This window comes from Petromyzon marinus, chromosome 76 (genome assembly GCF_048934315.1).
Source record: "Petromyzon marinus isolate PM22_M1 ecotype Great Lakes invasive population chromosome 76, UKy_Petmar_22M1.pri1.0, whole genome shotgun sequence".
In the NCBI taxonomy this organism is placed as follows: domain Eukaryota; kingdom Metazoa; phylum Chordata; class Hyperoartia; order Petromyzontiformes; family Petromyzontidae; genus Petromyzon; species Petromyzon marinus.
In genome coordinates, this window is record NC_133742.1 from 1,106,081 (window position 1) to 1,211,080 (window position 105,000).

A 105,000-nucleotide genomic window follows, 5' to 3' on the forward strand; every position below is an offset into this window, starting at 1 on the left:
TACTATACACTACACTATACACCACACTACTATACACTACACACTACAATATACACTACACTATACACTACAATATACACTACTATACACTACACTATACACTACTATACACTACACGACTATACACTACACTATTATACACTACACTACAATATACACTACACTATACACTACACTATTATACACTACACTATACACTACACTACTAAACACTACACTATACACTACTATACACTACACTGTACACTACACTACACACTACTCTTCACTACACTACTATACACTACACTATACACTACACTATACACTACACTATACACTACACTATACACGACTATACACTACACTACTATACACTACACTACACCATACACTACACTATACACTACTATACACTACACTATACACTACTATACACTACACTACTATACACTACACTATACACTACAATACACTACTATACACTACACTATACACTACACTACACACTACACTACTATACACTACACTATACACTACACTACTATACACTATAATATACAATACACTACACTACTATACACTATACACTACACTACTATACACTACACTACTATACACCACACTATACACTACTATACACTACACTACTATACACCACACTATACACTACTATACACTACACTACTATACACTACACTACTATACACTACACTATACACTACACTGCTATACACTACACTGCTATACACTACACTACTATACACTACTATACACTACACTACTATACACTACAATATACACTACACTATACACTACACTATACACTACAATATACACTACACTATACACTACAATATACACTACACTATACACTACAATATACACTACTATACACTACACTACTATACACTACTATACACTACACTATACACTACACTACAATATACACTACACTATACACTACACGACTATACACTACACTATTATACACTACACTACTATACACTACACTATACACTACACTATACACTACACTATACATTACAATATACACTACTATACACTACACTATACACTACACTATACACTACACTACAATATACACTACACTATACACTACACTACTATACACTACACTACACTATACACTACACTATACACTACAATATACACTACAATATACACTACACTATACACTACACTATACACCACACTATACACCACACTATACACCACACTATACACCACACTATACACCACACTATACACCACACTATACACCACACTATACACTACACACTACTATACACTACACACTACTATACACTATACACTACACTATACACTACACTATACACTACACTACACACTACACTATACACTACACTATACACTACACTATACACTACTATACACTACACTATACACTACACTATACACTACAATATACATTACACTATACACTACACTATACACTACAATATACACTACACTATACACTACTATACACTACACTATACACTACACTATACACTACACTATACACTACACACTACACTACACACTACACTACACACTACACTACACTACACACTACACTACACACTACACTATACACTACACTATACTATACACTACACACTACACTATACACTACACTATACACTACACTATAGATAACGACGTTTCCATGGCCACACAAGCGGTCGCCCTCAGTGTCTCATCATCATCAGCATCATCATCAGCATCATCAGCAGTCAGGGACCAGTTTCTACTTTCAGTGTCTCATCATCATCAGCAGCATCATCATCAGCAGTCAGGGACCAGTTTCCACTTTCAGTGTCTCATCATCAGCATCATCATCAGCAGCAGCAGTCAGGGACCGGTTTCTACTTTCAGTGTCTCATCATCATCAGCATCATCATCAGCAGCAGCAGTCAGGGACTGGTTTCCACTTTCAGTCTCTCATCATCAGCATCATCATCAGCAGTCAGGAACCGGTTTCCACTTTCAGTCTCTCATCATCATCAGCATCATCATCAGCAGTCAGGAACCGGTTTCCACTTTCAGTCTCTCATCATCATCAGCAGCAGCAGTCAGGGACCGGTTTCCACTTTCAGTGTCTCATCAGAATCATCATCAGCAGCATCAGCATCATCAGCAGCAGCAGTCAGGGACCGGTTTCTACTTTCAGTGTCTCATCATCATCAGCATCATCATCAGCATCATCATCATCAGCAGCATCATCAGCAGTAAGGGACCGGTTTCCACTTTCAGCATCTCATCATCAGCATCATCATCAGCAGCAGCAGTAAGGGACCGGTTTCCACTTTCAGCATCTCATCATCATCATCAGCATCATCATCATCAGCATCATCATCAGCAGCAGCAGCAGTCAGGGACCGGTTTCCACTTTCAGTGTCTCATCATCATCAGCATCATCAGCAGAAGCAGTCAGGGACCGGTTTCCACTTTCAGTGTCTCATCATCATCATCAGCAGCATCAGCATCATCAGCAGCAGCAGTCAGGGACCGGTTTCTACTTTCAGTGTCTCATCATCATCAGCATCATCATCAGCATCATCATCAGCAGCAGCATCATCATCAGCAGTAAGGGACCGGTTTCCACTTTCAGCATCTCATCATCATCAGCATCATCAGCAGCAGCATCATCATCATCAGCAGAAGCAGCAGCAGTCAGGGACCGGTTTCCACTTTCAGTGTCTCATCATCATCAGCATCATCATCAGCAGTAAGGGACCGGTTTCCACTTTCAGCATCTCATCATCATCAGCAGCATCATCATCATCAGCAGTAAGGGACCGGTTTCCACTTTCAGCATCTCATCATCATCAGCAGCATCATCATCATCAGCAGCAGTCAGGGACCGGTTTCCACTTTCAGTTTCTCATCAGAATCATAATCAGCATCATCATCAGCATCATCATCATCAGCAGCAGTCTGGGACCGGTTTCCACTTTCAGTTTCTCATCAGCAGCACCAGAGCCGGGCTGTGGCACCAATCCCGTTCGGTTGGGGCAAATTTTACGGAACACGACGATTTAAAAAAAAAAATAAAAACACAACGCTAACTTTCGTGGGTAATCGGTAAAGATGTTAGCGAAAGTAATCACGAATCATAAAAACAACTCAGAAACAAAGAAGTTCAAACTTATTTGTGAGATAAAAAAAATAAATTTAAAATAAAGCGGCGGAGAAGACAACACAGCGGCCATTGAGTGGGCCTCAGATCACTAATCGCTGCCTTTTAAAACTATTTAACGTCTTTATTTAAAAAAAACATTTAAATAAAACCTTAACATATTTTAAAAAAGTACGTTAATAGCCGACGCTTTCGTCTAAAAAAAAAAGTTAAACATTAAACAGAAAAAAATGCATTCCCCTCAAGACTTTCACTGCTAGCGCGCGCTCCCCTTTTGCCGCCAAATCGCTGTCAAACAACGTTAAGTGAAGCCACAATAATTAAGTTTTATTGTTTAAATCGCGTGAAATATAAGCCCCGCGCTTACCACCCCACGTAATTTAGCGAGGTATTTTTGTTAAAAAGCCGCGGCCAATTCGTTGCAAGTAGCAGCGGCGAAGACCTTTATCGATTACGTTTTACCTCAGAATTATACAAAACACACATTTTTATAAACACTTAAAACCCCGGCGCGCCACCTGCCCTCACCTCTCTTGACGACGAACATCATGACTCGGCGGACGGTTGCGAAGAGATTTGAACGTTAGCTTTAAAAGCGTGGAAAATTTATAAGAAGTTTAAATTGTGCTTGTTACGAATCGCGGAGTCGTCTTTCGGCCTGCCGCTGCTGTCGCCCGTCCGCGACTCCGTAGGAAGATTCCCGCCAAAATAAAATCGCGTCACGTGGGGGGGGCGGGGTGTATGCCGGAAACGGAAGTAATCGTCGATATGACGATTCAAGCAGTCAGTTCGATTTCGATTCCTCTACGAAGGATAGTTCATATTCAATGTATTTGGTGTAGCCCTGTGAGCCATTCGGCTCTTGATCGAGTGCAACCGCAACAAACAAACAAAAAACATGAACAAGAAAAAAACATCTTAAAGTGATTATGTGTGACTGTGCAAACAGAAAATACAGGAAAAAATATCAAAATATTCCTGAAATAGCACCATACACCAACGCTGTGTCCAAAAATTCCCAGGTGGGATGCAAGTCAAATACAACAACAACCACAAGACAATTAAGATTAAGGCCATCAGTCTAACTCCGTACTACAATAAACAAAAACATGGCCAAAACAAAAAAAAACGTTTCGAAATCACCAAAATAAAAGCCATAAATGCAATGTAACAGTGATCATAGGGACTGTGACCGAATTTTTAATAATAAACTACATAAATAACATATAACACACAAACCCTAGAGCCACAGCTGACTGCAGGAGTCACTCCACAAAACAACAGGAGCATCAGTCAGAGTATCACATTTTCCAATGCACCTTTAAGATCAGCACGCTAAATCAAAATACAAATAATACTTTGCAGCGTCATCCGGAGTGAAACATTTTATTGTATTTTAGGCCACTGAATAGCAGTGGCAGCTAGGGGTGTACAACTCCATTAGAGCAGTTTTGAGTGAAGATCTCATTGGTAGCGATTCAAGTTGCAGTTTATTGGCAATAGCATTCCAGACCCTGGGGGCATCAATAGCAAAGGCCCTTCCTCCGGTTTTTGTACGGCAATAAGGGGAGAATGTGAAAGCCGGTAAATGAGCGAAGACCTGAGGTCAAATTTGTTCTTTGAAACAGAGAGGAGATCCAGTAGGTAGTCTGCGGAATTTTTTGTAAGTACATCGTGAATAAATAAGATCTGGTGCACAAGCTGTCGAACATTAAGAGATGTTTAAGTTTGACCCAATGTAGAGATCACAGTGGTTGAGTCCTATATGGGCAGTTCAATGCAAATCTTAAGGCCGAGTGATAGATGGAATCAAGCTTCTTCAGTACAGTACTTGGGGCTGATTTATACACGATGTCACAGTAGTCAAGTAGGGGCAGTATGGTAGCTTTTTATCAATTCCAAACGGAACATTGGGGGAAGCAGTGCTTGTGTCGATACAGAAAACCAATTTATATTTTTGTCTTTTTACCAATATAATCAATGTGATCTTCAAAACTAAGTTTTGAATCCAGGATGACCCCAAGATACTTATAGATCTTGACATGCTCTATTTGATAATTATTCAAGGAATGTAATTGGGGAAAAATAACTTCCTGCTTTAGTCCTGGAGAGAAGCATAGCACCTTGGTTTTGGAGGTATTCAGGACCAGTTTAAGAGAAACTAGCTGATGTTGTAGTTTGTTGAAATCACCCTGGAGCTTAGCAATCACGTCATCCGGAGAGCGGCCAGCAGTAATCAGTATCGTGTCATCTGCAAAAAGATTTTCCCTGGAATGATCCAGTTCAGTGCCCAAGTCATTGACATAAAGAGAGAATAGAGGGGCCGAGGATGGAACCCTGTGGAACCCCTTTTGTTATCTTAACACTGTTTGACCTCCAACCATCTGTGGAATACAGCTTGGGTGCGAGAAAAGAGGTTATTTTTAACCATTGTACTGTGTTCTCGGAAAACCGAGGCAACTTAGTTTACTAAGCAGGGTGTTGTGGTCTACTGTATCAAAAGCTTTGGACAGGTCAAGAAAAAGACAGGCACAGTACTGCTTATTATCAAGGCTATTGTAAATTTGATTCAAAGAGTCTAATGCAGCAGATGTGGTGCTGTATTTTTTTCCAGAACCCAGATTGTTTTAGATGTAGTAGATTGTTGGTGGACAGGAAACTGCTAATTTGGTAGTTCAATAATTTTTCAAAAATTTTCATCAATGGGGACAAAATTGAGATAGGTCGGTAGTTATTGGGATCATCTTTAGGGCCCCCTTTGTGAAGTGGATGGACATAGGAATGTTTCCATTCTAGAGGAACTGATGCTTCTTTGATGGACAGGTTGACAATATGGGCTATAGGTTTGTATATTAGGTGACCAACAGTTAGTAGAGTAAAGACGGGAAAACTATCTGCTCCGGTAGAGGAAGACCCTTTGAGGTAGGACAGTTGTTTCAGAACATTACTTTCGTGGAATGGTTGGAAATAAATTCGTTTAATGTTTGGACAGGGGTGTAGGAATTTGCAGGAGCAGGGGTGACTCCCAATACATTATCAAAAAGATTACCAGCTTCAGAAAAATGAAGGTTAAAATTGTCAACTAATTTTTTTGGGATCTGAAAAAATATTCACCATTTCGGTGAAGCTCAACGGGCAGATTTTCTGTTTTGGATGCCTTTTCGATAGATTTGATTGTTTTCCAAAAAAATCCTGGCATTTCCATGTGATTCCAGGAGAGTGGAGGAAAAGTAGGCATTCTTTGCATGCCGTATTTTTTTTACGCATCTATTCCTTAAAATCCTGTATTCTAGCCAGTCATTAACCAAATTACTTTTCTGAGCACATGCCCAAGCCTTGTCCCTAGTTTTCATGAGCTTGAAATCAAAGGATCATACCATGGTGGGCGGTTGCCTTTAGTTTTAAATCTAACCAACGGAGCATGTTTGTTAAGAATTTGGAGAAACGTGTACCTGAAAGTCTCCCAAGCCGTAGTCAGTTGGGGATATCACAGACCTTATCAATATCCGAGTGAAGCACATCATTAGTAAATTCCTGAGTGCTGAAGTGCCTCAAAGAGTGCTTTTCAACAATTTTAGGGGGGCTTTGGGTCTGGCTGATGATCACTAAGGTTATTACGAAAGGTTATTGCGAAATTGTGAGGGGCATTTGTCAATAGGACGTCAAGCAGATCGAGGAGGGGGGGAAGGGGACAGGGCGGGGGGGAGGGGGCGAGGGCGGGGAGGGGGGGGAAGAGGGGGAGAAGGGGGGAGGGGGAAAGGGGGAACAGGGGGTAGGGGGGGAGGGGGGAGATGGGGAGGGGGCGAGGGGGGAGATGGGGAGGGGGAAAGGGGGGAGAGGGGAGACAGGGGGGAGGGGGGAGGGGGAAATGGGGGAGGGGAGGGGGCGAGGGGGGAGATGGGGAGGGGGAGAGGGGGAACAGGGGGGGAGGGGGGAAATGGGGGAGGGGGAGGGGGGGAGGGGGGAAATGGGGGGTGGGGAGGGGGGGAGGGGGGAAATGGGGGAGGGGAGGGGGCGAGGGGGAGATGGAGGAAGGGGAGGGGGGAGAGGGGGAAGGGGAGAGGAAAATGGGGGAAGGGGAGGGGGGAGAGGGGGGAGGAGAGGGGGGAGGGGGAGGGGCAAGGGGGGAGGGGAGAAGGAGGGGCAAGGGGGGACGAGGAGTGTGAGGGGTAAAAAAATCAGAAAATCTATAAAGCGCTTCGCTCACAGATATCCAGTAGGAGCACGTTCAGACCGTTTGCAAACACAAACAATACAACACCAAATTCAACAGAACAACAACAACAGTAACAATAACAACAACTGGTGTTTTACCCTTTCTAGCATTGAAACCGGGGTGGTGGTGTTTGTGTCTAGCTGTTTTCAACAAACACACGAATGCATGGGAGCTGTCGCAAATTAACAAGACTCTTCATTCACCACACACACACACGCAGTGCTGAACATGCAAACAAACGTGCCTCTGATCATTACGTCACCACGACGCTTGTGCCAGGCCACGTGCACGTTGAGGCCACGTGAAGTGTCGAACGCCCGCTGGGCAGGAGGTCACGGGGCCAGACCCAGCAGGTGCCACGGGTCGACTGGCTGAGATGACTGGCTGGTGCACCACCTGTGCCCCCTACTGTGCCAATTTGCTGTGCTTTAGCCACCCGGCGCTCCGCTCGTTGTTGTGAGCGTCGCTCCTCCGCCCTCCGTTGTTGTTGGAGGGCGACTACCTCCAACTGCCCAGTAGCAGCGTCCTTCACGAGCCACCTCGTCCACAGAGGCCGATCTTGACACCGCTGTTACCGGTCATCGGCAAATCAACTCAGCTCCACGTCAACCTGTACCACATCACTCCATCTCTTCTCTAGCCCCGTGCCTCCTGTACCACATCACTCCATCTCTTCTCTAGCCCCGTGCCTCCTCTACAACATCACTCCATCTCTTCTCTAGCCCCGTGCCTCCTGTACAACATCACTCCGTCTCTTCTCTAGCCCCGTGCCTCCTGTACCACATCACTCCATCTCTTCTCTAGCCCCGTGCCTCCTGTACCACATCTACTCCATCTCTTCTCTAGCCCCGTGCCTCCTGTACCACATCACTCCATCTCTTCTCTAGCCCCGTGCCTCCTGTACAACATCACTCCATCTCTTCTCTAGCCCCGTGCCTCCTGTACCACATCACTCCATCTCTTCTCTAGACCCGTGCCTCCTGTACTACATCACTCCATCTCTTCTCTAGCCCCGTGCCTCCTGTACCACATCTACTCCATCTCTTCTCTAGCCCCGTGCCTCCTGTACCACATCACTCCATCTCTTCTCTAGCCCCGTGCCTCTTGTACAACATCACTCCATCTGTTCTCTAGCCCCGTGCCTCCTGTACCACATCACTCCATCTGTTTTCTAGCCCCGTGCCTCCTGTACCACATCACTCCGTCTCTTCTCTAGCCCTGTGCCTCCTGTACAACATCACTCCATCTCTTCTCTAGCCCCGTGCCTCCTGTACCACATCACTCCATCTCTTCTCTAGCCCCGTGCCTCCTGTACAACATCACTCCATCTCTTCTCTAGCCCCGTGCCTCCTGTACAACATCACTCCATCTGTTCTCTAGCCCCGTGCCTCCTGTACCACATCACTCCATCTGTTCTCTAGCCCCGTGCCTCCTGTACCACATCACTCCATCTCTTCTCTAGCCCCGTGCCTCCTGTACAACATCACTCCATCTCTTCTCTAGCCCCGTGCCTCCTGTACCACATCACTCCATCTCTTCTCTAGCCCCGTGCCTCCTGTACAACATCACTCCATCTGTTCTCTAGCCCGTGCCGTGCCCGTTTAGCCCCCTCGATCCGGCCGAACAAAAGCTGTTTCGGCATGCGGTGACTGGGCATGCGGGCTACATGACCCAGCCAACGCAGCCTTGCCTGCCGGAGGAGCTCACCGATGGGACTTTGCCCAGATCTTCAAGGATTTGTGAGCTCCTCACACAATCCAGTCTGGTTAAACCCAGGATGGATCGTAGGCAAGCCAGCCCAAATGTTTCTAACCGGCGAAGATGTTCCATTAGGGGGGGTCCACGTTTCGCAAGCGTAGAGAAGGGAGGGAATGACCGTGGCCGAGAAGACCTGAAGCTTAGTGCGGAGCGACAGACCAGATAGCTTCCACACAGCGTTACGCAACCGATGAAAAGATATTGCCGCTCGACTGATTCGGAGTGAGACCTCTGCTGTTAAACTGGAGCCGGTCATAAGCACACTGCCCAGGTATGGGAAACTCTCACACTCTCTCCACAACTGCCTTATCACTAATTGGGAGTTGTGGCGGTGGAGTATCCGATGGTACAAAATACCCAGGCAGGTGCTTAGTTTTGTTGGGGCTGATGGTAAGGCCCCACCTCTTAGTGGCACGCTCCAGGTTCAGCAGCAGCGTCTCCAACTCTTCCTCTGAGTGAGCAGCAATTACCAGATCATCAGCATACAGAGCATCGTTGAGCAATAGGGAGCCATCCCTTTACCGCACCCGGACATCGATCAGCCTCCCATAATATCTCTACCATATGGAGATTCCCCCGGTAGAGCTATTGAAGGCTTCACGAACTACGTGGTCAAAATAGATGTTAAATAATGTGGGAGCCAGAGGACATCCCTGTTTCACCCCAAGGTGTACAAGGAATGGCTTCGACTCTCGGCCACGTAGTTTTACCCGGGCCAGCTCACCATCATGAAGGTCCTTAATGATCGTGAGCAGAGGGTCAGGTATTCCAAAAGCACGAAGAACAACCCAGAGCCCAGGCCTACTGATGGTATCATAGGCCTCGACCAAGTTAATAAAGCAGAGATGAAGGTATTGTTTGAATTCCCTACACCTCTGTTGTAGCAGACGGCCAGAAATTATGGCATCTGTGCAGGACCGCCCTTTCCTGAAACCGCATCGGGGCTCCGCAAGCCTCTCCTCAGCGTGCCTGGCAAGGCGATGTTGCATAATCCGTGCCAGGACCTTTCCCGGCACACTGAGGAGTGAGATGCCCGTGTAGTTGTTACAGTCTATGCGGTCCCCCTTCTTAAAGAGGGGGACCACCAGGACATCTTTCCAATCCTGTGATACTCGTCCAGTGGTCCAGACTGTTGTTATGATGTCATATAGGGCAGTCTGTGCACTAACGCCACCCTCCCTCAGCATTTCGCTTGGGAGATCATCTCTGCCCGGTGCCTTTCCTGGTCTCAGGCTCTGGATCGCCTTCAGTACTTCCTCAACAGATGGCACCTCAGCCAGCCACTCACAGGGGGTGACTTCTTCCAATATTTGAGGCACCGCAGCCTCAGCAGGGTCATCCTCACTTTGTGCCACGATGTTTTCCTGGCTGAGGGATTTTCCCTCAAACTTGTTCCTGGGGGTCGGAGATTGGAACACCGTTTTTTCCCCTAATGATGGTAATAGGTGTGGCGCTGCAGGTTACTTTTTTGATGGAATTAAAGAGCGATTTGTGATCGCGAGACATTGAGGCAGACTCCATCTCCTCAGCAACCCGCGACCACCACCCATCCTTGCAGCGCCTCATGGCTCTCCGAACCTCCGAGCGAAGGCTGCGGTAAGCCTACTCATTCTCTGACGTGGGATGCTGTAGACGATGAGAGTGGGCCTGTCGCTTTTTCTCAGCCAGCCTGAACACCTCCTCTGTCAGCCAGGGTCTCTAAGGAGGTCTGGACCGCGTACCCAAATCAGCCATTACAGCTGCATGAGCTACAGTCCTAAACCTCGCTCATTTTTCCCGTCGACATCAGGAGGAGTGGGGGACGATGCCAACCCCAGCCGCAAGCGATGATGAAATTCTCGTTTGCAACTTTCATCAGCTGGCTGAGACCAGGCCACTAAGGGTTGGAATGGGGTCCTGGGTGTACACCCACCACCGGAGTGGAAGAATGGCAGGCGCATCTTACAGATGACTAGTCGATGGTCAGAGGGCAGATCAGCTCCACGGTAGGTTCTGGTGTCAAGGACATGGGCCCGCATCCGCTGGTCCGTCACTATGTAGTCCAGCAGATGTTCTTGCTTGGACCCGGCATGCATCCATGATGTTGTGTGGATGCGCCGATGCCGGAACAGCGAAACACACACACACTCACAAAGACAAAGATCCCCCATAGAGCCTTAACAGACTGTAGGGGGCAAGTGCTGTTAGCGAGCACCTATGAAGGCCAGAAAGGTACACGATGGGGTGGGTGGCCAGCACCACGCCCGACCACCTTTGTCTCTCCCCCCAGTGGCGATGTTTACACACCGCACCAGGTACTCATTTGAGGCTGAGTCGACCTAGGGGGAGGCCCGGGACCGGTTAATTGGTGTTGGCCGTGAGCGGGAATCGAACTCGTGTACCCACACACTCACACACACACTAACACTAACACACGCACACACACTCACACACTCACACATACACACTAACAGAAACACACGCACACTCACACACACTCACACACACACTAACACAAACACATGCAGACACACCCACACACTCACACACTAACACAAACACACGCACACACCCACACACTCACACACACACTAACACAAACACACGCACACACACCCACACACTCACACACACACTCACACACTCACACACACCCACGCACTCACACCCACGCACTCACACACGCACACACACCCACACACTCATACACTCACACACGCACACACTAACACACGCACACACACTCACACACTAACACAAACACACACCCACACACACACACACTAACACACTCACACACACCCACACACCCACACACACACTAACACACACTCACACACACTCACACACACTCAGACACGAACAGGTGTGTGCCCGCGCGCAAGAATATCACAAATGAAAACAGCTGCTCGTGTCTCGAGACAGAGGCGATGCTTCTGTCTCCTTGGAATCTGCGCTGAAGGTGAAACATGGGAGAGGGGGGGGGGATGGGGGGGAGTGGGGGGGAGAGGGGTGGGGGAGATGTGGAGGGAGCGGGGGGGGGGAGAGGGACGGAGGGGGGAGAGGGAGTGGGGGGAGAGTGGGGGGGAGAGAGGGGGAGAGGGGAGGGGGGAGAGAGAGGGGGGAGATGGGGGAGAGTGGGGGGGGAGAGAGAGTGGGGGGGGAGAGGGGGAGTGGGGGGGGAGAGGGGGAGAGAGAGGGGGGGAGAGAGAGTGGGGGGGGAGAGGGAGATGGGGGAGAGTGGGGGGGGGAGAGAGGGGGGAGAGGGGGGGAGAGGGAGGGGGGAGAGAGGGGGGAGAGAGAGTGGGGGGGGGGGAGAGGGGGGAGATAGTGGGGGGGGGGGGAGAGAGAGTGGGGGGGAGAAGTGGGGGGAGAGAGGGGGGAGAGAGAGTGGGGGGGGAGAGTGGGGGGAGAGAGGGGGAGGGGGAGAGGGGGGAGATAGTGGGGGGGGGGAGAGAGAGTGGGGGGGGGGAGAGTGGGGGGAGAGAGGGGGGAGAGAGAGTGGGGGGGAGAGTGGGGGGAGAGAGGGGGAGGGGGAGAGGGGGGAGATAGTGGGGAGGGGGGGGGGAGATAGAGAGGGGCGGGGGGAGGTACAAAGTGGAGGAGATGAGAGGGAGAGAGAGGAGATGAGAGGGAGTGATGAGAGCGAGGACATTACTTGACCCATCACCATCCCTCCTAGAACATCACTGGAACGTCTCTGCCACATCGCTAGCACTGGGGGGAGAGACAAAGGCGGCCGGGCGTGGTGGTGCTGCTGGCCACCCACCACCCTCTCTCTGTGCGTGTACCCACAGTGCCGCTAGCCTTCACGGTCGGGCTGAACGATTAATCGATTTCAAATCGAAATTTGAAACTTTAAAAAATGCGATTGGCAGATCGCAGAGGCTGAGATATTGGCGATTTCAAAATTCCAACTTCTTTTTGGAATTGTTTATATTTTGTATTATTACAACTTCGTTTTAATTATTGTTATTATTATTATTTCGCTTAACAATTGTTCTACGTGTGAGTGCTCTCTTTAGATTTAAAAGTTTTAATAAATACGCATGCTGGAAGCGATTGACGTCTTAAAATTTATAATCCTCGCATTAGAATATTTTTGAGGGGTTCGTGTGTTGATGGTGCCGCGTGGCAATGCTCCATCGCGAGTTTTAAAATCGATTTCACAGGGGCCCGCCCGCCCGCCCGCCCATAAATGACGTCACGCGGATTTTGGACGACGTCACTACGACGTCACAAACAGTCAGACCCACCCACCCCACACCCCTCAAATATGACGTCACAAAGCTCTGCCCCACCACCACCCCCACCCCCCAAAAAAATAAATATATAAAACACAATTCAAATCATATTCTTAGTTTTTTCGGTAAAGTCACGTTGAAGGGAAACAACAAAATAATAAAAAAAATATAAAACAATAAAAAAATTCTCACGACGTTTCGACCATGCAAACCAACACACCTGAAGATGACCGTTTGAGTTATGGTCGAAACGTCGTGAGAATTTTTTTATTGTTTTATATATATTTTTATTATTTTGTTGTTTCCCTTCAACGTGACTTTACCGAAAAAACTAAGATTATGAATTACTGCAGTCACGAAAGCTTTAAATCAAAACGCTTCAAATCGTTTTAAACTATTTGCCATCGTAGCACGTGTTTAACGTGGCGCTTACACTCCGATGTTGTAGGAGGGAATTTTTTTTAATATATAAAATTAATTATTTATTAGAAGTTGCGCATTTTGATGTGACGTCACGTTTCTCAAACCCCCACCCCCCTCGTCACACCTCGTCACAAATGTCTGACCCCACCCCCCAACCTCCTCCCTCCCCCCAGGTACAAATGTAATCGCTAATAAAATCGCAAATGTCTGTCTGGGACAGCAAAAAAAATTCGCAATGAGACATTTCCCCCGCAAATCCATCAGCCCCGACGTCACTTCCTGCTGCCACTCACAAACAGCACTTGCCCCTACAGCCTGCTAGAGGCTACACGGGGTGACCTTTGTCTGTGTCTACCTTCATAGACACTGCTGCTGCTACTCGCTACTAACAGCACTTGCCCCTACAGCCTGCTAGAGGCTACACGGGGGACCTTTGTCTGTGTCTACCTTCATAGACGCTGCTGCTGCTACTCGCTACTAACAGCACTTGCCCCTACAGCCTGATAGAGGCTACACGGGGGACCTTTGTCTGTGTCTACCTTCATAGACGGTGCTGCTACTAACAGCACTTGCCCCTACAGCCTGCTAGAGGCTACACGGGGGACCTTTGTCTGTGTCAAGGTGCAAGGAGTGAATCGCTCGCTTGGTTGATCGCGCAAATCAGGCACGGAATGAGAAATCGAGGAGAGACGCAGACACACACACAGATACACACACACACAGATACACACACAGATACACACACACACAGATACACACACACACAGATACACACACACACAGATACACACACACAGATACACACACAGATACACAGATACACACACACAGATACACAGATACACACACACAGATACACACACACACAGATACACACACAGATACACAGATACACAAATACACACACAGATACACACACATACACACACACAGATACACACACAGATACACACACAGATACACACACAGACAGATACACACACCGATACACACAGATACAGATACACACACACAGATACACACAACAACAACAACAACCGCCATTCGCCACTAAGTGGCGGTGACGTCACCACGACGCTTGTGCCAGGCTATGTGCACCCTGAGGCCACGTGAAGTGTCGAACGCCCGCTGGCAGGAGGTCACGGGGCAGACCCAGGTGCCACGGGTCGACTGACTGAGATGACTGGCTGATGCACCACCTGTGCCCCCTACTGTGCCAACCTGCTGTGCTTTAGCCACCCGGCGCTCCGCTCGCTGTTGTGAGCGTCGCTCCTCCGCCCTCCGTTGTTGTTGGAGGGCGACTGCCTCCAACTGCCCAGTAGCATCCTTCACGAGCCTCCTCCACAGAGGCCGATCTTGACACCGCTGGTACCAGTCTTCGGCAAGTCCACTCAGCTCCACGTCCTCCTGTACCACATCACTCCATCTCTTCTCTAGCCCGTGCCGCGCCCGCTTAGCCCCCTCAATCCGGCCAAACAAAAGCTGTTTCGGCATGCGGTGGCTGGGCATGCGGGCTACATGACCCAGCCATCGCAGCCTTGCCTGCCGGAGGAGCTCACCGATGGGACCCTGCCCAGATCTTTCAAGGATTTGTGAGCTCCTCACACAATCCAGTCTGGTTAAACCCAGGATGGATCGTAGGCAGGCCAGCCTAAATGTTTCCAACCGGTGAAGATGTTCCATTAGGGGGGTCCACGTTTCGCAAGCGTAGAGAAGGGAGGGAATGACCGTGGCCGAGAAGACCTGAAGCTTAGTGCGGAGCGACAGACCAGGTAGCTTCCACACAGCGTTACGCAACCGATGAAAGATATTGCCGCTCGACTGATTTGGAGTGAGACCTCTGCTGTTAAACTGGAGCCAGTCATAAGCACACTGCCCAGGTATGGGAAACTCTCCACTCTCTCCACAACTGCCCCATCACCGATTGGGAGTTGTGGGGGTGGAGTGTCCGATGGTACAAAATACCCAGGCAGGTGCTTAGTTTTGGTGGGGCTGATGGTAAGGCCCCACCTCTTAGTGGCACGCTCCAGTCTCAGCAGCAGCGTCTCCAACTCCTCCTCTGACTGAGCAGCTATTACCAAGTCATCAGCATACATAACGTGGTTGAGCAATAGGGAGCCATCCCTTGACCGCACCCGGGCATCGATTAGCCTCCCATTATATCTGTACCATATGGAGATTCCCCCGGTACAGCTATTGAAGGCTTCACGAACCGCGTGGTCAAAATAGATGTTAAATAATGTGGGAGCCAGAGGACATCCCTGTCGCACCCCAAGGTGTACAGGGAATGGCTCTGACTCCCGGCCACGTAGTTTTACCCGGGCCCGCTCACAAACATGAAGGTCCTTAATGATCGTGAGCAGAGGGTCAGGTACTCCAAAAGCACGAAGAACGACCCAGAGCCCAGGCCTACTGATGGTATCATAGGCCTTGACCAGGTCAATAAAGCAGAGATGTAGGTCTTGTTGGAATTCCCTACACCTCTGCTGTAGCAGACGGACAGAAAATATAGCATCTGTGCAGGACCGCCCTTTCCTGAAACCGCATTGGGGCTCCGCAAGCCTCTCCTCAGCGTGCCTGGCAAGGCGATGCTGAATAATCCTTGCCAGGACCTTTCCCGGCACACTGAAGAGTGAGATGCCCCTGTAGTTGTTACAGTCTGTGCGGTCCCCCTTCTTAAAAAGGGGGACCACCAGGGCATCCTTCCAATCCTGTGGAATCCGTCCAGTGGTCCAGACTGTTGTTATGATGTCATATAGGGCAGTCTGTGCACAAAAGCCACCCTCCCTCAGCATTTCGCTTGGGAGATCATCTCTGCCCGCTGCCTTTCCTGGTCTCAGACTCCGGATCGCCTTCAATACTTCCTCAGCAGATGGCACCTCAGCCAGCCACTCACAGGGGGTGACTTCATCCAATATTTGAGGCACCGCAGCCTCAGCAGGGTCATCCTCACTTTGTGCCACGATGTTTTCCTGGCTGAGGGATTTTCCCTCCCCCAGGACCTCACAGAAATGCTCAGCAAATCTGCGAACCTGTTCCTGGGGGTCGGAAATTGGATCACCGTTTTTTCCCCTAATGATGGTAATAGGTGTGGCGCTGCAGGTTACTTTTTTGATGGAGTTAAATAGAGATTTGTGATCACGGGCCACTGAGGCAGACTCCATCTCCTCAGCAACCCGCGACCACCACCCATCCTTGCAGCGCCTCACAGCTCTCCGAACCTCCGAGCGAAGGCTGCGGTAAGCCTCCTCATTCTCTGACGTGGGATTCTGTAGCCGATGACAGTGGGCCTGTCGCTTTTTCTCAACCATCCTGAACAACTCCTCTGTCATCCAGGGTGTCTGGGGAGGTCTGGACCGCGTACCCAAAGCAGCCATTGCAGCTGCATGAGTCACAGTCCTAAACCTCGCCCATTTACCCTCGACATCAGGAGGAGTCGGGGACGATGCCAATCCCAGCCGCAAGCGATGATGAAATTCTCGCTTGCAACTTTCATCAGATAACTGAGACCAGGCCACTTTAGGTTGGAATGGGGTCCTGGGTGTACACCCACCACCGGAGTGGAAGAATGGCAGGCGCATCTTACAGATGACTAGTCGATGGTCAGAGGGCAGATCAGCTCCACGGTAGGTCCTGGTGTCAAGGACATGGGCTCGCATTCGCTGGTCCGTCACTATGTAGTCCAGCAGATGTTCTTGCTTGGACCCGGCATGCATCCATGATGTTGTGTGGATGCGCCGATGCCGGAACAGCGTGTTGGTAATTACAAGCCCATGGGCTGCACAAAAATCTAGCAGCCTCCTACCGTTGTTATTGAGCTGATCTGGCCCATGCCCTCCAATCACTCCAGACCAGGTGCCAGTATCATGACCAACTCGGGCATTGAAGTCACCCAACATGATGACTCTATCCCGAGGGGCCACTTTAGCCAGCACCTGTGACAGGAGGTCATAGAAGGCATCTGACTCATCGGCTTTGCCTGCATCCCTCCACGGATGTTCATCTTCGGTGGGGGCATAAGTAACCACGACCACCATTCCTCGCCTCCGGTTGATGGGAAGGCGAGCCCAAAGTAGCCTGGGGCTTACAGCTTCCCACACCTCACCGCCACGCTCCCACGTCCCCTTCATTCTTTTGTTCAAAAGAAGACCCACACCCTGTTGTTTGGCAGTCTGCTGCCCCGAGTAGAGGACTGTCCACCCCTCATGGTGGCAGGAGCCAGAGCCGGTCCACCGGACCTCCTGAATACCGCATAGATCCAGGCGGTACCGGTCCAGCTCCCGACAGAGGAGTGGCAGCCTCTCCTCTGCAGTGAGCGTTCGAACATTCCACGTGGCCAACCGTAGTGGCTTTTCGTTGTTTCTGGAGTAGCCCCGAGGGTAGGTATTCAATCTCCTGGCTCCGCCAATTGGGGTTTGGCCAGGAGACGTCATAGACGCCTGGCCCCCCGGGGCCTCCGGCACAAGCTTAGTTGTTACATATTTCAGTTTAATTCGTAGTTTCGTGGTAATTAATTGAAGGTGGAGGGGTTACCAGCCCCTCGCACCCGTCCAGAGCCCCCGTTTAGCCCCTGTGGTGGACACATATGCCATGAGGGGAGGAGCCAATCAAAATTGGATCTCCCCCCACAGCGCTGTCCACGACAGAGTTGCCCGTCCGGCACTCACACACTCACTCACACACACACTCACACACTCACTCACACACTCACACACACTCACTCACACTCACTCACACACACACACACCCCCACTCACACACACTCACACACACGCACACACACACTCACACACTCACACCCCCCCTCCTGCCCCTCCCCCCTCCACCTCCTGCCCCTCCCCTCTACACCCCCCTGCATCACTCTCTGGTGGAGACCAATGGGGGGTCGCCCTTCACGGTCACGTGACCCCATCACAGCCCTCCCCCCACCACTGACCCAATGACCCCACACAGAGGGCATCTCTATCCACGTCCCATATATAGAACACCACGTCCCATATATAGAACACCACGTCCCATATATAGAACACCACGTCCCATATATAGAACACCCACGTCCCATATATAGAACACCACGTCCCATATATAGAACACCACGTCCCATATATAGAACACCACGTCCCATATATAGAACACCACGTCCCATATATAGAACATCCACGTCCCATATATAGAACATCCACGTCCCATATATAGAACACCACGTCCCATATATAGAACACCACGTCCCATATATAGAACACCACGTCCCATATATAGAACACCACGTCCCATATATAGAACACCCACATCCCATATACAGAACACCACATCCCATATATAGAACACTACGTCCCATATATAGAACACCACGTCCCATATATAGACCACCCACATCCCATATATAGAACACCACATCCCATATATACAACACCACGTCCCATATATAGAACACCACGTCCCATATATAGAACACCACGTCCCATATATAGAACACCACGTCCCATATATAGAACACCACATCCCATATATAGAACACCACGTCCCATATATAGAACACCACGTCCCATATATAGAACACCACGTCCCATATATAGAACACCACGTCCCATATATAGAACACCACGTCCCATATATAGAACACCACGTCCCATATATAGAACACCACGTCCCATATATAGAACACCCACATCCCATATATAGAACACCACGTCCCATATATAGAACACAACATCCCATATACAGAACACCACGTCCCATATATAAAACACCACGTCCCATATATAGAACACCACGTCCCATATATAGAACACCACGTCCCATATATAGAACACAACGTCCTATATTACAGAACACCACGTCCCATATATAGAATACCCACGTCCCATATATAGAACACCACGTCCCATATATAGAACACCACGTCCCATATATAGAACACCACGTCCCATATATAGAATACCACGTCCCATATATAGAACACCACGTCCCATATATATAATACCACGTCCCATATATAGAACACCACGTCCCATATATAGAACACCACATCCCATATATACAACACCACGTCCCATATATAGAACACCCACGTCCCATATATAGAACACCACGTCCCATATATAGAACACCACGTCCCATATACAGAACACCCCATCCCATATATACAACACCACGTCCCATATATAGAACACCACGTCTCATACATAGAACACCACGTCCCATATATAGAACACCACGTCCCATATATAGAACACCACGTCCCATATATAGAACACCACGTCCCATAAACAGAACACCACATCCCATATATAGAACACCACGTCCCATATATAGAACACCACGTCCCATATATAGAACACCACGTCCCATATATAGAACACCACGTCCCATATATAGAACACCCATTTCCCATATATAGAACACCACGTCCCATATACAGAACACCCCATCCCATATATACAACACCACGTCCCATATATAGAACACCACGTCTCATATATAGAACACCACGTCCCATATATAGAACACCACGTCCCATATATAGAACATCACGTCCCATATATAGAACACCACGTCCCATATATAGAACACCACGTCCCATATATAGAACACCACGTCCCATATATAGAACACCACGTCCCATAAACAGAACACCACATCCCATATATAGAACACCACGTCCCATATATAGAACACCACGTCCCATATATAGAACACCACGTCCCATATATAGAACACCACGTCCCATATATAGAACACCCATTTCCCATATATAGAACACCACGTCCCATATATAGAACACCACATCCCATATACAGAACACAACGTCCCATATACAGAACAGTAAAGTGGTTAACTTCGTCTTCGTAGGGAATTTCTAGTTCCGTGAGCTGTTGATGCCCTCTGGTGGTCAATGTTGATGACGGCGACTAATGGAACGGCTCCTGAATAAGGTCGACACGAAACGTCGGGAGAGCGACTCGCTAGGCGAGCGCGTGAGTGGGAAGGTGAGTTGGTGGGTGGGTGAGTGAGTTAGTGGGTGGGTGAGTTAGTGGGTGGGTGAGTGAGTTAGTGGGTGGGTGGGTGAGTTAGTGGGTGGGTGAGTGAGTGAGTTCGTGGGTGGATGGGTGAGTGAGTGAGTGGGTGAGTGAGTGGGTGGGTGAGTGAGTTCGTGGGTGGGTGAGTTGGTGGGTGAGTGAGTTAGTGGGTGAGTGGGTGGGTGAGTGAGTGGGTGAGTGGGTGAGTGGGTGGGTGAGTTCGTGGGTGGGTGAGTGAGTTAGTGGGTGGGTGTGTGGGTGAGTTGGTGGGTGGGTGAGTGAGTTAGTGGGTGAGTGGGTGGGTGAGTGAGTCAGTGGGTGAGTTGGTGGGTGGGTGAGTGAGTTGGTGGGTGGGTTTGTGAGTTAGTGGGTGGGTGAGTTGGTGGGTGGGTGAGTGACTTGGTGGGTGGGTGAGTTAGTGGGTGGGTGGGTGAGTTAGTGGATGGGTGAGTGAGTTAGTGGGTGGGTGAGTGAGTGGGTGGGTGGGTGAGTGAGTTAGTGGGTGGGTGAGTGAGTAAGTGGGTGAGTGGATTAGTAGGTAGGTGAGTTGGTGGGTGGGTGAGTGAGTTAGTGGGTGAGTGGGTGGGTGAGTAGATGAGTGAGTTAGTAGGTGAGTGGATGAGTAGGTGGGTGAGTTAGTGGGTGGGTTAGTGAGTTTGTGGGTGGGTGAGTGAGTTAGTGGGTGAGTGAAAGAGTAGTTAGGTGAGTTAGTGGGTGGGTGAGTGAGTTGGTGGGTGGGTGAGTGAGTTAGTGGGTGAGTGGATGAGTAGGTGGGTGAGTTGGTGGGTGGGTGAGTGAGTTAGTGGGTGGGTGGGTGAGTTAGTTGGTGGGTGGGTGAGTGAGTTAATGGGCGAGTGGGTGGGTGAGTTAGTGGGTGACTGGGTGAGTGAGTTAGTGGGTGAGTGGATGAGTAGGTGGGTGAGTTGGTGGGTGAGTTGGTGGGTGAGTCAGTGGTTATGTGGGTGAGTGCGTGGGTGAGTTAGTAGGTGGGTGAGTGAGTTAGTGTGTGAGTGGGTGGGTGAGTGAGTCAGTGGGTGTGTGGATGAGTAGGTTAGTTTGTGAGTGGGTGGGTGAGTGAGTCAATAGGTGTGTGGATGAGTAGGTGGGTGAGTTAGTGGGTGGGTGAGTGAGTTCGTGGGTGTGTGGGTGGGTTAGTGAGTTAGTGGGTGAGTGGATAGGTGGTTGAGTTAGTGGGTGAGTGGGTGGGTGAGTCAGTGGGTGAGTGAGTTAGTTTGTGAGTGGGTGGGTGAGTGAGTGAGTTGGTGGGTGGGTTTGTGAGTTAGTGGGTGAGTGGGTGGGTGAGTCAGTGGGTGAGTGAGTTAGTTTGTGAGTGGGTGGGTGAGTGAGTCAGTGGGTGTGTGGATGAGTAGGTGGGTGAGTTAGTGGGTGGGTGAGTGAGATAGTGGGTGTGTGGGTGGGTGAGTGAGTTAGTGGGTGAGTGGGTGGGTGAGTGAGTTAGTGAGTGAGTTGGTGGGTGAGTCAATCGGTATGTGCGTGAGTGCGTGGGTGAGTTAGTTGGTGGGTGAGTGAGTTAGTTTGTGAGTGGGTGGGTGAGTCAGTCAGTGGTGTGTGGATGAGTAGGTGGGTGAGTTAGTGGGTGGGTGAGTGATTTCGTGGGTGTGTGGGTGGGCTAGTGAGTTAGTGGGTGAGTGGATGGGTGAGTGAGTTAGTGGGTGAGTTGGTGGGTGAGTGGGTGAGTGATTGTGTGAGTGAGTGTGTGTGTGAGCGTTGTGACAGTACGGTCCCCTTCACCTGATGAACGCCACTTGTGTTGTGGCCGAAACGTCGTGATTTTTGTTGTTTTATTTTTTACCTACGTGACTTTACCGAATAGAACCAAAGAGCATGGATCCTTGCAGTCACGAAAGCTTCAAATCCAGAAAAGAAAAGTTAGTGGGTGTGTGGGTGAGTGGGTAGGTGAGTGGGTGTGTGGGTGAGTGGGTGTGTGGGTGTGTGGGTGAGTGGGTGTGTGGGGAGCGATAGTGTAGCGGTTAGCGCTACGCTGCGCTATGAACCTAGCGACCCAGGTTCGATTCCCGCTCACGGCCAACACCAGTGACGATTATCTGAACCGGTCCCGGGCCTCCCCTAGGTCGACTCAGCCTCTAATGAGTACCTGGTGCGGTGTGTAAACATCGCCACTAGGGAGACAAAGGCGGTCGGGCGTGGTGCTGGCCACCCACCCCCTCGTGTACCGTTCCGGCCCTCATAGGTGCTCGCTAACAGCACTTGCCCCTACAGTCTGTTACAGGCTATATGGGGGATCTTTGTTTTGTGTGTGTGTGGGTGTGTGGGTGTGTGGGTGAGTGGGTGGGTGTGTGGGTGTGTGGGTGAGTGGGTGTGTGGGTGAGTGGGTGAGTGGGTGTGTGGGTGTGTGGGTGGGTGAGTTAGTGGGTGTGTGGGTGAGTGGGTAAGTGAGTGGGTGTGTGGGTGAGTGAGTCAGTGGGTGTGTGGGTCAGTGGGTAGGTAAATTAGTGGGTGTGTGGGTGAGTGGGTAGGTGAGTTAGTGGGTGTGTGGGTGAGTGGGTAGGTGAGTGAGTGGGTGTGTGGGTGAGTGGGTAGGTGAGTTAGTGGGTGTGAGTAGTGTTGATCCCTCGTGGTCTGATTCCGCTCAGAACACGGACGTCTGTCTCCCTCTAGCGGCAGTGTTGAGTCTATGGGCAGTGTTGAGTCTATGGTTCAGTGTTGAGTCTATGGGCAGTGTTGAGTCTATGGTGCAGTGTTGAGTCTATGGGCAGTGTTGAGTCTATGGGCAGTGTTGAGTCTATGGTGCAGTGTTGAGTCTATGGGCAGTGTTGAGTCTATGGGCAGTGTTGAGTCTATGGTGCAGTGTTGAGTCTATGGTGCAGTGTTGAGTCTATGGGCAGTGTTGAGTCTATGGTGCAGTGTTGAGTCTATGGTTCAGTGTTGAGTCTATGGGCAGTGTTGAGTCTATGGTGCAGTGTTGAGTCTATGGGCAGTGTTGAGTCTATGGGCAGTGTTGAGTCTATGGTGTAGTGTTGAGTCTATGGGCAGTGTTGAGTCTATGGTTCAGTGTTGAGTCTATGGGCAGTGTTGAGTCTGTGGTGCAGTGTTGAGTCTATGGTGCAGTGTTGAGTCTATGGGCAGTGTTGAGTCTATGGGCAGTGTTGAGTCTATGGTTCAGTGTTGAGTCTATGGGCAGTGTTGAGTCTATGGGCAGTGTTGAGTCTATGGTGCAGTGTTGAGTCTATGGGCAGTGTTGAGTCTATGGGCAGTGTTGAGTCTATGGTGTAGTGTTGAGTCTATGGGCAGTGTTGAGTCTATGGTTCAGTGTTGAGTCTATGGGCAGTGTTGAGTCTATGGTGTAGTGTTGAGTCTATGGGCAGTGTTGAGTCTATGGTGTAGTGTTGAGTCTATGGGCAGTATTGAGTCTATGGTGTAGTGTTGAGTATATGGGCAGTGTTGAGTCTATGGTGTAGTGCTGAGTCTATGGTGCAGTGTTGAGTCTATGGGCAGTGTTGAGTCTGTGGTGCAGTGTTGAGTCTATGGTGCAGTGTTGAGTCTATGGGCAGTGTTGAGTCTATGGGCAGTGTTGAGTCTATGGTGTAGTGTTGAGTCTATGGGCAGTGTTGTGTCTATGGTGCAGTGTTGAGTCTATGGGCAGTGTTGAGTCTATGGGGCAGTGCTGAGTCTATGGGCAGTGTTGAGTCTATGGTGTAGTGTTGAGTCTATGGGCAGTGTTGTGTCTATGGTGCAGTGTTGAGTCTATGGGCAGTGTTGAGTCTATGGTGCAGTGTTGAGTATATGGGCAGTGTTGAGTCTATGGTGTAGTGCTGAGTCTATGGTGCAGTGTTGAGTCTATGGTGCAGTGTTGAGTCTATGGCCCAGTTTTGAGTCTATGGGCAGTGTTTAGTCTATGGGTAGTGTTGAGTCTATGGGCAGTGTCGAGTCTATGGGGCAGTGTTGAGTCTATGGGCAGTGTTGAGTCTATGGTGCAGTGTTGAGTCTATGGTGCTGTGTTGAGTCTATGGGGCAGTGCTGAGTCTATGGGCAGTGTTGAGTCTATGGTGTAGTGTTGAGTCTATGGGCAGTGTTGAGTCTATGGGCAGTGTTGAGTCTACGGGCAGTGTTGAGTCTATGGGCATTGTTGAGTCTATGGTGCAGTGTTGAGTCTATGGGCAGTGTTGAGTCTATGGTGCAGTGCTGAGTCTATGGTGCTGTGTTGAGTCTATGGGGCAGTGCTGAGTCTATGGGCAGTGTTGAGTCTATGGTGTAGTGTTGAGTCTATGGGCAGTGTTGAGTCTATGGGCAGTGTTGAGTCTACGGGCAGTGTTGAGTCTATGGGGCAGTGTTGAGTCTCTGGGCAGTGTTGAGTCTATGGGCAGTGTTGAGTCTATGGTGCAGTGTTGAGTCTATGGTGCAGTGTTGAGTCTGTGGTGCAGTGTTGAGTCTATGGGCAGTGTTGAGTCTATAGGTAGTGTTGAGTCTATGGTGCAGTGTTGAGTCTATGGGGCAGTGCTGAGTCTATGGGCAGTGTCGAGTCTATGGTGCAGTGTTGAGTCTATGGGCAGTGTTGAGTCTATGGTGCAGTGTGGAGTCTATGGGCAGTGTTGAGTCTATGGTGCAGTGTTGAGTCTATGGTGCAGTGTTGAGTCTATGGGCAGTGTTGAGTCTATGGTGCAGTGTTGAGTCTATGGGCAGTGTTGAGTCTATGGTGCAGTGCTGAGTCTATGGTGCAGTGTTGAGTCTATGGGCAGTGTTGAGTCTATGGTTGTAGTGTTGAGTCTATGGGCAGTGTTGAGTCTATGGTGCAGTGTTGAGTCTATGGTGCAGTGTTGAGTCTATGGGCAGTGTTGAGTCTATGGGTCGTGTTGAGTCTATGGTGCAGTGTTGAGTCTATGAACATTACGGTAGGTGGCTTCAAATGCATCTATGTTAGCTACATTACGGTAGGTGGTTTCAAATGCGTCTATGTTAGGGACATTACGGTAGGGGGCTTCAAATGCGTCTATGTTAGCCACATTACGGTAGGTGGTTTCAAATACGTCTATGTTAGAGACATTACGGTAGGTGGCTTCAAATGCGTCTGTGTTAGACACATTACGGTAGGGGGCTTCAAATGCGTCTATGTTAGAGACATTACGGTAGGTGGCTTCAAATGCGTCTATGTTAGGGACATTACGGTAGGGGGTTTCAAATGCGTCTATGTTAGGGACATTACGGTAGGTGGCTTCACATGCGTCTATGTTAGAGACATTACGGTAGGTGGCTTCAAATGCGTCTATGTTAGACACATTACGGTGGGTGGCTTCAAATGCGTCTGTGTTAGACACATTAAGGTAGGGGGCTTGAAATGCGTCTGTGTTAGAAGCATTACGGTAGGGGGCTTCAAATGCGTCCATGTTAGGGACATTACGGTAGGTGGCTTCAAATTCGTCTATGTTAGACACATTACGGTAGGGGGCTTCAAATTCGTTTATGTTAGACGCATTACGGTAAGGGGCATCGAATGCGTCTATGTTAGACGCATTACGGTGGGTGGCTTCAAATGCGTCTATGTTAGAGGCATTACGGTAGGTGGCTTTAAATGCGTCTATGTTAGGGACATTACGGTAGGGGGGCTTCAAATGCGTCTATGTTAGGGACATTACGGTGGGTGGCTTCGAATGCGTCTATGTTAGAGACATTACGGTAGGTGGCTTCAAATGCGTCTATGTTAGAGACATTACGGTAGGTGGCTTCGAATGCGTCTATGTTAGAGACATTACGGTACGTGGCTTCATATGCGTCTATGTTAGACACATTACGGTAGGTGGCTTCAAATGCGTCTATGTTAGACACATTACGGTAGGGGGCTTCAAATGCGTCTATGTTAGACGCATTACGGTAGGTGGCTTCAAATGCGTCTATGTTAGGGATATTACGGTGGGTGGCTTGAAATGCGTCTATGTTAGAGAAATTACGGTAGGTGGCTTCAAATGCGTCTATGTTAGGGACATTACGGTGGGTGGCTTCAAATGCGTCTATCTTAGACGCATTACGGTAGGGGGCTTCGAATGCGTCTATGTTAGAGACATTACGGTAGGTGGCTTCAAATGCGTCTATGTTAGAGGCATTACGGTGGGTGGCTTCAAATGCGTCTATGTTAGGGACATTACGGTGGGTGGCTTCCAATGCGTCTATGTTAGACGCATTACGGTAGGTGGCTTCAAATGCGTCTATGTTAGACGCATTACGGTAGGTGGCTTACCGGTGTGACGTCACACGCTTACCTGCCATACAGGTGTGCCACAAATCCCTCTCTCCCCTCTCTCTCATTCGTCTCTCTCCCCTCCCTCTCTCTCTCTCTCCCCGCTCTCTTTTTCCCCTCTCCCTCGCCACTGCAGCCATGGCGAGTCGACCGAAACTCACCTGTCAACCCGGTTAAGCTCAACGGGAACACCTTGGACACACCTGCGGAGAGGGACACACCTGCGGAGAGAGACACAGAGAGAGGCGGAGAGAGACGGAGAGACACACACACAGACACAGAGAGAGAGACACAGAGAGACACAGAGAGACACAGAGACAGAGAGAGACACAGAGAAAGAGAGAGAGACAGAGAGAGACACAGAGAAAGAGAGAGAGACAGAGAGAGAGAGACAGAGAGAGAGAGACACAGAGAGACAAAGAGAGAGACACAGACACACAGACACAGAGACAAAGAGAGAGACACAGACACACAGACACAGAGACACACAGAGAGACAGAGACACACAGAGAGACAGAGACACACAGAGAGACACAGAGAGACAAAGAGAGAGACAGACAGAGAGACACACAGAGAGACAGAGACACACAGAGAGACAGAGAGAGAGACACACACAGAGACACACAGAGACACAAAGAGACAGAGAGAGACAGACACTTAGAGACAGAAAGACACAGAAAGACACAGAAAGACACAGAGAGACAGACAGAGACACAGAGATACAGAGAGAGAGACACACAGAGAAACACACAGAGAGATACAGAGACAGAGAGAGAGAGAGACGCAGATAGACAGAGAGACACACAGACACAGAGAGACACACAGATAGACAGAGAAAGACACAGAGAGATACAGGGAGACACAGAGAGAGACACAGATAGACAAAGAGAGACACACATAGACACAGATAGTCAGAGAGACACAGAGAGAGACAGAGAGAGACACAGATAGACAGAGAGAGACAGAGAGAGACACAGATAGACACAGAGAGACAGAGAGAGACACAGATAGATAGAGAGAGACACAGAGAGACACAGAGAGAGACAGAGAGACACACAGATAGAGACAGAGAGAGACACACAGACACAGAAAGACAGAGAGAGACACCGAGAGACACAGAGAGAGAGACACACAGAGAGAGAGACACACAGCTCGTGCCAGGCTAGGTTCACCTGTAGTTCGATATGGTGCACCCAATACCGCCTTAGCGTTTACAGTACCACCACCATCATCATCACCACCACAATACCACCACAACAACACCACCACCACCACCATCATCATCACCACAATAGCCGGTTGACTATCACCATCACCAGCACAACACCACCATCATAACAGCACCACCACAACAACACCATCACCACAACAACACCATAACCACAACACCACCACAACAACACCATCACCATCAACATCACCATAACCACCACAACAACACCATCACCACAACACCACCACAACAACAACATCACCACAACACCACCACAACAACACCATCACCACAACACCACCACAACAACAACATCACCACAACACCGCCACAACAACACCATCAACATCACCATAACCACCACAATACCATCACCATCACCACCAACATCACGATCACCACCAAGGCCACCATTGTCGCGACCATCACCACGTCTCTGCAATGATCACGGAGCCGGGAAGTCTGCATCATCAGGTATGGCCGGCGTGTACACAGCGTGCCCCCCCCCCTCGCCAATTAACACTGGGGGAGAGACATAAAGACCGGGCGTGGTGGTGCTACTCACTCAACCACTCACTCACTCACCCACTCACTCACCCACTCACTCACTCACCCACTCACTCACCCACTCACTCACTCACCCACCCATTCACTCAGCCACTCACTCACCTACTTACTCACTCACCGACTCACTCACTCACTCATCCACCCACTCATTCACTCATCCACTCACTCACCCACTCACTGAATCATCCACCCACTCACTCATGCACCCACTCACTCATCCACTCATTCACTCACTCACCCACTCACTCACTCACCCACTCACCCAGCTACCCACTCACTCAGCCACTCACTCAGCCACTCACTCAGCCACTCACACACTTACCCATCCACTCACTCAGTCACTCACCCACTCACTCACTAATCCACCAACTCACGCATCCACTCACTCACTCACCTACTCACTCACGCACCCACTCACTCACTCAGCCACTCACTCAGCCACTCACCCACTCACTCAACCACTCACTCACTCACCCATTCACTCACCCACTCACTCACTCACCCACTCACTTACCCACCCACCCACTCACTCACTCACCCACCCACCCACTCACGCACTCACTCACCCACCCACCCACCCACTCACTCACCCACCCACTCACTCACCCACTCACTCACTCACTCACCCACTCACTCACCTACATACTCACCTACTCACTCACTCATTCACCCACTCATTCACTCATCCACTCACTCACCCACTCACTCACGCACCCACTCACCCACTCACTCACTCAGCCACCCACTCACCCACTCACTCACCCACTCACTCACTCACCAACTCACTCACTCACCCACTCACTCACTCACCCACTCATTCACTCACCCACTCACTCACTCACCCACTCTCTCACTCAGCCACTAACTCACCCACCCACTCTCTCACTCAGCCACTGACTCACCCACTCACTCGCACCCACTCACTCACCCACTTACTCACCCACTCACTCACCCGCTCACTCATTCATCCACTCACTCACTCACTCACCCACCCACTCACTCACTCACCCACTTACCCACCCACTCACTCACCCACTCACTCACTCACCCACTCACTCACCCATTCAATCACTCACCCACTCACTCACCCACTCAATCACTCATTCACTCAGCCACTCACTCACCCACTCACGCACTCACTCACCCACTCACCCACTCAATCACCCACTCACTCACTCAGCCACCCACTCACTCACTCACCCACTCAATCACCCACTCGCCCACTCAATCACCCACTCACTCACTCAGCCACTCAATCACTCACCCACTCAGCCACTCACTCACTCAGCCACTCACTCACCCACTCACTCACCCACTCAATCACCCACTCACTCACTCAGCCACCCACTCACTCACTCACCCACTCAGCCACTCACTCACCCACCCACTCACCCACTCAATCACCCACTCACTCACTCACCCACTCACTCACCCACTCACTCACCCACTCACTCACTCAGCCACTCACTCACTCACCCACTCACTCACTCACCCACTCACTCACTCACTCACCCACTCACTCACTCACTCACCCACTCACCCACCCACTCACTCACCCACTCACCCACTCACCCACTCACTCACCCACTCACTCACCCACCCACTCAGCCACTCACTCGCTCACTCACCCACTCACTCACCCACTCACTCACTCAGCTACTCACTCACTCACCCACTCAGCCACTCACTCGCTCAGTCACTCACTCACCCACTCACCCACTCACTCACCCACTCACCCACTCAATCACCCACTCACTCACTCAGCCACCCACTCACCCACTCACTCACCCACTCACTCACCCACTCACCCACTCAATCACCCACTCACTCACTCAGCCACTCACTCACTCACTCACCCACTCACTCACTCACCCACTCACTCACTCACCCACTCACTCACTCACCCACTCACCCACCCACTCACCCACCCACTCACCCACTCAATCACCCACTCACTCACCCACTCACTCACTCACCCACTCACTCAGCCACGCACTCACCCACTCACACACTCACCCACTCACTCACCCACTCAGTTACCCACCCACTCACCCACTCACTCATCCACTCACTCACCCACTCACTCACCCACTCACTCACCCACTCACCCACTCACTCACTCACCCACTCACTCACCCACTCACTCACTCACCCACTCACTCACCCACTCACTCGCACCCACTCACTCACCCACTTACTCACCCACTCACTCACTCAATCATCCACTCACTCACTCACTCACCCACTCACTCACTCACTTACCCACCCACTCACTCACCCACTCACTCACCCATTCAATCACTCACCCACTCACTCACCCACTCACCCACTCAATCACCCACTCACTCAGCCACTCACTCACTCACCCACTCAATCACTCACTCACTCAGCCACTCACTCGCACCCACTCACTCACCCACTTACTCACCCACGCACTCACTCAATCATCCACTCACTCACTCACCCACTCACTCACTCAATCATCCACTCACTCACTCAGCCACCCACCCACTCACTCACCCACTCAATCACCCACTCACCCACTCAATCACCCACTCACTCACCCACTCACTCACCCACTCACCCACTCACTCACCCACTCACTCACCCACTCACCCACTCACTCACTCACCCACTCACCCACTCAATCACCCACTCACTCAGCCACTCACTCACTCACTCACCCACTCAATCACTCACTCACTCAGCCACTCACTCACCCACTCACTCACCCACTCACTCACCCACTCACCCACTCAATCATCCACTCACTCACTCAGCCACCCACCCACTCACTCACCCACTCAATCACCCACTCACCCACTCAATCACCCACTCACTCACTCAGCCACTCACTCACCCACTCAATCACCCACTCACTCACTCAGCCACTCACTCACTCACCCACTCACCCACTCACTCACCCACTCACCCACTCAGCCACTCACTCACTCAGCCACTCACTCTCCTTTGACCTTCATACGGGGACGCCCCCCCTCGCTACAGAAGAGCACTTTGCCCCACGTCTGCGTGTGGCCTATACGGGGGACCTTTGTCTGTGTGTCTAGCTTTGTGTCTGTGTGTGTGTGTCTGTGTGTTTAGCTGTGTGTATGTCTAGCTGTGTGTGTGTCTGTCTGTGTGTCTGTGAATCTGTCTGTGTGTGTGTGTCTGTCAGTGTGTGTGTCTGTGTGTGTATGTGTCTGTGTGTTTAGCTGTGTGTCTACCTGTCTGTGTGTGTGTCTAGCTGTGTGTGTGTCTAGTTGTGTGTCTGTCTGTGTGTCTGTGAATCTGTCTGTGTGTGTGTCTAGCTGTGTGTCTATCTGTCTGTGTGTGTGTCTATCTGTGTGTCTGTGTGTGTCTATCTGTGTGTGTCTGTGTCTATCTGTGTGTGTGTCTGTGTGTGTCTGTGTGTGTGTGTGGCTGTGTGTCTGTGTGTGTCTAGCTGTGTGTCTATCTGTCTGTGTGTGTGTGTCTATCTGTGTGTCTGTGTGTGTGTCTATCTGTGTGTATGTGTGTCTATCTGTGTGTCTATATGTGTGTGTCTGTGTGTGTGTGTGTGGCTGTGTGTCTGTGTGTGTGTGGCTGTGTGTCTGTGTGTATGTCTGTCTGTGTATCTGTCTGTGTGTCTGTGTGTGTCTGTCTATGTATCTGTCTCTGTGTCTAGCTTTGTGTCTGTGTGTGTGTCTGTGTGTCTAGCTTCGTGTCTGTGTGTGTATCTGTCTGTGTGTCTAGCTGTGTGTGTGTCTGTGTGTATGTCTGTGTGTCTAGCTGTGTGTGTGTCTGTGTGTCTATCTGTGTGTATGTGTGTGTATCTGTCTGTGTGTGTGTCCATCTGTGTGTCTGTCTGTGTGTCTGTTTGTGTCTGTGTATCTGTGTGTGTATCTGTGTGTGTCTGTCTATGTGTGTCTGTCTATGTGTGTCTGTGTGTGTGTGTCTGTGTGTCTAGCTGTGTGTGTGTCTATGTCTGTCTGTGTGTCTGTGTGTGTATGTCTGTCTATGTGTGTCTGTGTGTGTGTGTGTCTGTGTGTCTAGCTGTGTGTGTCTGTCTGTCTGTGTGTTGACATAAGTCTTCGTGTAAAAAGAATGCCCGATACAGTACCAGTGTGTAGTGTATAGTGTAGTGTATAGTGTGTAGTGTAGTGTATAGTAGTGTAGTGTATAGTGTAGTGTATAGTGTAGTGTGTAGTAGTGTAGTGTATAGTGTTGTTTATAGTGTTGTTTATAGTGTAGTGTATAGTGTAGTATGTAGTAGTGTAGTGTGTAGTAGTGTAGTGTATATTGTAGTGTAGTGTGTAGTGTAGTGTAGGTTTTGTACAGGTGTGTTTGTGTGTAAATATACTGTGTGAAGGACGCTACTGGGCAGTTGGAGGCAGTCGCCCTCCAACAACGGAGGGCGGAGGAGCGACGCTCACAACAACGAGCGGAGCGCCGGGTGGCTAAAGCACAGCGGGTTGGCACAGTAGGGGGCACAGGTGGTGCATCAGCCAGTCATCTCAGTCAGTCGACCCGTGGCACCTGGGTCTGCCCCGTGACCTCCTGCCAGCGGGCGTTCGACACTTCACGTGACCTCAAGGTGCACATAGCCTGGCACAAGCGTTGTGGTGATGTCACCGCCACTTAGTGGCGATTGGCGGTTGTGTCGATTATCTGAACCGGTCCTGGGCCTCCCCTAGGTCGACTCGGCCTCAAATGAGTAGCTGTTGTAGCGGTGTGTAGCAGTGAACATCACCCACCCCTCTGTGTGTGCCACAGTGCCGGTAGCCTTCATAGACGCTGCTGCTGCTACTCGCTACTAACAGCACTTGCCCCTACAGCCTGCTAGAGGCTACACGGGGGACCTTTGTCTTGCGTGCGGTGAGCTCCTCCGGCAGGCGAGGGTGCGTTGGTGTCTATGAGTCTCTGTGGGTCTCTATGGGTCTCTATGGGTGTCTATGGGTGTCTATGAGTATGGGTCTCTGTGGGTGTCTTTGAGTCTCTATGGGTGTCAATGGGTGTCTATGAGTCTCTGTGGGTCTCTATGGGTGTCTGTGGGTCTCTATGGGTGTCTATGAGTCTCTGTGGGTCTCTATGGGTGTCTATGAGTCTCTGTGGGTCTCTATGGGTGTCTATGAGTCTCTGTGGGTCTCTATGGGTGTCTGTGGGTCTCTATGGGTGTCTATGAGTCTCTGTGGGTCTCTATGGGTGTCTATGAGTCTCTGTGGGTCTCTATGGGTGTCTATGAGTCTCTGTGGGTCTCTATGGGTGTCTATGGGTGTCTATGAGTCTCTGGGTCTCTATGGGTGTCTATGAGTCTCTATGGGTGTCTATGAGTCTGCGGGTCTCTATGGGTCTCTATGGGTGTCTATGAGTCTCTGTGTGTCTCTGTGGGTCTCTATGGGTGTCTATGAGTCTCTGTGTGTCTCTATGCGTGTCTATGAGTCTGTGGGTCTCTATGGGTGTCTATGAGTCTGTGGGTCTCTGTGGGTCTCTATGGGTGTCTATGGGTGTCTATGAGTCTCTGTGTGTCTCTATGGGTGTCTATGAGTCTCTGTGGGTCTCTGTGGGTCTCTGTGGGTGTCTGTGGGTCTCTATGAGTCTCTATGGGTGTCTATGGGTGTCTATGAGTCTGTGGGTCTCTATGGGTGTCTATGAGTGTGGGTCTCTGTGGGTCCCTATGGGTGTATATGAGTCTCTGTGTGTCTCTATGGGTGTCTATGAGTGTGGGTCTCTGTGGGTCTCTGTGGATGTATATGGATCTCTATGAGTCTCTGTGGGTCTCTATGGGTGTCTATGAGTCTCTATGGGTGTCTATGAGTCTGTGGATGTCTATGGGTGTCTATGAGTCTGTGGGTCTCTATGGGTGTCTATGGGTGTCTATGAGTCTCTGTGTGTCTCTATGGGTCTCTATGAGTGTGTTGAGCCGTCATCATTTGTGATGCTGAGGCCGCTTCTGAGACGGAGCTCTGAAGGCAGTGGGAGCTCACCCTGGAAACACGCCCAGTGGGGACTGTCACAGCCCATGAGCTGATGTTGGTGTAGTTACCACGACAATTTCATCAGCACCATCACCACCATCATCACCATCATCACCATCATCATCACCACCATCATTCTCACCACCACCATCATCATCACCACCATCATCATCACCATCACCACCATCATCACCATCATCACCATCATCATCACCACCATCATTCTCACCACCACCATCATCATCACCACCATCATCATCACCATCATCACCATCAGCACCATCATCACCACCACCATCACCATCATCATCGCCATCATCATCATCCTCACCACCACCACCATCATCATCATCACCATCATCATCACCACCATCATCATCACCATCATCATCACCACCACCATCATCATCACCGCCACCACCACCACCATCATCATCACCACCATCATCATCATCATCACCATCACCACCATCACCACCACCACCACCATCATCATCACCATCATCACCATCACCACCACCACCACCATCATCATCACCATCACCACCACCACCATCATCATCACCATCATCATCACCATCATCACCGCCACCATCATCACCGCCATCATCATCATCAGCACCACCACCATCATTGCCATCATCATCATCAGCGCCACCATCATCATCACTGTCAACACCACCACCATCATCATCATCACCACCATCATCATCACCATCATCACCACCACCACCACCATCATCATCATCACTGTCAACACCACCATCATCACCATCATCACCACCACCACCATCATCATCATCACCACCATCATCATCATCACCATCATCACCACCACCACCACCATCATCACCACCGTCAACACCACTAGTTTATTGTTGTTGTTGATGTTGTTGATGTTTGATTATGTTGTTGTTGATGTTTGATGTTGTTGATGTTTGATATTGTTGATGTTTGATATTGTTGGTGTTTGATGTTGTTGTTGATGTTTGATGTTGTTGTTGATGTTTGATGTTGGTGATGTTTGATATTGTTCATGTTTGATATTGTTGGTGTTTGATGTTGTTGTTGTTGATGTTGTTGATGTTGTTGATGTTTGATGTTGTTGTTGTTGATGTTTGATGTTGTTGTTGTTGATGTTTGATGTTGTTGATGTTTGATGTTGTTGATGTTGTTGATGTTGTTGATGTTGTTGATGTTTGGTGTTGTTGATGTTGTTGATGTTGGTGTTCATGTTTGATATTGTTGGTGTTTGATGTTGTTGTTGTTGATGTTGTTGATGTGTTGATGTTTGATGTTGTTGTTGTTGATGTTTGATGTGTTGTTGTTGATGTTTGATGTTGTTGATGTTTGATGTTGTTGATGTTGTTGATGTTGTTGATGTTGTTGATGTTTGGTGTTGTTGATGTTGTTGATGTTGGTGTTGTTGATGTTTGATGTTGTTGATGTTTGATATTGTTGATGTTTGATGTTGTTGATGTTGTTGTTGATGTTGTTGTTGATGTTTGATGTTGATGTTTGATGTTGATGTTGTTGATTTGTTGATGTTATTGTTGTTGTTGATGTTGTTGATGTTGTTGTTGTTGTTGATGTTAATGTTGTTGATGTTGTTGTTGATGTTTATGATGATGTTGTAGTTGTTTGATGTTGTTGATGTTTGATGTTGATGTTGTTGATGTTGTTGACGTTGTTGACGTTGTTGTTGATGTTGTTGTTGTTGATGTTGTTGATGTTGTTGATGTTGTTGTTGACGTTGTTTGATGTTGTTGTTGTTGATATTGTTGATGTTGATGTTGTTGATGTTGTTGTTGTTGATGTTGTTGATGTTGATGTTGTTGATGTTGATGTTGTTGTTGTTGATGTTGTTGATGTTGTTGTTGTTGATGTTGTTGTTGTTGTTGATGTTGCTGATGTTGTTGTTGTTGTTGTTGTTGTTGATGTTGTTGATGTGTATGATGTTGTTGTTGATGTTAATGTTGTTGATGTTGTTGACGTTGTTGATGTTGGTGTTGTTGATGATGTTGTTGTTGATGTTAATGTTGTTGATGTTGTTGATGTTGGTGTTGTTGATGTTTGATGTTGTTGATGTTTGATATTTGTTGATGTTTGATGTTGTTTAAGTTGTTGTTGATGTTGTTGATGTTTTATGTTGATGTTGTTGATGTTATTGTTGTTGTTGATGTTGTTGACGTTGTTGATGTTGTTGTTGTTGATGTTAATGTTGTTGATGTTGTTGTTGATGTTTATGATGATGTTGTAGTTGTTTGATGTTGTTGATGTTTGATGTTGATGTTGTTGATGTTGTTGATGTTGTTGATGTTGTTGACGTTGTTTGATGTTGTTGATGTTGTTGATGTTGTTGTTGTTGATGTTAATGTTGTTGATGTTGTTGTTGTGTGTTTATGATGATGTTGTAGTTGTTTGATGTTGTTGATGTTTGATGTTGATGTTGTTGATGTTGTTGTGGTGTTGATGTTTGTTGTTGTTGTTGAACGTTGTTTGATGTTGTTGTTGTTGTTGTTGTGTTGGTTGTTGTGTGTTGATGATGTTGTGTTGTTGGTTGTTGATGTTGTTGTTGATGTTGTTGATGTTGTTGATGTTGTTGTTGTTGTGTGTGGTGTTGATGTTGACGTTGTTGTTGTTGTGGTGCAGAACGATGGAGTCGCCGCTCTCTCCAACGTCCCCTCCACTCCCCGGGCACAGCCCCCTGGAGACCCCCTCGTGGGGGGTGGTGAGACCCCCCCACCACTCCACCCACCACTCCACCCACCACTCCACCCACCACTCCACCCACCACTCCACCCCCCACCACTCCACCCACCACTCCACCCACCACTCCACCCACAACTCCAACCATCACTCCACCCATCACGCCACCCACAACTCCACCCACCACTCCACCCACCACTCCACCCATCACTCCACCCATCACTCCACCCAACACTCCACCCACCACTCCACCCACCACTCCACCCACAACTCCAACCATCACTCCACCCACCACTCCACCCACCACTCCACCCATCACTCCACCCACCACTCCACCCACCACTCCACCCACCACTCCACCCATCACTCCACCCACCACTCCACCCACCACTCCACCCACCACTCCACCCACCACTTCATCCATCACTCCGCCCACCACTCCGCCCACCACTCCACCCAACACTCCACCCACCACTCCGCCCACTACTCCACCCACCACTCCACCCACAACTCCAACCATCACTCCACCCACCACTCCACCCACCACTCCACCCATCACTCCACCCACCACTCCACCCACCACTCCACCCACCACTCCACCCACCACTCCACCCACCACTCCACCCATCACTCCACCCACCACTCCACCCATCACTCCACCCATCACTCCACCCACCACTCCACCCATCACTCCACCCACCACTCCACCCACCACTCCACCACCACTCCACCCACCACTCCACCCACCACTCCACCCATCACTCCACCCACCACTCCACCCACCACTCCACCCACCACTCCACCCACCACTCCAACCATCACTCCACCCACCACTCCACCCACCACTCCATCCACCACTTCATCCATCACTCCACCCACCACTCTACCCACCACTCCACCCACCACTCCACCCACCGCTTCACCCACCGCTCCACCCACAACTCCACCTCCCACTCCACCCCCCACCACTCCACCCACCACTCCACCCATCACTCCACCCATCACTCCACCCACCACTTCACCCATCACCACTCCACCCACCACCACTCCACCCACCACTCCACTCACCACTCCACCCCCCACCACTCCACCCACCGCTCCACCCACCACTCCACCCCCACCCCACCCACCACTCCACCCATCACTCCACCCACCACTCCACCCACCACTCCACCCACAACTCCACCCACCACCACTCCACCCCCCACTTCACCCACCAATCCACCCACCACTTCACTCACCCACCCACCACTCCACCCCCCACTCTACCCACCACTCCGCCCACCACTCCACCCACCACTCCACCCACCACTCTACCCACCACTCCACCCCCCACTCTACCCACAACTCCACCCATCACTTCACCCATCACTCCATCCACCACTCCACCCACCACTCCACCCACCACTCCACCTACCACTCCACCCACAACTCCACCCACAACTCCACCCACCACTCCACCCACAACTCCAACCACCACTCCACCCCTCCACTCCACCCCCCACCACACGCACCATTCCACCCCCCACTCACCATCATCTCCACCCATCACTCCACCCATCACTCCACCCACCACTCCACCCACCACTCCATCCACCACTCCACCCACCACCCACCACCACCCACCCCCCACCCCCCCACCCCACCACCCACTCCACCCACCACCCTCACCCACCCACTCCACCCACCACTCACCCACACCCTCCACTCCACCCACCACTCCACCCACCACTCCACCCACACCCCACCCACCACTCCACCCACCACTCCACCCACCCACCCACCTCACCACACCCACCCACCACTCCACCCCCACCACTCCACCCACCATCCACCCACCACTCCACCACCACTCCACCCCCACCATCCCCACCACCCACCCACCCTCCACCCACCACTCCACCCCCCACTCCACCCACCACTCCACCCATCACTCCACCATCACTCCACCCACCACTCCACCCACCCTCACCACCGCTCCACCCACCCCACCCCACCCCCCACCCCCCCACCCCCACACTCCACCCACCACTCCACCCACCACTCCACCCATCACTCCACCCATCACCCACCCACCTTCACCCATCACCACTCCACCCACCAACTCCACCCACCCACCATCCACTCACCACTCCACCCCCCACCACTCCACCCACCACTCCACCCACCACTCCACCCCCCACTCCACCCACCACTCCACCCCCACTCCACCCACCACTCCACCCCACCACCCACAACTCCACCCACCACCACTCCACCCCCCACTCCACCCATCACTCCACCCATCACTCCACCCATCACTCCACCCACCACTCCACCCACCACTCCATCCACCACTCCACCCACCACTCCACCCACCACTCCACCCCCCACTCCACCCACCACTCAACCCATCACTCCACCCATCACTCCACCCACCACTCCACCCACCCCTCCACCCACCACTCCATCCACCACTCCACCCACCACTCCACCCACCACTCCACCCACCACTCAACCCATCACTCCACCCATCACTCCACCCATCACTCCACCCACCACTCCACCCACCACTCCACCCACCGCTTCACCCACCGCTCCACCCACAACTCCACCTCCCACTCCACCCCCTACTCCACCCACCACTCCACCCATCACTCCACCCCCTACTCCACCCATCACTCCACCCACCACTCCACCCACCACTCCACCCATCACCACTCCACCCACCACCACTCCACCCACCACTCCACTCACCACTCCACCCCCCACCACTCCACCCACCACTCCACCCACCACTCCACCCCCCACTCCACCCACCACTCCACCCATCACTCCACCCACCACTCCACCACCACTCCACCCACAACTCCACCACCACCACTCCACCCACCACTTCACCCACCAATCCACCCACCACTTCACTCGCCACTCCACCCACCACTCCAGCCCCCACTCTACCCACCACTGCGCCCACCACTCCACCCACCACTCCACCCACCACTCTACCCACCACTCCACCCCCCACTCTACCCACAACTCCACCCATCACTCCACCCATCACTCCACCCATCACTCCACCCACCACTCCACCCATCACTCCACCCACCACTCCACCCATCACTCCACCCATCACTCCACCCACCACTCCACCCACCACTCCACCCACCACTCCACCCACCACTCCACCCACCCACCCCCCCACTGTGTGTGTGTGCTGTGTGTGTGCTGTGTGTGTGCTGTGTGTGTGCTATGGGTTGGGGTGTGTGTGCTATGTGTGTGTGTGTGTTATGTGTATGTGTGTGCTATGTGTGTGTGTGCTATGTGTGTGTGTGCTATGTGTGTGTGTGCTATGTGTGTGTGTGTGTCATGTGTGTGTGTGTTATGTGTGTGTGTGTTATGTGTGTGTGTGTTATGTGTGTGTGTGTGCTATGTGTGTGTGTGTTATGTGTGTGTGTGCTATGTGTGTGTGCTATGTGTGTGTGTGTTATGTGTGTGTGTGCTGTGTGTGTGTGTGCTATGTGTGTGTGCTGTGTGTGTGTGCTATGTGTGTGTTATGTGTGTGTGCTATGTGTGTGTGTGCTATGTGTGTGTGTGCTATGTGTGTGTGCTGTGTGTGTGTGTGATATGTGTGTGTGGTATGTGTGTGTGTGGTGTGTGTGTGTGGTGTGTGTGCTATGCGTGTGTGTGTGCTATGCGTGTGTGTGCTATGTGTGTGTGCTGTGTGCTATGTGTGTGTGTGCTGTGTGTGTGCTGTGTGTGCTATGTGTGTGTGCTATGTGTGTGCGTACTATGTGTGTGTGTGTGCGCTATGTGTGTGCTATGTGTGTGCGTACTATGTGTGTGTGTGTGCTGTGTGTGTGTGTGTGCTGTGTGTGTGTACTATGTGTGTGTGTGCTGTGTGTGGGTGCTGTGTGTGGGTGCTGTGTGTGTGCTGTGCGTGCTGTGTGTGTGCTGTGTGTGCTATGTGTGTGTGCTATGTGTGTGTGCTATGTGTGTGTGCTATGTGTGTGTGCTATGTGTGTTGTGTGCTATGTTTGTGTGCTATGTGTGTGCTGTGTGTGTGTGCTATGTGTGTCTTGTGTGCTATGTGTGTGTTGTGTGCTGTGTGTGTGCTGTGTGTGTGCTGTGTGTGTGCTGTGTGTGTGCTATGTGTGTACTATATGTGTGTACTATGTGTGTGTGCTATGTGTGTGTGCTATGTGTGTGTGCTATGTGTGTGTGCTATGTGTGTGCTGCTGTGCTGTGTGCTGTGCTGTGTGCTATGTGTGTGCTATGTGTGTGCTATGTGTGTGCTATGTGTGTGTGCTATGTGTGTGTGCTATGTGTGTGTGCTATGTGTGTGTGCTATGTGTGTGTGCTATGTGTGTGCTGCTGTGCTGTGTGCTATGTGTGTGCTATGTGTGTGCTATGTGTGTACTATGTGTGTGTGCTATGTGTGTGTGCTATGTGTGTGTGCTATGTGTGTACTATGTGTGTGCTGCTGTGCTGTGTGCTGTGCTGTGTGCTATGTGTGTGCTATGTGTGTGCTATGTGTGTACTATATGTGTGTACTATGTGTGTGTGCTATGTGTGTGTGCTATGTGTGTGTGCTATGTGTGTACTATGTGTGTGCTGCTGTGCTCTGTGCTGTGCTGTGTGCTATGTGTGTGTGCTATGTGTGTGTACTATGTGTGTGTGCTATGTGTGTGTACTATGTGTGTGTGCTGTGCTGTGTGCTGTGCTGTGTGCTGTGCTGTGTGCTATGTGTGTGTGTGCTATGTGTGTGTGTGTGCTATGTGTGTGTGTGTGCTATGTGTGTGTGCTATGTGTGTGCTATGTGTGTGCTATGTGTGTGTACTATGTGTGTGTGCTATGTGTGTACTATGTGGTTGTGTGTGCTATGTGTGTACTATGTGTGTGCTATGTGTGTGTGTGTGCTATGTGTGTGTGTGCTATGTGTGTACTATGTGTGTGTGCTGTGTGTGTGTGCTATGTGTGTGCTATGTGTGTGCTATGTGTGTGTGTACTATGTGTGTGTGCTATGTGTGTACTATGTGTGTGTACTATGTGTGTGTGCTATGTGTGTGTGCTATGTGTGTGCTATGTGTGTGTACTATGTGTGTGTGCTATGTGTGTACTATGTGTGTGTACTATGTGTGTGTGCTGTGTGTGTGTGTGCTGTGTGTACTATGTGTGTGTGTGTGTGCTATGTGTGTACTATGTGTGTGTGTGTGCTATGTGTGTACTATGTGTGTGTGCTGTGTGTGTGTGCTATGTGTGTACTATGTGTGTGCTGTGTGTGTGCTGTGTGTGTGTGCTATGTGTGTGCTATGTGTGTGCTATGTGTGTGCTATGTGTGTGTACTATGTGTGTACTATGTGTGTGTACTATGTGTGTGTACTATGTGTGTGTACTATGTGTGTGTACTATGTGTGTGTACTATGTGTGTGTACTATGTGTGTGCTATGTGTGTACTATGTGTGTGTGTGCTATGTGTGTGTGTGCTATGTGTGTGCTATGTGTGTGTGTGTGCTATGTGTGTGTGCTATGTGTGTGCTATGTGTGTACTATGTGTGTGTGCTGTGTGTGTGCTATGTGCTATGTGTGTGCTATGTGCTGTGTGTGTGCTGTGTGTGTGTGCTGTGTGTGTGTGTGTGCTATGTGTGTGTGCTATGTGTGTGTGTTATGTGTGTGTGTGCTATGTGTGTGTGCTATGTGTGTGCTATGTGTGTACTATGTGTGTGTGCTATGTGTGTGTGTGCTGTGTGTGTGTGTGTGTGCTATGTGTGTACTATGTGTGTGTGTGTGCTATGTGTGTACTAGGTGTGTGCTATGTGTGTGTGTGCTATGTGTGTGCTATGTGTGTGCTATGTGTGTGCTATGTGTGCTATGTGTGTACTAGGTGTGTGCTATGTGTGTGTGTGCTATGTGTGTGTGCTATGTGTGTGCTATGTGTGTGCTATGTGTGCTATGTGTGTGTGTGCTGCTGCTGTCACAGGGTGCCTGGGAGGCTGGCCTGGTGGGGCCCTACGAGACCCCCGGTCCCGAGGGCTCCTTCGAGGGCTTGGAGGGGATGGGGGAGGGGGGGAGGGGGGAGCCCCCCGGGAGCCCCCGCGAGCAATGGGGGGGGCGGATGGAGTTCCTCCTCTCGCTGCTGGGATACTGCGTGGGCCTGGGCAACGTGTGGAGGTTCCCTTACCTGTGTTACCGCAACGGTGGAGGTGGGTGGGTGGGTTAGTGGGTGGGTGAGTGGGTGGGTGGGTGGGTGAGTGGGTGGGTGGGTGGGTGAGTGGGTGAGTGACTGGGTGGGTGGGTGAGTGGGTGAGTGGGTGGGTGGCTGAGTGAGTGGGTGGGTGAGTGAGTGAGTGGGTGGCTGAGTGAGTGGGTGGGTGAGTGGGTGGGTGGGTGGGTGAGTGGGTGGGTGGGTGGGTGAGTGGGTGGGTGGGTGGGTGAGTGGGTGGGTGGGTGAGTGGGTGGGTGGGTGGGTGAGTGGGTGAGTGGGTGAGTGGGTTAGTGGGTGAGTGGGTGGGTGAGTGGGTGGGTGAGTGGGTGAGTGGGTGGGTGAGTGAGTGGGTGGGTGGGTGGGTTGAGTGAGTGAGTGGCTGTGTGAGTGAGTGAGTGGCTGAGTGAGTGAGTGAGTGGCTGAGTGAGTGAGTGAGATACTGCGTGGGCCTGGGCAACGTGTGGAGGTGGGTGGGTTAGTGAGTGAGTGAGTGGCTGAGTGAGTGGGTGAGTGGGTGAGTGAGTGGGTGGGTGGGTGAGTGAGTGGGTCGGTGAGTGGGTGGGTGAGTGGGTGGGTGAGTGGGTGGGTGAGTGGCTGAGTGAGTGGGTGAGTGAGTGGGTGAGTGAGTGAGTAGGGTGGGTGGGTGAGTGGGTGAGTGAGTGGGTGGGTTAGTGGGTGAGTGAGTGGGTGGGTTAGTGGGTGAGTGGGTGGCTGAGTGAGTGGGTGAGTGAGTGAGTGGGTGGGTGAGTGGGTGGGTGAGTGAGTGGGTGGGTGGGTGGGTGGGTCGGTGGGTGGGTCGGTGGGTGGGTTGGTGGGTGGGTGAGTGGGTGGGTGGGTGAGTGGGTGAGTGAGTGAGTAGGTGATTGGGTGGGTGAGTGAGTGGGTGGGTGAGTGGGTGGGTGAGTGAGTGAGTGGGTGGGTGGGTGGGTGAGTGGGTGGGTGAGTGAGTGAGTGAGTGCGTGGGCCTGGGCAACGTGTGGAGGTTCCCTTACCTGTGTTACCGCAACGGTGGAGGTGGGTGGGTGGGTTGGTGGGTGGGTGGGTGGGTGAGTGGGTGGGTGAGTGGGTGGGTGAGCGAGTGGGTGGGTGGGTGAGTGAGTGGCTGTGTGAGTGAGTGGCTGAGTGAGTGGCTGAGTGAGTGAGTGAGTGGCTGAGTGAGTGAGTGAGATACTGCGTGTGCCTGGGCAACGTGTGGAGGTGGGTGGGTTAGTGAGTGATTGAGTGAGTGGGTGGGTGGGTGAGTGGGTGAGTGAGTGGGTGGGTGAGTGAGTGAGTGGGTGGGTGAGTGAGTAAGTGAGTGGGTGGGTGGGTGAGTGAGTGGGTGGGTGAGTGAGTGGGTGGGTGAGTGAGTGAGTGGGTGGGTGGCTGTGTGAGTGAGTGGCTGAGTGAGTGAGTGAGTGCATGGGCCTGGGCAACGTGTGGAGGTTCCCTTACCTGTGTTACCGCAACGGTGGAGGTGGGTGGGTGAGTGGGTGGGTGGGTGAGTGGGTGGGTGAGTGGGTGGGTGAGTGGGTGGGTGAGTGGCTGAGTGAGTGGGTGAGTGAGTGGGTGAGTGAGTGAGTAGGGTGGGTGAGTGGGTGAGTGAGTGGGTGGGTTAGTGGGTGAGTGGGTGGCTGAGTGAGTGGGTGAGTGGCTGAGTGAGTGGGTGAGTGAGTAGGTGGGTGGGTGAGTGAGTGGGTGGGTGGGTGAGTAAGTGAGTGAGTGAGTGGCTGAGTGAGTGGCTGAGTGAGTGAGTGCGTGGGCCTGGGCAACGTGTGGAGGTTCCCTTACCTGTGTTACCGCAACAGTGGAGGTGGGTGGGTGGGTGAGTGGGTGGGTGAGTGGGTGGGTGAGTGGGTGGGTGAGTGGGTGGGTGAGTGGCTGAGTGAGTGGGTGGGTGAGTGAGTGAGTGGCTGAGTGAGTGAGTGAGTGGCTGAGTGAGTGAGTGAGTGGCTGAGTGAGTGGGTGAGTGGGTGAGTGGGTGAGTGAGTGGGTGAGTGGGTGAGTGAGTGAGTGGGTGGGTGGGCGGGTGAGTGGGCGAGTGGGCGAGTGGGTGAGTGAGTGAGTGGGTGGGTGAGCGGGTGAGTGGGTGGGTGGGTGGGTGAGTGAGTGGGTGGGTTGGTGAGTGGGTGAGTGGGTGGGTGGGTGAGTGGGTGAGTGAGTGGGTGGGTTAGTGGGTGAGTGAGTGGGTGGGTTAGTGGGTGAGTGGGTGGGTGAGTGAGTGAGTGGCTGAGTGAGTGAGTGAGTGGCTGAGTGAGTGAGTGAGTGGCTGAGTGAGTGAGTGAGTGGCTGAGTGAGTGAGTGACTGAGTGAGTGAGTGACTGAGTGAGTGAGTGGGTGAGTGGGTGAGTGAGTGAGTGGGTGAGTGGGTGGGTGAGAGGGTGAGTGAGTGGGTGGGTGGGTGAGTGAGTGGGTGGGTGGGCGGGTGAGTGGGCGAGTGGGTGAGTGAGTGAGTGGGTGGGTGAGCGGGTAAGTGAGTGAGTAGGGTGGGTGGGTGAGTGGGTGAGTGAGTGGGTGGGTTAGTGGGTGAGTGAGTGGGTGGGTTAGTGGGTGAGTGGGTGGGTGGGTGAGTGAGTGAGTGGCTGAGTGAGTGAGTGGCTGAGTGAGTGAGTGAGTGGCTGAGTGAGTGAGTGGGTGAGTGGGTGAGTGGGTGAGTGAGTGTGTGAGTGGGTGGGTGAGAGGGTGAGTGAGTGCGTGTGTAGCTGGGTGAGTGGGTGAGTGGGTGAGTGAGTGGGTGGGTGAGTGAGTGGGTGAGTGAGTGAGTGGGTGGCTGGGTGAGTGAGTGGGTGGGTGAGTGAGTGGGTGGGTGAGTGGGTGGGTGAGTGGGTGGGTGAGTGGGTGGGTGAGTGGGTGGGTGAGTGGCTGAGTGGGTGAGTGAGTGGGTGAGTGAGTGAGTAGGGTGGGTGGGTGAGTGGGTGAGTGAGTGGGTGGGTTAGTGGGTGAATGAGTGAGTGGGTTAGTGGGTGAGTGAGTGAGTGGCTGAGTGAGTGAGTGGCTGAGTGAGTGAGTGAGTGGCTGAGTGAGTGAGTGGGTGAGTGGGCGAGTGGGTGAGTGAGTGAGTGGGTGAGTGAGTGAGTGGGTGGGTGAGCGGGTGAGTGGGTGAGTGGGTGGGTGGGTGGGTGAGTGAGTGGGTGGGTGGGTGAGTGGGTTAGTGGGTGGGTGGGCGGGTGAGTGGGCGAGTGGGTGAGTGAGTGAGTGGGTGGGTGAGCGGGTGAGTGGGTGGGTGGGTGAGTGAGTGGGTGGGTGGGTGAGTGGGTGAGTGAGTGAGTGGGTGGGTGAGTGGGTGAGTGGGTGGGTGTGTTAGTGGGTGAGTGGGTGGGTGAGTGGGTGGGTGGGTGAGTGGGTGGGTGAGTGAGTGGGTGAGTGGGTGAGTGAGTGGGTGAGTGAGTGGGTGGGTGGGTGAGTGGGTGGGTGAGTGGGTGGGTGGGTGAGTGGGTGAGTGAGTGGGTGGGTGGGTGGCTGGGTATGTGGGTGAGTGGGTGTGTAGGTGGGTGGGTGTGTAGGTGGGTGAGTGAGTGGCTGAGTGAGTGGGTGAGTGGCTGAGTGAGTGGGTGAGTGGGTGAGTGAATGGGTGCGTGGCTGGGTGACTGGGTGAGTGAGTGAGTGGGTGAGTGAGTGGGTGAGTGGGTGAGTGAGTGGGTGAGTGGGTGAGTGAGTGGGTGAGTGAGTGACTGGGTGAGTGGGTGACTGGGTGGGTGAGTGTCTCTGTGTCTGTGTGTGTGTCTGTGTGTCTGTGTGTCTGTGTGTGTCTGTGTGTAGGCGCCTTCCTCATCCCCTACCTGCTCATGCTGGCTCTGTGCGGCCTCCCAGTCTTCCTCATGGAGCTCAGCCTGGGCCAGTTCAGTGCCTTGGGCCCCTTGGCCGTGTGGCGATGCTGCCCCATCCTTACAGGTGAGCTCACAGCGGCCGTACGTGCAAAGGTGAGCACCACCACCACCACCCCCAGGTAGCCTCCAGCAGGCTGGCGGGGCAAGTGCTGTGCGGTTAGTCGGGGATCTTCTGCGACGGCAGTCACAGCACTATACACTACATTATACACTACAATACTATACACTACACTACTATACACTACACTACTATACGCTACACTATACACTACTATACACTACACTATACACTACACTATACACTACGCTACTATACACTGCACTATACACTACACTACTATACACTACACTATACACTACTATACACTACACACAACACTATACACTACACACTACACTATACACTACACTATACACTACACTACTATACAGTACACTATACACTACATTATACACTACACTATACACTACTATACACTACTATACTTTACACTATGCAGGACATTATACACTACTATACACTACACTATACACTATACACAACACTATACACTACACTATACACTACACTATACACTACTATACACTACACTATACACTACACTATACACTACACTATACACTACACTATACACTACAATACACACTATACACTACACTATACGCTACACTGATATACACTACACTACACTATACACTACACTATACACTACACTACTATACACTACTATACACTACACTACTATACACTACACTATACACTACACTACTATACACTACACTCATATACACTACACTACTATACACTACACTACTATACACTACACTATAAACTACACTACTATACACTACACTACACACAACACTATACACTACACACTACACTATACACTACACTATACACTACACTATACACTACACTACTATACAGTACACAACTATACACTACACTGTACACTACACCGTACACTACACTGTACGCCACTACTATACAGTATAGTATATGTGTGTATGTATCTGTGTGTGAATCTGTGTATGTGTCTGTGTGTGAATCTGTGTATGTGTCTGTGTGTGTATCTGTGTGTATCTCAGACTGCCCTACATGACATCATAACAACAGTCTGGACCACTGGACGGGTTCCGCAGGATTGGAAGGATGCCCTGGTGGTCCCCCTCTTTAAGAAGGGGGACCGCACACACTGTAACAACTACAGGGGCATCTCACTCCTCAGTGTGCCGGGAAAGGTCCTGGCAAGGATTATTCAACATTGCCTTGCCAGGCACGCTGAGGAGAGGCTTGCGGAGCCCCAATGCGGTTTCAGGAAAGGGCGGTCCTTTTCAGATGCCATATTTTCTGTCCATCTGCTACAGCAGAGGTGTAGGGAATTCCAACAAGACCTACAGCTCTGCTTTATTGACCTGGTCAAGGCCTATGATACCATCAGTAGGCCTGGACTCTGGGTTGTTCTTCGTGCTTTTGGAGTCCCTGACCCTCTGCTCACAATCATTAAGGACCTTCATTATGGTGAGCGGGCCCGGGTAAAACTACGTGGCCGGGAGTCAGAGCCATTCCGTGTACACCTTGGGGTGCGACAGGGATGTCATCTGGCTCCCACATTATTTAACATCTTTTTTGACCACGAAGTTCGTGAAGCCTTCAATAGCTTGACCGGGGGAATCTCCATATGGTACAGATATAATGGGAGGCTGATCGATGCCCGGGTGCGGTCAAGGGATGGCTCCCTATTGCTCAACCACGTTATGTATGCTGATGATTTAGTAATAGCTGCTCATTCAGATGAGTTGGAGACGCTGCTGCTGAGACTGGAGCGTGCCACTAAGAGATGGGGCCTTACCATCAGCCCCACCAAAACTAAGCACCTGCCTGGGTATTTTGTACCATCGGACACTCCACCACCACAACTCCCAATCGGTGATGGGGCAGTTGTGGAGAGAGTGGAGAGTTTCCCATACCTGGGAAGTGTGCTTATGACCAGCTCCAGTTTAACAGCAGAGGTCTCACTCCGAATCAGTCGAGCGGCAATATCTTTTCATCGGTTGCGTAACGCTGTGTGGAAGCTACCTGGTCTGTCGCTCCGCACTAAGCTTCAGGTCTTCTCGGCCACGGTCATTCCCTCCCTTCTCTACGCTTGCGAAACGTGGACCCCCCTAATGGAACATCTTCGCCGGTTAGAAACATTTAGGCTGGCCTGCCTACGATCCATCCTGGGTTTAACCAGGCTGGATTGTGTGAGGAGCTCACAAATCCTTGAAAGATCTGGGCAAGGTCCCATCGGTGAGCTCCTCCGGTGGGCAAGGCTGCGATGGCTGGGTCATGTAGCCCGCATGCCCAGCCACCACATGCCGAAACAGCTTTTGTTCGGCCGGATCGAGGGGGCTAAGCGGGCGCGGCACGGGCTAGAGAAGAGATGGAGTGATGTGGTACAGGAGGACGTGGAGCTGAGTGGACTTGCCGATGACTGGTACCAGCGGTGTCAAGATCGGCCTCTGTGGAGGAGGCTCGTGAAGGACGCTACTGGGCAGTTGGAGGTAGTCGCCCTACAACAACAACGGAGGGCGGAGGAGCGATGCTCACAACAACGAGCGGAGCGCCGGGTGGCTAAAGCACAGCAGGTTGGCACAGTAGGGGGCACAGGTGGTGCATCAGCCAGTCATCTCAGTCAGTCGACCCATGGCACCTGGGTCTGCCCCGTGACCTCCTGCCAGCGGGCGTTCGACACTTCACGTGGCCTCAAGGTGCACATAGCCTGGCACAAGCGTCGTGGTGACGTCACCGCCACTTAGTGGCGAATGGCGGTTGTTGTTGTTGTGTATCTGCGTGTGTATCTGTATCTGTGTGTGTATCTGTATCTGTGTGTGTATCTGTGTGTGTATCTGTGTGTGTATCTGTGTGTGTATTTGTGTGTGTATGTGTATCTGTGTGTGTGTGTATATCTTGTATCTGTATCTGTGTGTGTATCTGTATCTGTGTGTGTGTGTATCTGTGTGTGTGTATCTGTGTGTGTATTTGTGTGTGTATCTGTATCTGTGTGTGTATCTGTATCTGTGTGTGTGTATCTGTGTGTGTATCTGTGTGTGTATTTGTGTGTGTATCTGTATCTGTGTGTGTGTAGGTATAGGCTACGCTATGTTGATACTCTCCGTGCTGGTGAGTCTCTACTACGTGGTGATCATCGCCTGGACACTCTTCTACCTCTTCAGCTCCTTCCAGAGTCCCCTGCCCTGGGCCTGCGAAGCACCAAACAACCAGCACCTGTGCACGGTACCCCCACACACACACACAGACACACACACACAGACACACACAAACACACACAGACACATACAAACACAGACACACACACAGACACACACACACAGATACACACACACACAGATACACACACACACAGATACACACACACACAGATACACACACACATAGATACACACACACACACACAGATACACACACACACAGATACACACACACACAGATACACAGATACACACACACACACAGATACACACACAGACACAAACACACAGATACACACACACAGAGATACACACACACACAGATACACACAAAGACAAAGATCCCCATATAGCCTTAACAGACTGTAGGGGCAAGTGCTGTTAGCGAGCACCTATGAAGGCCGGAACGGTACACGAGGGGGTGGGTGGCCAGCACCACGCCCGACCGCCTTTGTCTCCCCAGTGGAAATGTATTTACCCACCGCACCAGGTACTCATGTGAGGCTGAGTCGACCTAGGGAAGGCCTAGGACCGGTTCAGATAATCGTCACTGGTGTTGGCCGTGAGCGGGAATCGAACCCGTGTCGCCAGGTTCATAGCGCAGCGTAGCGCTAACCGCTGCACTACCGCTCCCCCAACAGATACACACACACACAGATACACACACACACACACAGATACACACACAGACACAAACACAGATACACACACACACACAGATACACACACACAGATACACACACACACAGACACAAACACAGATACACACACACAGATACACACACAGATACACACACACACAGATACACACACACACAGATATACACACACACACACAGATACACACACACACAGACACCCACACACAGAGACACCCACAGATATACAGACACAGATATACAGACACAGATATATATACACACACAGATACACACACATGGAAACACACACACAAACACACACACAGACCCCACACAGCCTAGGGGCACCCCCAGTGGCAGCTGTCCCTGTGCGTCAGTCTGCTGCCTGTAGTAGGGTGATGGTCACTGCTGATGATCATGATGAAGCTGATCATGATGATTCTGCTAGTGATGATGATTATACTGATGATGATCATCATGCTGGTGCTAATGATGATACTGCTGATTACGACGCTGCTGCTGATGATGACGCTGATGATGATGATGACGCTGCTGCTGATGATGATGACGCTGCTGCTGCTGATGATGATGATGATGACGCTGATGATGATGACGCTGCTGCTGCTGATGATGATGACGCTGCTGCTGCTGATGATGATGATGATGACGCTGCTGCTGCTGCTGCTGATGATGACGCTGCTGCTGATGATGATGACGCTGCTGTTGCTGCTGATGATGATGACGCTGCTGCTGATGATGATGCTGCTGATGATGATGATTCTATTCCTCGCACAGAACCTGACCTTGAACGAGACCCACGCCACGCCGAGCGAGGTGTTCTGGAAGTGAGTGTCACCACGCAGAGACACACTCCTCTAGTAAGTCACTCTAGTAAGTCACTCTAGTAAGCCACTCTAGTAAGTCACTCTAGTAAGTCAGACTCTAGTAAGTCACTCTAGTAAATCAGACTCCAGTAAGTCACTCTAGTAAGTCACTCTAGTAAGTCACTCTAGTAAGTCGCTCTAGTAAGTCACTCTAGTAAGTCGCTCTAGTAAGTCACTCTAGTAAATCACTCTAGTAAGTCAGACTCTAGTAAGTCACTCTAGTAAATCAGACTCTAGTAAGTCAGACTCTAGTAAGTCAGACTCTAGTAAGCCACTCTAGTAAGTCAGACTCTAGTAAGCCACTCTATTAAGTCACTCTAGTAAGTCACTCTAGTAAGTCACTCTAGTAAGTCAGACTCTAGTAAGTCACTCTAGTAAGCCACTCTAGTAAGTCACTCTAGTAAGTCACTCTAGTAAGTCACTCTAGTAAGTCAGACTCTAGTAAGTCAGACTCTAGTAAGTCAGACTCTAGTAAGTCACTCTAGTAAGTCACTCTGGTAAGTCACTCTAGTAAGTCATTCTAGTAAGTCGGACTCTAGTAAGCCACTCTAGTAAGTCACTCTAGTAAGTTAGACTCTAGTAAGTCAGACTCTAGTAAGTCAGACTCTAGTAAGTCGCTCTAGTAAGTCACTCTAGTAAATCACTCTAGTAAGTCAGACTCTAGTAAGCCACTCTAGTAAGTCACTCTAGTAAGTTAGACTCCTCTAGTAAGCCACTCTAGTAAGTCACTCTAGTAAGTCAGACTCTAGTAAGTCAGACTCTAGTAAGTCAGTTTCTAGTAAGTCACTCTAGCAAGTCACTCTAGTAAGTCAGATTCTAGTAAGTGACTCTAGTAAGTCACTGTAGTAAGTCAGACTCTAGTAAGTCAGACTCTAGTAAGTCACTCTGGTAAGTCACTCTAGTAAGTCGGACTCTAGTAAGTCACTCTCGTAAGTCACTCTAGTAAATCACTCCAGTAAGTCAGACTCCTCTAGTAAGCCACTCCAGTAAGTCACTCCAGTAAGCCACTCCAGTAAGTCACTCTGGTAAGTCAGACTCTAGTAAGTCACTCTAGTAAGCCACTCTAGTAAGCCGCTCCAGTAAGTCACTCTGGTAAGTCACTCTAGCAAGTCACTCTAGTATATCACTCCAGTAAGTCAGACTCCTCTAGTAAGCCACTCCAGTAAGTCACTCCAGTAAGCCGCTCCAGTAAGTCACTCTAGTAAGCCAGACTCCTCTAGTAAGCCACTCTAGCAAGTCAGACACCTCTAGTAAGTCACTCTAGTAAGTCCTCTAGTAAGTCACTCTAGTAAGTCACTCTAGTAAATCAGACTCTAGTAAGTCACTCTAGTAAGCCACTCCAGTAAGTCACTCTAGTAAATCAGGCTCTAGTACGTCACTCTAGTAAGCCGCTCCAGTAAGCCAGACTCCTCTAGTAGGCCACTCCAGTAAGCCACTCTAGTAAGTCAGGCTCCTCTAGTAAGTCACTCTAGTAAGTCACTCTGGTAAGCCAGATTCCTCTAGTAAGTCACTCTAGTACGCCACTCCAGTAAGCCAGACTCCTTTAGTAAGCCACTCTAGTAAGTCACTCTAGTAAGTCGCTCCACTAAGTCACTCTAGTAAGTCAGACTCTAGTAAGTCTCTCTAGTAAGCCACTCTGGTAAGTCGCTCTAGTAAGTCGCTCTGGTAAGTCACTCTAGTAAGTCACTCTGGTAAGTCACTCTAGTAAGCCGCTCTAGTAAGTCAGACTCTAGTAAGTCAGACTCCTCTAGTAAATCAGGCTCTAGTAAGTCACTCTAGTAAGTCACGCTAGTAAGTCACTCTAGTAAGTCACTCTAGTAAGCCAAATTTTTCTCCGGTTGTAGCCAACGTATTCATGGAAAAATTTGAAACTGACGCCATCCAGACTGCCACTCTACGCCCGACCTTATGGAAGAGGTACGTGGATGACACTTTTGTCATCTGGCCACATGGCCAGCCTGCTCTAGACCAATTCCACGACCACATCAATTCCATACACCCAGCCATCAGATTTACCATGGAGGTCGAAAAAGATGGCAAACTACCCTTTTTGGATGTCTTAATTAAAAGGAGACATGATGGTTCAATGAGCCACTCTGTCTACAGGAAAGCTACCCATACAGATGCTTACTTGAAACCGGATTCCCACCACCATCCATCCCAGAAGAACTCCCTCATCAAGACTCTGCACCATAGAGCCCAATGCATATCCGACCAGGAACACATTACCAGTGAACTCAAGCACGTACACCAGGCTCTCAGGGCTAATGGTTACTCCGACTACACAATCCGCAAAGCCATCACTCCAGTCATGAAGAAGGATCCTCTTGTGGAGCCACTCAAAACCATCACCTTACCCTACATTGCAGGGGTCACTAAAAAGATCTCCAAAATCCTGAATAAACACAAGATCCAGGTCCGATTCCACACAGTACATAAAATCCGTGATTTAGTTCCATCTGTAAAAGATGCTGTTCCAGACATACAGTACCCGGGCGTTTACAAACTAAAGTGCCTCGAACTCCTCTGCCGTGGCAGATCACTGTTATAATTCAGTGGGCTCACATGACATTGACTTCTCCAAGACGGAGGTTCTTTGCAAACCAACCGGCTACCATGAGAGATTCGTTCATGAGGCCATTCACATATACAAGCACAGAGACAATTTCAACCGAGAAGATGGATTCTGGCTTAGTAACCATTGGAAAGATGTTTTAAACCATTTCTGTTCTTAATTAATTGTATTTTACGATGACCTTCAGACCGCAGCTCTTTCGCCAGCATTGACTCTTAATACCTCTCACACCACGGTTAATGGTATAGTTTACAACATGGAGTATAATAGCGCCTCGCAGCTGTCTCTCTCCCCCTCCTCTGTTCCGACCATGGACGAACTCGTCCGTCTGAACGGGGCCCGTAGCTATCCGTGGTGCTGAAATTTGAGGCTTAAAGGCCGTGATCTGAACGTGGCTCTTTCACTCCAGCGCTGTCCTACCCAGACAGTCTCGTCCCTTCACCTGATGAAGGCCGCTTGTGTTGTGGCCGAAACGTCACGTGAATATTATTGTGTTATTTTATTTTATCAATTTATTATTTTATTCTCATTCTACGTGACTTTACCGAAAGAACCAAAGAAGATCACTCTAGTAAGTCACTCTAGTAAGTCAGACTCTAGCAAGTCCTCTAGTAAGTCCTCTAGTAAGTCACTCTAGTAAGTCACTCTAGTAAGTCAGACTCTAGTAAGTCACTCTAGTAAGTCACTCTAGTAAGTCAGACTCCAGGTGGGGTCCACCCAGGGTCTTCACGACCCCTGAGTCAGTGACCACAGCTGACCCTCGACCCCAGTGAGTGCTCCAGGTGGGGTCCACCCAGGGTCTTCACGACCCCTGAGTGAGTGACCACAGCTGACTCCCTACCCCAGTGAGTGCTCTAAGTGGGGTCCACCCAGGGTCTTCACGACGCCTGAGTCAGTGACCACGGCTGACTCCCTACCCCAGTGAGTGCTCTAAGTGGGGTCCACCCAGGGTCTTCACGACCCCTGAGTGAGTGACCACGGCTGACCCCTACCCCAGTGAGTGCTCTAAGTGGGGTCCACCCAGGGTCTTCACGACCCCTGAGTGAGTGACCACAGCTAACTCCCTACCCCAGTGAGTGCTCTAAGTGGGGTCCACCCAGGGTCTTCATGACCCCTGAGTCAGTGACCACGGCTGACTCCCTACCCCAGTGAGTGCTCTAAGTGGGGTCCACCCAGGGTCTTCACGACCCCTGAGTGAGTGACCACGGCTGACCCCCTACCCCAGTGAGTGCTCTAAGTGGGGTCCACCCAGGGTCTTCACGACCCCTGAGTCAGTAACCACAGCTGAATCCCTACCCCAGTGAGTGCTCTAAGTGGGGTCCACCCAGGGTCTTCACGACCCCTGAGTGAGTGATCACGGCTGACCCCCTACCCCAGTGAGTGCTCTAAGTGGGGTCCACCCAGGGTCTTCACGACCCCTGAGTGAGTGACCACAGCTGACCCCCTACCCCAGTGAGTGCTCTAAGTGGGGTCCACCCAGGGTCTTCACGACCCCTGAGTGAGTGACCACAGCTGACTCCCTACCCCAGTGAGTGCTCTAAGTGGGGTCCACCCAGGGTCTTCACGACCCCTGAGTGAGTGACCACGGCTGATCTCCTACCCCAGTGAGTGCTCTAAGTGGGGTCCACCCAGGGTCTTCACGACCCCTGAGTCAGTGACCACGGCTGACCCCCGACCCCAGTGAGTGCTCCAGGTGGGGTCCACCCAGGGTCTTCACGACCCCTGAGTGAGTGACCACGGCTGATCTCCTACCCCAGTGAGCGCGTGCTGCAGGTGGGGTCTACCCAGGGTCTTCAAGACCCCTGAGTGAGTGACCACAGCTGACTCCCTACCCCAGTGAGTGCTCTAAGTGGGGTCCACCCAGGGTCTTCACGACCCCTGAGTGAGTGACCACGGCTGACCCCCTACCCCAGTGAGTGCTCTAAGTGGGGTCCACCCAGGGTCTTCACGACCCCTGAGTGAGTGACCACGGCTGATCTCCTACCCCAGTGAGCGCGTGCTGCAGGTGGGGTCCACCCAGGGTCTTCACAACCCCGGCAGAGTGAGGGGTGAGCTAGCCGGCTGTCTCCTGCTGGCCTGGGTCATCATCTGGCTCTGTCTCTTCCGCGGCGTCCGCAGCTCGGGAAAGGTCACCACCACCACCACCACCCCACGTCCACCTCGCTCGCTCGCTCACTCGCTCACCATTCACTCGCTCGCCATTCACTCGCTCGCTCACTGTTCACTCGTTCACTCACCGTTCACTCGCTCACCATTCACTCGCTCGCTCACCATTCACTCGCTCGCTCACCGTTCACCCGCTCCCTCACCGTTCACTCGCTCACCGTTTACTCGCTCCCTCACCGTTCACTCGCTCCCTCACCATTCGCTCACCGTTCACTCGCTCGCTCACTGTTCACTCGCTCGCTCACCGTTCACTCGCTCGCTCACCATTCACTCGCTCGCTCACCGTTCACTCGCTCGCTCACCATTCACTCGCTCCCTCACCGTTCACTCGCTCCCTCACCGTTCACTCGCTCGCTCACCATTCACTCGCTCACCGTTCACTCGCTCCCTCACCATTCACTCGCTCTCTCACCGTTCACTCACTCGCTCACCGTTCACTCGCTCGCCATTCACTCGCTCGCTCACTGTTCACTCGTTCACTCACCGTTCACTCGCTCACCATTCACTCGCTCGCTCACCATTCACTCGCTCGCTCACCATTCACTCGCTCCCTCACCGTTCCCTCGCTCACCGTTCACTCGCTCACCGTTTACTCGCTCCCTCACCGTTCACTCGCTCCCTCACCGTTCACTCGCTCGCTCACCATTCACTCGCTCGCTCACCATTCACTCGCTCCCTCACCATTCACTCGCTCACCATTCACTCGCTCACCGTTCACTCGCTCACCGTTTCACTCGCTCCCTCACTATTCACTTGCTCACCATTCACTCGCTCACCATTCACTCGCTCACCATTCACTCGCTCACCATTCACTCGCTCGCTCACCATTCACTCGCTCCCTCACTATTCACTCGCTCACCATTCACTCGCTCACCGTTCACTCGCTCACCGTTCACTCGCTCCCTCACCGTTCACTCGCTCACCGTTCACTCGCTCGCTCACCATTCACTCGCTCACCGTTCACTCGCTCGCTCACCATTCACTCGCTCACCATTCACTCGCTCGCTCACCATTCACTCGCTCGCTCACCATTCACTCGCTCACCATTCACTCGCTCGCTCACCATTCACTCGCTCACCATTCACTCGCTCGCTCACCATTCACTCGCTCACCATTCACTCGCTCGCTCACCGTTCACTCCCTCACCGTTCACTCGCTCCCTCACCGTTCACTCGCTCACCATTCACTCGCTCGCTCACCATTCACTCGCTCGCTCACCATTCACTCGCTCGCTCACCATTCACTCGCTCACCATTCACTCGCTCACCGTTCACTCGCTCGCTCACCATTCACTCCCTCACCATTCACTCGCTCACCGTTCACTCGCTAGCTCACCATTCACTCGCTCACCATTCACTCGCTCGCTCACCATTCACTCGCTCGCTCACCGTTCACTCGCTCGCTCACCATTCACTCGCTCCCTCACCGTTCACTCGCTCCCTCACCGTTCACTCGCTCGCTCACCATTCACTCGCTCACCGTTCACTCGCTCCCTCACCATTCACTCGCTCCCTCACCGTTCACTCACTCGCTCACCGTTCACTCGCTCGCCATTCACTCGCTCGCTCACTGTTCACTCGTTCACTCACCGTTCACTCGCTCACCATTCACTCGCTCGCTCACCATTCACTCGCTCCCTCACCGTTCACTCGCTCACCGTTCACTCGCTCACCGTTTACTCGCTCCCTCACCGTTCACTCGCTCCCTCACCGTTCACTCGCTCGCTCACCATTCACTCGCTCGCTCACCATTCACTCGCTCCCTCACCATTCACTCGCTCACCATTCACTCGCTCACCGTTCACTCGCTCCCTCACCATTCACTCGCTCACCATTCACTCGCTCACCGTTCACTCGCTCCCTCACCGTTCACTCGCTCCCTCACCATTCACTCGCTCACCATTCACTCGCTCACCGTTCACTCGCTCACCGTTTCACTCGCTCCCTCACTATTCACTTGCTCACCATTCACTCGCTCACCATTCACTCGCTCACCATTCACTCGCTCACCATTCACTCGCTCGCTCACCATTCACTCGCTCCCTCACTATTCACTCGCTCACCATTCACTCGCTCACCGTTCACTCGCTCACCGTTCACTCGCTCCCTCACCGTTCACTCGCTCACCGTTCACTCGCTCGCTCACCATTCACTCGCTCACCGTTCACTCGCTCGCTCACCATTCACTCGCTCGCTCACCATTCACTCGCTCACCATTCACTCGCTCGCTCACCATTCACTCGCTCGCTCACCATTCACTCGCTCACCATTCACTCGCTCGCTCACCATTCACTCGCTCACCATTCACTCGCTCGCTCACCATTCACTCGCTCACCATTCACTCGCTCGCTCACCGTTCACTCCCTCACCGTTCACTCGCTCCCTCACCGTTCACTCGCTCACCATTCACTCGCTCGCTCACCATTCACTCGCTCGCTCACCATTCACTCGCTCGCTCACCATTCACTCGCTCACCATTCACTCGCTCACCGTTCACTCGCTCGCTCACCATTCACTCCCTCACCATTCACTCGCTCACCGTTCACTCGCTAGCTCACCATTCACTCGCTCACCATTCACTCGCTAGCTCACCATTCACTCGCTCACCATTCACTCCCTCACCATTCACTCGCTCACCGTTCACTCGCTAGCTCACCATTCACTCGCTCACCGTTCACTCGCTAGCTCACCATTCACTCGCTCACCATTCACTCGCTCGCTCACCATTCACTCGCTCGCTCACCATTCACTCGCTCGCTCACCATTCACTCGCTCACCGTTCACTCGCTCGCTCAACATTCACTCCCTCACCATTCACTCGCTCACCGTTCACTCGCTAGCTCACCATTCACTCGCTCACCATTCACTCGCTCACCGTTCACTCGCTCACCGTTCACTCGCTCCCTCACCGTTCACTCGCTCACCGTTCACTCGCTCACCGTTCACTCCCTCACCGTTCACTCGCTCACCGTTCACTCGCTCACCGTTCACTCGCTCCCTCACCGTTCACTCGCTCACCGTTCACTCGCTCACCGTTCACTCCCTCACCATTCACTCGCTCACCGTTCACTCGCTAGCTCACCATTCACTCGCTCACCATTCACTCGCTCACCGTTCCCTCGCTCACCGTTCACTCGCTCCCTCACCGTTCACTCGCTCACCGTTCACTCGCTCACCGTTCACTCGCTCCCTCACCGTTCACTCGCTCACCGTTCACTCGCTCCCTCACCGTTCACTCGCTCGCTCACCATTCACTCGCTCGCTCACCATTCACTCACCATTCACTCGCTCGCTCACCATTCGCTCACCGTTCCCTCGCTCGCTCACCGTTCACTCGCTCGCTCACCATTCACTCACCATTCACTCGCTCGCTCACCATTCACTCGCTCGCTCACCATTCGCTCACTCACTCGCTCACCATTCCACTCACTCACTCGCTCACCATTCGCTCACTCGCTCACCATACACGTGAGTGAGTGGTGTACATGCATGGGTGTATGTGTACCTGTGTGTATGTCCATGTGTGTGCGTGCGTAGGTGGTGTACACGTGTGTGTATATATACGTGTGTGTGGTGTACGTGTGTGTGGTGTACGTGTGTGTGCGTGCGTAGGTGGTGTACACGTGTGTGTGTATATACGTGTGTGTGGTGTACGTGTGTGTGGTGTACGTGTGTGTGCGTGCGTAGGTGGTGTACACGTGTGTGTGTGTATATATATACGTGTGTGTGGTGTACGTGTGCATGTGTGTGTGCGCGCGTGCGTAGGTGCTGTACGTGTGCGTGCGTGTGTGTGTGTGCGCGTGTGTGTGTGTGTGTGTGCGTGTGTAGGTGGTGTACGTGTGCGTGTGTATACGTGTGTGCGTGTGTGTGTGTGTGCGCGCGTGTGTAGGTGGTGTACGTGTGCGTGTGTATACGTGTGTGCGTGTGTGTGTGTGCGCGCGTGTGTAGGTGGCGTACGTGTGTGCGTGTGTGTGCGTGTGTGTGTGCTTGCGTAGGTGCTGTACGTGTGCGTGCGTGTGTGTATACGTGTGTGCGTGTGTGTATGCGTGTGTGTGTGTGTACGTGTGTGTATACGTGTGTGCGTGTGTGTATGCGTGTGTGTGTGTGTACGTGTGGGAGCGATAGTGTAGCGGTTAGCGCTACGCTGCGCTATGAACCTGGCGACCCGGGTTCGATTCCCGCTCACGGCCAACACCAGTGACGATTATCTGAACCGGTCCCGGGCCTCCCCTAGGTCGACTCAGCCTCAAATGAGTACCTGGTGCGGTGGATAAAAACATTGCCACTAGGGAGACAAAGGCGGTCGGGCGTGGTGCTGGCCACCCACCCCCTCGTGTACCGTTCCGGCCTTCATAGGTGCTCGCTAACAGCACGTGCCCCTACAGTCTGTTAAGGCTACACGGGGGATCTTTGATTTGTATGCAGGTGTATGCTTGTGCGCGCGTGGGTAGGTTGTGTACGTGTGTGTGTATGCGTGTGTGTGTATGCGTGTGTGTGTGTGCGTATGCGTGCGTGTGTGTGTGTGCATGTGTGTGCTTGTGTGAGTATACGTGTGTGCGTGTGTGTGTGCGCGCGTGCGTAGGTGGTGTACGTGTGTGTGTATGCGTGTGTGTGTATGCGTGTGCGTGTGTATGCGTGTGTGTGTGTATGCGTGTGTGCGTGTGTATGCGTGTATGCGTGTGTGTGTGTGTGCGCGCGTGTGTATACGTGTGTGTGTGCGCGCGTGTGTAGGTGGTGTACGTGTGTGTGAATGCGTGTGTGTATACGTGTGTGTATACGTGTGTATGTGTGTGTGTATGTGTGTGTATACGTGTGTGTGTGTATACGTGTGTATGTGTGTGTGTGTATGTGTGTGTGTGTATGCGTGTGTGTGTGTATGCGTGTGTGTGTGTGTATACGTGTATGTGTGTATGTGTGTGTGTATGTGTGTGTGTGTATACGTGTGTATGTGTGTGTGTATACGCGTGTGTGTAGGTGGTGTACGTGACAGCCACGTTCCCGTACGCAGTGCTGCTGATCCTGTTGGTGCGCGGGGCGACGCTGGAGGGCTCCCTGCAGGGAGTGGCGTTCTACCTGACTCCACAATGGGAGCGCCTCGCCCAGCCACAGGTGAGTCAGAGAGAGAGTGGGGGGCACAGGTGAGTCTCAGAGAGAGAGTGGGGGGCACAGGGGAGTCAGAGAGTGGGGGGCACAGGTGAGTCACAGAGAGACAGGGAGTGGCGTTCTACCTGACACCACAATGGGAGCGCCTCGCCCAGCCACAGGTGAGTGAGAGAGAGAGAGAGTGGGGGGCACAGGTGAGTCAGAGAGTGGGGGGCACAGGTGAGTCACAGAGAGAGACAGGGAGTGGCGTTCTACCTGACACCACAATGGGAGCGCCTCGCCCAGCCACAGGTGAGTCAGAGAGATAGAGAGTGGGGGGCACAGGTGAGTCAGAGAGAGAGAGCGTGGGGGGCACAGGGGAGTCACAGAGTGGGGGGCACAGGTGAGTCACAGAGAGACAGGGAGTGGCGTTCTACCTGACTCCACAATGGGAGCGCCTCGCCCAGCCACAGGTGAGTCACAGAGAGAGAGAGTGGGGGGCACAGGTGAGTCAGAGAGTGGGGGGCACAGGTGAGTCAGAGAGAAAGTGGGGGCACAGGTGAGTCACAGAGAGAGAGTGGGGGGCACAGGGGAGTCAGAGAGAGAGTGGGGGGCACAGGTGAGTCAGAGAGAGTGGGGGGCACAGGTGAGTCACAGAGAGACAGGGAGTGGTGTTCTACCTGACACCACAATGGGAGCGCCTCGCCCAGCCACAGGTGAGTCAGAGAGAGAGTGGGGGGCACAGGTGAGTCAGAGAGAGAGAGTGGGGGGCACAGGTGAGTCAGAGAGTGGGGGGCACAGGTGAGTCAGAGAGTGGGGGGCACAGGTGAGTCAGAGAGAGAGTGGGGGGCACAGGTGAGTCAGAGAGAGTGGGGGGCACAGGTGAGTCAGAGAGAGTGTGGGGGGCACAGGTGAGTCAGAGAGTGGGGGGCACAGGTGAGTCAGAGAGTGGGGGGCACAGGTGAGTCAGAGAGAGAGTGGGGGGCACAGGTGAGTCAGAGAGAGTGGGGGGCACAGGTGAGTCAGAGAGAGAGTGGGGGGCACAGGTGAGTCAAAGAGAGAGAGGGGGGCACAGGGGAGTCAGAGAGAGAGTGGGGGGCACAGGTGAGTCAGAGAGAGAGAGAGTGGGGGGCACAGGTGAGTCACAGAGAGAGTGGGGGGCACAGGGGAGTCAGAGAGAGTGGGGGGCACAGGTGAGTCAGACAGAGAGTGGGGGGCACAGGTGGGTCAGAGAGAGTGGGTGGCACAGGTGAGTCAGAGAGAGAGAGTGGGGGGCACAGGTGAGTCAGAGAGAGAGTGGGGGGTACAGGGGAGTCAGAGAGAGTGTGGGGGGCACAGGTCAGTCTCAGAGAGAGAGTGGGGGGCACAGGGGAGTCAGAGAGTGGGGGGCACAGGTGAGTCACAGAGAGACAGGGAGTGGCGTTCTACCTGACTCCACAATGGGAGCGCCTCGCCCAGCCACAGGTGAGTCAGAGAGAGAGTGGGGGGCACAGGTGAGTCTCAGAGAGAGAGTGGGGGGCACAGGGGAGTCAGAGAGTGGGGGGCACAGGTGAGTCACAGAGAGCCAGGGAGTGGCGTTCTACCTGACACCACAATGGGAGCGCCTCGCCCAGCCACAGGTGAGTGAGAGAGAGAGAGAGTGGGGGGCACAGGTGAGTCAGAGAGTGGGGGGCACAGGTGAGTCAGAGAGTGGGGGGCACAGGTGAGTCACAGAGAGAGACAGGGAGTGGCGTTCTACCTGACACCACAATGGGAGCGCCTCGCCCAGCCACAGGTGAGTCAGAGAGATAGAGAGTGGGGGGCACAGGTGAGTCAGAGAGAGAGAGAGTGGGGGGCACAGGGGAGTCACAGAGTGGGGGGCACAGGTGAGTCACAGAGAGACAGGGAGTGGCGTTCTACCTGACTCCACAATGGGAGCGCCTCACCCAGCCACAGGTGAGTCACAGAGAGAGAGAGTGGGGGGCACAGGTGAGTCAGAGAGTGGGGGGCACAGGTGAGTCAGAGAGAAAGTGGGGGGCACAGGTGAGTCACAGAGAGACAGGGAGTGGCGTTCTACCTGACACCACAATGGGAGCGCCTCGCCCAGCCACAGGTGAGTCACAGAGAGAGAGTGGGGGGCACAGGTGAGTCAGAGAGAGAGTGGAGGGCACAGGGGAGTCAGAGAGTGGGGGGCACAGGTGAGTCACAGAGAGACAGGGAGTGGCGTTCTACCTGACACCACAATGGGAGCGCCTCGCCCAGCCACAGGTGAGTCACAGAGAGAGAGAGTGGGGGGCACAGGGGAGTCAGAGAGAGGGAGTGGGGGGCACAGGTGAGTCAGAGAGAGTGGGGGGCACAGGTGAGTCACAGAGAGACAGGGAGTGGCGTTCTACCTGACACCACAATGGGAGCGCCTCGCCCAGCCACAGGTGAGTCAGAGAGAGAGTGGGGGGCACAGGTGAGTCAGAGAGAGAGAGTGGGGGGCACAGGTGAGTCAGAGAGTGGGGGGCACAGGTGAGTCAGAGAGTGGGGGGCACAGGTGAGTCAGAGAGAGAGTGGGGGGCACAGGTGAGTCAGAGAGAGTGGGGGGCACAGGTGAGTCAGAGAGAGAGTGGGGGGCACAGGTGAGTCAGAGAGTGGGGGGCACAGGTGAGTCAGAGAGTGGGGGGCACAGGTGAGTCAGAGAGAGAGTGGGGGGCACAGGTGAGTCAGAGAGAGTGGGGGGCACAGGTGAGTCAGAGAGAGAGTGGGGGGCACAGGTGAGTCAAAGAGAGAGAGGGGGGCACAGGGGAGTCAGAGAGAGAGTGGGGGGCACAGGTGAGTCAGAGAGAGAGAGTGGGGGGCACAGGTGAGTCAGAGAGAGAGTGGGGGCACAGGTGAGTCAGAGAAAGAGTGGGGGGCACAGGTGAGTCAGAGAAAGAGTGGGGGCACAGGTGAGTCAGCGAGAGAGTGGGGTGCACAGGTGAGTCAGAGAGAGAATGGGGGGCACAGGTGAGTCAGAGAAAGAGTGGGGGGCACAGGTGAGTCAGAGAGAGAGTGGGGGGCACAGGTGAGTCAGAGAGAGAGTGGGGGGCACAGGTGAGTCAGAGAGAGAGTGGGGGGCACAGGTGAGTCAGAGAGAGAGTGGGGGGCACAGGTGAGTCAGAGAGAGAGTGGGGGGCACAGGTGAGTGAGAGAGAGAGTCGGGGGCACAGGTGAGTCATAGAGAGTGTGGGGGGCACAGGTGAGTCAGAGAGAGAGAGTGGGGGGCACAGGTGAGTGAGAAAGAGAGTGGGGGGCACAGGTGGGTCAGAGAGAGAGAGTGGGGGGCACAGGTGAGTCAGAGAGAGAGTGGGTGCACAGGTGAGTCAGAAAGAGAGAGTGGGGGGCACAGGTGAGTCAGAGAGTCAGAGTGGGGGGCACAGGTGAGTCACAGTGCCGGCCTTCACAGGTGCTGCTGCTGCTACTCGCTACTGACAGCACTTGCCCCTACAGCCTGCTAGAGGCTACACGGGGGAGCTTTGTCTGTGTCTACCTTCATAGACGCTGCTGCTGCTACTCGCTACTAACAGCACTTGCCCCTACAGCCTGCTAGAGGCTACACGGGAGACCTTTGTCTGTGTCTATCTTCATAGACGCTGCTGCTGCTACTCGCTACTACCAACAGCACTTGCCCCTACAGTCTGTTGAAGGCTACACGGGGGACCTTTGTCTGTGTCTACCTTCATAGACACTGCTGCTGCTACTCGCTACTGACAGCACTTGCCCCTACAGTCTGTTGAAGGCTACACGGGGGACCTTTGTCTGTGTGTGCGTGGAGGTTTGGAACGACGCTGCGACACAGATTTTCTACTCGTTGGGGGTCGGATTCGGAGGATTGCTCAGCCTAGCCTCGTACAACAAGCACAACAACAATGTGATCAGGTGAGGAGGGTGGTGAGGGTGAGGGTGGTGGTGAGGGTGGTGGTGGTGGTGAGGGTGGTGATGGTGGTGAGGGTGAGGGTGGTGGTGAAGGTGGTGGTGAGGGTGGTGGTGAGGGTGGTGAGGGTGGTGGTGAGGGTGGTGAGGGTGGTGGTGGTGAGGGTGGTGGTGGTGGTGAGGGTGGTGGTGAGGGTGGTGGTGAGGGTGGTGGTGAGGGTGGTGGTGAGGGTGGTGGTGAAGGTGGTGGTGGTGGTGGTGAGGGTGGTGGTGAAGGTGGTGGTGGTGGTGAGGGTGGTGGTGAGGGTGGTGGTGGTGGTGGTGGTGGTGAGGGTGGTGAAGGTGGTGAGGGTGGTGGTGAGGGTGGTGGGGAGGGTGGTGGTGGGAGTGGTGGTGGTGAGGGTGGTGGTGAGGGTGGTGGTGAGGGTGGTGGTGGTGGTGAGGGTGGTGAGGGTGGGGGTGAGGGTGGTGGGCGGTGCCATGGGGGGAAGACCAATTCCGATTGGCCATTCCCACCTCGTGCCTTTTGTAGCCAACACAGCGACCAAACGGGGGCTCTGGACGGGTACGAGGGGCTGGTAACCCGTCCACCTTCAATTAATTACCACTAAACCACGTGTAAAATATATAACTAATAAGCTTGTACCGGAGGCCCCGGGGGGCCAGGCGTTTATGACATCTTCTGGCCAAACCCCAATTGGCGGAGCAAGGAGATTGAATTTCTACCCTCGGGGCTCCTCCAGAAACAAAGAAAAGCCACTTCGTGTGGCCACGTGGAATGTTCGAACGCTCACTGCGGAGGAGAGGCTGCCACTCCTCTGTCGGGAGCTGGACCGGTACCGCCTGGATCTCTGTGGCATTCAGGAGGTCCTGGACCGGTTCTGGCTCCTGCCACCATGAGGGGTGGACAGTCCCTCTACTCGGGGCAGGAGAATGCCAAACAACAGGGAGTGGCTCTTCTTCTGAACAAAAGAATGAAGGGGGCGTGGGAGCGTGGCGGTGAGGTGTGGGAAGCTGTAAGCCCCAGGCTACTTTGGGCTCGCCTTCCCATCAACCGGAGGCGAGGAGTGGTGGTTGTGGTTACTTATGCCCCCACTGAAGACGAACATCCGTGGAGGGATGCAGGCAAAGCCGATGAGTTAGATGCCTTCTATGACCTCCTGTCACAGGTGCTGGCTAAAGTGGCCCCTCGGGATAGAGTCATCTTGTTGGGCGACTTCAATGCCCGAGTTGGTCATGATGCTGGCGCCTGGTCTGGAGTGATTGGAGGGCATGGGCCAGATCAGCTCAATAACAACGGCAGGAGGCTGCTAGATTTTTGTGCAGCCCATGGGCTTGTAATAACCAACACGCTGCGGTGTAAAGATCGGCCTCTGTGGAGGACGCTGCTACTGGGCAGTTGGAGGTAGTCTTCCTCCAGCAACAACAATGGAGGGCGGAGGAGCGACGCTCACAACAACGAGCGGAGCGCCGGGTGGCTAAAGCACAGCAGGTTGGCACGGTAGGGGGCACAGGTGGTGCATCAGCCAGTCATCTCAGTCGTCTCAGTCAGTCGACCCGTGGCACCTGGGTCTGCCCCGTGACCTCCTGCCAGCGGGCGTTTGACACTTCACGTGGCCTCAACGTGCACATAGCCTGGCACAAGCGTCGTGGTGACGTCACCGCCACTTAGTGGCGAATGGCGGTTGTTGTTGTGTGTAGGTGTGCGTGTGTGTGTGACTGCCTGTGTGTGTGTGACTGTGTGACTGACTGTGTGTGTGTGACTGTGTGTGTGACTGCCTGTGTGTGTGTGTGTGACTGTGTGTGTGTGTGACTGCCTGCCTGTGTGACTGTGTGTGTGACTGCCTGTGTGTGACTGTGTGTGTGACTGCCTGCCTGTGTGACTGTGTGTGTGACTGTGTGTGTGTGTGACTGTGTGTGTGTGACTGTGTGTGTGACTGTGTGTGTGTGACTGTGTGTGTGTGTGACTGTGTGCGAGACTGTGTGACTGTGTGTGACTGTGTGTGACTGTGTGTGTGTGAGACTGTGTGACTGTGTGTGTGTGAGACTGTGTGACTGTGTGTGTGTGAGACTGTGTGACTGTGTGTGTGTGTGACTGTGTGTGTGTGACTGTGTGACTGTGTGTGAGACTGTGTGACTGTGTGTGTGTGAGACTGTGTGACTGTGTGTGTGTGAGACTGTGTGACTGTGTGTGTGACTGTGTGACTGTGTGTGTGTGACTGTGTGACTGTGTGACTGTGTGTGTGACTGCCTGTGACTGTGTGTGTGTGACTGTGTGTGTGACTGCCTGTGACTGTGTGTGTGTGACTGTGTGTGTGACTGCCTGTGACTGTGTGTGTGTGACTGTGTGTGTGTGTGACTGCCTGTGACTGTGTGTGTGTGACTGTGTGTGTGTGTGTGACTGCCTGTGTGTGTGTGACTGCCTGTGTGTGGGTGACTGCCTGTGTGTGGGTGACTGCGTGACTGTGTGTGTGTGTGACTGTGTGTGTAACTGACTGTGTGTGTGTGACTGTGTGTGTAACTGACTGTGTGTGTGTGTGACTGTGTGTGTGTGTGACTGTGTGTGTGTGACTGTGTGTGTGTGTGACTGTGTGTGACTGACTGTGTGTGTGACTGTGTGTGTGTGTGTCACTGTGTGTGTGACTGTGTGTAACTGACTGTGTGTGTGTGTGACTGTGTGTGCGTGACTGTGTGTGACTGTGTGTATGTGTGTGTGTGACTGTGTGTGTGTGTGACTGTGTGTGTGTGACTGTGTGTGTGTCACTGTGTGTGTCACTGTGTGTGTGTGACTGTGACTGTGTGTGACTGTGTGTGTGTCACTGTGTGTGTCACTGTGTGTGTGTGACTGTGACTGTGTGTGACTGTGTGTGTGTGACTGTGTGTGTGTGTGTGACTGTGTGTGACTGTGTGTGTGTGACTGTGTGTGTGACTGTGTGCGTGTGACTGTGTGTGTGTGACTGTGTGTGTGTGTGACTGTGTGTGTGTGTGACTGTGTGTGTGTGTGACTGTGTGTGTGTGTGTGTGACTGTGTGTGTGTGTGACTGTGTGTGAGACTGTGTGTGTGTGAGACTGTGTGTGTGTGTGAGGCTGTGTGTGTGTGACTGTGTGTGTGTGTGACTGTGTGTGTGTGACTGTGTGTGTGTGACTGTGTGACTGTGTGTGTGTGACTGTGTGTGTGTGACTGTGTGACTGTGTGTGTGTGACTGTGTGACTGTGTGTGAGACTGTGTGACTGTGTGTGTGTGACTGTGTGTGTGTGACTGTGTGTGTGTGAGACTGAGTCTGCCTCAGTGGCCCGTGATCACAAATCTCTATTTAACTCCATCAAAAAAGTAACCTGCAGCGCCACACCTATTACCATCATTAGGGGAAAAAACGGTGATCCAATTTCCGACCCCCAGGAACAGGTTCGCAGATTTGCTGAGCATTTCTGTGAGGTCCTGGGGGAGGGAAAATCCCTCAGCCAGGAAAACATCGTGGCACAAAGTGAGGATGACCCTGCTGAGGCTGCGGTGCCTCAAATATTGGATGAAGTCACCCCCTGTGAGTGGCTGGCTGAGGTGCCATCTGCTGAGGAAGTATTGAAGGCGATCCGGAGTCTGAGACCAGGAAAGGCAGCGGGCAGAGATGATCTCCCAAGCGAAATGCTGAGGGAGGGTGGCGTTTGTGCACAGACTGCCCTATATGACATCATAACAACAGTCTGGACCACTGGACGGGTTCCGCAGGATTGGAAGGATGCCCTGGTGGTCCCCCTTTTTAAGAAGGGGGACCGCACAGACTGTAACAACTACAGGGGCATCTCACTCCTCAGTGTGCCGGGAAAGGTCCTGGCAAGGATTATTCAGCATCGCCTTGCCAGGCACGCTGAGGAGAGGCTTGCGGAGCCCCAATGCGGTTTCAGGAAAGGGCGGTCCTGCACAGATGCCATATTTTCTGTCCGTCTGCTACAGCAGAGGTGTAGGGAATTCCAACAAGACCTACATCTCTGCTTTATTGACCTGGTCAAGGCCTATGATACCATCAGTAGGCCTGGGCTCTGGGTCGTTCTTCGTGCTTTTGGAGTACCTGACCCTCTGCTCACGATCATTAAGGACCTTCATGATGGTGAGCGGGCCCGGGTAAAACTACGTGGCCGGGAGTCAGAGCCATTCCCTGTACACCTTGGGGTGCGACAGGGATGTCCTTTGGCTCCCACATTATTTAACATCTATTTTGACCACGTAGTTCGTGAAGCCTTCAATAGCTGTACCGGGGGAATCTCCATATGGTACAGATATAATGGGAGGCTAATCGATGCCCGGGTGCGGTCAAGGGATGGCTCCCTATTGCTCAACCACGTTATGTATGCTGATGACTTGGTAATAGCTGCTCAGTCAGAGGAGGAGTTGGAGACGCTGCTGCTGAGACTGGAGCATGCCACTAAGAGGTGGGGCCTTACCATCAGCCCCACCAAAACTAAGCACCTGCCTGGGTATTTTGTACCATCGGACACTCCACCCCCACAACTCCCAATCGGTGATGGGGCAGTTGTGGAGAGAGTGGAGAGTTTCCCATACCTGGGCAGTGTGCTTATGACTGGCTCCAGTTTAACAGCAGAGGTCTCACTCCGAATCAGTCGAGCGGCAATATCTTTTCATCGGTTGCGTAACGCTGTGTGGAAGCTACCTGGTCTGTCGCTCCGCACTAAGCTTCAGGTCTTCTCGGCCACGGTCATTCCCTCCCTTCTCTATGCTTGCGAAACGTGGACCCCCCTAATGGAACATCTTCGCCGGTTAGAAACATTTAGGCTGGCCTGCCTACGATCCATCCTGGGTTTAACCAGACTGGATTGTGTGAGGAGCTCACAAATCCTTGAAAGATCTGGGCAGGGTCCCATCGGTGAGCTCCTCCGGCAGGCAAGGCTGCGATGGCTGGGTCATGTAGCCCGCATGCCCAGCCACCGCATGCCGAAACAGCTTTTGTTTGGCCGGATTGAGGGGGCTAAGCGGGCGCGGCACGGGCTAGAGAAGAGATGGAGTGATGTGGTACAGGAGGACGTGGAGCTGAGTGGACTTGCCGATGACTGGTACCAGCGGTGTCAAGATCGGCCTCTGTGGAGGAGGCTCGTGAAGGATGCTACTGGGCAGTTGGAGGCAGTCGCCCTCCAACAACAACGGAGGGCGGAGGAGCGACGCTCACAACAGCGAGCGGAGCGCCGGGTGGCTAAAGCACAGCAGGTTGGCACAGTAGGGGGCACAGGTGGTGCATCAGCCAGTCATCTCAGTCAGTCGACCCGTGGCACCTGGGTCTGCCCCGTGACCTCCTGCCAGCGGGCGTTCGACACTTCACGTGGCCTCAGGGTGCACATAGCCTGGCACAAGCGTCGTGGTGACGTCACCGCCACTTAGTGGCGAATGGCGGTTGTTGTTGTTGTTGTGTGACTGTGTGTGTGTGACTGTGTGTGTGTGTGTGTGACTGTGCGTGTGTGACTGTGTGTGTGTGACTGTGTGACTGTGTGACTGTGTGTGACTGTGTGACTGTGTGTGTGACTGTGTGTGTGTGACTGTGTGACTGTGTGTGTGTGACTGTGTGACTGTGTGTGACTGTGTGACTGTGTGTGTGTGACTGTGTGACTGTGTGTGACTGTGTGACTGTGTGTGACTGTGTGACTGTGTGTGTAACTGACTGTGTGTGTAACTGACTGTGTGTGTGTGACTGTGTGTGTGTGACTGTGTGTAACTGACTGTGTGTGTGTGACTGTGTGTGTGTGACTGTGTGTAACTGACTGTGTGTGTGTGTGACTGTGTGTGTGACTGTGTGTGTAACTGACTGTGTGTGTGTGACTGTGTGTGTGTGTGACTGTGTGACTGTGTGTGACTGTGTGTGTGTGTGACTGTGTGTGTGTGACTGTGTGTGTGTGTGACTGTGTGTGTAACTGACTGTGTGTGTGTGACTGCCAGGGACACGCTGATCGTGGCGCTTGGGAACTGCGCCACGAGCCTCGTGGCCGGCTTCGCCATCTTCGCGGTGCTGGGCCACATGGCACAGCGGAAGGGAGTCAGCGTTGGCGACGTGGCAGACTCGGGTGAGGGGGGTGAGGGTGGTGGTGAGGGTGGTGAGGGTGGTGGTGAGGGTGAGGGTGGTGAGGGGGGTGAGGGTTGTGAGGGGGGTGGTGGTGAGGGTGGGGGTGAGGGTGGTGAGGGGGGTGGTGAGGGTGAGGGTGAGGGTGGTGAGGGTGATGAGGGTGGTGGTGAGGGGGGTGAGGGTGGTGGTGGTGTGGGTGGTGGTGAGGGTGGTGAGGGTCAGGGTGGTGGTGAGGGTGGTGAGGGTGGTGGTGAGGGTGAGGGTGGTGGTGGTGAGGGTGGGGGTGAGGGTGGTGGTGAGGGTGAGGGTGGTGAGGGTGGTGGTGAGGGTGGTGGTGAGGGTGGTGAGGGTCAGGGTGGTGGTGAGGGTGGTGGTGAGGGTGGTGGTGAGGGTGGTGAGGGTCAGGGTGGTGGTGAGGGTGGTGAGGGTGGTGGTGAGGGTGAGGGTGGTGGTGAGGGTGGGGGTGAGGGTGGTGGTGAGTGTGGTGGTGAGGGTGGTGGTGAGGGTGGTGGTGAGGGTGGGGGTGAGGGTGGTGGTGGGGGTGAGGGTGGTGGTGAGGGTGAGGGGGGTGAGGGTGGTGGTGAGGGTGAGGGTGAGGGTGGTGGTGAGGGTGGTGGTGAGGGTGGTGGTGAGTGTGGTGGTGAGGGTGGTGGTGAGAGGGTTGAGGGTGGTGGGGGTGGTGTGTCAAGATCATGGTATGTGTGTCTGTGTGTGTGTGACTGTGTGTGTGTCTGTGTGTGTATGTATGTGTGACTGTGTCTGTGTGTGTGTCTGTGTGTGTATGTGTGACCGTGTGTGTGTGTGTCTGTGTGTGTATGTGTGACTGTGTCTGTGTGACTGTGTGTGACTGTGTGACTGTGTGTGTGTGACTGTGTCTGTGTGTGTGACTGTGTGTGACTGTGTGTGTGTGACTGTGTGTGTCTGTGTGTGTATGTGTGACTGTGTCTGTGTGTGTCTGTGTGTGTATGTGTGACTGTGTCTGTGTGTGTCTGTGTGTGTATGTGTGACTGTGTCTGTGTGTGTGTCTGTGTGTGTATGTGTGACCGTGTGTGTGTGTGTCTGTGTGTGTATGTGTGACTGTGTCTGTGTGACTGTGTGTGACTGTGTCTGTGTGTGTGACTGTGTGTGACTGTGTCTGTGTGTGTGACTGTGTGTGACTGTGTCTGTGTGTGTGACTGTGTGTGACTGTGTCTGACTGTGTGTGACTGTGTGTGACTGTGTGTGTGTGTGACTGTGTGTGACTGTGTGTGTGTGTGTGACTGTGTGTGACTGTATGTGTGTGTGACTGTGTCTGTGTGTGTGTGACTGTGTCTGTGTGTGTGTGTGACTGTGTCTGTGTGTGTGTGTGACTGTGTCTGTGTGTGTGTGTGACTGTGTCTGTGTGTGTGTGACTGTGTCTGTGTGTGTGTGTGACTGTGTCTGTGTGTGTGACTGTGTCTGTGTGTGTGTGTCTGTGTGTGTGTGTGTGTGACTGTGTGTGTGTGTGACTGTGTCTGTGTGTGTGTGTCTGTGTGTGTGTGTATGACTGTGTGTGTCTGTGTGTCTGTGTGTGTGTGTCTGTGTGTATGTATGTGTGTGTCTGTGTGTGTGTGACTGTGTGTGTGACTGTGTGTGTGTGACTGTGTGTGTGTGTATGTATGTGACTGTCTGTGTGTGTGTAGGTCAGGGCCTGGCCTTCGTGGTGTACCCAGAGGCTCTGGCCCTTCTGCCCTTCTCCTCCGTCTGGTCCATCCTCTTCTTCCTCATGCTGCTCGCGCTGGGCGTCGACAGCTTGGTACACCAGCAGCGTCATCAGCAGCAGCATCATCAGCAGCATCAGCAGCAGCATCGTTAGCAGCAGCATCATCAGCAGCATCAGCAGCATCGTTAGCAGCAGCAGCAGCGTCATCAGCAGCAGCATCAGCAGCAGCAGCTTCATCAGCAGCATCATCAGCAGCAGCATCATCAGTAGTATCATCATCATCAGTAGCATCAGCAGCATGATGATCATCAGGAACATACAGTATGGTGGTCATGGTGATGGTGGTGATGATGTTGATGGTGGTGATGATGGTAATGTTGATGTTGGTGATGGTGATGATGGTAATGTTGTTGGTGATGTTGGTGATGTTGATGATGTTGGTGATGTAGTTTGGGATGGTGGAAGCGATCACTGCCACAGCTCTGGACCTGGTGGTGGTGATGTTGGTGATGATGATGATGTTGATGTTGGTGATGTTGGTGATGTAGTTTGGATGGTGATGTTGGTGATGTTGGTGATGATGGTGATGTAGTTTGGGATGGTGATGTTGGTGATGTTGGTGATGATGGTGATGTAGTTTTGGGATGGTGATGTTGGTGATGTTGGTGATGTAGTTTGGGATGGTGGAGGCGATCACTGCCACAGCTCTGGACCTGGTGATGGTGGTGATGTTGGTGATGTTGGTGATGTTGTTGGTGATGTTGTTGATGTTGTTGGTGATGATGGTGATGTAGTTTGGGATGGTGATGTTGGTGATGTTGTTGATGTAGTTTGGGATGGTGGAAGCGATCACTGCCACAGCTCTGGACCTGGTGCCGTGGTTGCGACCTTGGAAGAGGAAGGCCGCTTTCCTCGCCGCAACGTGTGGAGTGTTTTACCTGCTGGGCCTTCTACTCGTCACTCAGGCACGCTCACCACTCACCCACTCACCACTCACTCACTCACTCACCACTCACTCACTCACCACTCACTCACTCACCCACTCACGACTCACTCACCACTCCCCACTCACTCACCACTCACTCACCCACTCACGACTCACACACACTCACCACCACCCTCACTCACTCACCACCACTCACCACTCACTCACCCACTCACCACTCACTCACTCACCCACTCACCACCCACTCACCCTCACCCACTCACTCACTACCCACCACCCACCCACTCACTCACCCACCCACTCACCACACACCACACCACACACCACCCACTCACCACCACTCACCACTCACTCACTCACCCACTCACCACTCACCCTCACCACCACCTCACTCACCCACACCCCTCACTCACTCACTCACCACTCACCACTCACCACCACTCACCACCACCCACCACCACTCACCACCACCCACTCACCACCCACTCACCACCACCCACTCCCACACCACACCACCACTCACCCACCTCACTCACCACCACTCACCCACTCACTCACTCACTCACCACTCACTCCACACCACCACTCACTCACTCACCACTCTCACTCACATTCACTTACTCACACACTCACCACACCCACACACCCACCCCACCACCACCCACTCACCCACCCACTCACTCACCACTCACTCACACTCACTACCACACCTCACCACTCACTCACCACTCACCACACCCACTCACACCCACTCACCACTCACTCACTCACCACTCACTTACTCCCCACCCACCCACCTCACTCACCCACTCACTCACCACTCACCACTCACTCACCACCCACCCACTCATCCACTCACCCTCACTCACTCACCCACTCACTCACTCACCCACTCACACTCACCACTCACCACTCACTCACCCACCCACCCACTCATCCACTCACCCACTCACTCACTCACCACTCACCCACTCACTCACTCCACTCACTCGCTCACCACTCACTCACCACTCACTCACTCACCACTCACCACTCACTCACCACTCACCACCCACCACTCACCCACCCTCACCACCCACCACCACTCACTCACTCCACCACCCACCACTCACTCTCACTCACCACTCACTCACCACTCACTCACTCACCACCCACTCACTCACCACTCACCCACTCACTCACTCACCCACTCACCACTCACTCACTCACCCACTCACCACTCACTCACTCACTTACTCACTCACTCACCACTTACTCACTCACTCACTTACTCACTCATTCACTTACTCACTCATTCACTTACTCACACACTCACTACACACTCACTCACCCACTCACCCACTCACCACACTCACCCACCCACTCACTCACCACTCACTCACTCACTTACTCACACGCTCACTCACTCACCACTCACTCACCACCCACTTACTCACCACTCACTCACCACTCACTCACTCACCACTCACTTACTCCCCACCCACCCACTCACTCACCCACTCACTCACCACTCACCACTCACTCACCACTCACTCACCACCCACCCACTCATCCACTCACCCACTCACTCACTCACCACTCACCCACTCACTCACTCACCACTCACCACTCACTCACCACTCACTCACCACCCACCCACTCATCCACTCACCCACTCACTCACTCACCACTCACCCACTCACTCACTCACCACTCACTCGCTCACCACTCACTCACCACTCACTCACTCACCACTCACTCACTCACTCACCACTCACCACCCACCACTCACCCACCGCTCACCACCCACCACTCACTCACTCCCTCACCCACCACTCACTCACCCACCACTCACTCACCCACCACTCACTCACTTTCGTCCAGCCCCCCCCCCCGTGCCCCCCCCCACGTGCCCCCCCGTGTCTATCGATCTGCTAAAGAGCTTCACAGCTCATCGGATTTCTCCTCCATTCGAGAATAAAAATTATAATTTTTCTCTCCCCCCCCCCCGTGCCCCCCCCGTGCTCCCCCCGTTCCCCCCCTGCCCCCCCGTGCTCCCCCCGTTCCCCCCCGTGCCCCCCCTGCCCCCCCGTGCCCCCCCGTGCCCCCCCGTGCCCCCCGTGCCCCCCCCGTGCCCCCCCTGCCCCCCCAGGGCGGCGTGCTGTGGTTCACGCTACTGGACTCGTACTGCGCCAGCTTCGGCCTCCTCATCGTGGCGCTCTGCACCGTCACGGGGATCAGTGGCCTCTACGGTGGGGGGCGGGGCCACGGGGGGCGTGGCCACGGGGGGGGGGCGGGGCCACGGGGATCAGTGGCCTCTACGGTGGGGGGCGGGGCCACGGGGGGGCGTGGCCACGGGGGGGGGGCGGGGCCACGGGGATCAGTGGCCTCTACGGTGGGGGGCGGGGCCACGGGGGGGCGGGGCCACGGGGGGTGGGCGGGGCCACGGGGATCAGTGGCCTCTACGGTGGGGGCGGGGCCACGGGGGGCGGGGCCACGGGGGGCGGGACCACGGGGGGCGGGGATAAGGGGGGCGGGGATAAGAGGGAGGGGGGGATACCCAGGCTCACTCTACACAGTGGGGATTTCACTACCCCCCACCTCTTCACTCCCCCCACCTCTTCACTCCCCCCACCTCTTCACTCCCCCTCACTCCCCCCTCCCCCAGGAGTGTCTCGCTTCAGCCGGGACGTGTGCAGCATGATGAACGAGGCTCCCTCCTGCTACTCGCAGCTGCTGCTGCTGCGCTACTTCCAGTTGTGCTGGATGCTCATCACTCCCCTGCTGCTCACGGTGGGTGGGGGGTTGGTGGGGGGTGGTGGTGGGGGGGTGGTGGGGGGGTGGTGGTGGGGGGGGGGTTGGTGGTGGGGGGGGGGTTGGTGGTGGGGGGGGGTTGGTGGGGGGTGGTGGTGGGGGGTGGTGGTGGTGGGGGGGTTCATCACCAGGTCTATTGACACACTCTTTATTTTACGATCAGAGGAACAACAACAACAACATGATGATGATGATGCTCGGTGTAGTCGGAACTTTGCTCCGTTCACCATTTCGTTTATTTAGTTTTGTTTTAATGCTTTGCTTTATGTAACCCCTCCCCTCAACCTTTTAAATTAAAGACCCAACAAAAGGATTTTTTTTTCAAAACTACGAGAAGTGCTGCATCTGCACCACCACCGCCACCACCACCACCACCACCCCGACCTCCCACCTCTCCAGCCCTTCCCGCAGTCCTACGTCCTCCCGGACGGGTAGCTCGTATCTGACGCGCACAGAGGCCCTCCGCCTGCTGCCACCGAGCACACGGCGGCGGCCGCCCTCCTCCAGGGCCCGCGCACGGCTCCTTGTAGGCCCCCACTGCCTCTTGTAGGCCCGCACGGCCTCTTGTAGGCCCGCACGGCCTCTTGTAGGCCCGCACGGCCTCTTGTAGGCCTGCACTGCTCCTTGTAGGCCCGCACGGCCTCTTGTAGGCCCGCACGGCCTCTTGTAGGCCCGCACGGCCTCTTGTAGGCCCGCACGGCCTCTTGTAGGCCTGCACTGCTCCTTGTAGGCCCGCACGGCCTCTTGTAGGCCCGCACGGCCTCTTGTAGGCCGGCACGGCCCCTTGTAGGCCCGCACGGCCTCTTGTAGGCCTGCACTGCTCCTTGTAGGCCCGCACGGCCTCTTGTAGGCCCGCACGGCCTCTTGTAGGCCTGCACGGCCCCTTGTAGGCCCGCACGGCTCCTTGTAGGCCCGCACGGCCTCTTGTAGGCCTGCACGGCCCCTTGTAGGCCCGCACGGCCTCTTGTAGGCCCGCACGGCCTCTTGTAGGCCCGCACGGCCTCTTGTAGGCCCGCACGGCCTCTTGTAGGCCTGCACGGCCCCTTGTAGGCCCGCACGGCCTCTTGTAGGCCTGCACTGCTCCTTGTAGGCCCGCACGGCCTCTTGTAGGCCCGCACGGCCTCTTGTAGGCCCGCACGGCCTCTTGTAGGCCTGCACTGCTCCTTGTAGGCCCGCACGCCCTCTTGTAGGCCCGCACGGCCTCTTGTAGGCCGGCACGGCCCCTTGTAGGCCCGCACGGCCTCTTGTAGGCCTGCACTGCTCCTTGTAGGCCCGCACGGCCTCTTGTAGGCCCGCACGGCCTCTTGTAGGCCTGCACGGCCCCTTGTAGGCCCGCACGGCTCCTTGTAGGCCCGCACGGCCTCTTGTAGGCCTGCACGGCCCCTTGTAGGCCCGCACGGCCTCTTGTAGGCCTGCACTGCTCCTTGTAGGCCCGCACGGCCTCTTGTAGGCCCGCACGGCCTCTTGTAGGCCTGCACGGCCCCTTGTAGGCCCGCACGGCTCCTTGTAGGCCCGCACTGCCCCTTGTAGACCCCCGCACGGCCTCTTGTAGGCCCGCACTGCTCCTTGTAGGCCCGCACGGCCTCTTGTAGACCCGCACTGCCCCTTGTAGACCCACGCACGGCCTCTTGTAGACCCGCACTGCTCCTTGTAGGCCCGCACTGCTCCTTGTAGACCCACACTGCCCCTTGTAGACCCGCACTGCCCCTTGTAGACCCACGCACGGCCCCTTGTAGGCCCACGCACGGCCCCTTGTAGGCCCGCACGGCCTCTTGTAGACCGTGCACGGCCTACAAGAGGCCGTGCACGGCGGGAACTCCGGGCCCACGCACCCTTGCCTCCGAGCGGAGCGCTGGAGGTGCCCCCGGGGCCCGCCGGCCGGCCGGACGTTGCCCCTCCAGGGCCACGTTCACAGCCACCGTTCACGGCCAGCTCGGCGTGGCCGGCCGGCCGGCCGGCCGGACGTTGACCCCGGTGGGGAGGGCCCCCCCCTCTGAGGGGGCCCCCCCCCCTCTGAGGGGGCCCCCCCCCCCTCTGAGGGGGCCCCCCCTCTGAGGGTGTCGGGGGTCCGTCGCCCTCCGGGTGTCCAGAGGTGAGGACCGTCAGGGGAGAAGGCGGACGGCTGACGCTCTTGGGGAGGATGTTTCTCAGGGCCTTGAACAGCGAGTCCGGAACTCGCACAATCACTCTCACCACTCTCTCTCACTCTCTCTCTCACTGTCTCTCACTCTATCACTCTCTCTCACTGTCTCTCTCACGCTCACTCACTCTCTCACTCACTCTCTCTCTCACTCTCACTCACTCTCTCTCACTCTCTCACTGTCTCTCTCTCTCACTCTCTCTCACTCTCTCTCTCACTCTCTCTCACTCTCTCTCTCACTCACTCTCTCCCTCTCACTCTCTCTCACTCTCTCTCTCTCTCATTCTCTCTCTCACTCTCTCACTCTCTCTCTCTCAATCTCTCACTCTCCCTCTCACTCTCCCTCTCACTCTCTCTCACTCTCTCTCTCTCTCACTCTCTCTCTCACTCTCTCACTCTCTCTCTCACTCTCTCTCTCACTCTCTCTCTCTCACTCTCCCTCTCACTCTCTCTCTCTCACTCTCCCTCTCACTCTCTCACTCTCTCACTCTCTCTCTCACTCTCTCTCTCTCACTCTCCCTCTCACTCTCTCTCTCTCACTCTCCCTCTCACTCTCTCTCTCTCACTCTCCCTCTCACTCTCTCACTCTCTCACTCTCTCTCTCACTCTCTCTCTCACTCTCTCTCTCTCACTCTCCCTCTCACTCTCTCTCACTCTCTCTCTCTCTCTCACTCTCTCTCTCACTCTCTCTCTCTCACTCTCCCTCTCACTCTCTCTCACTCTCTCTCTCTCTCACTCTCTCTCTCACTCTCTCACTCTCCCTCTCACTCTCTCACTCTCTCTGTCACTGTCTCTCTCTCTCACTCTCTCTCTCACTCTCTCTCTCACTGTCCCTCACTGTCTCTCTCTCTCACTCTCACCTCTCTGTCTCTCTCACTCTCTCTACCCCCTCTCTCTCTCTCTTTTACCATCAGAAGAATCAAGAAGATGCTCGGTGTAGTCGGCACTTTGCTCCGTTCATCATTTCGGTTTTTTTTTGTTTTTTTAATGCTTTGCTTTATGTAACCCCCCCCCCCCCCCTTTAAATGAAAGACCCAAATTTATTTTTTCTTTCCCCTTCCCTCTCTCTCTACCCCCCTCTCTGCCCCCCCTCTCTCTCTACCCCCCCTCTCTCTCTACCCCCCCTCTGCCCCCCTCTCCCTCTACCCCCTCTCCGCCCCCCCCCCTCTCTCTCTGCCCCCTCTCTACCTACTCCATTTGGCTCTCTCTCGCTCTCTCCTTTTTCTTTATAACTACGACAAGTGCTGCATCTGCACGCAGCCCTTCCCACGGTCAGACGGCCTCCGACGGGGTAGCTCACAATCTGCACGCACAGAGCTCTCTACCGTCATCTGCCACCGAGCACACGGCCTCCTCCAGCTGCCCACCGCTCCTTGAAGGCCGGCACGGCGTGGGTCAGCCGCGCACGGCGGAACTCCGGCCACACCCTGGCTCCGACCAGAGCGCGGAAGATGCCCAGGCTGCTGGCCGGACGTTGCCCCTCCAGGGCCACCTTCCTCGCCCTGTACACGGCGAGCTTGGCGTAGCCGAAGAGCAACGTTGACCAGCCCCTGAAGATGTTGGGGTCTGTCGCCCTTCAGGTATCCTGAAGGCTGAACCTTAGGAGGATGTTTCTCAGGACCTTGAACACAGCGAGTCCAGGCTCTTGCACTCCACGTATTGGTGCGCCACCGTCTCCGCTTTACCGCAGAACCGGCACTCCGGGGACGTGTCGGTGAAGCGCGCCGGGGAGACGTCGGCGGTGACGGTGCCGTGGGCGATGCTCCGGCCGAGGTCGCCGATGCGGTCGTACGTCGGGCTGGAGTGGAGTTGCCTCCAGCGAGGCCTCTCCGGAGAGACGCAGGGCAGAGGCTTTCCTCCAGGCATGGTCCTTGTGGCTCCTCAGGGTGTCCTGTTGGTGGAACCGGACCACGTAGGAGTAGAGCACCTTCCTCTTGACGTTTGCGAAGGCCACCTCCGGCTGGTCTTCTAGTCGGCACAGGTCGTGATCCGCCTTCGTTTGTCGGCATTGGCGATGCAGCGGCACGACTGAGAGCTCCGGTGGAGGGGGATCGAGAGGGGCCTCGTCATCCCCAACGGCGATGGGACGGCGTTCTCCCCGCTGCCGCTGAGAAGGCCCCCTTGGCTTCGGCCAGGATCCGGGCAGCCACCCGGAGCGACTGCAGCCCTGTCTTTGCGGCCACGTCTGCTGGTCCGAGCCACCGGCCTCCGTGTTTCAGGCTCCACCAGATCTCCCATCCTGGTGAGCCGCGCGTTGGCGAGGCGCCTCTCCATGCCAGGGGTGGTGGTGGTGGATGGCAGCTTTGTCTGCGGGGTTCCTGAGGATCGGTTCGAAGACCAGATCCTCGGCCGATCGCGGTTGGTTCAGCCTCCTGACGGCGAGGGAGCTCCGTGTCTGCAGGACGCTTCTGTAGAAGGGTGGCAGCTGTCCCAGTGGGAGGCCCTGCAGGTCCATGTAGAATAGTTGTTTGGAGCACTGCAGACCCCCCCAGCTGTTTCAGGAGGAAGGAGGCCGTGACGCTCCAGGCAGGGGCGGCGTGCAGGAACGTTTGCGTGGCCTGCAGTCGGAAGGTGGCCAGCTGACTCCGCACGCACACCAGCCCGTGACCGCCCTCGTCCAGTGGCAGGGCCAGGACCCCAGCCGCGACTCCGGTGTCCTCCACCCGACCGGAAGAAGTCGAGGACTCGCTTCTGAAGTGCGTTGACGAGGCTCATGGGGGGGGTGCAGGGAGAAGAGTCGGTGCCACAGCATGGACGTCACCAGCTGGTTCACCACCAACGTCTTTGTCCTGAAGGTGAGGAACTTGCACAGGCGACTCCAGGTGGCCAGCCGCTCCTTCGCCTTCTCCTCCAGCTCGACCCAGTTCCTCTGCGGTGGTTCCTCCCCTGGTCCGAGGAACACCTCCCAGGTGGTGCGGCAGCGATGTTGTGCTCCAATTGATGGCTTTTGCCTTCTCGGGATACTCGGTCATGTCCCACGCTCCAACCAGCAGGCCGCTGCACTTTTGCCAGTTCATTTTTGATGAGGAGGCTTTCGAAAAGACGACCTCGCACTCGTGCAGCAGGGCGACATCAGCCAGGGAGCGCAGGATGAGGAGGACGTCGTCGGTGTACGCCGTCAGGACCAACTTGACGCTTGGTTCCCTCAGCACCAGGCCGCTGAGTCTCCGCCTTATGAGACTCAGGAAAGGCTCTAATGCCAGGGCATAAAGTTGGCCCGACAATGGGCATCCCTGTCTCACTCCTCGCTCGAATTTGACCGGGGCAGTGAGGGCGCCGATGATCTTGATCATGCACTCCGCCTTGGTGTAGAGTAGGCGGATCGTTCGGACAAAGGCATCCCCGAAACCCAAGGTCTTGAGGTTTCCCAGCAGGTACTTGTGGTGGTCCACTCTTTCAAAAGCCTTTTCCTGGTCAAGAGCCAGAAACGCGATCGGGATGCCCAACCTCTGGGACACCACCGCGATGAGGTCCCTGACCAGGAAGATGCCGTCATGGATGGTTCGTCCGGGGATGGTGTAGGACTGGTCCCCGTGTACGACTTGTGCAATCACCCCTTTCAGTCGCAGGGAGAGAGCCTTCGTCAATATTTTGTAGTCTGTGTTCAGGAGGGAGACCGGACGCCAGTTTTGTAGGTGCCTCAGGTCCTCCGTTCTTGGGAAGCAGAGTGAGCACCGCCCTCCTCCAAGACTGAGGCATCACCCCGGTGACTGAGGCTTCCTCCAGCACCTCTCTGTGGTCCTCCCGCAGGGATGGCCAAAAAGCGGCGTAAAACTCCCCTGTTAGCCCGTCTAACCCTGGGGATTTATTCGGGGCCAGTCCTCTTACAGCTGCGTCGAGGTCAGTCCTGGTGAGCTTTTGCTCCGGCAGCTCTTTCCCGTCTTCCCCCAGGGTGGGTAGACCACTCCATGCCTCCGCTTGGGCCGGTTCCGATGTTTCTTCAGGGGGGAGAACAGGCTGCCGTAGAAGTCTCCGATGATGGCCGACTTCTGCCGGAGTTCGTGCACCAGGACACCGGCACCATCAAAGAGGCCACTCCATGGATTTGCGTTTCCCGTTCTGCCTCCCGAGGGAGTAGGAAAGCGGGGATCCCGTGTCGAGGTCCGTGATAAGCTTCACCCGGGATCGCACAAACACTCCCCTCGTCTGCTCCTCCTGTAGCCCTTTGAGACGCTCCCTCTCCTCCTCGTATTCTCGGAGAAGAGCGGGGGTCGCTGTCCTCAGCGAGGCGACCCTCCAAATCGAGGACTCCGGCTTCCACGCCGGTGGTGTCCGCGTTCTTCAGTCTGGTGCTCCCCCAGGTGCATTGTTGGCACAGCAGCCTGGTGTGCACTTTGCCCACATCCCACCACTGGGCCAGAGAGTCGAACTGCGTTTTGGTTTTGTCGCCACTCTTCCCAGAAGTCCTCGAACATTTCTAAGAAGGTGCCATCCTCCAGCAGCGAGTTGTTAAAGTGCCAGTGGGACGCGCCCTCACGGTGGGCCCTCTCCAGCCTGACACGGAGCACGATGAGCTTGTGGTCCGTGAATGGCGCCGCCCTGACGCCAGACGTTATGGCGCACGTCACAAAGCTCTTAGAGATGTAAAATCTGTCGAGCCTGGACTGCGTCACTGAGCCATCGCACTCTCTCTCACTCTCTCTCTCACCACTCTCTCTCACTCTCTCACTGTCTCACTTACTCTCTCACTGTCTCTCACTCTCTCACCACTCTCTCACTCACTCACTCTCTCTCTCACCACTCTCGCTCTCTCACCACTCTCTCACTCTCTCCCTCACTCTCTCACCACTCTCACACTCTCTCTCCTCACTCTCTCCTCACTCACTCTCTCTCACTCTCTCTCACTTCTCTCACTACTCTCTCACTCTCTCATCACTCTCTCTCACTCTCTCTCTCACCTCTCACTCACTCTCTCTCTCTCTCTCACCACTCTCACTCTCACTCACTCTCTCACTCACTCTCTCTCACTGTCTCTCTCACTCTCACTGTCTCTCTCACTCTCTCTCTCACTCTCTCACCACTCTCTCACTCTCTCTCTCACCACTCTCTCACTCTCTCTCACTCTCTCACTCACACTCTCTCTCTCACTCTCTCACTCCCTCACTCTCACTCTCTCACCACTCTCTCACTCTCTCTCTCACCACTCTCTCACTCTCTCTCACTCTCTCACTCACACTCTCTCTCTCACTGTCTCTCTCTCTCACTGTCTCTCTCACTCTCTCTCTCTCTTTCTCACCACTCTCTCACTCTCTCTCACTCTCTCACTCACTCTCTCTCTCTCACTGTCTCTCTCACTCTCTCTCACTGTCTCTCTCACTCTCTCACTCTCTCTCTCCCTCACCTCTCACCTCTCTCCCTCACCTCTCTCTCTCACTCTCTCACTGTCTCTCTCACTCTCTCTCTCACTCTCTCCCTCACCTCTCACTCTCTCTCTCACTCTCTCTCTCACTCTCTCTCTCTCACTCACTCTCTCTCTCTCTGTCTCTCTCTCTCTCCCCAGCTGGTGCTCTGCTACTCGTGTGTGGAGCTGTACCGTAGCCCTGTGCACTACGGCCTCTACGTGTTCCCAGCGTGGGGCCGAGCGCTGGGCATCTGCTTGGCTCTGCTGCCCTGCCTGCAAATACCGCTGTGGGCGCTGGTGGAGGTGGCACGCCAAAGTGGTTCTCTCATGCAGGTTGGTAAGGGGTGGTGAGTGGGGGTGGTGAGTGGGGGTGGTGAGTGGGGGTGGTGAGTGGGGGTGGTGGGTGGGGGTGGTGAGTGGGGGTGGTGAGTGGGGGTGGTGAGTGGGGGTGGTGAGTGGGGGTGGTGAGTGGGGGGTGGTGAGTGGGGGGTGGTGAGTGGGGGTGGTGAGTGGGGGTGGTGAGTGGGGGTGGTGAGTGGTGAGTGGGGGTGGTGGTGGTGAGTGGGGGTGGTGAGTGGGGGTGGTGGTGGTGAGTGGGGGTGGTGGTGGTGAGTGGGGGTGGTGAGTGGGGGTGGTGGGTGGTGAGTGGGGGTGGTGGGTGGTGAGTAGGGGTGGTGAGTGGTGAGTGGGGGTGGTGGTGAGTGTGGGTGGTGAGTGGGGGTGGTGAGTGTGGGTGGTGAGTGGGGGTGGTGAGTGGGGGTGGTGAGTGGGGGTGGTGAGTGGGGGTGGTGAGTGGGGGTGGTGAGTGGGGGTGGTGAGTGGGGGTGGTGGGTGGGGGTGGTGAGTGGGGGTGGTGAGTGGGGGTGGTGAGTGGGGGTGGTGAGTGGGGGTGGTGAGTGGGGGGTGGTGAGTGGGGGGTGGTGAGTGGGGGTGGTGAGTGGGGGTGGTGAGTGGGGGTGGTGAGTGGTGAGTGGGGGTGGTGGTGGTGAGTGGGGGTGGTGAGTGGGGGTGGTGGTGGTGAGTGGGGGTGGTGGTGGTGAGTGGGGGTGGTGAGTGGGGGTGGTGGGTGGTGAGTGGGGGTGGTGGGTGGTGAGTAGGGGTGGTGAGTGGTGAGTGGGGGTGGTGAGTGTGGGTGGTGAGTGGGGGTGGTGAGTGGGGGTGGTGAGTGGGGGTGGTGAGTAGGGGTGGTGAGTGGGGGTGGTGAGTGGGGGTGGTGAGTAGGGGTGGTGAGTAGGGGTGGTGAGTAGGGGTGGTGAGTAGGGGTGGTGAGTGGGGTGGTGAGTGAGGGTAGTGGTGAGGGTGGTGAGTGGTGAGTGGGGGTGGTGAGTGGTGAGTGGGGTGGTGAGTGAGGGTAGTGGTGGTGAGTGAGGGTGGTGGTGGTGGTGAGTGAGTGAGGGTGGTGGTGGTGAGTGGGGGTGGTGGTGGTGGTGAGTAGGGGTTGGTGGTGGTGAGTGGCGGTGGGGGTGATAGTGGTGATGGTGGTGGTGAGTGAGGGTGGTGGTGAGTGAGTGAGGGTGGTGGTGGTGAGTAGGGGTTGGTGGTGGTGAGTGGCGGTGGTGGTGAGTGGGGGTGATAGTGGTGAGTGGTGGTGGTGAGTGTGGTAGGGAGCAGTGGGTGTAGTGGTTAGCGCTACGTTGCGCTACGGATGTGGCGAGTTCAATTCCCGCTCACGGCCAACACCACCAGTGACGATTATCTGAACCGGTCCTGGGCCTCCCCTAGGTCTACTCAGCCTCTAATGAGTAGCTGGTGTAGCAGTGTAGTGTAGTAGTGAACATCGCCACTGGGGGAGAGACAAAGGCGGCCGGGCGTGGTGTTGGCCACCCACCCCCTCGTGTGCCGTTCCGGCCTTCATAGGTGCTACTCGCTAACAGCACTTGCCCCTACAAGGCTACACGGAGGCAATTTTGTGTGTCTGTGTGTATCTGTGTGTGTGTGTCTGTATGTGTGTCTGTGTGTGTCTGTGTGTTTGTGTGTGTGTGTGTCTGTGTGTGTCTGTGTGTGTTTGTGTGTGTGTGTCTGTGTGTGTGTCTGTATGTGTGTCTGTGTGTGTCTGTATGTTTGTGTGTGTGTGTCTGTGTGTGTCTGTGTGTGTTTGTGTGTGTGTCTGTGTGTATCTGTGTGTGTCTGTGTGTGTGTGTGTCTGTGTGTCTGTGTGTCTGTGTGTGTGTCTGCGTGTGTGTGTCTGTGTGTGTGTGTCTGTGTGTCTGCCTGTGTGTGTCTGTGTGTGTCTGTGTGTGTGTGTCTGTCTGTGTGTGTGTGTCTGTGTGTGTGTCTGTGTGTATGTGTGTCTGTGTGTATGTGTGTCTGTGTGTATGTGTGTCTGTGTGTCTGTGTGTGTGTGTGTGTGTGTCTGTGTGTGTGTGTGTGTCTGTGTGTGTCTGTGTGTGTCTGTGTCTGTATGTGTCTGTGTGTGTGTGTGTGTATCTGTGTGTGTGTATCTGTGTGTGTGTGTATCTGTGTGTGTGTGTGTATCTGTTTGTGTGTATCTGTGTGTATCTGTGTGTGTGTATCTGTATGTGTGTGTGTATCTGTATGTGTGTGTCTGTGTGTATCTGTGTGTGTGTATCTGTATGTGTGTGTGTATCTGTATGTGTGTGTGTATCTGTATGTGTGTGTGCATCTGTATGTGTGTGTGCATCTGTGTGTGTGTATCTGTGTGTATATGTGTATCTGTGTGTGTGTGTATCTGTGTATATCTGTGTGTGTGTGTGTGTATCTGTGTGTGTGTGTATCTGTGTATATCTGTATCTGTGTATATCTGTGTGTGTGTCTGTGTGTGTGTATGTATCTGTGTATATCTGTGTGTATGTCTGTGTGTGTGTCTGTGTGTGTGTCTGTGTGTGTGTCTGTGTGTGTGTCTGTGTGTGTGTCTGTGTGTGTGTGTGTGTCTGTGTGTGTGTGTCTGTGTGTGTGTATCTGTGTATATCTGTGTGTGTGTGTCTGTGTGTGTGTGTCTGTGTGTGTGTATCTGTGTATATCTGTGTGTGTGTGTCTGTGTGTGTGTATCTGTGTGTGTGTGTCTGTGTGTGTGTGTGTCTGTGTGTGTGTATCTGTGTATATCTGTGTGTGTGTGTCTGTGTGTGTGTATCTGTGTGTGTGTGTCTGTGTGTGTGTGTCTGTATCTGTGTGTGTGTATCTGTGTGTGTGTGTGTGTCTGTGTGTGTGTGTGTGTGTCTGTGTGTGTGTGTGTCTGTGTGTGTGTGTGTCTGTGTGTGTGTCTGTGTGTAGAGGATCAGGTGCAGCGTGCGGCCCCACCACTCGTGGCGCAGCAGCGACCCCAGCGGCGTGGGGGGGCGTGGCCTCGCCGAGGGGGCCGGCAGCTCGGCCCCCACGGCGCCCCTCGCCATCTCCGACCTCTACGAGCAAATGTGGGGAGGGGTTGAAGGTCACGACCCCACCCCGGGGGCCACCAGCGAGGCGTGACCTGGGCGGGCGGGGGTCACGGCGGTGACGCGCGTCACACACACACACGTCACACACACACACACGTCACACACGTCACACACACACACACATGTCACACACACACGTCACACACACACACACACGTCACACACACACACACATGTCACACACACACACGTCACACACACGTCACACACACACATGTCACACACACGTCACACACACACACACGTCACACACACACACACGTCACACACACACACACGCGTCACACACACACACACGCGTCACACACACACACGTGTCACACACACGTCACACACACGTCACACGTCACACTCACACACACGTCACACACACACGTCACACACACACACGTCACACACACACACACGTCACACACGTCACACACACGTCACACACACACGTCACACACACACACGTCACACACACGTCACACACACACACGTCACACACACACAGTCACACACACGTCACACACACACACACACGTCACACACACACACACACGTCACACACACACACGTCACACACGCACATGTAACACACATGTCACACACACGTCACACACACGTCACACACACGTCACACACGTCACACACACACACACGTCACACACACACACACGTCACACACACACACGTCACACACACACACGTCACACACACACACGTCACACACACACACGTCACACACACACGTCACACACACGTCACACACACACACACGTCACACACACACACACGTCACACACACACACACGTCACACACACACACACGTCACACACACACACACGTCACACACACACACGTCACACACACACGTCACACACACACACGTCACACACACACACGTCACACACACACACGTCACACACACACACGTCACACACACACACGTCACACGCGCACACACACGTCACACACGCACACACACGTCACACACACACACACGTCACACACACACACGTCACACACACACGTCACACACACACACGTCACACACACACACGTCACACACACACACGTCACACACACACACACACACGTCACACACACACGTCACACACACACACGTCACACACACACACGTCACACACACACACGTCACACACACACACGTCACACACACACACGTCACACACACACACGTCACACACACACACGTCACACGCGCACACACACGTCACACGCGCACACACACGTCACACGCGCACACACACGTCACACACGTCACACACACACGTCACACACACACGTCACACACACACGTCACACACACGTCACACACACACGTCACACACACGTCACACACACACACGGCAATTATCATTGTTTAACAAAAAAAATCCTTTAATGTTTACTCGCGAAGAAGTCGAACGCCAGTCGTTGGTTTACAAACAAACAACAACAACAAACAACAACCAACAGCAACAACCAACAACAACACCACAGAGCATCAGGTTCACGGTGGCCACGCTCGCGGGAATGTCCCTCGACTCGCACAAAGCCGTGCCGGGAACCCACCACGTGACGGATCCACCACGTGACGGATCCACCACGTGACGGATCCACCACGTGGCGGATCCACCACGTGACAGATCCACCACGTGACAGATCCACCACGTGACAGATCCACCACGTGACAGATCCACCACGTGACAGATCCACCACGTGACAGATCCACCACGTGACAGATCCACCACGACCAGGTAGCCCCTCCCCCTCCTCCACCCCCGAATCTATAGGTCTGAGCCCACGGCTCTCAATATTTTTTTAAACTCGGCAAGCCACAACCCTTCCCTCCATCTCCCTCCTCCCCTCCCCCTCCCTCCCCTTCCTCTCTCCCTCCCTCCCTCTCCTTCCCTCTCCTCCCCTCCCTCCTCCCTCCACCTCCCTCCCTCTCCTTCCCTCCCCTCTCCCTCCCTCCCTCTCCCTCTCCTCAGGTGCAGTATTTGCCCGGTGTCCGCCCGTCGCTTATCCGCCTCTGACCAATTAAACGCCAACCCCCGCCACCCACAGGGCCACCCACCCACCAGGCCACCCACCCACCAGGCCACCCACCCACCCACCAGGCCACCCACCCATCCACCAGGCCACCCACCCACCCCACCCCGGGCACTATTTGGACACGCACAGAGGTGGGTAGTCGGACTTGGCCGTGGGATGCGGTGGTCGACGCGGATGAGAGAGGAAGACCCGAACGCGCGCAGAGAGATGGAATGGCTTCTTGATGATGACGGCAGATGAGACCCGTAGAGACCCAGACTCATAATAGAGACCCATTTATATCCATAGAGATTCATAGAGACCCATCGAGTTCCATAGAGACGCACAGACTCGTAGACATCCGTAGAGACCCACCGAGATCCGTAGAGACACCATCGAGAAGATGTGGGACCACCAAGACTTGAGCCATATTGGCACCAACAAGGCGGAGAGAGGTGATTGTTGACACGATGCGTGGTGGGACAGAGCGACTTACACAGCTACTGCCTTCCGGTGCTATCTGGGGGCCATGGATCACAATGGTTGGTTGACCCGCAGAGACTCCGAGATCCGTCGAAAGCCACAGATCCGGAGATGTACCCAAGCCAGAGAGAGAGAGATGTGTACAAGTTACATCAACAACAATTGCAATAAAGAATACAGGAAATGTTTTGTGTGTCTGTGTGTGTTGTGCGTGTGGGGGTGGTGGTGCTGATGGCGAGTGGTGGTGGTGGGGAGTGTGGTGGGGAGCGGTTGTGTAGTGGTTACCGCTACGCTGCGCTACGAACCAGGCCAACGCTGGTGATGACGATTATCTGAACCGGTGATGGGGCTCCCATAGATCGACTCAGCCTCAAAGGGGTACCTGGTGCGGTGTGTAAACATCGCCACTGTGGGGAGACAAAGGCGGCCGGGTGTGGTGCTGGCCACCCACACGCTCGTGTGCTGTGCTGGTTTTCATAGGTGGTGCTGCTCACTAACAGCACTTGCCCCAACAGTCTGTGACAGGCTCCACGCGGGCACCGCAGTGGCTATGGAGATGTTCACTTCCTCGCTTGGTATACTTCGTACACAGCTCTCGCCTTCGTCCACAGCTCTATCCTTCGTCCACAGCTCTCCATCATCCACAGCTCCCTCCTTCATCCACAGCTCCCTGCATCATCCACAGCTCCATCCTTCATCCACAGCTCTCTCCTTTACACACAGCTGTCTCCTTCACACACAGCTCCCTCCTTCATCCACAGCTCCCTCCTTCACACACAGCTCTCTCCTTCACACACAGCTCTCCTTCATCCACAGCTCCATCCTTCATCCACAGCTCTCTCCTTCACACACAGCTCCCTCCTTCATCTACAGCTCTCCTTCATCCACAGCTCCCTCCATCCACAGCTGCCTCCTTCATCCACAGCTCTCTCCTTCGTCCACAGCTCTCCTTCATCCACAGCTCCCTCCTCCATCCACAACTCCCTCCTTCATCCACAGCTCCCTCCTTCCCACACAGCTCCCTCCTTTACACACCTCTCTCCTTCATCCACAGCTCTCTCCTCCATCCACAGCTACCTCCTTCACACACAGCTCTCTCCTCCATCCACAGCTCTCTCCTTCATCCACAGCTCCCTCCTTCACACACAGCTCCCTCCTTCACACACAGCTCCCTCTTCACACACAGCTCCCTCCTTCATCCACAGCTCTCTCCTTCACACACAGCTCTCCTTCATCCACAGCTCCATCCTTCATCCACAGCTCTCACCTTCACACACAGCTCTCCTTCATCCACAGCTCCCTCCTTCATCCACAGCTCTCCTTTGTCCACAGCTTCCTCCTCCATCCACAACTCCCTCCTTCAACCACAGCTCCCTCCTTCATCCACAGCTCCCTCCTTCATCCACAGCTCCCTCCTTCATCCACAGCTCTCCTTCATCCACAGCTCCCTCCTTCATCCACAGCTCCCTCCTTCATCCACAGCTCTCTCCTTCATCCACAGCTCCCTCCTTCACACACAGCTCTCTCCTTCACACACAGCTCTCCTTCATCCACAGCTCCATCCTTCATCCACAGCTCTCTCCTCCATCCACAGCTCTCTCCTTCATCCACAGCTCCCTCCTTCGCACACAGCTCCCTCCTTCATCCACAGCTCCCTCCTTCATCCACAGCTCCCTCCTTCATCCACAGCTCTCCTTCATCCACAGCTCCATCCTTCATCCACAGCTCGCTCCTTCATCCACAGCTCCCTGCTTCATCCACAGCTCCCTCCTTCATCCACAGCTCTCCTTCATCCACAGCTCTCCTTCATCCACAGCTCTCTCCTTCATCCATAGCTCCCTCCTTCATCCATAGCTCTCTCCTTCATCCACAGCTCTCTCCTTCATCCACAGCTCCCTCCTTCGCACACAGCTCCCTCCTGCATCCACAGCTTCCTCCTTCATCCACAGCTCCCTCCTTCATCCACAGCTCCCTCCTTTATCCACAGCTCTCCTTCATCTACAGCTCCCTCCTTCATCCACAGCTCCCTGCTTCATCCACAGCTCTCCTTCATCCACAGCTCTCTCCTTCATCCACAGCTCCCTCCTTCATCCACAGCTCTCTCCTTCATCCAAAGCTTCCTCCTTCATCCACAGCTCCCTCCTTCATCCACAGCTCCCTCCTTCACACACAGCTCCCTCCTTCACACACAGCTCTCTCCTTCATCCACAGCTCTCCTTCATCCACAGCTCCCTCCACCATCCACAACTCCCTCCTTCATCCACAGCTCCCTCCTTCATCCACAGCTCCCTCCTTCATCCACAGCTCCCTCCTTCATCCACAGCTCTCCTTCACCCACAGCTCTCTCTTTCATCCACAGCTCCCTCCTTCATCCACAGCTCCCTCCTTCATCCACAGCTCTCTCCTTCATCCACAGCTCCCTCCTTCACACACAGCTCTCTCCTTCACACACAGCTCCCTCCTTCACACACAGCTCCCTCCTTCATCCACAGCTCTCTCCTCCATCCACAGCTCTCTCCTTCATCCACAGCTCCCTCCTTCACACACAGCTTCCTCCTTCATCCACAGCTCCCTCCTTCATCCACAGCTCCCTCCTTCATCCACAGCTCTCCTTCATCCACAGCTCCCTCCTTCATCCACAGCTCTCTCCTTCATACACAGCTCCCTCCTTCACACACAGCTCTCTCCTTCACACACAGCTCCCTCCTTCACACACAGCTCCCTCCTTCATCCACAGCTCTCTCCTCCATCCACAGCTCTCTCCTTCACACACAGCTCCCTCCTTCATCCACAGCTCCCTCCTTCATCCACAGCTCTTCTTCATCCACAGCTCTCTCCTTCATCCACAGCTCTCTCCTTCATCCACAGCTCCCTCCTTCATCCACAGCTCTCTCCTTCATCCACAGCTCCCTCCTTCATCCACAGCCCCCTCCTTCACACACAGCTCTCTCCTTCACACATAGCTCTCTCCTTCACACATAGCTCTCTCCTTCATCCACAGCTCTCCTTCATCCACAGCTTCCTTCTTCATCCACAGCTTCCTCCTTCATCCACAGCTTCCTCCTTTATCCACAGCTCTCTCCTTCATCCACAGCTCTCTCCTTCATCCACAGCTCTCTCCTTCATCCACAGCTCTCTCCTTCATCCACAGCTCTCTCCTTCATCCACAGCTCCCTCCTTCATCCACAGCTCCCTCCTTCATCCACAGCTCCCTCCTTCATCCACAGCTCCCTCCTTCATCCACAGCTCTCCTTCATCCACAGCTCTCTCTCCTTCATCCACAGCTCCCTCCTTCATCCACAGCTCGCTCCTTCATCCACAGCTCTCTCCTTCATCCACAGCTCCCTCCTTCACACACAGCTCTCTCCTTCACACACAGCTCCCTCCTTTTTCCACAGCTCCCTCCTTCACACACAGCTCCCTCCTTCATCCACAGCTCCCTCCTTCATCCACAGCTCCATCCTTCATCCACAGCTCCATCCTTCATCCACAGCTCCATCCTTCATCCACAGCTCCCTCCTTCATCCACAGCTCTCCTTCATCCACAGCTCTCTCCTTCATCCACAGCTCTCTCCTTCATCCACAGCTCTCTCCTTCATCCACAGCTCTCTCCTTCATCCACAGCTCCCTCCTTCATCCGCAGCTCCCTCCTTCATCCACAGCTCCCTCCTTCATCCACAGCTCCCTCCTTCATCCACAGCTCCCTCCTTCATCCACAGCTCCCTCCTTCATCCACAGCTCCCTCCTTCATCCACAGTTCTCCTTCATCCACAGCTCTCTCCTTCATCCACAGCTCCCTCCTTCATCCACAGCTCTCCCCTTCATCCACAGCTCCCTCCTTCATCCACAGCTCCCTCCTTCATCCACAGCTCCCTCCTTCACACACAGCTCCCTCCTTCACACACAGCTCCCTCCTTCACACACAGCTCCCTCCTTCACACACAGCTCTCTCCCTCAACCACAGCTCTCCTTCATCCACAGTTCCATCCTTCATCCACAGCTCCCTCCTCCATCCACAACTCCCTCCTTCATCCACAACTCCCTCCTTCATCCACAGCTCCCTCCTTCATCCACAGCTCCCTCCTTCATCCACAGCTCCCTCCTTCATCCACAGCTCCCTCCTTCATCCACAGCTCCCTCCTTCATCCACAGCTCCCTCCTTCATCCACAGCTCCCTCCTTCATCCACAGCTCCCTCCTTCATCCACAGCTCCCTCCTTCATCCACAGCTCCCTCCTTCATCCACAGCTCCCTCCTTCATCCACAGCTCCCTCCTTCATCCACAGCTCCCTCCTTCATCCACAGCTCGCTCCTTCATCCACAGCTCGCTCCTTCATCCACAGCACTCTCCTTCATCCACAGCTCTCTCCTTCATCCACAGCTCCCTCCTTCACACACAGCTCTCTCCTTCACACACAGCTCCCTCCTTCATCCACAGCTCTCTCCTCCATCCACAGCTCTCTCCTCCATCCACAGCTCTCTCCTTCACACACAGCTCTCTCCTTCACACACAGCTCCCTCCTTCACACACAGCTCCCTCCTTCACCCACAGCTCCCTCCTTCATCCACAGCTCCCTCCTTCATCCACAGCTCCCTCCTTCATCCACAGCTCCCTCCTTCATCCACAGCTCCCTCCTTCATCCACAGCTCTCTCCTTCATCCACAGCTCCCTCCTTCATCCACAGCTCCCTCCTTCATCCACAGCTCCCTCCTTCATCCACAGCTCCCTCCTTCATCCACAGCTCCCTCCTTCATCCACAGCTCCCTCCTTCATCCACAGCTCCCTCCTTCATCCACAGCTCCCTCCTTCATCCACAGCTCTCCTTCATCCACAGCTCCCTCCTTCATCCACAGCTCTCCCCTGCATCCACAGCTCCCTCCTTCATCCACAGCTCCCTCCTTCATCCACAGCTCCCTCCTTCACACACAGCTCCCTCCTTCACACACAGATCTCTCCTTCATCCATAGCTCTCTCCTTCATCCACAGCTCCCTCCTCCATCCACAACTCCCTCCTTCATCCACAGCTCTCCTTCATCCACAGCTCCCTCCTTCATCCACAGCTCTCCCCTTCATCCACAGCTCCCTCCTTCATCCACAGCTCCCTCCTTCATCCACAGCTCCCTCCTTCACACACAGCTCCCTCCTTCACACACAGATCTCTCCTTCATCCACAGCTCTCTCCTTCATCCACAGCTCTCCTTCATCCACAGCTCCCTCCTCCATCCACAACTCCCTCCATCCACAGCTCCCTCCTTCATCCACAGCTCTCTCTTTCATCCACAGCTCCCTCCTTCATCCACAGCTCCCTCCTTCATCCACAGCTCTCTCCTTCATCCACAGCTCCCTCCTTCACACACAGCTCTCTCCTTCACACACAGCTCCCTCCTTCGCACACAGCTCCTTCCTTCATCCACAGCTCTCTCCTCCATCCACAGCTCTCTCCTTCATCCACAGCTCCATCCTTCACACACAGCTCTCCTTCATCCACAGCTCCCTGCTTCATCCACAGCTCCCTCCTTCATCCACAGCTCTCTCCTCCATCCACAGCTCTCTCCTTCATCCACAGCTCCCTGCATCATCCACAGCTCTCTCCTTCATCCACAGCTCCCTCCTTCACACACAGCTCTCTCCTTCATCCACAGCTCCCTCCATCCTCAGCTCTCTCCTTCATTCACAGCTCCCTCCTTCCCACACAGCTCCCTCCTTTACACACAGCTCTCTCCTTCATCCACAGCTCTCTCCTTCATCCACAGCTCCCTCCTTCACACACAGCTCTCTCCTCCATCCACAGCTCCCTCCTTCATCCACAGCTCCCTCCTTCGTCCACAGCTCCCTCCATCCACAGCTCTCTCCTTCATCTACAGCTCCCTCCACCCACGTTTTTTTAATGACAAGCTTTCTTTGAACTCACTGTCTGTTGTTGTATCCTCAAATCTTGTAACAAGTTTAACCCACTTCCCAGTGTGGTATCGACTGCAAACTTGGTATACTTATGTCACACCGATGACAACACTATATTCTATCATAAATATTTTTTAAACAATCTTTTTTTTAACACGTTACGTTTCGGCTTGGGTCCAATTGTCCACGCTCAACCGACGTTGGCTGTAACTGGCCACGGTCCCCTTACGTTGTGGCAAGCCTCGGGGCCACTTCAAATAGTGGTATCCCAAACTTTCGCAGCTCTTAAATTCCCTTTTCACACCAATAGATAAACTCTCCCTCCCCCCCCGTGCCAACCGGCATGTGAACCCGCATGTACACCACCTCTATGCTAAGTCGGCCAATCAAATGCTAATTTTTACGCTAATTCCTTTGTCAAGGCGCCTTGTTTCCTCGCACACAGCTTAAAGGTCCGCGGATCTGAGCGTGGCTGTGTTTCACTCCAGCGCTGTCCTCGAGACAGCCTGGTCCCTTCACCTGATGAAGGCCGCTTGTGTTGTGGCCGAAATGTCGTGATTTTTTTTTTTTTACCTACGTGACTTTACCGAATAGAACCAAAGAGTATAGCAGGGTTAACATTCCATGAAAGCGTGTTTAAAAAAAAAAAAACTTATTTCTGGCTGGGTTAGCACGAGTAACGGGGGCAACTCTTCCTCCACCGCCAACACACATGGGGGGATGGTGGTGGGGTGGATGGGGGGGCAGGGTGGTGTACCTGCAGAGTCGGATAAAATTTCAATCAACCGAAAAACCTCCTCATAATTTTATTCTACAATCATGACGACGGGTCCATAAGCGAGGGTTTGCGTTGGGTTACATCGCGTGGATATGTGAGTGTGTCGTTAAACCCGCCACCACCCGACACAGCCAACCGGTGACGGTCGTCACAATCAGGACGTGTTCATCCGTCACTGGCACAGCAACTCTGGCGGTTGAAGCTGGTTGTGATCGCTGGCGAGACGTCGCGGTAAACGGTGCGGCTTGCAGTGTGTAGCGTAGTGTATCGTGCGATGTATAGTGTCGTGTATGATGTAGTGTACTAGTGCAACACTACACCGCCTCTGTTGGAGATGTAGTGCTGTACTAGTATACATTATACACTGCGCTATACACTGCACTATACACTGCACTATACACTACACTATACACTACACTATACAATACACTACTCTATACACTACACTACTCTATACACTACACACTACTCTATACACTGCGCTATACACTACACACTACTCTATACACTGCGCTATACACTACTCTATACACTATTCTACACACTACTCTATACACTATTCTACACACTACTCTACACACTACTCTATACACTACACAGCACTATACACTACACTGATGCGACTTTGCTCTCAAACACAAGCGGCGTGTGCTGCGCTAGTGACGACTTGGCCGAGTTCTGTTTACGCGACGCTAAAGCTTACCAGTTGGCTTTGGTCGGGTGGTGGCGGGTTTCACGACACTCGCATATTTACGCGATCTCACCCAAACGAAAATAAAAAAAACAACACACACAACCCCTATCGTGGATGATATGGGCGACGAAAGCCCAACGTGTTAAAATGTTAATAGGCAATTCATACTCGAATTACCTAGAAACACCACACACACACACATCGTTGACGAGACGCACACGAGACAAGACTCGCACAACGCACCACACACACGCACACACACGCCCGAGCTGGACACTCCACACACGCGCGAGCTGGACACTCCACACACAGCACACTGGACACACCACACACAGCACACTGGACACTCCACACACAGCACACTCCACACACAGCACACTGGACACACCACTACCAGACACCCCGGTGGCAAGCCTGCGTGCTCACGGTCGTTGGTCACGGGTGGCTGAACAGCGGGACTCAACATCCATTCCGCACCGGCTCAGTGGACGCATCATCATCATCATAATCGTCGCGCAACCATCGAATCGACGGACACACACACAGAAAGACAGACATAGAAAAAAGACAGAGAGAGAAAGACAAAGAGAGAGAGCGAAAGACTCCGGCAACAGCCGCACACAATCTCGTCTGCAGCGAATCATTATTTCCCCCCCCTCCACAAAAGCGCACGGACCACGGACCTTGCCAGGCACGCAGAGTGCGGCGTCGACCACCACCACCACCATCGCCCACCCGCTCGCTCGCTCGGTGAGCCAACTCATCCAAGCAGAAGCAGCAGCAGCAGGCTTCGACGTCGTTACCGACAACAGTCACAAGAAAGTTCTCGCACATTTGCAATCCACCAAGCCTGCCCCAGACCCCACCGTAGCCTTTGATAGACCGCTGGGGGCAAGTGCTGTTAGCAGCGAGTAGCAGCAGCAGCAGCGCCTATGAAAGAGACACAGACAAAGGTCCCCCGTGTAGCCTCGATAAGATGCCGGGCCGAGTGCTGTTAGAGGCAGCAGCGCCAATGAAGGAGGCAGAGATCCCCCGTGTAGCCTCTAGCGGGCTGTAGGGGCAAGTGCTGTCAGTGGCGAGCACCCACCAAGACCGGCACTGTGGCACACGAGGAGGGATGGGGGTGGCGAGCACCACACCCGACCCGCCTTGGTCTCCCACCCAGTGGCGCAGCGGTGTCTGTGTCTCTGTGTGTATGTGTGTGTATCTGTGTGTCTCTGTGCGTCTCTGTGTGTGTGTCTGGCGACCCGAGTTCGATTCCCGCTCGCGGCCACCAAAAACACCAGTGTGTAAGTGTACCTGTGTGTGTGTACCTGTGTGTGTATACCTGTGTGTACGTATACCTGTGTGTACGTGTACCTGTGTGTGTACGTGTACCAGTGTGTGTACCTGTGTGTGCGTGTACCTGTGTGTGCACCTGTGTGTGTGTGTACCTGTGTGTGTAAGCGTGTACCTGTGTGTGTACCTGTGTGTGTACACCTGTGTGTGTACGCGTGTACCTGTGTGTGTACCTGTGTGTGTGTACCTGTGTGTATGTACCTGTGTGTGTGTGTGTACCTGTGTGTGTAAGTGTGCCAGGGACACGCTGATCGTGGCGCTGGCGGTACTGTAGCTGTTCGCGCTGCGCTACGAACCCGGCGAACCCGAGTTCCAATCCCGCTCTCGGCCAACACCGCCAGTGACGATTATCCGAACCGGACCTGGGCCTCCCCTAGGGTCGACCCGGCCACGAACGAGCGCCGGGCGTGGCGGTGCGTAAACGTCGCCACTGGGGGAGACAAAGGCGGACGGGCGGGCGCGGTGTTTGGGCCACCCAGCCCCTCGTGTGCGCCGCGGCCGCTCGCTAGGCCAGCACCCGACCCTACACATTCTGTTCGGGCTATACGGGGGATCTTTGTCCTTTGTGTGCACCTAGCCTGGCACAGTGTGCGTGCGGGACACAGCTGGTGGCGCATCGGGCCGGTCGTCTTGGTCAGCCGACCCGTGGCACCCGCTGGGTCTGCACCCGTGACCTCCTGCACCTAGCCTGGCACAGCGTTTGGAACAGCTGGTGCATCGGTCAGTCATCTCAGTCAGTCAACCCGTGGCACCTGCTGGGTCTGCACCCGTGATCACCTGCACCTAGCCTGGCACAGCGTTTGTGGCACAGCTGGTGCATCGGTCAGTCATCTCAGTCGACCCGTGCCACCCGCTGGGTCTGCCCCCGTGACCTCCTGCCGGCAGGGGGTGTTCGACGCTTCACGTGGTGGCCTCAAGGTGCACCTAGCCTGGCACAGGGGCCGACACTGCCACTTAGCGGCGGTTGTTGTTGTTGTGTACGTAGTTGTTGTTGTGTACGTAGTTGTTGTTGTGCACGTTGTTGTTGTGTTGTTGTGTACGTAGTTGTTGGTGTGTTGTTGTGTACGTAGTTGTTGTTGTGCACGTTGTTGTTGTGTACGTTGTTGTTGTGCACGTTGTTGTTGTGCACGTTGTTGTTGTGTACGTAGTTGTTGTTGTGTACGTTGTTGTTGTGCACGTTGTTGTGCACGTTGTTGTGTACGTAGTTGTTGTGTACGTTGTTGTTGTGCACGTTGTTATTGTGCACGTTGTTGTTGTTGTTGTGCACTTTTTGTTGTTGCTGTGCACGTTGTTGTTGTGCACGTTTTTGTTGTTGTTGTGTACGATGTTGTGCACGTTGTTGTTGTGTACGTTGTTGTTGTGCACGTTGTTGTTGTTGTGTTGTTGTGCACGTTGTTGTGCACGTTGTTGTGCACGTTGTTGTGCACGTTGTTGTTGTTGTGTTGTTGTTGTGCACGTTGTTGTTGTGTACGTTGTTGTGCACGTTGTTGTTGTGCACGTAGTTGTTGTGTACGTTGTTGTTGTTGTGCACGTAGTTGTTGTGTACGTTGTTGTTGTTGTGCACGTTGTTGTTGTTGTTGTTGTGCACGTTGTTGTGCACGTTGTTGTTGTGCACGTTGTTGTTGTTGTGTTGTTGTTGTGCACGTTGTTGTTGTGCACGTTGTTGTTGTGTTGTTGTTGTGCACGTTGTTGTTGTTGTGCACGTTGTTGTTGTTGTGTTGTTGTTGTGCACGTTGTTGTTGTTGTGTACGTTGTTGTTGTTGTGCACGTTGTTGTTGTTGTGCACGTTGTTGTTGTGCACATTGTTGTTGTTGTGTACACGTTGTTGTTGTGCACGTTGTTGTTGTTTACGTAGTTGTTGTGCAAGTTGTTGCTGTTGTGCACGTTGTTGTTGTGTACACGTGTAACGTTGTTGTTGTGCACGTTGTTGTTTATGTAGTTGTTGTTGTGTACGTTGCTGTTGTTGTGCAAGTTGTTGTTGTGTACGTTGTTGTTATTGTTGTGTACATTGTTGTTGTGTACACGTGTAACGTTGTTGTTGTGCACGTTGTTGTTGTGTTGTTGTTGTGCACGTTGTTGTTGTTGTGCACGTTGTTGTTGTTGTGTTGTTGTTGTGCACGTTGTTGTTGTTGTGTACGTTGTTGTTGTTGTGCACGTTGTTGTTGTTGTGCACGTTGTTGTTGTGCACATTGTTGTTGTTGTGTACACGTTGTTGTTGTGCACGTTGTTGTTGTTTACGTAGTTGTTGTGCAAGTTGTTGCTGTTGTGCACGTTGTTGTTGTGTACACGTGTAACGTTGTTGTTGTGCACGTTGTTGTTTATGTAGTTGTTGTTGTGTACGTTGCTGTTGTTGTGCAAGTTGTTGTTGTGTACGTTGTTGTTATTGTTGTGTACATTGTTGTTGTGTACACGTGTAACGTTGCTGTTGTGTACACGTTGTTGTGTACACGTTGTTGTTGTTGTGTACACGTAGTTGTTGTGTACACGTGTAACGTAGTTGTTGTGTACACGTAGTTGTTGTGTACACGTAGTAGTTGTGTACACGTAGTTGTTGTGTACACGTGTAACGTAGTTGTTGTGTACAGTGTTGTTGTGTACACGTAGTTGTAGTTGTGTACACGTGTACACGATGTAGTTGTGTACACGTGTACACGATGTTGTTGTGTACACGTGTACACGATGTTGTTGTGTACACGTGTACACGATGTTGTTGTGTACACGTGTACACGATGTTGTAGTTGTGTACACGTGTAACGGCCTTCGCACCGCCGTAACGCAGCAAGCCAAACCGCGCTCGTCGGAGGAAGGACAACAACACAACAACACACAACAACATCATCACAACATCACACAACAACATCACACTAACGCACAACACCACACTAACACACAACATCACACAACATCATCACAACATCACACTAACACACAACATCACACAACAACATCACAACAACACTAACACACAACATCACACAACAACATCACAACAACACTAACACACAACATCACACAACATCATCACAACACACAACAACAACAACACGAACACACAACAACACGAACACACAACAACACTAACACACCACACAACAACACACCACAACAACAACATCACAACAACACACAACAACAACACTAACACAACAACAACAACCACACCACCACCACCAAGTCCGGCACGGCACTCGGCGGTAGTGCCGCTGGTGGTCTTCCCACCGGTTGCCGAGCGGCGCCGCTCCAACGAGCAACTCGCAATTTTGCCCCCCCGGGGGGAAGGGGGCCCGAGCAGGGCCAGGGGCCACGGGCTGACGGGGCCACGGCGACGTCGCCGTGACGACGCCGTCGCCGTGACGACGCCGTCGCCGTGACGACGCCGCCGCCACAACAACGTCGCCGTGACGACGCCGTCGCCGTGACGACGCCGTCGCCGTGACGACGCCGTCGCCGTGACGACGCTACAAGGGCGGCACGGGCGAGCAGGCCGCCAGCAGCCCCGAGTGGCCCAGCCCGAGGAGTCGCCGCTTCTTGCCTCCTCCTCCTCCTCCACTGCCTCCGCTGCCTCCGCCATCGCCGCCATCGCCGCCGCCATCGCCGTGGAGCTCTTGGGCGGGGCTGGCGTTGGTGAGCAGAGACGTCCTGAGCGAGGGGTCCAACAGCGCCGACAACAGCCCAGTGTCGCCCATCTCCTTGAGCACCTGCGGGAGACGGTGGTGGTGGGGAGACGGTGGTGGTGGTGAGGGTGGTGGTGAGGGTGGTGGCGAGGGTGGTAGCGAGGGTGGTGGTGGTGAGGGTGGTGGTGGTGGTGAGGGTGGTGGCGAGGGTGGGTGAGGGTGATGGTGGTGGTGAGGGTGGGTGAGGGTGGTGGTGAGGGTGGTGGTGGTGAGGGTGGTGGTGAGGGCGGTGGGCGACGGTGGGAGACGGTGGCGAGGGTGGTGGTGAGGGTGATGGCGAGGGTGGTGGTGGTGGTGAGGGTGGGTGAGGGTGGTGGCGAGGGTGGGTGAGGGTGATGGTGGTGGTGAGGGTGGGTGAGGGTGGTGGTGAGGGTGGGTGAGGGTGGTGGTGGTGGTGAGGGTGGTGGTGAGGGTGGTGGTGAGGGTGGGAGACGGTGGTGAGGGTGGTGGGTGAGGGCAGTGGGCGACGGTGGGAGACGGTGGCGAGGGTGGTGGTGAGGGCAGTGGGCGAGGGTGGTGGTGGTGGTGAGGGTGGTGGTGGTGAGGGTGGTGGTGAGGGTGGTGGTGGTGAGGGTGGTGGTGAGGGTGATGGTGAGGGTGGGTGAGGGTGGTGGTGAGGGTGGTGGTGGTGAGGGTGGTGGTGAGGGTGGTGGTGGTGAGGGTGGTGGTGAGGGTGGTGGTGAGGGTGGTGGTGGTGGTGAGGGTGGTGGCGAGGGTGGTGGTGGTGAGGGTGGGTGAGGGTGGTGGCGAGGGTGGGTGAGGGTGATGGTGATGGTGAGGGTGGGTGAGGGTGGTGGTGAGGGTGGTGGTGAGGGTGGGTGAGGGTGATGGTGGTGGTGAGGGTGGTGGTGGTGAGGGTGGTGGTGAGGGTGGGAGACGGTGGTGAGGGTGGTGGTGAGGGTGATGGCGAGGGTGGTGAGGGTGGTGAGGGTGGTGAGGGTGGTGGTGGTGAGGGTGGTGGTGAGGGTGATGGCGAGGGTGGTAGCGAGGGTGGTGGTGAGGGTGGGTGAGGGCGACGGCGGGAAGACGGCGGCGATGGCGTCGACGCCCCACCTGCGGAGACGGAGCGACGTCGGGCGCCATGAAGAACGACTCCCCGGGAGGGCGGGCCACTCCGCTGGGCTCATCCCTCTTGAAGGAGCCGTCGGAGGATGAAGACGTCTCCAGCTTCCCGGACGCCATCTTCCCTCCCTGGGCACACGGCGTACGTTCAGACTCTCGGCCAGAGGCGGAGAGGGGCCCGCTCCACGACCGGGTTCACCGGGACCGGGTTCACCGGGACCGGGTTCACCGGGACCGGGTTCACCGGGACCGGGTTCACCGGGACCGGGTTCACCGGGACCGGGTTCACCGGGACCGGGTTCACCGCGTACCGGTTCACCGCGACCGAGGAGTGTTTGTGTCGGCCCGTAGCAGCAGCAGCAGCAGCAGATTGTGTTCTCCCGCCCCCCTAGAAACTTAAAAGAACCCCCGCCTCTTCTCACCTAGCCCAGCATCATCGCCATCATCATTACCATCGCCATCATCATTACCATCGCCATCATCATTACTATCATCATCATCATTACTATCACCATCATCATTACCATCATCATCATCATTACTATCACCATCATCATTACCATCATCATTACCATCATCACCATCATCATCACCATCATCATTACCATCATCATCATCATTACCATCATCATCATTACCATCATCATCATCATTACCATCATCATTACCATCATCATTATTACCATCACCATCATTACAATCACCATCATCATTACCATCACCATCATCATCACCATCATCATCACCATCATCATTACCATCATTACCATCACCATC

The 105,000-nt window shown here is 53.7% G+C and overlaps 3 protein-coding genes across 6 annotated transcripts in view; 1 reads left to right on the forward strand and 2 right to left on the reverse strand.

Moving 5' to 3' along the window:
• Positions 1–3,880, reverse strand: part of RRM1 (ribonucleotide reductase catalytic subunit M1) — a 350,107-nt gene extending 346,227 nt beyond the window's left edge. Inside the window, exon 1 of one of the 2 annotated variants that reach the window (XM_076056594.1) lies at positions 3,674–3,880. In XM_076056594.1, coding sequence (XP_075912709.1) covers positions 3,674–3,695 — 22 coding nt within the window. In that variant the 5' untranslated portion in view covers positions 3,696–3,880. The remainder of the gene's footprint in view (positions 1–3,673) is intronic. The other variant, XM_076056595.1, reaches the window with a different exon arrangement.
• A 24,275-nt stretch (positions 3,881–28,155) lies between these two features.
• On the forward strand, positions 28,156–90,963 carry LOC142907282 (sodium-dependent proline transporter-like). 2 transcript variants are annotated; one of them, XM_076056593.1, is made up of 16 exons: positions 28,156–28,682; positions 37,382–37,460; positions 43,398–43,620; positions 47,361–47,492; positions 50,563–50,711; positions 52,123–52,172; positions 56,776–56,914; positions 61,926–62,060; positions 65,812–65,915; positions 71,851–71,975; positions 73,636–73,748; positions 74,486–74,620; positions 76,733–76,832; positions 77,249–77,373; positions 85,035–85,208; positions 88,107–90,963. In XM_076056593.1, the coding sequence occupies exons 2-16, from the start codon at positions 37,386–37,388 to the stop codon at positions 88,299–88,301; spliced, it is 1,974 nt and encodes a 657-aa protein (XP_075912708.1). In that variant the 5' UTR covers positions 28,156–28,682; positions 37,382–37,385; the 3' UTR covers positions 88,302–90,963. The 2 variants fall into 2 exon arrangements, with proteins under 2 accessions (XP_075912708.1, XP_075912707.1); XM_076056592.1 differs by lacking the exons at positions 28,156–28,682; positions 37,382–37,460; positions 43,398–43,620 and adding an exon at positions 45,027–45,078.
• A 6,505-nt stretch (positions 90,964–97,468) lies between these two features.
• Positions 97,469–105,000, reverse strand: part of LOC116938028 (chromosome-associated kinesin KIF4A-like) — a 92,973-nt gene continuing 85,441 nt past the window's right edge. For both annotated transcript variants that reach the window (XM_076056590.1, XM_076056591.1), the window contains 2 exons: positions 104,215–104,352; positions 97,469–103,185 (listed from right to left, as the gene is read on the reverse strand). In XM_076056590.1, coding sequence (XP_075912705.1) covers positions 102,946–103,185; positions 104,215–104,352 — 378 coding nt within the window. In that variant the 3' untranslated portion in view covers positions 97,469–102,945. The remainder of the gene's footprint in view (positions 103,186–104,214; positions 104,353–105,000) is intronic.

Excerpts from the sequence above, each read along its gene's own strand:
- LOC142907282 (XM_076056593.1), top strand. The coding sequence starts at position 37,386 with ATGGAGTCGCCGCTCTCTCCAACGTCCCCTCCACTCCCCGGGCACAGC. Across the intron at positions 71,976-73,635 it reads TGGCGACGTGGCAGACTCGG|GTCAGGGCCTGGCCTTCGTG; the intron begins GTGAGGGGGGTG and ends GTGTGTGTGTAG. Across the intron at positions 74,621-76,732 it reads GCCTTCTACTCGTCACTCAG|GGCGGCGTGCTGTGGTTCAC; the intron begins GCACGCTCACCA and ends CTGCCCCCCCAG.